The following is a 144,179-nucleotide window of genomic DNA, read 5'->3' as shown; positions in this document are numbered from 1 at the left end:
AAAGGCAGAGGAACCTAAGCAGTGAGGTAGAGTCCACAGAGAAGTCACAAGCAGCCCGTGAACAGAAGCTGCATCTGTGTGGACAAAGGACAATACCAGTACAGCAAAACTGACTCTACATCTGCGGCTCCAAAGAGCAGAGCCAAGTTATAATCCTGCCCTGTTTTTCTAAGATCATTCCCGTCCCCCATGGATCTCCAAACCCACCCCTTCCTGTTATAACTTTAAACTGGCAAGGTTAGGAATAGAGGAAGAGAAAGAAGGGAGGAGACACTACAAGGAAGTCAACTGCATGCCCCTGTTCCACTTCCATCCTCCAGCAGCTCCATGTTCAGGAGCTAAACCATCAGATATTGATAGTTCTGAATACTTTCAAGCCAGGTGCTGATTGGCATCTTGTAATCCTAGCTACACAGGAGGCAGAGATCAAGAGGGTCAAGGTTTGAAGCCAATCCCAACAAATAATTCATGAGACACTATCTCGAAAATACCCAACATAAACAACAGCTGGTGGAGTGGCTCAAGTGGTAGAATGTCTAACTAGCAATCATGAGGTCCTAAGTTCAAATCCCAGTACTGTCAAAAATTAAAAAACAAAACAAAAAAACCAGAATGCTATCAACATCTTGGGTTGAACCTTTTAATTACCAATTGACACTGTGACACTTAACTATCTACTGTCTCAGAATTAGCTCAAAAATTATGGGGCCTGCCAAATTTCATTTAGGGGAATAAGAAACACTTTCCTCACTGAACCCTGTATTAAAGAGCCAAGAAGAAAGTGGATAAATAAGTAAATATGTTTTGGATTGCATCAGCATACAGGTTCCATTCACCGTAGGGGCTTTCCATTCTTCACAGAACATTCCAGCCAGACTGGAAAATCAATACTAACACGTCCTGTCTATGACTCCCTATTTCTACTGCCACACAAACTGGACATCCAGAATTGTCAAGTCTCCTCTCTTATACCCTCCCATTCAGGATATAGTGCATTCTTCCTTGACATAGTTTTCATACATCTGTTCCTTCCTTTCCATTTCCTCTACCCTCATTGCTCTTGTAGGTCTATGTACTCCTGTCTCGGTCACTGTAATAGTTTCCCATCAAGATCTTTGCTTGGGTCTTAGGATTATGCCCTGATTCAACCTATTCTACCGTAATGTCAAAACTTTATGAAATCATGATACCCTCCCATGTTTTGGGCCTGGAATTAAACCTTCCATGATCTGACTCTATCTTCTTCCCAGCTCTATTCCTACTTCTTTTTTCATATTCAATGAGTTTGTTCCAGATAAATAGGTTTATTTCTGCATCTTTCCTTCTGCCTGGATGACCCCGTGATTATGGCTATATTGCAGTTTTGTAAAATCCTATCCTTCCTTCCAGGTCCAACTCAAATGTCACCTGGTGCAGGATGCCTTTCCCCTAATTGCCTTAGCTGGAAAGTAAGCTGTAGTGAGTGAACTATATTCTAGACTGGTATGAATCACCTAATTAATAAACTAAAACTTGAAAGACACATAACATTTGCAGACTCTCATGGTTATCGATTTGACTTTTCTATGAAATTTACACATCTAAGCCAAGGAGGGATTGAAAGCAAAGATGTGATTCACAAAAGAAATAAAATCTCCATTATGTATTCAGAACTTCCCAAGAAGATATAACAGACAGAGAAATGTCACAGGGGAGGTACTTTAATGAAAGACCAGAAGTCACTGGGTTTTTACAGAAATTGGTTGTATAAAGGACACACATTTACAGTCAGTGTTCAATCAGGGGGCAGAAACCATACAGTAATTTGAACAAGGAAGGTTTAGTTTAATAAGTTTACTACAAGCTGGGCGTGGCTGAGGGAGGCAGAGGCACAAGGATCACAGGCCGGAGGCCAGCCTGGGCTACTACATAGTGACATAGCGAATTCCAGGTAAACCTGGACTGCATAGTGACACCCAGTCTAAAAAAAAAACAAAAAAACAAAAAAAAACTATAGCAGAGGATTAGCTGAGAAGAGTGTACTTCTGAGGGAATAAATTTGGAAGAGAAGCCCTCTTCTCAAGGCTGAGGTTCAGACCTCAGAGGAGAAGTTCCCTGCATGACTGGAGTCAGAGCTGGCCCACAACTGGTCTGAGCAGAGACTAGTAAACTAGGGATTTCAGCTGGATCTAGGAGGCACAAAACACCCTTCTGAGACTGCAGGCTGACAAGCTAGGAACCACAGCTGCTTGAAATTACTGAGAATTTACCCTCTAGGGTTCAAGGATAAAAGAACCAATAAGCAACCCTTGTGAAGTCCTTCTAAAGCCACCTGAGGAGATGCTGGGAGGAGATCCCCACAGGGGAGGTGCTGTGTTGTGACTACCAAGATGCTACTGACAGCCACACCTGCTGCAGAAGCCTGACTTGCAGAAGCTGGCAAACCTGTTGGGAGGAGCTCAGTGGGTGAATGGGAAAGAAGAGCCCCTTCTTCGGTGTCCCTCTCATACCCTCTACTGACAAAGTTTAGCATCAGATGGGCGGCCAAGGGGAGATGCTTATGAAGTCCAGCCCCAGAAAAGAGGATTTGCAGCTGAGCAGGCAACCAACGGTGGATTTGGAGTTGAGAGGCAACAAATTGATAGCTGGAAAACTGCCAAACTCTTTTCTTCCTTCATTCTTATTTCTCAAACAAAATGGATTTGTAAATCAATTTTCTGGGTTCCTGAATCTCAGAGTTTCTCTAGACATTTCCACCACCAGCACCGTTGTCATCAAAGAATTCCAATGGAACAAAAAGTATTTATTGAGGCTTGCCAGGCTGAGGGTGTGGCTTAAAGTGTTTGCCTAGCAAGCACAAGGCCCTGAGTGCACTCCCCAGGACCACAAAAAAATAAAAAATGTTGAGAGTTGCTGTACCACAGGTGTTTACATACATTATCTCTCTGAGGTAAGATAACGTAAGGAGTATGATACTTTTTAAAGTACTATAGAAGTACTCGCTGCTATGAGGAAACTCAGGTTCAAGGACACACAGGTAGTAAGTGATGAATCTAAAATCTTGAACCCAGGCTCATGTGACTGGAAAAATCTGTGCTCTCTTCACTAATTCAGGTTGAATTTTTTATCAAGAGTAATTATTTTGTGTGTGATGTGCTAAGAAATTCCAAGTCCCAGGTTCTAAGCTGGAATTGTGGTGCCTCTATTAAGGTCCTGCCTTTGAAGAAAAAACTGTAGGATCCTACCATTACTCTGGATGACACGTGTTCTTTTAAATGCCTTAAAAATGCAATAGAAATTAAGGTTTTCCTTCAGATAACTTCATTGTGAGCAACACTTAGTCTAGGCATCAGCCTAGCATTTATGGAGCTCTGAGTAAGTGCTAGACAAGTGCTATGTATGCCTTTTGCTCCATCATCCTTGTCACAACTCAGGTATTACTATCCCATTTTCCAGATTCAGAAACTGTTCCTATCCAGCATGCAAGAAAAAAAAAAACTAAAAAAAGAAACAGAACAAAAAATTTGTTTTACAGATTATTTCAGTTAGCTTGACCAAAATTATGACAAGAGAGGTGGCACTGGGATTTGAATCCAAAAAGGTCAGACTCAACTTCTTGGTCATGCCACAGGACAGGACCCATCTAGTCATGCTTAGTTTTTCCTTCCATCATACAATTTTCTTTGTCTCAGATATTCTAGATTCTTATGTGATAAATATATAAAATGAGGCTAATCTATTTTTCAGCTGCTTTCAATGAATAAAGGAAATTGCTCCTTTGACAGGAGTGTTAAACCATCTTACAGGGAGCAGCCTATTTCTAACGCTTCCGATTAGCCAGGGAGGAGCACTCACTGATATGGTGCTCTCTGCCCATTCTCACAGCTTCCAGGGAATTAGAACTTCTAGGTAGTTGGATGTCATGAGCAGTGTGCAGTTGTCCAAGGTGGGGATAAAAACCGATACAATAATTTTGGCAGACTTATCTTTCACTGTCTTGCTTCTTACCCTGGGTGATCTTGCTAGAAGCATCACATCCACAGGATGGGTCTTTATGCTTAACAAAAAGTAAGGTAGGCATGATGGCACATGTCTGTAATCCTAGCACTCTGGAGGATTAAGGATTTGAGGTAGCCTGGGCTACATAGTGGCGGGGGGGGAGAGAGAAAGAAAAAAGTTTTCAGTGCACATTTCTGTGGCACTCAAACTAGAAAAGAACTTATACAATAACTGAAGGCAAAATCTACCTAAATATTTAATATCTAACTATTCATTTAGAATTCATTGAAATTCTATTTCACTATTTGGTTGTGAAAAACAAAAACATGAGTTTCAAGATTTTAGTAGCTTATAACATCATTTCACTTAATTCAACTTAATAAAGATTGTGTATATCTATGCCTTTTTTTAGATAAAAATATATTTGGAAGGGCCTTCCATAGACCTAATGGGCACCTGTCAATTATAAACTCTTCCCATAACTTAAGACACGTCTGTGGCTGGGTCTAATGGTTGTACAAGAAGTCCCTGATGTAGCTAAGGATAATCTCACATTCTTTTAAATATCAGTAGGTCAAGATAACAATTACAAAGATATTTTATGCAAATTGCTGTTTTAATTAATGGTAATTCACCTGGTATAAATTTCCCACTTCTCATACTTCTCTGTGTAAATCCCTCCATTCTGTTCACATTTCCTACCACATGGGGGCAGCCTTGTTTCTCATTTCCTCTTCTTTTCTGCTGCAGGGGTCATTAAGAAAGCAAAGCAAAAAAAAAAAAAAAAAAAAAACTGATGCAGAATTGAAACTAGTAGGAAAAATAGTATGGACCTTTGTTTCCTTATTTGTAAAACTGAACAAGGCCAGCAGTGGTGGCTCAATCCTGTAATCTTAGCTATTTGGGAGGCGGAGAATCGCAGTTTGAGGCTGGCCTGAACAAAAATTGCAAGACTCTACCTCAACTGCTCATGCTAAGTGGGGAAGCACAAATAGGAGGATCATGGTCCAGGCCCACTCTGGCGTAAAGCAAGACCCTATTCAAAAAATAGCTAAATCAAAAGAGACAGAAGACATGGCTCAAGTGGTAGAGTGCTTTGCCTAACAAGTGTGAAGCCCTGAGTTCAACCCCTAGTACTGCCAACAACAACACCAAAGCGTTAATGAGCCAGGTATGGTGTCACACTACTGTAATCCCAGCACTGGGGAGACCCACGTAGAAAGATGATGAGTTTGAGGTCAGCCTGGGCTACATAGTGAAACTCTGTTTCAAACAAAAACAAAAAGCAAAAACAAACCCAGTGCCAGTGGCTGCAATCCTAGCTACTTGGGAGGCTGATATCATAATGATCAAGGTTTGAGGCCAGCCAAGGAAAAAATGTTGAATCTCAACCAATAGTGGTGTGTGCCTGTCATCCCAAGGTACGAAGAAAGCTCAGACATATTGCAGTTCTAGGCCAGCTCTGGGGAAACAGTTTGTTAGACTCCATCTCAACAGGAAAAAAAAGAAAAAACAGGTGTGGTGGTACACACCTGTCATGCCAGCAATAGTGGGAAGCATTAAACAGGAGGATGGTAGTCTAGGTTGACCTGGGCAAAAAAGCAAGATCCTGTCTCCAAAACAACCAGAGCAAAAAAAGCTAGAGGTGTTGCTCAAGTGATAAAACACCTGCCTAGCAAGCATGAATCCCTGAGTTTCAAACTCCAGTACTTCCTCCCTCCAAAAAAAAAGTACAAACAAATAAACAACCAAAAAAAAGTACAAACAAATAAACAACAACAACAAAAACCCCCGAAGAAACACAAACTGAATGAGATGATCTCTAAAGTCCCTCTAGCTCTAACTTAGATTCCAAAGCTGACTGGACACTGAGACGGGACCTACCAAGCTTGGCCTCTGGTAATAAGCACAATTCAGAGATTGGTGGATAGGGAGGGAGAACTGAAGTAAGGCTGTTCCCAGCATTTTCCAAATGGAAGCTGTGCAAACCTGTTTGAAAGAGGGTCTGCAGGACAAAAAGAATTAAGAAACACTGGGATAGAAGTTTAAAATGAGCTAGAAAACACTAAAGTTTTCAATTTCCATGTCATGTAAAATGTGCCTAGACTAATCCTTATGCATAAAACTACTGCCTCAGAGGAAAGCTAGGAAGAATCGACTTCTGTGGAAAGGAACTCGGACAGCAACTTGGAGAGAAACACAAAACCATCCCATTCAAGCAAGGCATAATTTCAGATGGAAAATCAATACCTGATCAATAATATTGTAACTCCTCTGATGAAAAAAATAAGATAACAGAAAAGTAGCAGTCTAGCTGGTATGGGTTTTTTATATTAAAAAAAGAGAGAGAAGAGTTTTATTTGTCTTTTGCAGAATTATTCAGGAGATAAAGTCTTATGCACTTTGCATATATACTTGTGTCATTTGTGGTGTAAACCATTGGTTTGATAATGGTTGCCACCAAAACAGCAAAGTATTTTTTCATGGGTAAATTTTCTGATCATTGATTGTTTTTGTTATGTAGAAAATACCTTAGTATTAATATGTATTTGGAAATGATATAACAAAATGACTCAGAGCACAAGCTTTGGAATCAGGCAAAGCAAGTTTAAATTCTTGTCCTGCCACTTGAACAAGTTGCTCAACCTAAACCACTTTCTCATCTTTGTGTAGATAGCATAATACATAGAGTTACTTGTGAGGATTAATTGAGACAAGAAATGTAAATCATTTTTCACAGGAGTAGAAATAGACTCTCTCTCTCTCTCCCTTCCTCCCTCTGTCTTTTGTTGGTATTGGGCTTCATGCTTGCTAGACATTCTACCACTTGAACCATGCCTCCAACCCTGTAAATCATTTTTATTAGGATTTTTCCCCAAATAAGATCAATCATCAAAAGGACTTTTTCTTTCTCTTTCTCTTTCTCTCTCTCTCTCTCTCTCTCTCTCTCTCTCTCTCTCTCTCTCTCTCTCGGAACACTGGAGCTTGAACTCAGGGAACTTACCTGGCCTACAGACTAAAAGTATCATTGTCTTCTAGTATAAAAAAAAAGAAAGCCTTTAAGGTGGGAAAAATATGGAAGTATACAACTGATCCTTGAATAGCTCTGCCCTCAACCCAGATAAAACATCAATCCATACACAGGGACACAAAGAGACTCTTTTGCAGCAAAAGAAGTAGCAAAAGAGCTACTTCTCTATCTGAGTTGTGCTAGGGACCAGGTCTGGTGCCTTGGCCACATGGGCAAAACTTGCCTACAGAGCTATCCCCCAATCCAGTGACAAAAATCTACACTGCAACCATCTCTCTGCACAGTCCTGTCTAAACACTGAGAATCCTTTGACTTCAGATCACTGGTGATCAAAATAACCAACAACAAATTTGGCCTCAGATGTGTAAACCTCGATGCAGAACACACACAATAGGATAAAACAATGCAATATGCCACCCTTGAAAGTAAACAACCCCACAGTAACATACACTAAAGATAATGAAGGGAAAGGCAGTCAAAGCAAATAACTCAAAAAACATGATTAGAAGAATAATCAACAAAATGAAAGAGGACATATTTTTAAAAGGATGAATGAATTCAAAGAGTATACAACAAAGAACTGAATGAAATTAGGAAAATAGTGCAGGCTATGAAAGAGGAATTCAAAGAAGGCATAGAAATCCTGAAAAAGAGTCAGACTGATAATCTGGAAATAAAAACCTTAATTAGTCTAATAAAAAAGCTCAGTGGAAAATTTCTCAGTAGAGTGGATCAAATCAAAGACAGAAAATCAGGACTTGAAGACAAGATAAATGTATTAGAAGAGACAGATGAAGAAAAAAGGAAAAACCATAAAGAAGTACAAATGGAAGATTTAAGAATTCTGTTACTCCATTAAAAAGAAACAAACCTATAAATCATGGGCATTGAAGAATAAGAGGTGTATGCTAAAGGCATAGGAAACATATTCATAAAAGTAATAGCAGAAAATTTCCTAAATCTTGAGAAAGAGATGCCCATTCAGGTACAGAAGGCCTCTAGGACCACAAACAGATATGAATAAAATAGAACCTGTTCATGGCATATTATTGTTAAAATATTAAGGACAGAAAGCAAGGAAGGAGTATTGAAAGTTGAAAGGGAAAAGTGCCAAGTGACCTATAAAGGCAAATCCATCAGAATAACACCAGATTTCTCCACAGAAACCAAAAGCAAGCAATGAAAGAAAATAACTGCAAATCTAGATTATCCTCAGCAAAGCTAACATTCATAATTAAAGGAGAAATAAAAACCTTCCATGATAAATAAAAACTAAAGCAATTTGTGACCACTACACCAGCACTCCAGAAGATACTCAAAGTAAGCCTACATACAGAAGAGCAAGATAAATGTAACCATGAAAATATGGGAAAATGTAAATCTTATCAGATGAGTATATAGACAAATGAAGAATAGAAAAGAATCAAACACCACAAAAACAACAAAGTGGCAAAAACCACTACATACCTTTCAGTATTAACACTGAATGTTAATGGTCTCAACTCAACTCTTCAATCAAAAGGCATAGAATAATGGATTGGATCAAAAAGCAAAACTGGACCATTTGTTATCTGCAAGAAACACATCTCACTGACCAAAAATAAATATTTGCTTAGGGTGAAAGGGTTGAAAAAAATCTTCCAATCTAATGAACCCCAAAAGCAGGCAAGAATAGCTATTGTCATAGACTTCAAGGCAAAATTAGTCAGAAGAGACAAGAAGGTAACAATCAATCAAGAGGAAATAATAACTGTTAACATATATGTGCTGACTGTCAGTGCGCCCAACTTCATTAAATGTTACTGGACTTGAAAGCACAGATAGGCCTGATCACAATAATAATGGGAGATTTCAAAACCTTATTCTCACCAACAGATAGGTCATAGGTCATCAGGACAAAAAATAAACAAAGAAACATTGGAATTAAATGGTGCTACAAATCAAATGGACTCATCAGACACCTTCAGAATATTTCATCAAGAGCTGTACAATACACATTCTTTTCAACAGCACAATACACAATCTTTTCCAAAATAGATTATATCTTAGGATCAAAGCAAGTCAGAAAATGTAAGAAAATTGGAATAACTTCCTGTATCCTATCAGACACAATGGAATTAAAGTAAAACTTAATAGCAAAAGAAACAACAGAAAATAATCAAACACATGAAAACTGAACAACACATTATTGAATGATCATTGAAGAAATCATGGAGGAAATCTAAAAGTTCTTAGAATCCAATGGAAATGAAAACACAACCTACCAGAATCTTTGGGATACAGCAAAGACAGTGCTAAGGGGAAAGTTTACAGCTATGAGTGCCTACATTTAAAAAAAAGAAAAGAAACAAACAAACAAAAGTGAGGGTACCCTCTCTTGGGATTCCTCCCAGCTCTGGGAGCTCTACTCTTTGCTACTTTCTATCTCAATAAACTCTTCCACTTTGCACATACACACACACACACACACAGAGACTCAAATACATAGCCTAATGATACACCTCAAGTTCCTAGAAAAACCAGAATAAGCCAAACCCAAAATTAGCAGATGGAAAGAAATAAGAAAGATTAGGGCCAAAATTAATAAAATAGAGACCAAGAAACTACACAAAGAATCAATGAAATGAAAAGTAGTTTCTTTGAAACAATAAATAAGATTGATAAACTCTTAGCCAATCTGACTAAAAGAAGAAAAGGAAGGGGATATTACAACAAATATTAATAAAATCCAGAGGATCATAAAGAGTACTTTGAAAATCTATTCAGGCAAATTGGAAAGTCTAGAAGAAATGGATAAATTTCTAGATGTATTTGACCTACCAAAATTGAACCAAGAGGATGTAAACTACTTAAACAGAACTATAACAAGCAATGAAATTGAAGCAGTAACAGTCTTCCAAAAAAGAAAATCCCAGTATCTGATGAATTCATTGCTATATTTTACTAAACCTTTAAAGAGCTAATACCAATACTCCTCAAACTATTTCAGGAAAGAGAAAGGGAAGGAACACTACCAAACTAATTCTATGAAGCCAGTATTACACTTATTTCAAAACTGGACAAGGACACAACAAAAAAAAGGAATTATATAACAATCTCTTTAATGTACATAGATGCAAAAAATTCCAATAAGATACTTGCAAATTGTGTTCAACAACACATTAACAAGATCACACACTCAGGTTGGGCTGTGGCTCAGTGATAGAGCACTTACTTACATGCATGAGGTCCTGGGTTCCATTCCCAGCACTGTAAAAAAAAAAAGAAAGTCATATACCATGATCAAGTTGGTTTCATTACAGGGATGCAAGGATAGCTCAATATCCATAAATCAAAAAATGTAATACAGCACATAAACAGAATCAAGGACAAAAAAATCACAAGATCATTTCAATTGATGCAGAAAAGGCTTTTGAGAAAATTCAACATCCTAACATCCTTTCATGATAAAAGCTTTGAAGAAACTAGAAATAGAAGGAATGTACCTCAAAATAACAGAGGCTTTATGTGACAGACCTCTAGCCAATATGATACTAAATGGGGAAAAACTGAAATTATTTCCTCTGAAATAGTGAATGAGACAAAGTGTCCACTCTTCCCACTGTTATTTAATGAACACTGGAATTCCAACCAGAGCAATTAGGCAAGAGAAAGATAATAGGAAAGGAAGAAGTCATATTGTCTCTATTTCCAGATGATATGATTCTATATTTTAAAAAAACCCAAGGATTCTCCCCTTCCCCAAATTCCTAGATCTCATAAACATTTTAGCAATGTAACAGGATATAAAATCAACATACAAAAATCAGTAGCTTTTCTATATACCAACTATGAACAGTCTGAGAAAGAAATTAGGGAAAACAATTCACAATAGTGTCAAAAAATAAAATAAAATAACAACATATAAACCTAACTAAGGAGGTGAAAGATCTCTACTGAAAGCTATAAAACCTTAAAGAAAGAAATCAAAGAAGACACCAGAAGATGGAAAGACCTCCCATATTCATGGATTGGCAGAAATAATACTGCAAAAATGGCTATACTACCAAAAGCAATCTACAGATTCAATGCAAGGCCCGTCAAAATCCCAATGTTTTTCATCACAGAATTAGAAAAGTTAATCCTAAAATTTATATGGAAGAACAAAAAAAATGCCAAGTATCAGAAGCAATCCTGAACAAAAAGAGCAATGTTAGAGGTATCACAATATCAGACTTGAAATCATACTGCAGAGTCACAATAACAGAAACAGCATAGTATTGGCACAAAAAAGAGACACAAAGGACAATGGAACAGAATACAAGACCCAGAAATAAACCTACACAACTATAGCCATCTGACCTTTGACAATGAAGCCAAAAGTATACACCAGAGAAAAGACAACCTCATCAACAAATGGTACTGGGAAAACTGGCTATCTACATGCAGAAGACTGCAACTAGACACCTATCTCTTATCCTGTACAAAAATCAACTCCAAATAGATCAAAGATCTTAAGGTAGGACCTAAAATATTGAAACTACTAAAGGAAAAAAAAATAAGTAAAACTCTGGAAGATATAGGTAATTAGTTCCTCAATACAACTCTAATTGCCCAGGAAATAACAATTGATAAATGAAACTGTATCAAATTAAAGTTTCAAATTAAAAACTTACCAGAGTCAAAAGACAAACCACAGAGTAGCAGAAAATCTTTTCCAGCTATTTAACAAATAAGGAATTAATACCTAGAATATATAAAAAGCTCAAAAAACTAAATACCAAAAGAACAAATAATCCAACTATGAACTGGGCAAATTAACTAAGTAGATAGCTTTCAGAAGAAGAAATACATGAAGCAGTGTTTAACATCCTTAGTCATAAAGGAAATGCAAGTCACACTTGCAAGTCAAACAAGATTCCATCTCACTTCAGTCAGTTTGGCCTTCATCAAGAAAACAAACTACAATAAATGTTGGCCAGGATGTGGGATAAAAAGGAACTCTCATACCAGGTGGAAATATAAACGAGTGTAATTGCTATGGAAGTCAGTTTGGAAGGCTCCTCAAAAAGATGAAAATAAATTTACCTTATGGCCTTGCCACACCATTCTTGGGTAAATAACCAAAGGAGTGTAAATTAATATACAAGAGCAATACCTGCATTCCCATGTTTATTGCAACTCTCTTCACAATAGCCAAATTGTGGAATTGGCTGAGGTGTCCAACAATTGATGAATTGATAAAGAATAGGTGGTTTACATATATCATGGAATATTACTCAGCCACAAAGAAAAGTGACAATATGTCATTTGCAGGAAAATGTATGGAACTGGAGATCGTAATGCTGAGTGAGATAAGCCAAGATCAAAGGCCAAATATCACATGTTCTCACTCATTTGCGGAACCTAGACCTAAAGTGATAATAATGATGATGGTAATAAAAATAATTATAATAATGGGACATGAATGTGTATGGGGGACTGTAAAGAGGGCACCAGTGGGATGGAAGAGTGAGAAAGAAAAGGGTCCTGAGAGGTGACGAGGATGGAAGTACACACATATGTACATATGAAGACGGCATCATGAAACCCACCAAATACTGTTTCAAAGAGGAGGGAGGGGGAGGGGGAATGGGAATATAATGTGGGAGGGGTGAACTTGTTCATGGTACAGTGTGTGCATGTATAGTCAATCACAAAGAAATCCCCTCATATTGTTAATGTATGAAAAAAATCAAAAATATAAAAAAGGAAATGTGCCCCATACTACAACCATATTATTTTATGTTTTCTTTTAAAAGTTTAAATTTTTTTCTCTTCATTATTTCTTTTTAATTATCCTGGGAAAAGGATACTGATGTGAATTAGGCATCTTATTTGATTTTCTATATAAAAAGCTAATTTTTCTAGCACAGTTTTCTAGGTGATCTATCCTTTCCCCCTCTGGAATCACAAATAATCCCTAATATATGTCAGTTTTCCATATTTTCATGAGTCTAATTTTATTTCACTAGTTGATTTACCTAATCCTACACTAATCACTCATCTGTTAATCATACACCTTTGTAACGGATTCTGCTCACTGAAAGAGTAAGTTTCACACTTTCCTCCTAACCTTGTACTTTTCCAGAAGTGTTTGTCAAGTTTCTCTAAAAATCTTGGGATCTGAACTGGAAATGTATTAAAATCTATAAATTAGCCTCTTCAAGTGGTATGTCTCTGTACATTTAAATCTTCTTAATACAATTAACTAACCTAATTTTTACATAAACCATTTTATGGATTGTCTATATATGTAATAGTACAATCTCACAACTATTTGCTGCTAGTTGAAGTGAGTATGGTTGATTTACCCTAAATTTTCATTCCTGCTCTTTTCTATTATCATTGTACTGCTACCACCACTTCCAACACAGGCTGGGCAGCTAAAATCTGAAATTTGCAGATTCTCCTGAAGATAGTTTTATCTTTGTGAGTTAGTTTCCACTGATTAATTTAGAAGCAAAGGTAGGAAGAAGTCACCTTTTTTGCAATTTTCTGTGGCATTAGAATAGGCAAGATCACTGAGATATGGAATTCACCTGCAGCCCTGCAGTAGACCCAGGTACATACCACAGGTGATGAATTGAGAAGCATTTGAAGAAGTGTTTGTCGATTTCAGATTCCTTTACAGTGACTTTGGTAAATGCTGTGGTCTGAATGTTTGTGTATGTTCCCCTGCCCCATCCCACCACCACCAGATTCATATGTTGAAACCTAATGACCAATATAATTGTGTTAGGAGATGACATCTTTGGAGGTGATTAGGTCATGAGGACAGAACCTTGTGAATTGAATCAGTGTACATTTTTATTCAACAACACTGTTAGACTCATTCTAGTGATTCATCTATAAATTCCTTTGAATTTATGCACATGCATAATGTTATTCTTTTTTTAATCCTTATATCTTTGATCTTTTTCTCTTGCCATACTTAACTAATTAGTACTCTATGGGAGAGCTGGTTGGAACAAAATGAAAGTTTTATTTTAATCCCATTTTTAGAAGGAAAGTCTTTGATGTTTCACCATTGGATATGATAAATTATTATTATTTGCAAATACTCTTTAATTACTTTAAAGAAATTTGGTTTTATTTCTGGCTCCATAAAATTATGTTTTAAATCATGAATGCATATTAAAATTCATTAAGTGTTTTTTTGCATATACTGAAATAATCATCTGATTTTCTTCTTTAACCTATTAATTTAAGAGATTGCAATTATTACTTTCTTATGTAAAAATGACCTTACATTCCTGGGATAAATTCACTAGGTCACAGTACATTGCCTTTTTTATATATTGGCTAATATGGTAAGAGCTTTATTGAGGAATAATTGACATGACATAAACTATAGATATTTAAAATGTGTAACTTGATAAATTTTCATGTGTGTATATATTCATGAAACCATCACCATGATCAACATAACAGATACATTCATTGCTCCAGAAAGTTTCCTTGTGTCTTTTTATACGCTCTTCCTTCTGACATCCTCTTTCATTCCTAGAGAATCACTAATCTACTTTCTGCCATGATGTATTAGTTTGAATTTCCTGGAATTATATATAAATGGAATCATGCAGTATGTACTGAGTTTTGTCTAATTTTTTTACTCATCATAATTGTAATTATTTTGAGATTCTTCAATGTTGTATTGCTTGTATCAAAGTCCATTCCTTTTTATTTCTGAAGAGTACTCCACTGTATGGAGATACTACCCATTTACCTGATGGTGAGTATTTGGATCATTTCCTGGTTTGGGTTGTTATAAAAAAAGATTCCAGGGACTGGGGGTTTGGCTTAAGAGGTAGAATTCTTGCCTGACAAGCTTGAAGCTCTGAGTTTAATCCCTAGTACCACAAAATTAGCTAATTAATTAATCTTCCATGAACATTTGTGTGTAAGTCTTTGTATAAATGGTTTTCATTTCTGGGGGTAGAATGACTGAATCAGATGGTAAGTATAGATTTAACTTTTTAACATACTGCCAAATGATTTTCTGAAAAGTTTTTACATTTCCCTTCATCAGTGTGTAAGATTCAGCTTTTTTCACATCCTTGTTAACACTTGGAATGATCAGTTTTTATTTTAGCTATGTAACAGTGTCTCCCTGTGTTTTTATTCTTATTTCTTTCCTCATTAATGACTGAGCATCTTTTCATGTGCTTACTTACCATCTGTACATCTTAGTGTATATTAAATCTTTGGTTTGTTGTTTTATTGAGTTGCTTTCTTATAATTGAGTTCTTAGAGTTCTTTATACCATACATGATTTGCAAACATTTTCTCCAAATCTGTTGTGATTCTTCTTGATTCTCTTCATAATGTTTTTTGAACAGAACAAAATTTTAATTTTGATGAAATCCAATGTATTAGTCTAGAATTAATGAATATTTTGATACAAGAAATCTGTCTAATATAATAAAGCTTTCCCCTGTTTTCTTCTAGAAGTTTCATAGTTTTAGGTTTAGAATCCATTTTGAATTTATTTTATGTGTAGTGCAAAGAGGTATGGCACAAAAGATTGCAAATAGCCAAGGCAATACTGAACAAAAAGAGTAATGCTAGAGGTATCACAATATTGGACTTCAAACTATACTACAGAGCCATGGCAATAAAAACAGCATGGTACTGGTATAAAAACAGATATGAAAACCAGTGAAACAGAGTAGAAGACCCAGATATGAATCTATGCAGCTCTGCCCACCTAATTTTTGACAAAGGCACCAAAAACATATGATGGAGAAAAGACATCCTCTTCAACAAATATTGCTGAGAAAACTGGATATCTGCCTGCAGAAAACTGAAACTAGATCCATGCTTGTCACCCTGTATGAGCATCAACTCATAGTGGATTAAGGACCTTAATATAAGACCTGAAACTTAAGCTAGTATGTAAAAGAACAGGGAATACACCAGAAGCTGTAGGTATAGGCAGGTATAGGCAAGAAGAACTTCCTTAATAGAACTCAAATGGCTCAGCAACTAAAAGAAAGGACTGACAAATGGGACTACATGAAATTAAAAAGCTTCTGCACAACAAAAGAAATGGTCTCTAAATTGAGGAGGCTGCCCACAAAATGGAAGAAAATCTTTGCCAGCTGTACATCAGACAAGAGACTGATAACCAGAACATACAGCGAACTCAAAAAACTCAATTCCCAAAAAATCAATGACCCAGTGAAGAAATGGGCAAATGAAATGAATAGGGCCTTTTCTTTTCTTTTTTTTGTTTGTTTGTTCTTGTTTACTGCCCAGATCATAGCACCAAATAGAGCTCCATGGACTTGGCACTGGGTGTGAAGACTATGCATCAGATACAGACCCCCTTCCCCCGCCCAGTCCCCAGGAAGCCTAACTGGTTTAGCATTAATCCCTCCTCTCCACGCACACCCTTGCTTGGCCTTTTCGTGTGCTTACGCAGATAAATTGGGGGTGTATGTATGTGTTCACGTATGTGTGTAGGTGTATACGTTTATGTGCTGTATAGGTGCAAGCAGGCCGTGTACATGGATGCTTGTGTGTGCGAGCTCACGTGTAGGAATGTGTGCTCATGTCTATGTATATGAATGTTCACACATTTCTCCAGATTGTATCTCCAGCTGTCCCTGTGCTCGTCCTGATCTCACCTGAAATCTCCTGAGTCCTTAGTGGAGGGGGGTTGGGGAGACCTGCTTCGACGTGGGTGCGGAGGACTCGGAACTCATACTCAGGTCATGCCCAGCTCATGGCCCGAGGGATCAGCACCCACTCAAACCAGCCGCGCTTCTCCGGACCTGCCCCACCCCGAACTTGCGGGGTCCCCAAGGTGACCTGTGGCCCCCAGACCAGAGACGCACGCGAAGTGGACGGCCAGCCCCTCCCCGCAGCACAGCCCCGCCCGTTGCCGCTCACTGTGGACCGCAAAGCACACGGGGAGCCAAAGCATGAGACAACACAAGCCCGTGGCTCCGGGGACCATTTCCAGGGCCCTGTCGGGCGCCGCATTTCCTCCGCCCGAACAGGGCCTTTTCAATGGAAGGAGTCCAAATGCATAAAAAAAAAAAATGAAAAAATGCTCACCATCTCTGGCCATAAAGGAAATGCAAATCAAAACTATTTTAAGATTCAAAATAGCAGCTATCACAAACAACAGCAAATGTTGGCAAAGATGGGGGGGGTAGAGCAGGAAAGGTGCCTTCATACACTGCTGGTGGGAAGGTAAATTAGTACAACCACTATGGAAAGCAATATGGAGGCTTCTCAAAAAACTAAAAATAGAACTGCCATATGATCCAACAATCCCACTCCTAGGAATATACCTGAAGGAATGTGAGTAATATTACAACAAAGGCACCTGCACAACCAAGTTTATTACAGCACTAGCTAAGCTATGGAAACAGCCAAGATGTCCCACTACTGACAAATGGATTGAGAATATGTGGTATTAATATACAACAGAATTCTACTCAGCCACAAAGAAGAATGAACTTTTGCCATTTGCAGGTAAATGAATGAAACTGGAGAACATCATCTTAGGTGAGGTTAGCCAGGTTCAGAAGGCCAAAAGTCACATGTTCTCTCTCATATGTGGAATATAGACCTAATACAAATGCAACAATATTATGAGAAACTGGTCACTCTAAGGGGAGGCCACATATAAGAAGGGTAGGGTAAAAGAAGGAAACTAAGAATTTGAATATGGTTGATATACTCTCTATACAGGAATGATTATAGGATTCTTAAACTGACTGAAACTACCAAAAGAAAGAGATTAAGATAGAATGAAGAAAAGTAGAGATGAACCAATTGGGGCTATAATACATATATACATGAAAATATCACAAGGAAACTCCCTGTGTTTTTCTCTCAAACAAACAAAAATATCATTTTTTCTTTTGTTTTTGTATTTTCTTTTTTCTTATACAAAATTGGAGATCAGGAAGAGGGGTGGTATCAGTGGGAGGGGGAGGTGGTGGGGAAAGGGAGAAGGAGGATGAAATACAGTATAAAAAATGTGTACATATCTGTATAAGTTCAAAAATGATACCTGTTGAAACTATTCCAGGAATGGGGGAAAAGAGATAAGGAGAGTGGTGGAGGAGGTGAATTCATGTATGATATAGTTGATACGTGGAGAGAACTTTTGTAAATGCCACAATATATCCTCACCCAGCACACCAATTTAAAAAATAAAGGAGGTATGGATTGAAGTTCTCTCTCTCTTCCTCATTCTCTCTGCTTTTTGCTACCAAATGATTCCAGTACCAGTTCTTGAGGAGATTATTATTTCTCCACTCTTTAGCTCAAGAATTTTGCATAATTTTCATATCTCACACTCCCTTTGTTATATCATTCAAGTTTTGTAAGATGAATCTTGAAGTATTTCTTATTTTTCTGTTCTTCATATCGCATTACATAGATTTCAATTATTTTTTTCCTTTCCCACTCATAAAAGCCATCCAAACCTGGAATTTTGGCTGAAATATTTTGACAATTGATTTGAGGTCTTAATTTTTGGAAAAGGTTTTCTTAGGAATTTGTCCTTATCTTAATATCCTCTTATTATTTTTAATGACTATCTTATCTATAATGGTGTTTTCATTTGTAATCTTGATAGCAATTATTTGTACCTTCTATCATTTTCTCCATTAATCTCAATTAAGATATCTGTAATTTTCATAGTTATTTTAGAGAAACAACTTTTGACTCTATTTTCTCTGATTATTTTCAATTTATTAATTTTTCTTCTAGTACTTGATAATTATTTTTCCTTAAATTATATAGACTTGATTTGCTTATTTTAATTTCTCAGTGATGATTAAATTAATTAATTTCAGCCTTCCTTTTTTGCTCACATAATATTTGTAATATTTTAAATTTCCTTTTAAGTTCTCCTAGTTCAGCATAGTCCTTAAAAAGACTTTCTTAATTTTCAAATATATAAGGATTTTCATGTTATATTTGTGTTATTGATTCTAATTTAATTCACACATATTCAGGGAACATATATGGCTTCAATACATTGGTATTTCTCAAGATTTATGGGCCAGTGTTTCATGAAATTTTATATCTGGTCTACATGTGCTCAGAAATATCAGGTGTATCATTTTTAGATTGTGTGTCTGTTAGGTCAACTTTTTCTTTTGCTTTATGTTGATCATCTACTTATTAAATAATTTTCTTTAAAGGCTTCTACTTATTAAATAATCTTCTTTAAAGGCTTTTAATCCTTTTCAGAAGTATTAATAAACATCTTCCATTAGCATTATGGGTTTGTATTTTTTCCTTATAATCCTCTCATTTTCACATCATGTATTTTGAAGCTATCTTGATGGGTATGTACAAATTTAAATGGTTAGATTTTCCTGGTTAACTGATATTTTGCCATTAAGAATTGACTTTAATGATCTCTGTTAATGTTTCTGCTGTTAAAAACTATCTGATATTTACCACAAGCCTGCTGCTATTTCTCAGGCTACACAGCTCCAGCAGCTTTGTGAAATCTTCTGACTGCAGGAACATAGTGAGGTCACCTGGATGCATCAGAAGCGGGAAATGATTTTTTTAGAAGATTCCAAGATGGTGGCTAGAGGGAGGAAGCAGAAAGCGTGCCTCCTAAAGTAAAATCTTGGAGAGAAGCTGGAGATACACTTTACAGAAAAAACCAGCAAGAAGAGGCAAAACTTTGACTCCTCCACACCTCCAGCCTGCGCATAGAATCTCCACTTCACATTAACTGGAGAAACCAGGAGGGCTCCCACACCGCCACCGGGTGCCAGCTCCCAGACCACTTGGGAAGACGCAGACCACAAGGTGAGCTAAGCGGTATGTGGTACTCCCACAGACAACCCTGGGCCAGATCAGCATAGTCCCCAGACAGACCGACCCCCACCCAAGGAAAAAAGAGGAAAAAAAACTGAATAATAAGCAACAACAAAAAAGACAGATAGCAAAGAGGGCAGGGTGCCCTGAGTGCCGAAGAGGGGGAAGGGGAAATCCCTCACAACAAGTCGGCTGGAGAAGGCAGGAGCGGCAGCACATGCCCAGCAACCAGGAGCGGGAAAGCTTGTAAAAGTGGTGGTGGGAGGAAAACTCCATAGGAGTGGGGGAAGACCCACTTCACACATGAACTGTAAATAAACACACAGGCCTGAGAAAGCAGGTGCAGTGTCACCTCCCCCAGTGTGCTTGGAAAGGGGAAAGCTTGTAGCAGTGGCGGTTGTACCCAGGAGAACTCTAAGTAAATAAAGCCCATGGGGCCAGGTGAGTGCTAAGCTCACTCCTGAGATCTGCATAAATAAAGCCTCCAGCAACAGCAGGCTGACAGCAGTGGGCAGGTGAGCCACAGCCTCAGATAGCCATTCACAGAACTGTCTCCAGACTTTTTTTTTTTTCTCCCTACCTTTGATGAGACAGCAACCAAAATACACCTGCATGCTGAAAACTTACTGAAACTGTATTGCATTTAAACTTGGGACACTTTGTGGGGGTTTTTTTGTTTTGCGTTGTTTTGTTTTGTTTTTTTCCACTTTGATGAGACAACGACAGAACTACTTCTGAGACACCATATCCAGGATTGGAGGCTGAGGGAAGAACACCAGAATTATTAAGACTGAAACTTCATTGCATTTGAACTTGGAGATTTTTTTTTCATTTATTTACTTTTTTTTGTTCTTTTTATTTTTTATTTTCAATCCTCTCTCTGTCTTGCTAATGCCTGTTCAGCTTACTGTTGATTAGTACACTATCTTTCCCTATTTATATCTTTGAAACTTTTTTATGTTGTTTGTTAGTTTTGCTTTTTCTACTTATTTGTTTTTCCCTTTTTCTTTACCTTCTTTGCTTTCCATCTCCTCTCACCCTTCCATTCTAAATATCACCATTGTTATTATTACAAGCTAGAAAATACTTAATTGCACACAGTATAGGGACAATAACAACACCAAGGGCAATGATGGGAAGACAGGGAAAACAGTTTCCCCACAGCAAAAAATTAGTACAGGAACCAGAGGGAAATGAAGAAAACAGATGCTCAGATCCAGACTCCAACAAAATGAAGATAAACTATGCCAAAGAACCCAATGAAGCTCCCAAGAACAATCTAAAAGAAGAACTACTACAGGTAATCAATGAGAATTTTATAGAGATGATACTGGATATGATCAACCAAAATGTACAGGAGACACTCAAGAAATTCCAAGACAACAAAAATAGAGAATTTGAAAAAGCACAAGAAGAAATAAAAGAAACCATAGAAGCACTGTATAAACACCAAAGTGAAACAAAGAACACGATTAATAAAGAGATAAATGAACTCATGACAAAAATAGACAACATTAAAAAGGAAATGGCCCAGGATATGGAAAACCTCAGAAAAAAGAACAAAACAGAAATACAAAGCAAAACAGAAGGCCAATCCAGCAGAATAGAACAAACAGAAGACAGAATCTCAGAACTTGAAGATGAAATGGTAATTAAAAGAAAAACCGAAGAACTATTAGTTAAACAAGTCAAGACCTGTGAAAAGAAAATGCAAGAACTCACTGACTCCATCAAAAGACCAAACTTGAGAATCATGGGCATTGAAGAAGGGGAAGAGGTGCAAGCAAAGGGAATCTGCAATATATTCAACAAAATAATAACAGAAAATTTCCCAAATCTAGAGAAATCTATTCCCATACAGATATAAGAGGCCTCCAGAACACCAAACAGACCAGATCAAAATAGAACTACCCCATGACATAACATCATTAAAACAACAAGTACAAAAAGTAGAGAAAGAATATTGAAGGCTATAAGAGAGAAAAAACAAGTAACATACAAAGGTAAACCCATCAAAATCACAGCAGACTTCTCAACAGAAACATTAAAAGCAAGAAGAGCTTGGGGTGAGATCTTCCAGGCACTGAATGAAAATAACTTCAACCCCAGGATGCTCTACCCAGCAAAACTATCATTCAAAATAGATGGAGCAATAAAAGTCTTCCATGATAAGCAGAAACTAAAACACTATGTGACCACAAAGCCACCACTACAAAAGATTCTCCAAGGGATTCTGCACTCAGAAAGTGAAACCCAACATAACCATGAAAGGGCAGCCAGCACCAAACTACAGGAAAAGAAAAAGCAAGAAAGTAGAGAGTAACCACAACTTAGGTATACACAATCAAACCTTCAAACAACTAAGACAACTAAATGACAGGAATCACCACATACCTATCAGTACTAACACTTAATGTTAATGGACTTAATTCCCCCATCAAAAGGCACTGTTTGACGAAATGGATTAAAAAGGAAGATCCAACAATTTGTTGCTTACAGGAGACCCATCTCACTGACAGAAATAAGCACAGGCTTAGGATGAAAGGCTGGAAGAAGATTTACCAAGCCAATGGCCCCTGAAAAAAGGCAGGACTAGCAATACTTATCTCTGACAAAGTAGACTTCAAACCTACATTGATCAAATGAGATAAAGAAGGACATTCCATATTAATAAAAGGGGAAATAAACCAAAAGGAAATAACAATTATCAACCTATATGCACCCAATGTCAACGCACTCAATTTCATCAAACATACCCTGAAGGACCTAAAAGCATATATTAACTCCAACACAGTGGTTGTGGGAGACTTTAACACCCCATTATCATGAATAGATAGGTCATCCAAACAAAAAATCAATAAAGAAATCCTAGATCTAAAATATACAATAGATCAAATGGACCTACTTGATATCTACAGAACATTTCGTCCAACTTCTACACAATATACATTCTTCTCAGCAGCCCATGGAACCTTCTCCAAAATAGATCATATCCTAGGGCACAAAGCAAGCCTCAGCAAATATAAGAAAACAGAAATTATACCATGCATTCTATCTGATCACAATGCAATAAAACTAGAACTCAACAATAAAAGTAAAGAGAAAAAACATGCAAACAGCTGGAAACTGAATAACTCATTGCTTAATGAACAATGGATCATTGATGAAATAAAAGAGGAAATTAAAAAGTTCCTGGAAGTCAATGAAAATGAAAACACAACCTACCGGAACCTATGGGACACAGCAAAGGCAGTCCTGAGAGGAAAGTTTATAGCCATGAGTACATATGTTATAAAGACTGAAAGATCCCAAATCAATGACCTAATGATACATCTCAAACTCCTAGAAAAATAGAATGAGCAAATCCCAAAACAAATAGAAAGAGAGAAATAATAAAAATAAGAACTGAAACCAATGAAATAGAAAAAAAAAAAACATACAAAGAATTAATGAAACAAAAAGTTGGTTCTTTGAAAAAATAAACAAGACCGACAGGCCCCTGGCAAACCTGACTAAAATGAGGAGAGAAAAAACCCAAATCAGTAGAATCAGGAATGCAAAAGGGGAGATAACAACAAACACCATGGAAGTCCAGGAAATCATCAGAGACTATTTTGAGAACCTATATGCAAATAAACTCAAAAATCTTAAAGAAATGGGCAGATTTCTAGATACATATGATCATCCAAAACTGAATCAAGAGGATATTAATCACCTGAATAGATCTATAACACAAAATGAAATTGAAGCAGCAATCAAGAGTCTCCCAAAAAGAAAAGTCCAGGACCTGATGGATTCTCTGCTGAATTCTATCAGACTTTTAAAGAAGAACTGATACCAACCCTCCTTAAATTGTTCCACAAAATAGAAAGGGAAGGAAAACTGCCTAACACATTTTATGAAGCCAGCATTACACTTATCCCAAAATCAGGCAAAGACACCTCCAAAAAGGAGAACTATAGGCCAATCTCCTTAATGAACACTGATGCAAAAATCCTCAATAAAATAATGGCAAACTGAATTCAACAACACATCAAAAAGATCATTCGCCACGACCAAGTAGGCATCATCCCAGGAATGCAGGGGCAGTTCAACATACAAAAATCAATAAACGTAATAAACCACATTAACAGAAGCAAAGACAAAAACCACTTGATCATCTCAATAGATGCAGAAAAAGCCTTTGATAAGATCCAACACCATTTCACGATAAAAGTGCTGAGAAAACTAGGAATAGAAGGAAAGTACCTCAACATTATAAAAGTTATATATGACAAACCTACAGCCAGCATTATACTTAACAGAGAAAAACTGAAACCATTCCCTCTAAAATCAGGAACTAGACAAGGATGCCCACTATCTCCACTCCTATTCAACGTAGTACTGGAATTCCTAGCCAGAGCAATTAGGCAAGAAGAAGGAATAAAAGGAATACAAATAGGTAAAGAAACTGCCAAAATATCCCTATTTGCAGACGACATGATCCTATACCTTAAAGACCCAAAAAACTCTACTCAGAAGCTTCTAGACATCATCAATAGCTACAGCAAGGTCACAGGATATAAAATCAACATAGAAAAATCATTAGCATTTCTATACACTAATAATGAACAAGCTGAAAAAGAGTGTATGAAAACAATTCCATTTACAATAGCCTCAAAAAAAATCAAATACCTAGGTGTAAACCTAACAAAAGATGTGAACGACCTCTACAAGGAAACTATACACTTCTGAAGAAAGAGATTGAGGAAAACTATAGAAAGTGGAGAGATCTCCCATGCTCATGGATTGGTAGAATCAACATAGTAAAAATGTCTATACTCCCAAAAGTAATCTACATATTTAATGCAATTCCCATAAAAATTCCAATGACATTCATTAAAGAGATTGAAAACTCTACTATTAAATTTATATGGAAACACAAGGGGCCACGAATAGCTAAGGCAATACTCAGTCAAAGAACAATGCAGGAGGTATCACGATACCTGACTTCAAACTATATTACAAAGCAATAACAATAAAAACAGCATGGTACTGGCACAAAAACAGACATGAAGACTAGTGGAACAGAATAGAAGACCCAGATATGAAGCCACACAACTATAATCAACTTGTCTTTGACAAAGGCACTAAAAATATACGATGGAAAAAAGACAGCCTCTTCAACAAAAACTGCTGGGAAAACTGGTTAGAAGCCTGCAAAAACCTGAAACTAGATCCAGTATATCACCTGATACCGATATTAACTCAAAATGGATCAAGGATCTTAATATCAGACCCCAAACTCTAAATTAGATACAGGAAAGAGTAGGAAATACTCTGGAATTAATAGGTATAGGTAAGAACTTTCTCAATGGAACCCTAGCAGCACAGCAACTAGGAGATAGCATAGATAAATGGGACTTCATAAAACTAAAAAGCCTCTGTTCATCAAAAGAAATGGTCTCTAAACTGAAGAGAACACCCACTGAGTGGGAGAAAATATTTGCCAGCTACACATCAAAGGACTGATAACCAGAATATATAGGGAACTTAAAAAACTAAATTCTCCCAAAATTAATGAACCAATAAAGAAATGGGAAAGTGAACTAAACAGAACTTTCTCAAAAGAAGAAATTCAAATGGCCAAAAAACACATGAAAAAATGCTCACCATCTCTAGTAATAAAGGAAATGCAAATTAAAACCACACTAAGATTCCACCTCACCCCTGTTAGAAGAGCCATCATTAGCTCAACCACTCTGGAAAAAAACTTGGAGGCTACTTAAAAAGCTAAACATTGATCTACCATATGATCCAGAAATACCACTCTTGGGGATATACCCAAAAGACTGTGACACAGGTTACTCCAGAGGCACCTGCACACCCATGTTTATTGCAGCACTATTCACAATAGCCAAGTTATGGAAACAGCCAAGATGCCCCACCACTGATGAATGGATCAAGAAAATGTGGTATCTATACACAATGGAATTTTATGCAGCCATGAAGAAGAACGAAATGTTATCATTCGCTGGTAAATGGATGGAATTGGAGAACATCATTCTGAGTGAGGTTAGCCTGGCCCAAAAGACCAAAAATCATATGTTCTCCCTCATATGTGGACATTAAGTCAAGGGCAAACACAACAAGGGGATTGGACTTTGATCATATGATAAAGCAAGAGAACACAAGGGAGGGGTGAGGATAGGTAAGACTCCTAAAAAACTAGATAGCATTTGTTGCCCTCAACGCAGAGAAACTAAAGCAGAGACTTTAAAGCAACTGAGGCCAATAAGAGAAGGGGACCAGGAATTAGAGAAAAGGTTAGTTCAAGAAGAATTAACCTAGAAGGTAACACACATGCACAGGAAATCAATGTGAGTCAAATCCCTGTATAGCTATCCTTATCTCAACCAGCAAAAACCCTTGTTCCTTCCTATTATTGCCTATACTCTCTCTTCAACAAAATTAGAGATAAGGGGGTGGGGGGGAAAAGGAGGGGGCACGGGGTAAGGGAGGGGGTGGGAGAAGGGGGGTAGAAATGACCCAAACATTGTATGCACATATGAATAAAAAAATAAAATATAAATAAAAAATTTATAAAGAAAAAAAATAAAATAAAAAATAAAAACTATCTTTCCTCCTATATTAACTGTGTTTTGGTTAGTGTTTTCTCTGTTGTCTCATACTTTTGCTTTCAATCTTCCTCTCTTTATGTTTTAGATGTGTTTATGTTTTAAGCTGCATGTAGTTGAATTTGTGTTGTTTTGCTTTCCTCAATCACTTTTGATAAATTTCACTTTTAACCAAAGTGCTTAATACATATGCACCTAAAATAATTTTCCATATATCTGGATTTTAATTTATTATTTTTATGCATACTTTTTGTTCCTTATTCATTATATACTTCTCTTTCCTTTCTTGCTCTTTTTCAATGAGTTGATTGCTTATTATTATTCAATTTTCCCCCTTTACTAGTAGATAGTCAGAGTCTGTGTCTATTCCTTAGTAATTATCTTTGAAATTATAGCATTCATAGTTAGCCTTTACTCCCTTTTTAATAATAAAGCAACCTAGTATATTTGAATCCATTAACCCTCTTCAAGACATGCTATCATTAATTGCATTTAATTTTCTATTTTTAAACACCATGTTCTTGATTTGTCTTTTATGCATTAAACTTCAATGTGTAATAGATTTATTCACTTGCCACTCTTTGGTCTTTATTATTTCTTGCATCTTACATTTTCCATTTAGCTCTTACTTTATTAAATAATAAACATAGTTGCTTTATTTCCTGTTTTATAACTAGCTAGATGCAAGTATTACACATTCATGGTTGTGTTTCTGTTCTCTGTTGGGTCTTACTTATGTTGCCTTTTATCCTCATATGACTGTTTAAACCCGACTACATATGTGCTGGATGGTGTTTGAAAATGCATTTGTAAGACTAATTTTAATTCTGAAAGGAATCTACCTTCTTGGGTTGTTTTAGTTTTATTTTTTGTTTTTTTGCAGTAGTGGGGCTTGAACTCAGGGCTTCAGGCTTGGGTAGTCTACCATTTGAGCCACTCCACCAGCCTGAAACCTACCTTCTTACAGAAAGATGACTTTGTTGCTGCTAGGCATCAGTGACACTATCAGTATAAGATCACCTTAATCTTAGTTCAAAGATTGAAATTCCTAGACTACTAAGGTAATGGAAACAAACACAAGAGGATTTACTTCAAGTTTATTCTTGCAGTCAGGATACAGGTCTTTTATATCTCACCTTAGTGTCAGGAAGGTCTCCTGTTCAACTCCCTGCTTTTTGCAGTTGCTGGGCAATCATGCTTGTGAGAACATCAGAATGACAGTTCAAAATCTCAGGACATTGAAGTGTCTGTGGAGGATGAACAGTTTATGATGCTCATGTCTTCTCTTGCTTCGTTTTTTGTTCTTTATTTTGGACTCATAGTTTCGTACTCTCTTTTCAGTGTTTATTTATAAGAAAGGCTTCTAGATTTCCCCTCCCCCAGTATTTTTAAGATTTTTCATTAGTGGGATTGGTCGGTTACCAAAATCAGGAGTCCACTCCTTTCTCCTCGAGTCACTTTTAATAAGCTATCTCTTGTTTTTTTGTTTCATCAAAATGTTTCTATTGGCATGAAGTTGTTCATAGTGTTCTTTTTTGTTTAGTCTTTGCTATATCTGAAGTTAGCACTGCCTCCTTTCTCATTCCTAATTGGCTTTATTTGGGCTTTATCTCTTGTTTTCCTTGGTCAGGCTCACTCAAAAGTTATCTATTTTATTGCTTTTATAAAAAAATCATTGTAATCCTATTTTTTATCTTTTCCACTAATTTTTGTCTTTATCTTCACCATTATATTTTCTACTTTCTTGGAGTTTCTTTGTGTTTCTTTCTCTAGTTTCTTAAGTTGAATAATTAACTTGAATTACTTATTCAACTTAAGTTAAATACATTTTCATGCTTTACTCTTTAAAGTAAATAATAAGTTTGCTCATTATGTTGGTTAAATTTCCTGTGCCTTTACTATTTTTATCTCTTTTAATCAGAGATTATTATATATCCACTCTGATATAAATCTGTCAATTTCTCACTGTATATCTGTTAATCTTTGCTTTTAATTTGTTTTGTTTTACTATGGCTACATAGCTACTAGTTTCTATGGTTAATAATTTGCTGGCATTCTTTTTTTGAGACACAGTCTCACTCTGTTGCCCTGACTGGGGCAATTCCTAGGCTCAAGTGATTTTGCTATCTCAGCCTCTCCAGTAGCTATGACTAAAGGTGTGTTCCACGAGGCCTGACTTCTTTTTCACTTTTTAACTTTCTTTTTTTTTTTTTTTTTGGCAGTACAAGGGTTTGAACTCAGGGTCTAATGCTTGCTTACTAGGGAGGCCCTCAACCACTTGAACTACTCCACCAGCCTTCCAACTTTCTATTCTTAAATTTAGAAAGAAGCTTTTAAAGACAATAGAGTTCCTTTTTGTTTGTTTTTTAATCCATCAAATCTGTCTTTTTAACTCATAAGCTCAATATATTTATGTACAGTAACTAGTTGAGTTGTTTTAACCCATTATGTTTTCTGTCTTTTAGAATATCAGTTTAATCCATTTATACATATTCTAATCACTGGAAATTTAGAACCTGTTTCCATTTTCTTTGTGCTTTCTATTTATTCTATTTTTTCTCTATTTCATTTTATCCTCTCTTGAATTTCTTATATTTGCTTACTCATTTGTTTTCTTATTTCATTTTTTTCTTATACAAGGAGGGAATCCATGCACTGTTTTATTTTCTTGTGATAATTACTTAACATTGAGGTGTAAAATTAGCCAGGCACCAGCGGCTCATGCCTATAATTCTAGCTACTCAGGAGGCAGAGATCAGGAGAATCTCAGTTTGAAGCCAGCACAGGCAAATAGTTCATGAGACCCTATCTTGAAAAAAACTCATCACAAAGGGCTGGTGGAGTGGTTCAAGTGGTAGAGCACCTGCCTAGCAAGTGTGAGGCCCTGAGTTTAAACCCCAGTGCTGAGATGGATTTTTTTGAGATAGGGTATTGTGAACTATTTGACCAGGCTGGCTTCGAACTGTGACCCCCCTGATTTCTGTCTCCTGAGTAGCTAGGATTGCAGGCATGAGCCACTGGCTCAAATTGAATTTTTTAAATACCCAACTGAACTTTTGGCCTAATAACACATAATTACCTCTATACTCTTTCAAATTCCAATTAAATTAACAGAAAGAACATAAACATAAAAATTAATTCATGAAGATACAAAAATTCAGTCTGAAAGGTACTGGAAGACTAGAATAGTGGAAAGTTTCAGGACCACAAAAGGAGATATCATGTAAAGTATTAGTTCCAAGAAGGGGAGTGGAATGGCAGGAGCAAGAGAGTTCAAGCTGACTTCATTTTATGTGTGTGTGCTCTGAATTTCTACAAAAATGTATTCATGTATTATTTGTGTTGAAAAAGAAGTTACACAATTGTTTAAAAGTAAATTGTATTATTTGTATAGAAAAAGAAGTTATACAATCATTTAAAAATAAATTGTATGGATCATGAGTATAGATTTGACAATAAAACCTAACAGGGTTGGAAATCTTTGAAATCCATATATTTGACAGATGTTATAAAGAACTTCCCCAAAGAGAGCTATAATCAGAGACTGTGGGGATTTGTAATCCACACAGAATTTGTTTTTATTATGAAATAAAGATCTTTATATATATATGTGTGTGTGTGTGTGTACATAAATATATCAGTTAGCCCATTGACTTAATAGCATTTATTAATAGTTCATCCTTCTCCAACAGAGTTGAAATTCTACCTTTATCATTTCCAGATTCTTTTAAATACATGGATTTGTATTTCCTATTCTTTTCTACTCATATTTTTGTTCATTTCTGTTCCAGTAGAATACTATATTAATTATTATTGCTTTTAGTGTTTTTTATATCTGGCATTATTAATGTTTTTCTTTTGCAAAACTCTTCTGTAATATGTTCTTGCATTTTCTTTTCCATATAAAACTTAAAATCTGATTAATTTCATAAAAATTATCATTGGCTGTTGATCATCATTGAATATATTGCTACATTTAAGGAGAATTGACATCTTTATGCTATTCACCTTTTTGTGAAAGCAATTTTACACTTGCTTGTCTTTTCTCTGCATCTTTTATCTCTGCCTTTCTCTGTGTCACTTTGTTATCTGCTGCTGAGTATCATTGTCTTTCTCACAGAGAAAGGTATGTCAGTCTGTTGCTTTTAATTCATATCCTCCTGGTTTCACTACCAGAAAAGGAAATTGCTCTTTCCCCCAGTCTCACCTTAATAAATCTTGATGTAGGCTAATTTTGGCCTGGCTTGATCACATGCTTCTTCCCATCCAATCACAGTAGTCAGGAAGGTAGGGTAATGAATTCAATTAAGAGAGATAAACCACACCATAATTTAGGAAGAGATAGTAATGTAAAACATGTTAAAGTATAACAAGAGATTGAAATAGTAAGGATTAGTAAGGAATAAAGAAAACCCTAAGAAATATTGAAACAGCACCTACAAGGGGCTGGCACGATGCCTAGTGCTGACCCCAGGACAATCTCCCTATCTGCCACCTCCACCCCACTACTCAGGCTGAGTTCCAGATCTTGTTGGAGAAGGCAGGGTCATGGCTCATGCCTTCCAGACAAAATTCACTAGAAATTCCCTTCGGGTGCTGGGGAAAGCAGTTCACAAGGAAATGATTCTCTGAAGGCACTGTCACCTGTGGGGAAGGAGGTTGGGGGGCATTACTGTAGGAGTTGTGCACAGAAGCTGCTGCATTTATTGCAGGAGTCACACTTAAGACAGTGCTCATAATATAGTAGCTACAAGCACTTCAAGTACCTCCCTGACTACTCGTCTTCCGTATGTTCCATCCTATAACACAAGGCAGTATTTTTGGGTGATGAGTCACAGTTATCTTTTCTACAAGTGAAGTTTACCTTTTCCCCAAAATGAGAAGATACAGAATTCTAGGAGTTATTGTATCCGTCATGGGCTATTTTAATTCACCCTCAAGTTCAGTCACAGTTCCACCAAATATTCTGTTACCTGCAGACTAATTGTGAAGTTAACACCTGTGGAGAGCTGCAATGTGGCCTCAAGAAGATACGTCTATGTGTAATATCATGGGACCAGTGGGGCGGGGGAGGGAGGGCAGGAGAGAGAGGATATTTGGAGACAGGGAGAGAAACGTAGATGACTACTAATGGTTATGAAGTTTTTTCTTTTTTTCACCAGTGACGAAAATGTTCCAAAATGGATTGTGGTGATGGTTTTACAGCTTTGTGAACAAACTAAAAACCATTATATTATACACTTTAATAAGTTAACTATATCATCATGAATTATGTCTCAATAAATGAATAAATCTTTTTTTTTAAAGTTATATATAAGTAATACCAGTACCTGTGACTAGAAACTTGTTTGGAAAGAGTCTTTGCAAATGTAATTAAACCTTGAGATGAGATCCTCCTGGATTAAAAGGCGGACCCTGAAGCCAATGACTAGTGTCCTTCTAAGGGAAAAAAAAAGGAGAGAGAGAGAGAGAAAGAGGAGGTTTGAGACAAAAACAATGTGGAGACGGAGGGAAACTTTGGGTGGTATGTCACAGGATTGCCAGACAGCCACCAGGAACTAGAAGAAAGTTATGGAACATATTCCTCACAGCTTCTGAAAGGAACCAATCTGGCTAATTCCTTGATTCTGGACTTCTGGCTTCCAGACCTGTGAGACAGTATATTTTTGCTATTTTAAGCCACCAAGTTTGTGATACTTTGTTATAGCAATGCTAGGAAACTAATATAATTACTAAGCTCTAGGATATAAAATAAAAATGAGGAGTAAAAAGAAGTACATTAGTAAACACAAACAGGCACATACAACAAGTCAATAGAAAATATGCAGGTAGTCTGTTTCTACAGTCCTTGTTTCACAAGGCTATAATTGGAACCTATGGCTTCCTTTCTGCTCTACTTAGTCTGTATTTACCCTGTCCTCAGCCAAAACCTTAGCTTCTTAATAGTCTTTACCTGGTAGTAACCAGATGACCCAAATCTTCATCTTTCAAGGGTCCAAGCCCTTGAAAAATTTATTTTCAGTTGCTGTCATTTTTCACTGACCTTAATGGAAATATCAAGAGAATCCCCTAGGTTCCCTAATGTCTTCCTTGTCACAACTGTTTAGAAGCAAGTCAATTATTCAGGATCAATCACTCCAGCCAGTAGATCACCTCCAGTTTTTGCCTTTTGCTTTCATTGTGTAAAGAACCCAAAATGGCCAGATGGTAGTCTTATTATTCCATTTCATGGAATTATTATTGCATCTCCTGCTAGAAGGACTCTCCCCTTTGAGGACTAAGATCTCTAAACCAGTCAAAGTTTCCAGGCAAGGAAGGAAAAATCCTGAGTCATTATTAGGCAATATTGTGAGATGAGCCATTTTCACTGCCACATGTAGATTCAATTGTATCTTACCAGGGAACAGGCAGCACCACATGACTCAAAACAGATCATGTAAGACAAAAATCCCTTTTTTCTAAGAAATTGTCTCCCGGCTGGGACCATAACAAGGTTTTCTGTAAGTTATTTTACTGTTCAGTTAAGCCAGCTGCTTCCCAGTGGTGGTGAATGTGGTCAGCCCCGTTAACTCTATAGGCATGTCCTTTGCTGTGAAATCAGTTCCCTCATCCGAGGCAAAGTTGAGTAGAAGGCTCTAGTGGTAGATAAAGCATTTTGTGAATTCACAGATAGTGGTTCTGGCAGAAATGTTATGAGTAGCAAAGGCAAACCATTTCCAGAATATGTGATTTTTCCAATGAGGACGAGTCTTTGTTCCTGCCATAATGGAAGAGATCCAATGTAATCAACCTGCCACCAGATGGCTAGCTCATTGCCCCTGGGAATGGTGCCATATTACAGGCTCAGTGTTGTTCACTGCTCCTGATAAATTAAGCACTTGGCAGTAGTGTTGGCAAGGTGAACCTGGTAAGGAAAAGTGGAAGTTGTTGAGCACATGCATAACCTCCTTCCCTACAACCACAGCCACTTTGATAATAGGTCCATTGATCAAGTAGTGAGGTGGCTGGGCAGATATGCTGATTAGCATCCTCAGAGTATGTCACTTTATCCACCTGATTACCAAGTCTTCTCCTCAGTGGATATTTTTAGTGTGCATTCAAGATAGGACATAACTATTTTCACAGTTTGAGGTCATTCAGAGAAGTGTATGAATACTCATGTATTTCTTTTCACTGACGTCCTTGTCATCTATATTTCAATTCCATTCCTTCTAAGTCCTTGACCTTCTTATAAATCATCAGCAACTGGTTAGCCCATTCCAGTTATATTTTACTCTTTTATTATCTACTATCTATTTACCTATTTTTCTATTTCCTTATTTATTTGAGACAAGGTCATACTATATTGCCCAGGCTGGCCTTGAACTCCTGTGATCAACCGATCCTTCTGCCTTAGCCTCTTGAGTAGATGGGATTACAGGTATGTACCACAATGCCCAGCTTTACTAGCATTCTTGATATGCTATACAAAACAAATGCTCTATTTGAATTAGGCCCACTTGGAGCCTTTACCACTATCCTTGAGACCCCTCCATAGAGCTGGAAAAGGCACATGTAACTGCAGAAAGTAGATTCTAGTGAGACCTTCTGTGACACAGGAGCCTGTCACCAGAGCGTGCTGGAACCAGAATGAAAACCTGTCCTATTTCAATGTCTCTTCAGCATTCTTCACTGACAGAACTTAATAGTGTGATAGCTAACACCAAAAGACTACTTAAAGGATCTTGATTCATCAGAGCAGAGCAAGGAATAAAGAGTGAATTTGGAACTGAGAGGCAGTAAGTCATTTTCAGTAAAAATACTATCTAATTGGACCAGCTCAGGTCAGAAACCTACTTCTCTATCAATCACTGAGAGTATTGCAGTTCCCATTTGGACCCTTGTTATATTGGCAGAGGCAGAAAGAAGCAGTTCCTTAAAATAAGGGAGACAAGCACTTTTCCTGATAGGAGAGGAGTTACAGTCTAAAAAAACAGTCTTCCCTACACTTCAGTTTGGCTGCTCAGTGCATGGAGGAAAACACACACACACACTTCCCCCATATCTACAGTTCTTAATATAAATCAACTATCCCATATGCCACTGCAAACATATGCAATCCCTCTGGAGTAAGAGTGGAAAACTCACTCATATCCATCTACTGAATTCAGCCCCAAATTCAGAATCTTTGAGTACTTTCAATCTCGATCAAGTCCAGATGGGACTAAATGATAAAACAATGAATTATCCTCAATGCATAAATATATGCTAAAAAAGAGAGGAGAAAAAGCAAACAAAACTAATGAGAAAAAGCAAAAGGAAAAGCAACATATGATGGCGGTGAGCACACACTGTAACTTGGTGGACTAGAGGAATGAGAACAAGGACTGTTCTTGTCCAGGAGAGAAGATGATCTTTGATCATCCAATCAAACTTCCAAGATTTCCCTTGTCTCAAAGGCAGGGTTTTAGAAGTATAGTGAGAAGGAATCTCTTGGGACGCTCTTGGCAGCCAAATCCATCTTTCTACCAGGTCTGAAGGCAGGGGCACTGCCTCTGAGACAGTACAATCATAGGCATCTTTTGTCAGGTTGAGGGCTTTCTGGCAATACCAGAAAACTATTTGGCTGCCATTCAATATCATTTGGGAAAATTCATTAGTTTGTTATCAGAAATCTGCCTGAGACACTAGCTTTGAATATGGACCCTACATTTCCTGTTTGTATCTTGTCAAAATTAGCCTAGCAACTCTGTCAGTTTCCCAAATCTCAGTTCTGTGACTTTTGTCATAGACTATTTAAAAGTAGAGGAAGGGAGCAGGCTGGGGTCAAAGCCAGGCTAAAGCATCAGCCTCCATCCCCTAAACTGTTCACCACTCAAGTGTCATCATGGGAGGCTGTCGTTACGCTAAGTGCTTATACCAGAAGAACAAGGCGTCCCTCACTCCATGGCTCTCCAGTCTCCAGATTTATACCTAGTGCATTAACTTTATGTGAGGCAGAAGGTTTACTTATTTCAATTTGCAGTGTAGGCATTACCTGATCCTCAACCAGCTTAGGATAAGAGACCCACCGGCAGAAAGACAGTTCCTAATGATGCTGTAAAATTTTTGCCCCACAATTGTCCATCTCTTTCAGAAAGGCCATGCTGAACTACATGCTGGTAGTACTAAGGGAGGCAGGCAAGAAGCAGCCAAGATATTTCAATAGCCTGAAGTTTTTAAAAGCTAAACTTCCCAAAGCCAGAGATTTATTGAGAATAACAAATAATCTACCATTGTCTTTCAAACTGACTGTAGCAAAGGATCCCCTTTTTTGTTAGTTTGTATTTAGTTACCCAGCCATTACAGACAAATATTTTTTGTTGCTGTTTTGTTTTGTTTTGGTAGTAAGGATTGACCTCGGGGTCCTTACACTTTAGGCAAGTGCTCTACCTTGAGTCACACCCTAAGATCTTTTGTTTGTATTGTGTTTCTGAGATAGGGTTTCCTTATCTTTGCTCTGGCTAGCCTCAAATTCTCAATCCTCCTGTCTTCCCCTCCCAAGTACAGGAGATCACAGACATCGACCATCACACCTGTCATGACAAACGTTTTCATAAATACAAAAACTACATGCTTAGAGGCCATTGTGATGTCAAGTTATTAAAAATTTCCAAATGCCTTATTTCTTTTCCTATTTCATTGCTGACTAGTACAACTTGCAGACTGGCTTTGGTCTTCACATTACATTTTCAGTAGCACTGATCCAACCAATGAAGCTTGCTATTTTTCCAGCCTGGGATGAGTGGGTCGTCACTGTCCCTCACACCTTGACTAAGGTAGGTCTACCTTTTAGGGGTTAGACAATTGCAATTCTCCATTTCCAGGTATCAGTTTCTGTATTAATCAAGAGTATTGGGTCAGAACATTTACTGTATATTCTAACCTTACAGTACATTGTCTCCTAACGGACACCTGAATATCAGGGCACATTACAAGAGCAGTGACTTTTTCTGATTATCTTTTTTCATCGTGAAGTTAATCTCTTGGTCAGAGGAATGCATGTATGATAGCATATAAGCGTTCAATAAATTAATAGGAAATGGTGCTTGCAGCAAAAACACAGCCAATTTCAGAATGAGGCAAAATGTTGACTAATCCATAACCAAAGGGAGTCCAAAATAATTGACATGCTTATTTCCACAAATCAGGATCATTTCCCTGTCATTTCCTTGGTAATTCAGACCATGTCACTCTCTAGCTCAAAACTCCTTCCCCAGCACTTGGAAGAACATCTGAACTATGGCATACAAGGCATGCATGATTCCAGGTCTTAATTTCCTTTCAAGTTCACCTTATGTCACTCTTTCCTAGCAATGCTGCAGTGCCCTATTCATGCTAGTACCCCAGCCTGGAAGCTCTCAGCAATCTTCTTCCCTACCCTGGAACACTCTTTGTGTCTCCTTTCCAAATCCCCCTCATTTTGGGGTTTGAACTCAGGGCCTCATGCTTGCTAAGCAGGTGCTCTACCACTTGAGGCACTCCACCAGCGCCCCCCCCCCCATCCCATTAAGTGGTCAACTGAAATGTTACCACACAGGCATTACTTTCTTTTTACTTATTTATTTTATCGTTGTGTGTGTGTGGGGGGGGTAAGGGGTACATTGTGGCATTTACAAAAATTCTTACAATACTTCAAATACATCACCCTCTTCCACTGCTCTCCTCCCCCGTTCCTGGAGTAGTTTCAACAGGTCTCATTTTTCCTTTTACATACACGTGTACACAGTATTTGCACCATATTCACCCTCCCATGCCCTTTCCCCACCTCCTTCCCCTCCCACTGGATTACTTTCTAACCCACCTTCCTGTTTATTTTCTTCCTTATATCCGACACAAGATACAATTGCTTAATATTCCTAAAAAATAAGTTAGTATAGCAATTGAAACAAATCCTACTGTTCTTCAGAGCTTTTAAATGCTCAGATTAAAACAAAAACAACACTCCAGTGGGAAGCAAAAGATCAAGAGGCATCGTTGCAGATCTCGCAAATAATTAAATACCCAAGTGGTTGCGTCATCTCCAAAACCCCTCAGAATTCACCCCAAGTCTTTTTTCAAAGGACAGACGCATTTTCATTTTTCATGCTCACTCACACCAGTCAGAAGCTAGACGCCTGTGAGCCCACCTCCAGCGTGGCCATTTAATAATTAAATGGGCCACCCATGGGTCCTCCAGGTCGGAGGGTTCTGGCAGGAGAGCTCGAGCCCGGGGTTCGGACGGCCCTCGCGGCGCGGTGCGGCGCTCCCGGGCAGGGCCGTTGGGAGTCGGGCCCCGAGGGCGCACTCGGGCCGGGGCGGCCGTTCAAACTGGCGAGGGCGCCCCGGGGAGTCCCGGCACCCCGCCACGTGCGCCCCGACGCGCGGCTCCACGCGAGCGCCCCACCGGGCGGCTCCGACCCGGCTGCCGCCGCCTCTCCACACTCCCAGCCCGCTGGACCCGGCCGGAGGGGGAGCTCGGCCCGAAAACCCAAGTTGAGTAAGGCTCTTGCCCGGCACCGGCGACAGCGGTGACACCGACTTCGTGCGTTATCCGTCCATCTTTCTCCATCCACCTCCCTCCCTTCCACCACCCATCACCCCCACAGCTGTTTAAGGACTAGATTCGAATTTCCCAGTGACAGCTGTATCGCGACATCCTACCTTAAAGCGTTTATTGTCTGAAAAATGCAAAACAATCAAGTAGGACTTTTTTTTTTTTGCAGACCTAGGTCTCTTTTCGTCGTTAAGTATACGACCAAGTATATTACCCAGTACATGAGACCTTTTGTATAAGCTGAATAGCCGATGAGAAAGTTCTAAGGTCTGATAAGAAATTAAAAGTCCATTTGTAGTCTGCTTTGGCCAGATAATACATACACGTTTAGAAATCAACTGAAAATATACAAGGGATAGAGTTTTTCGTTTTTTTTCCAGAACCTTTGTAAGCAGCTCTCAAGCACAAAGTCCAACCCGACGCCCTCTAGCGCGCTTTGTCACGCCGCCTCGCCCAGCGGGTGGGCGGGAGGGCTAGTGGGGCTGGACTCCGGGACAAGGAAGGAGGAAGCCGGCCGGAAGGCAGGGGCGGGGAAAAGTGACGGGAGCAGTGAGAGCCGGAAATGAGTGGCTAGCGAGGAGTCCCGGAGCGCCCTGTCCGGCGGCGCTCTAGCCCCCGCGCGCCGTCTCTATGCTCCTCGGCGTCTAGTCTATTTATTGTCGCGGGGAAGCGGCTGCCGCTCTGTACCCGGAACAACAAAGCACGAAAGACGGAGCCCGAGCTTCGGGGGCTCCTAGCAACGGGCCGGGGTGGGAGTTCCATGGAGACTGGGGAGCGCGCCCGCCTCATCTTCATCCTTGTCCTCCAGCTTCTCCTTCGCATCCGACGCAACCGGCAGCAGCGCTGCCGCCGCGTCCTCTGCGGCCGCCCGGTCTTCCCACGGTAACCCCGTCGGCGATCCTGGGCGGGGGAGGCGGGCCACTGGGCGGCCGGACTGCGGGGCGTCGGGGCGCTGGGCTGGCGTGGGGGACCCGGGGCCATGCCGCTGTGGGCGGGCGGGCGGGCGGGGTGTGCGGGGCGGTGACCGGAGCCGAGTTGGGGGAGGCTGGCCGGGTGGCCCCGGTCTGAGGAGGACGGCGGGTGGTACCGGGGCATCTTATTAGGGATAACGGGGTGGGGGTGGGGCGTCCCTGCCCCGGAGTATTACCCGGTGGGGTGCCGGGAAAGCCACCCCTGGGAAAGACTGGGACGAGAGAGTCCCTGTCTGTCCCTGGGGGAGAGCTCTGGACCGAGAAGAGATGCTTGGGTCCGTTGCTTTCAGAAAACTTGCAGTGGCCTCTGCAGCGGCGGGAAGGCTCCCAAAATAGCTGCTTCGTCGGCTCCGGGTTCTGGCTGTGCCAACAGTCCCGCTTTGTAATAGTAACAGTAATTATTATTATTGGCCACAATTAGGTTGGTGAAGAAGGATCTGGAACTGAGCAAAAGAAAAATGAATTGTGGATAGGGCTGAGCAGGGGTGAGAGTAGGGATATTCACTTAATAATAGCCACTAAGGACCCTAAAAGTTAATAGGGAATGACGGGGTTGGTTGGTTTGTTTTAAAGCTGTCCTTCTGCCGAGCGGTGCATCTGCAGGCTCTTGTCAGTGTGGTCCTTGCACTCAGGCTCAAACTGCAGCCAAGCCACATCTGTGAGCTCTTGCACTGCATCTGTCACCTGCAGTTCCAAAGCGACACTGGCAGTGACTAGTGTGAGCTCGTGCCTTTAGGGTTAAGAACAGTGCCTTAAAATTGTGTCTGGAGAAAAGAGAATAAGCTTGATGTGATTTGTGTGTGTGTGTTTGCAGAAGCAGTGAAAGATTCCCTGGAGAAATTGAAAAAGAGAAATATAAGGAGTGTATTCAGTCATCTGGGTCATGATTTGCAGTCCCTTTCAAAGTTGGAGAAAACAGTTCATTCAAATCGAGAAGTGACTTTTAGCACAGTCTAGCTGAAAGAATTAGTCAGAGTTTGCCCAGTTAAATATTCATCAGTTTATGCTCTTTAGCTTTACATGACAAATTACTTAATGGTTTTATACTTTCCAGAACCATTTTAGGTCAGCAAATGAGGCTTTCCAGTGACATACTGTAAAGTTCACATGTACATACTACAGTAATTACATTTTTGTGGTCAGGAACAAAGCTCTTTATATAAAGTTGAAGATTTAAAAGGCAAAAATTAAACTGATAATTATGGAGGCAATTATGTCAACCACATGTTTCGCTTGTCCCTTTGCTAAGCCTGGCTTCTCTTGAGCAAAAGGTGTCATCCTTAGCCCCCAACTCCTCTTTTTCACACTCTGTGCTCTCAAAATCAGTATCAAAAACTGTAATGATCCACTAATACATGCTGTTGTGAATGAGGACTCGCCAGAGTACAGCTTTTGAGTCATGCATCATTTGAATTTTTAATCTATCAGATGTGCCAAGAGGTGGGCAAAAGTGGTAAGTGTGAACATTGGGGAACTTAAATTTTAAGATTCTGAGGAAAAAAAAAACAAAACCTTAGTATTATGTTCTTTGGGTTAATGAATGGAGGGCTCTTGTTTGATCTTTCATTTTGCTGTTACGTGAAGGATATTCTGGGATGACTCCACTTGAGGTTGTGGATATTCAGTCCTTGGATTTATTTCTTGGTGAATATGAGACTTAATGAACTCCCTCCACCTCAGGACTGCCTTCAGACTCACTTCCCTGGACCTTATTTGTTGTTCAAATCCCTTCTGGGGTTTGAATGGTGGTCAAGTCCCAGTTTCTTCCTTTTTAACAATCCAGTTTCTGCTTCCACGGTCTCTGCCCCAATACCCAACGTTTGGTATTGTCTTAGTTCCCCTCCTTACTTAATCCTATCCTAACTAAAGATGAATTTTTTATGCTGTTGGTATTTTTTCTGTTTCGTAAGGAGTTTTCAGCATATGTCCTAGGCCTAAATATACTTTTCATTAATGCCACTCTGTCTGTTGCATTTTCCTTCTGAATTCCTCTCCTTTATTTGGAGAATTAGAGTGGTCGGGTCATGTTCTGTATTCATTTTGAACAACTATTTGTGTAAATACAACAGGTAAGAGCCTTACACTGAGACTCAGAAGATTGTATTGAAGTAAAGCATGTGAAAATATGTGAACTTTTCACAATAAAAGATGTTTTAGAAGGTCAAGTGGTAATACTATACTCATAGTCACTTTTTTAAAAGTAAAAGGGTAGTATAGAGCTTGCTGTGTGCTTTAAATTGAACCTTAAATTTCCATAAGTCTTATTCTAAAAAAATTATTTTAACACTAATCTTTTCTGATCAATTTGCAGCTGAGTATTTGACTAAAATTACATTTTGCCAAGTTTGAGGGAACTGCGTAAGTGATTTCCACACATTTTTTTGTTCACATTGGAAATTGTCACATCAAAATTTTTGTGACTGGATCCATGTTTAGAATGAGTGGAATTTGCTATAAATAAATAGTGAAAAATATAGCTGAATATTTTTGGAACGTGGCATTTCTCATCACTGATGTGGTGTGTTATTTAAAAATTAGCAAATACTGTGTAAATGCAGTTGAATGAAGGCATGAGTAGTGTTTTAGATAAAAGATGGTGATTGATTTCCTTCTGTTGCATCAGAGACCATGTGATGAAATTATTGCGATGAAAAGTAAAGTTTAAATTGGTTTAAAAGAATTTATAGTAGAATTGTTTCTAACATGTCCTACTCAAATTTGTAGTACTGGAAATATTTAGCTGTATTGTAATATTTGAGCTAATAAAGATTTCCTGAAATACATACCCATTTTATTGTACCTTTTGTATACCTGCTGCCACTTCAGGTATGCAATACTGGATGAAAGATATGTATCCCATCAGTGCTTTTTGTGCACTTGTAGATACCCAATAAATGTCAAGTATGGGTAACAAAACATGACAGAAACCAATTTGAAACTTAAATAGTTTATTACATACTGCCTGATGCTTTAGTTATTATTGGAGCTCATTGTGTCTGCTGATTCAGAAGTGTTTTGAGGGTCAGAGCTGTATGTCATCAGTATTATATGTTCATCCTATATATGTGTATTTTGAAGATTAAGAGGTTCCTAGATGGAGATACATGTTTATTTTTATTTCACTTTAAGGACTTACTTAGTGGATGAGGAAAGCTTTCTTGTTTGTTTGTTTTCAGTGCTGGGAATCAAAACCAGAGGAGAGCCTTAGCTTTTTGAAATCTAATTCTTAATGCCTAAACTTTCAGCTGTTTATCCTGGCTGTAGGGTACAAGTTATAAGCAACCAGAATTTCACAAACCTGATTAGAGCTTTGTTTTAACCACTTTAAACAATGAAAAGAATGGGTGACTACCATAACTTGAGTAGATGCAGGGTTTGCTCTTGTCATATGACTATTTGGGAGATTTTTAAAGGGTGAGAATTTATTTACAGATCTGAGGTCTTTCTGGGCCACAGACAAATTTGACTTTTGTGTAATGATGTAGTCTTTTCTTTAGAAGAGAGAGAGAGTGTGTGTGTGTGTGTGTATGTGTGTGTTTGTGTAGTTGTGAAAAAGCAGGATTCCAGAAGTATCATTCGTGGAAAGGAATCATCTCACATAGGAAATTCTGCTCATCTCGTCTTATTTATGGTGAAATGGTGATGACATGGAGATTTTGGCTTGAATGGCTGCTTTCGTGCTAGAAAGCATGTTACCAGGTGTCCTATTAAATGTTAAAAATTACAGTGAGATGATTTGTGGTATAATTTAGATCTACCTTCCTATGGGAGTCAATAATGAAACTTTTTAACATTTCACCAAAAATTGCAGTATGGGTGTTTGACTATTAGTTACTTTCACCATGCAGTATTCATTCATTGAGAAATAATATTGGGGCTGGACATGGGGTACATGCCTACAACTTGGGAGACAGAGACAAGAAGATTGCTGCTCAAGGCCAGCCCAGACAAAGGGAAACCCTATCTCAAAAACCAAGCCAGGGGTGGTTGAATGTGCCTATAATCCCACTGCTAGGGAGGTGGAGCTAGGAAGATTGCAGTTTGAGGCCAGCCCAGGCAAAGTTAGTGCAAAGTCCCATCTGAAAAGCAAACTAAAAGCAAAGCAAAAGGACTGGGGTTGTGGCTCAAGTGGTAACGTTCTTACCTATCAAGTGTGAGGCTCTCTGCGTTCAATCCCCAGTACCACCAAAAAAAGAATATTGAAATCAAATGATGTGTTAGGGACAGAGTTTTCTCAGGACATGTGTGGGTGATGTTAGAATTGAATTGTGCCTAATAAGTAGATAACCTGTCTACAGACATTGGCCCTTGGCATGTTTTGGTTTAACTCACTGGTGAGTATTTAAAACATCTTCAAAGAAGTAAAACATTTTTCCATTACTTAAATAGTTCCAAAGAATCAGATGTTAACCTTCCTCTGATAAATGACAAACTTTTTTGTTTTGGGTGATACTAGGGTTTAAACTCAAGGCTTCACAGTTATTAGACAGGTGCTCTACCATTTGAGTTATGCTTCCAGTCCTTTTTTTTGCTTTAGTTATTTTTCAGAGAGGATCTTGTGTTTTTGGTCATAGTCTTCCTATCTTCAAGTTCCTCCTACCTAAGGCCTCCCCCATAACTAGGATGACAGGTGCCTGCCACCAATCCTGGCATATTTATTGAGATGGGGTCTTGCAAAATTTTTGCATAGGCTGGCCTCTAACAGTGATCCTCTTGATCTCTGGCTCCTATGTAGCTAGGGCCAGTCCTAATTATAGGCCTTTCATTGTGAGACAACAGTTTTGATCAGAATTGCTTATATTTTCTTGGGATTAGGGTTGATAGAACATTTAAGAGTACGGACTGGATACAAGCTGCCTGTGTTAAGCAACCTGGCGCTGCTTTTTATTAGTGGTAGTTGTTAGTGGTGTAGCCTTGAACAAGAGTCTTTCATTGCTTTCAGCCTCAGTTTCCTCATCTCACTATGGAGTTAATATTAGTCTTACTCCTAAGGCTGCTGTGAGAACTAGCATGTGCTGTGAGCCGTGCTTCTAGGGAGTGCATTAAAGGTGAGCCATTTGATCTCTTGAGTGCTCTGCTGCTTTTCTCAGGCTTTCTACTGAAGCATTGAAGTCCTTTCTTTTTGATCACGTACCATTGGACTCATCTCTAGGTTTTCGGAGGAAGGGTACCTTTTTTATATTTTGGATTGTCACACAGGCATCTCGTTGTCACTTATGGCAGATGGGCTAAGTCAAGAGAGACATCTATGTTTTTTGGAAAAGGAAGGCCAACAAAGCCTGGTCTGGCACGAGGCTGCAGCTATTGAAATGCTGTTCCCTGTGGACTTGGCTGGTTGTTGAGCTGTCTGATGCTTCTGAATAAAAGGAATACACCCCATTGGTTTCATTTAGCAGAATTCATCTTTCTTCAGAAGACACTGCTTTTTACTTGTATTAACCTTAATTGATGATAAACTTGAAACTCGTTAGTGTCAATGTCAAGATTTTAACTTGAGTTTTCTGTGTTACTATAAATGTTCTGAATAGTAGCTTTCTTTATAATTTTAGAAGTAGCTGAAATTGCTGCTGTGCTTCAATAATTCAAGTGGTTCAAGATTGACTTCGTAGGACTGAAAATTTCTTTGTTTATGGTAAGGTTAAAACCAAATACTCAGGAAAATAATTTGACAATTACAGCTTTGTTTGGGCTGTTCAATATTGAGATAGCTGACTTTCAAAAGTTAAGTCCAAATAGTTGACATTTGAAACTACTCACTAAAAAATAAATGCTTCTGCTGAAACAAAATGGGTGTAAACTCTTGTTTACCTTTTTGTTTAATATCCAGGTCTTGGTTTTTAGTTGAAAAAAGTTTTTATAAAATGCTATTTAAAGGATATTGTGGTTTAAATATGTATGAGGTTAAGTTTTATAAAATTCCATGTTCTAGTTTTATTTGGTTTTCTATGCACTGAGGAGATTGGCAAATATATCTGTATTCAATGGTATGACTTTTGTTTTCTTGTTTAAAGAAAGCAAAGTCTGGTTGATGCTGTTGATTTAGTTGAGCAACTAGGTTGCCCAGAATAAGTTTAATAATGATATAATATTGTTAATATTCTCTTAGCCATTATACAGTCCAGATCAAAAAAAAAATGCTGAGATAAAAAAGAAAAGATCATAACTCTTTTTCAAAAAAAAAAATGTAGATACAGGTTTATAGTTCCTTTAATTTGAGCTACTCTATAAAGACTGTGTTGGGGGTGGTTTAAGAAAGCAGGTCTCCAGGGTGTTAGTACTGTTGCCTACATAAAATCTGCCCATTTTGAGACAAAGGCCTGTGTAACACATTGTTAATGTTTCCCTGGTGTTTTTTCTGCCACACTCTATAGGGACAGATGTTGCTGTCCTTCAGCTGTGAAGGTAATAAAGCCAACATAGAACCCTAAAGTGCAGATATGAACGTGGGTATTTGATTTATGGCTCTAGTCAACATTTATGGAGCAGATGATTGTTTGAACCTCAGCTAAGACTCACTGCAAACCTGGAGCTTTTGTAGAACAAGAATACCACATCCTTTCTGATTTGCCAGATACTTTCATTGAACCACAAAGCCTTTCTCTTGTCTGCTTGTAACGTCACTGTGTTTCTTGGGCATCTCGTTCCTCTTAGGCATGTATTGCTTAGTGAAGTTGTACTGAGCGTGTTGGACTGATCATGGACTAACACATTCCAGAACCTTTGCTGGTCAGAGATTAGGGAGTCACAGGAGGCACAGCAATGGTGAAAGCACAGTCACCAGCTTGTTAGACCTTCTTTAGCACACACTTGGTATGTTGATCTCAAAGATACTCTGTTCTCTACTCTTGGGTCTCCACAGGGGATCTCATGCTTTTACCTGGGCTGACCTCCTACCTATGCCTCATCTCAGTAGCTGAGATTTACAAGCATGTATCATGATGCTCAGCTTGATCATGAGGTATTTGGTCCAGACTGGTCTTGGATGGTGATCTTCCTATCACTGCCTCTTCGGGCAGTAATTTTAAAACTTCCAGTTCAATGCATAGTGCAAAACTACTTCAATAAGCCACTTATTGACATTTGTGTTATCGATGGATGACATATATGACAGTGGTTTAAGACTATAATGGAACTGAAAAATTCTGTCATCTGGTATTCTACTGTACCATTTCTATGCTTAGGAACGTTTAGATGGAGAAATACTTGTCACTGTGTCACAGTTGCCTACAGTACTCAATACAGTGACATGCTATACAGGTTTGTAGTCTAGGAGCAATAGGCTATACCATATAACCTGGGTGTATAGTACAATATTTTTTTCTTTGAATAGGGCCTCACTCTGTAACTTAGGCTGGCTTTGAACGCAATCCTCCTCCCTGAGTGCTGGGATTACAAGTGTGAACCACCATGCCTGGCTTTGAAGCCATAGTCTTAATTTGTTTGTCTTGTGTTGCATTCTCTGTCTGTCTTTGTCTTGTCTTGTGTCTCACTCTGTAAGTGGAGGAGTAATGGCTGGGTTTTATCAATTGAATGGTTGATACCCTAAAAGTGACTGACAGATGAGCCAGTCTATGATAACCAGCTGTTAAAATCTTAAGATAATGGATGAGTTAAAACCCTTGGTGACATGAAGGAGGAAGTAGCTTTTAGGGAAAGGGAAATGGAATATAAAAAGTGCTGGAGGTCTGTACTTTTTATTTTATCATTTATTTATTTATTTATTTTTGTAATACTGGAGTTTGAACTCAAGACCTCACGCTTGCTAGGCAGGCACTCTACCACTTGAACCACTCCACCAGCCCTGTTTTGTGTTGGGTATTTTGGAGATAGTGTCTTGTGAACTATTTACCTGTGCTGACCTCAAACCACAATCCTCCTGATCTCTGCCTCCTGAGTAGCTAGGATTACAGGCATGAGCCACCAGTGGCCGGTTATATTCCTTCTTATAAATGTCTTAATCTCAAAGATTCTTATTGTCATCTTGAAAAATCTACTCTTTCTACTTATTCAAAAAATCTTTCTACTTATCATATGTTTTTAAAATACTCATTTAATTCAGCAACTTTATACTCAAACCAAGTTTTAGTTACTGAGTCAAAATCTAGAGACACACATTTAAATTAAGCAATTCTCTTTAGGAAGCTTCATGCCTGTAGTCTAGTAGGTGGGTGTAATTCAGACAGGATCTTTCATTTTCTGAGCTCTCTGCTAGGGTGCCCTTCTCCCAGTGGTTCATGTAGCTGGCTCCTTGACATCACTTCCCATCTCTAAAACAGTTGAAATGCTTTCCCAGGTCATTCCTCCTAAGGTTTCTCTTTTATTATCCTATTATTTCCTAAGTCATATTCTTTGATTATTTTAGTTGCTGGCCTGTCTGTTGTGTGCTCTTTCTGTTGAAATATAACTGCTATGAGAGGTCCTCACCTGACCATTTCATTCTGTGCCCACAAGGCTTGGTTCACATCAGTTACATATAACTGCAATCATGAGTATAAGAGTTAGTTAGTTGAAGGAGTAAGGAAAGGCTATTCTAAGCAGGTAGAAAACCATAAAAGAGTCTGCTATTGCAAGTGAAATAATACTAGGTTGAGAATGTGAGGCATATTGGAAAAGGAAGGACTGGGTTATAAAAGGAAGGCTGGAGGTGGGAGATGTGCTGCATTCCAACCCAAGCAAAATAGATTCTATTTTGTCCATCTAATAGAGCCAAGAGAATTTTTTTTTTTTTTTAAGTAGGAGTGTGGCACAATTAGAAGGATAATTCTGGTAGGTGTTTGATGGATGGACCAGATCTTGGAGAGTACAAGCAGAGAAGAGCTCCATTAAGAGGCTATAGCTATAATGACATGCAAGAGAGCCTAAAATAAAACTTGTTGCTTTTGACATAGAAAAGAAGATAGATTCAAAGTTAATTGAGCATAGGAGAGAAATGATAGAAGGATAAGTCTGAAATTTTTCATTCAGATGAGTCAATGGTGGTGGTGGCTTCATTCTCTATAAACATTAAGAGAGAGAACAAGCATTTCTAAGGGAATTAATGAGTTTTGCTTTGGATGTGTTGGTTTAATTTAATAGCTATGCCTGATAGATTGATGGGAATGTGGAATCAGGTCTCCAGTAGATCAGGATTGACATAGAAGCCAGCCACAAGCTCATGAATAGTCTGGAATGCTTCTAGACAACTAGGATTTAAGGCAGTGGTTTACAACCTTCAGAGATCTGAAACCCATTTGAGAATATGACAAAAACTATGGTCTCCTCAGGTGTGCATACACAATTGCAGAGGGTTCCTAACTTCTGGAACTGTTTTGTTAATCTTTTAGGGACTGCCATAGACCTGAGTTAACAACTTCTGATTTAAAGAGTAAACAGAAGTATTTGAGATGAGTAGAGAACCCAGGAAAGATGCCTTAGAAGCAGGGATGGAGAAGAAAGGGTAGGGAAGGGGAGAACTTTGAGAATCAGAGTTTCTAGTGCTTTGTGCTCTGGAGAGGTCAGTAATGCGAGTTTCAGCTGTGTTTCTGGGCTTGTTCATTTTTAACCATTGGTGATTGATACCGTATGGAGGCAGAAGGCAGAAGGCAGGTGGTGCCAGTTGAGAATGAATTGAAGTATAGGGATCAAGGCATAGTAAACAGAGTGAGGAAATCTTGATGTTCTCTGTGATAAACAGTCCCAGTATAAAAATGTAGGCTGTTTTAAGGAGTTACAGAAAGGGAAATTCCATTATTTTGATTACCTGTTATGATGTTTTGGCCCACTGGTTCTCAAAAGGCTGCCCATTGGAAACAGAAATGTTTTAAAAATCTGGGGCCCTGTCAAGACTAATTAAGTCAGTATCTCTGCAGGATGAGCTTCCTAGCTTTGGTTTCTAGTTTTGGTTTTTCCTTAATCGTTAAGAGCCAGTTTAACTGCTATGGTTTGAATATGATTTGCCCCCACAAACTTATGCAGGAATTTATATGTTAATGTTAGTAAGAGGGCGGGAAGTTAATCTGGCTATGATCTTTTGAAGTGGTGCCTTTGGAATGGTTATGTTTAGGTAAAGTCATTAAAGTGGAGTCCTCATGATTGAGTCCTTTATAAGAAGAGGGCAAAGACCAGACAAATGTGCCCCCTGGATCTTAACCATATGATGCTCTATGTTGCCTCAGGACTCTACCAGAATTGAGCAGATAGATGCCAGCACCTGAACTTCCAAAATTGTGAGCTAAATAAATCTCTTTTCTTTATAGTCAGCTTGCCTCAGATATTTTATTACAGTAAGGAGAAGTTGACTAATGTAGTTCTAAGCAGAAAACTTCTTATCACTCTTGTAGTATCTTCTGTGTAAGAATCCTTTCTTACTTCAGTATTATCATCAAATTTCTCACCTTAACTGTTTTGATGTTTTTAAATCAGTGTTCCTTAGTCTTTCTGATAGACTATAATTTTCGATTACAAGAAAATGTATGGCTTTTTGCTGTTCTCCAGATTTATCTTTTTGAGTAACATAATCCTCAGTTACTGAGGTGATCAGTTCTATGGAAAATAGGAAATTGTTAATGGTCCTTTCATGAGGAAAAATTATTCCTTTGGTAGTCCTATTTGCTTTAAGCATGTTGTATATATTGCTTTCTTTCTTTTTTTTTTTTTTTGGTGGTACTTGGGCTTGAACTCAGGGCCTTCACCTTGAGACACTCCACCAGCCCTATTTTTGTGAAGGATTTTTCAAGATAGGGTCTCGTGAACTATTTGCCCAGGCTGGCTTCGAACCACTATCCTCCTGATCTCTGCCTCCTCTTGAGTAGCTAGGATTACAGGCATGAGCCACTGGTGCCTGGCTTTATTGTGTTTTAACCAGAAAAAAATTGGTTTCTGCATTGTTTTCCCAAGTACCTAGTTTTATAATCCCCTTCTTTAAAATGGCATTGATGTATGGCATAGACCTTAAATACCTTGTCATTTCATATGAAGGGTAACCTTGTAAAAGCAGTTAAAAGCAAAGTATCCAAGTAAGAAATTTCACCTGTTATATTTTCACCTTGCTGTGCTTTCTCATGATTAATTTTATATGAGGTATTAGTGGTTCAGGTTTGAACCCTGCATTCAAAACCTTGAAATAAAAATTAGAATACAGAGAGGTTTGATCTTAATGTATGCCAACTCTGACACCAACCAGAAGCTGTCAGAGGGTTTGTTTGGTCTGCAAGCTACCTAGTGAATTAACTTTTATACTTGCAAATAAAAATAATCTTTTAAAATTGTATTAACATTAGCTTACTGGCTAAATTATTTTTGTAGATTGTAGTCTTCTATTGTGAGTAACTTAGGGTGGATATCAAGCTTCTCTGTAAAACACGAAACTTCCCAGTGTTTTAAATGTAAGCCTATAATAAGTGAAAATAGGGACACATGTAAAACCTGCTCAAGAAAACTGATATCTTACTTTTCTTTTTTCTTTTTTGGCAGCACTGGGGTTTGAATTCAGGGCCTCACACTTGTTAGACAGCACTTTGCCACTTAAGCCTCTCTACCAGCCATTCCCTTACAATTTATATGAAATGAACATTTAAGTTTAATTTTCAAATTTAATGCCTAAACCTGTTGTACCTCTAATTTTCCAGCTTTTGTAGGTACCTAGGTAAAATTTAGTCAGATATTTATTTTGTAATATGTAGTACTTAGTCTTTCTTTCTTTCTCCCTCTCTTTTTCCATTTCTCTTATCACCTTCCTCACCCACCCACCCCCTTCCTGAAGAAAAATCCCACAATCAACAGCTACTGTTTGCTTTGATTTGAAATGGTTTGATATTGATGGGGATCTTTTTTAAATTCACAGTTAAACTTAGAGGTTTTATTTTCTGATACACATTTTGCTTACCAGATATATCAAAGCTGTATTCTTTTTTACCCCTTGCTTTTAAACTTGAAGAGACATACATGATCTGTTTTTGTGTTCAGAAGCTTGAGGACTGCAATGAATCGCTAGAAATCCTTTCCATTTTTTAACATTTTTCTGTCTATGGAAGATGAAGAAAAGAGATAATAGTAACAATGAGAGTTGCTGAATTTTAATGCTTTCCATATGCAAGTGCTGTGCTAAGCACTTTTCTTCAAATTTTATTTCATTTTTGCTGCAATCTGTAGTAGGTTCTGTTATCCACATTATTTTATGGATTAGGCTGTTGAGGCACAAAGGTGTTTAGTAACTTTCCCCATAGTCTTATGGCTCATAAGTGGTAGATTTGGATTTGATTCAAGCAATTTGCTGAATTCTTAAACTGTGTATGTGTGTGTGTGTGTGTGTGTGTGTGTGTTTAAACTTAATTTTTAATAATGTCAAGCTAACAGTTAAGCTCTAGACACTTTACTGAATTTGTATAGTGCTTTGGGAACCATGCCAAGACTGGGGTACAGAAATAAATAAGCTTAGATCATGCTTTTGAGAAGCTTATTATCTACCAAGTAGACATATAGACAGAAAATATCTCACCATATTGCATTTTCACAAGAGGGTGGAAAATTGCTGTCATAAAAGTGTGCATACAAGCATGGTAATGGGACTCAGAATAGGGACACTGACTTAGTCTTGGGTATCAGATATCTCAGTTCCTTTCTTTTTTAAATTTTACTCATTTATCTTCTATACTAAGGTTTCCAAATTTTCATTTCCAAATTCGAACTAGATCTAGACCTGTCCTGAGCAATGGCCTCTTCTCTGATTATTTGTTCCGAATCCCCTCTTGGATATTGCACAGATTCTTCCACTTCCAAATGTCCTAAATGGAGTCATTACCTTCCTCCCCTGCAAACCTACCCTCCCTTCATTCTTTCCTGTGTCAGTAAATACTAGCTTAAACCACAATTCCAGTCATCCTCCATCTCTTTCTTCCTTAGTCTGTATTGATCACAGAGCCTGTTCACTCTATCTCTTCAAAATGTCTCTTCTGTTTACTGTACTCCATCTTCAGCCAGTGCTGCCATTGTGATCCACACTGCTGCTGTTGCTTACCTGCACTGCTGAAATAGACCCTGACTGACTTCGTTACAATTCTTATCTTCCAGTCCCCTCATTGCAGAGGCAGTGGTGGTATATGCGTGTAAAGACATATGGTTCTTTGGATTTTTAAAATTTTTTGTTTGTGTCCATCTGTGTGTGTGTGTGTTTTGGCTGCTCATTTAGCTCATCTTTGCTATAGAAATGAATATGAACACTTAACATGGCAAAGGAGATGACTTGTCCCTTCCCTGCATCTCTAGTTTCGCTTTATCCCATTTTTCTCTCATTCTTCCCACTCTAGCCATGGTGGCCTTCTTTCAGGTCTGAATACTCTTAACTCACCTCAGAGCTGAGAACACTGCTGCTCCTATACCGGGTCCTGTTCTGTGGTGGTTCCCTCTTCTCTAGCATGGTGCCTAAGGCTTAGTTTTCTATTCATTGTTAAAGAATGGAGAATGAAAGTGATGTTGGGCTGTAAAACAAGTAGGAGCTAGCCACATGTAGAGGTAGAGTTAAATCATTTTCAGCAGAAAAAATAGATTAAGCAAACTAATAGTTTTTACATATAAAAGCTTCTGTAGATCAGGAAATCTTACAAAGAAAATGAACAAGGATGAGATACAGTGGAAGAGATACAAGTGGCTGGTTAATATTTGAAAAGTTCACCCTCATTAATAGTCAAGGAAAATTAATTCATTATTGCCATTTTTCATATCTCAAGTTGTGAAAAGATTTTTATAAAATTCTTTATTGGCTATATAAGATATCTTGTTTAGTAGGCACAGAAAATATGTGGGTTTAGCAGCCTAAAAAACATGTCTGTAAGAACATAGGAAAAACAATAATCATCAGTATGGTAGGAATTTAGTTGACATTTAAAATTTTCTTTTGTAATCAGAAATAACATGCTGTGTTCTTTCAAAGTCATACATTAAGACAGTTTATTTGAAACACTATGAAAGCTGTCCAAAGTAAACTTTGCCTTTACAGTATGAGGAATTAATATATCTTTGAGTTTGAATTCCCAAATTTAAAGTCATATTCAGAGCTTGTTGCCAGTGGCTCATGCCTATAACCCTGGCTACTCAGGATGCTGAGATCAGGAGGATTGCAGTTCATAGCCAACCCCAGGCAAATAGTTCACAAGACCCTATTGAAAAAAACCCCTCGCAAAAAAAGGGCTGGCAGAGTGACTCAAGCAGTAAGAGTACCTGCCTACCAAGCGTGAGGCCCTAAGTTCAAACCCAGAGCAGCCAAAAACTATAAATAAATAAAAGTTGTATTCAGTAAAATACAGATGGTTCCTGGCTCACCATGGTTCTACTTAGGAGAGTGTAAAAGCCATACTCACTCAATAGAAGCCATTTTGAATTCTTTTATCTTGCTAACAAAGCTCTCTTGAGTTGCTGGGTAGCAGCAGCAAGCCAACTCCCATTCAGCCACCCAATCAAGAGGGAAAACCACCAATATCTAAAATGTACTGTATTGCTTAACTAAGATGTTCCTTAGCTTAGTTGTAATAAATACATTTTTCACTTACCATATTTTCAACTTACCATGTTTTCAACTTATGATGGCTTCATCAGGATGTAACCCTATAGCAGGTACCTTTTTCCCCTTATTATCAACAGTATAGTGTATTAGTTAATCTGACATTACTTTTAATAGAGATGTTAATTTGTAAGGTATTCATTAATTCCTCAAAAACGATTCTGTGAGGTGAATAGTATTGTGTGTATTTTACAAATGAGAGTAGGAGTACTTCAGAACTAGTCCACTGTCACAGAGCTTCCATTAGGAGTATGTCTGCTGTCTTCACATTCCAGGTTTTCGTTACAGATATTTATGTTTGTTTCTGTGGTGAAACAGTGAAATTCTTCAGTAGGCTTCTGTCTGAACACTATTAAGATTGGGTGGTTAAATAAAATACTGCAAAATATTTTATGTTTTCAACAAGAATTGTTTCACAAGTTTATAAGCCATTGAACTTACCGTTCCTTAAGGACTCATTCAAGGAAATCAGCATCATTTCAGTCTCCCCACTACCACCGTCTAGGCACCATTACAAGTAGTTTCATTGACTAAAGCATGAAATACAGTCATCTGCTGTTTTGTATGTTGTTGTGTGTTTTTTTGTGTGTGTGTCAGTGCCTGGGAGCCTCAGCCACTTTGATTCCCATATGAAATGGTATCTTTGTAGCTCTATAGATTTTTAAGGATCATGACAATCTTAAGTTATTTGCATGAACCTGCTTACCTACTAGTCTTAAGACTTGATACTTAGATTGAGTATCATATATAGTAGGTAGAGACATATGTAGTGAGGATTAACTTTCTGTTTAACTTAATGTAATGAAGGTTTTTTGCATCAATTTTTTTTTCTTTTACACTTACCCGTTTAGTAAATGTTTTCATAATATAGTGATATAATTAATACATAATGCTTTCCCTTGGAAAATACAAGTTTTTTTGTGGCTGGGCATACTGTTAAAATTTTCTTTATGTACCTGGACAGCCATTCCTAAGGAGTGACTTCTGAAGTCTGAGCTCTTGGACACCTTACTTGGCAGGGTAAAGGCTTTCTGTTTCACTCACATGGTTGTGCTGTTGCCCCTCGTGCATTTAGCTCCATCTCTACTGTGCCTTTGAACAGCAGTGTGAGTAAAAGGGAGAGTGGGAAGGTCAGCTTTGTAATGACGATTTAGCTAAACTGACAGTAGTTCTGGAATTAAAATGGAAATTGAATGTATAATTTCTAAATTTGTCTATATTGTATCTTTATCATTCATGTTAGACTCCTGGAATTTTAGAATTAGATGCTGTATCTTTGAATAGATAGTCCAAATTTGTTTGGTTGCTGTAGCAAGATTTCAGAAATTAGGAAAGTAATCTGAAATCTTATCCAAATCTGTTTTTTTGCTGTTATGATGGTGAAAGATGCCTGTATTTTAAAGTTAACGTAAGTTGCAGACATGACATTCCCTCCTCAGTATTTTAGTACAGTCTCTAAAAACTGAGCATGTGTATCTACATAAGCACTCTGTTATCTCAATTAACAAAAGTAATAGCAGTTCTCTAATATCTATCACTCAGATCACGCAAATTTCCTTCAGGTAGCTCTTAATACTGGTTTGTTCAACCAGGATCAAAGGCCATATTACATGGGCATTTTGTTCATTCAAATAAAAATAATAGACTTTACATTTATTAGTGTTAAAAGTTATTTTTATTAGTAATGTCTAATTATGCTAGTCCAGGAATCAACAATCTTTCTGTTAAAGATTGTAGGCTAGTGGTCAGTGGATTTTTTTCAGAACTAGCCAGCTGTACTGCATAGTCACATGAACATGGCTGTCCATGTTCCAGTAGGTCTCTGAGAAAACAGGCCCCTGGCCCGTTGGCTATAGTGTGCTTGCCCCTTCCTAACCTATTATGACCTGGTTTGTTTCTGTCTGTTGCTGTGACAGATCCCAAGTATTCTGTCAGTTAGAAAATTCAACTTTCTGAGTCCATCAGACAGTAATAGCTACTATTTAGTGGACACCCACTATATATGCTAATGTACTTGATGTAAGTAACCATATTTAATCTTAGAAGTACCTCGGGTGTGCAGATGATATTGTTACCGATTTATATGAAGAAAAAGAAGTTAGATAACTGGTGACCAATTCAGTGTCACAAAGCTAACTGTGTAACATTTATGCTGTATACTATCAAGCAGATATTCTTTCTAAAAGGAAAATTTTACTTTTTTTCTCCATCTTGGTCACAGGTGTGTGTTGAGAGACTACCAAGTAATCCCTTGGAATCAGAATACAAAATGTCTGTTTTCTCATCTGCTATTTTGGGAGCTTTATAAGAATATGAGGTTAATTTGGATGCTGTGTTAGGATCTTAGGAGACCACATGGATTGTGTTTGCAAATTAGTCTATTACTAGTCTTCCCTGTTTCTGCCATTTCTCAAACCATGGATGCTAATTTTGTGATTAAATCTTTGAGGCAAACTCCACTATCTTCAGCAACTACTTGAATTTACTTAAAAGTAGTGAAATTGTACTTTTGTGTAGAATCTGCTTTATTTCAGTTGAATTTTTTTGCTTTGAATTAGATTTTAAGGTTATTTTTGCTTTACTTTTATGGTAGTGTTTATAGTCTTTCAGTTTAAATCTCTTGCCTGGTGTGGAAAATGTAAAATGTGGTCATCTTTAATGAAATTTGTCTTTGGAGCCAGGAGGTGGCGGTGTTTTCCAGGTGATGATTTAAGGTTACAGTGCATCATAGTTGCTGGAGTAATGTTTTAGAAGGACCTAAAATGTAGGCAATGCATTCTTGTCCATAGAGTCACTGGATGTGGAAGCAGCTGCTTCAACTTCTGTGGTGCATTTTCATAAAAAGCTAGAAATAACATTTCTTGAAAGTAGGACAGTGTAGGGCCTTACTTTTTATTAGAAATGAAGTGTTTGACAAATAAAAACTCATACTAGGCGTTTACTTGAGAAACAGGACAAAACACTTGGTCAAACCTTGTCTTAATATTAGGCCATGGGCAGTAAGAAAATTATTGATACTTGTATTTAAATCAAAATGGAAGCTGGGCACCAAAGACTCACTCTTGTAATTCTAGCTACTCAGGAGGCAGAGGAAGAGGATCTTGGTTTGAAGCCAACCCCAGGCAAATAGTTCAAAATCTTAAAAATACCCAACACAGTGATAACCTGTTGAAAGTATTCTGGGAATGGAGGGAGGAGGGATAGAGGAAAGTGTTAGAGGGGGTGAATTCAAGTATGATATATTTCATACATTGTAAGAACTTTTGTAAATGTGGCAGTGTACCTCCACCCAGCATAACAATTAAAAAAAAAAAAGAAAGAAAGAAAATACTCAACACAAAACAGGACTGGTAGAGTGGCTTGAGCTTGTAGAGTGCCTGCCTCATAAGCAGGAGACCCTGAGTTCAAAATCCAGCACCACCAAAAAAATAAATAAAAATCAAAATGGAAACAACTTGTATGTTTTTGTACAGTAAACATAATATATATTTGTTGTTTAAAAAAAATCCAGTCTCAAAAACAACAGAAGGAAAAAATAAAATCACTCTGATGTTCCAGTTCTCTGCATAAAGTAATTTTTAACATTTGGCAGGTATGTGTGTGTAAGTACGTACCTGGATATATAAACCAAAATTAACTCACCAGGCTTATATAATTTTTTACTCCAACAAAACAATATGGATTTTTAAGTCCGTGTAGTTTTATGATTTATAAAAGTATATACTTTTTAAATACTTTTATGAGACTGTGGTGTGCTTTATTTAGCCAATCTCTAAATGGACTTAAAGGTTGTCTCTAATTAACAAAAATTTGCATATAGTCTTGTTTGTATTTTGCTTGCCTCGTGTATTTGTCAAAGTATATGCTCACTGACAGACTGCATCTCCACATATAAATGTACATTTTAGTTTATTTGAATTCTCGCTGCTAGGTTCTCTCTTGTGCACAGTTTTTATACCAGATGATAAGAGAATGCTGGTTTACTCATAGCTTTGCCAGCACTGTTTGATAGCTCCATTATAAGTAAGTGGCATCTCATTCTCCTAAGTTAGCATTTCCTTAAGTTACAACAAGCTTAAAGCAAAGATTTCCAAATAAGTATTGGCCTAGGAAAATAATAATAGAAATTTTTTATTAGACTGAAGGGTTAATGAAAAGATTGTACATCCAATTTCATACTGGCCTTAAATGATCATACAAGAAAAGGAAAAAAGTTAAAAAATAAAGTGTTAAACATTCAGCTTAAATATTTTCTAATATAAAAAAGTTGGAAAGAGTAGAATATGTCTATAGAAGGGAAGGGATGGTACGCATTGGTAAAACATTTAATAGAGAGGATCGATTGTGGATCATTTTCTGAAGAAGCTTAGAAAAACAGAAAACCTTTTAGCAAGATTGAGAGTAACAAAAAAAGCAAGAATAAGTGATACTGGAATCCAAAAGGATTAACTATTCTACAGCAAAGATTTTAAGATTATTAAGCTGTGTACTTGCAGTTAGGGTTACTTCTTCAGAGGGGGGAATGAGACAGAAGGAAAGACTCCCAGAAACCTCCATTATGACCTCCTTGTGACTTTTAAGGGTGTAAAGAAAGAAAACCAGGACAGAAGGTATAAGGATCAGGAACAGCCAACCAAAATGCTACTTTCTGCACAACTAATTAATACAGAGATTGAGCAACACCCTGGAGAGAATGGATCTTGTCATTTCTTGGGCAGCCTTTCTTGGAAATGACCTCCCCCCTCCAGCTCTGGGAGTCTCTACTCTCCCACTTTATACTTAACTATCTCAATAAACTCTCCTGCTTTACACTTTAAAAAAAGAAAACTGTGAAGGTGAGTACAAGGCTAGCCCGGGCTACATAGCAAGACTGTCTCAAAAAGTGAAAATAAATTTTTTTTATTGTTTTTAAATTGCCTATAACTTTTTAAATGAAGTTAAGCATTTAAAGCTGTTGAAATTGTTACTTAGGGGTCATATTTTCCCCTTACCTTTCCAGTAGATTCATCTATTTCTGTATTTCTCATTCAATTTTTCTGTTCTTTATTTTGTATATCAGTTGATATAGTTGCATATTTCTGTGGCTAATGAAGGTTTAACCTTTCTTAACCCTTTCCGCAAACCCTTTGCTTTGTTTTTTGTTGTTGCCCTGCTGGAGATCCAACCCAGGGTTTCATGCATTAGGCAAGCTCTCTACCCCTGAGTGTAACCCAGTCTGAAATTTATAGTTACAGCTAAGATCTCTCAAACTCCAAGGTAGGGTGTCCCAACTACATTTGGCTGTTTGTAAATGCATCTTCCCAAATCACTAATACCTCATCCTGTCTCGCAGTGAGTGCGTCCCGCTCCCCATCTGTTATTTCAGTGCTGATACCTCCATCCACAAGGGTCAAGCCACTTTTTTTCAATCTCAGTTCCATCTCGCAAATCAGGGCAGCTGGATGTCTTACCTGGAACACTGTTCTGTTATCGTATCCAGTCCTTCATTGCCACTGTCTCCCTTCCCTCAGATTCTGTTTCCTGGAGTGCATTTTTTAAAGAAAAAAAATTCCATTTTTGCTTAAAAATTTTAACTTTTTTATTGCTGTTAGAATAAATATCTTGATCCTAAGATTAGACACTGAAAGATTGGGGAGGGGAAGGGGTTGCTTGGTAATTCCTTTTTTTTTAGCCTCAGTAATTTCAGAGTTATGCTCTTTTTGTTATAATTCATCAAGCTCTATATGAATGGATCTTGCTTCTTTCTGTATATATGCAAGACTTCCATGAAGAAAAGTTTGTTTAAAAAGAAAGCTATTGTTTTAAAAAAAAAAAAACATACACACAAGAGAAAGCAACAGCCAGGTGTAGTGACTCATACCTTTCATTCAAGCTATGCAGTATGAGAGGATCATAGTTCAGGTCAACCAAGTATAAAAATGACCCTATCTCAAAAATGACCCAAGCAAAAAAGCCCAGGGGTGTGGCTCAAGAGGTAGAATACTTTTCTGGCAAGCATAAGACCCTGAGTTTAAACCCCAGTACTGGAAAAACAGAAGAAGAAAAGAAAACCATAGGGCAATTATCCTAAAATTTTTTGAATATATGGAAATTTTAATTTAACGAAACTGACTCAGAAGAAATCATTGTCTTAAAGCTCTTAAGACAATGGCTCTGAATTATTCTTTAAAAAATTTTTTCAAGCCAACAAACAAAATCAGGTCCAAATAATTTTCAGATAAGGTCTTATAGACTATCTTACAGAGAATTAAAAAAAAAAAAACAAAAACACCCTAACTTGTCTGATTGTAGAACAGTACAAAGGAAAGAATATTATGAATGCAGACTTATCACTCCTAAATGAAGTATTATCAAACCAAACCCATCAGTGTATTTTTTAAATCATGGTTTATTTCGATTTCAGGACATAATGTAGTAAGTTTAAGAGAAATGTATGAGAACAATAAAAATTGAGAGTAGCTTGTTTCCCTAGAGAGGAGGGATGTGGGTGTGATTTGAAGCATCAGTTGTAATATACTGTAATGTTTATTTCTGAAGATGAATGCTACATGGATGTTCACTGTATTCTTTTTGCTCTTCTGTATATCTGTATATCTTAAATATTTTACGCAGTAGGGTAAAGTTTGTAGGTTTAATAGCTTTGTGAGTTTAAAATCAAATACTGTATATTTTTTGAAGTTCCTAAAACACACTGTTGGAACTATACAGACTAATGAAAAAAACACGGAATATGATAAAATATGCATCTTTATGGATATTGTGTTAAAGGGTTTGTTAAGTCTTTCACGTTCCTATGAAAATAGGTGCCTTTGAAAAGAAGTGTTTCAGCTTGCCTAACAATTTTTTTCCATTCCCAGAATTAAAAGAAATGGTTTAGAAATCTAGGTATATGAGAAATGTAGTATAGATATGAAACTGAAATGTTAGATTTTATAGCATTCATTCACCAAATAGTAATTGAACATTTACTCTCTACCAAATATGATGTTGAGCTGTAGACATTTATAGATCTTTAAGATGTGGTCCTTAACCTCAAGAAGCTTAGAATTTAGTAGGGGAAATCCATGATACAAGCACGTGTTTGATTATAAGTACCATAATAGCCAAAGGCAGTTTGAAATATTTCTTCCCAAGTGGGAGTTAGTTTCCATCATCTTTTCTATAGCAGTTTAGTTATTTTAATTTAAACAAAATTATACGTGTATGTTTTCAGGAAAAATTTAAGCATTTTGAATTACTGATGTAGACCTTTTTTTACCCACTGGTAACATTATTTAAACTTCAAACTAAAAGAGCTCTGATAAGCCCTTATATGCACTGTTGAAATTGAAATTTGTCAGTTTCAGATTGCCAGTTTTGTTATCCTGTTTAAAAAGTATATAATATGTTTAGCTTTAAGAAGTAAATCTTGCTGAGTATGGTAGTGCATGCATGTAATCCCAGCGCTAAGGAACCTGAAACAGGAGGATTTGCAAATTTGAGCTACATGGCAAGACCTTGTCTCAAAAAAAAAAAAAGAATCTTTGTTAATATCTAGTACTATTCTCTTATTTAATAAGCAAATGGTCTTTCATGTAGGGTGCCCCTTTTTTAAAGTACTACCTTTTCTTATTGTATCTTTGACTGGTAAGTTTTTTACTAGAAACTTTGTTGAAGCAGTAGTATTTTCTGAGCTTGTCAGGTTGCTCATCTGAATAAAATATGAACACTTGAACAATTCAGGATGAACTATCCATTTTTAATTTTGGAATTTGAAATGTAGAAATAATGGTCAATTTTGAATTAATTTCAAGACTTCTTTGTACTCATAAAGATTCGTTTTACCTTCTTTCTTGATTTATTTTTTGTCTTGTTGGTTGTCCTTGTCTTGTCCCTCAGGCAATTCAGTAGTTTAGAGCTAAACTCAGAGGAGTAGAAGTAAATCTGAGTCAATTCGTTTTAACCTGTTTGGTGTTTTAAAAAAAAAAAAAAAAAAGCCTGTCATCATGAAGCAGTAAATTGATCTATTTTCTTTATTTAAAGCCACACCTCGTAGGTGTGTAGCTGTTAGGTTTAGGTTGGGCTGCAGACAACAGAGATGCAATGTAAGGGGAATTGATTTTTTTCTCATATACATAACAATTAGGAAGTTCAGGAATGATAAGGAAATTCACAGCATCAGGATCCAGGCTTCTTCTGTCTTGTTGTTCTCCTTCTTATCTCCTTGTCTCTTGATCCCAAAGAGGTACTTGAGCTCCAGCTCTCATTTCCAAACTCTTGGTAGGAAGAGTGAAGGCAGGAAAGTCAAAGGAGTCCTTGCTGGCTTTTTTCCTCTTGCTGAGCAGACATCCCAGAAACCAATATCCATTTCATGTTATGTCTTGACCAGAACGTTGTCATGGTGGCCATTTAGCTGTATATTTTCAGGGAGCCTGAACACTAGTATTTTATTTCCATCACAGTGTACCCATAATGGTCATTATAAAAGAATAGTATGGTGAGCATGTGAGTGAAGCAAATGCTTACTCTATCTCACAATTTTTGCAGGAAAATAGCAGAAAACCTGATGATGTGCAGATGGCTTAATAACTGGTCTATAATGTAATCATGGGAAGTGATGCTAAGAAATCTCTGATCTGCCTGCTGGTTTGGACCTACTTCATCAAATAACTGTTGCCATTTATTTTGTTTTTATTTCATATATCATAATTTTGAGGTATTAGCAATCAAGCCCAAGAGCCTCACACTTTTAGCAAGCTCTCTACCATTGAACTTTGTCCCAACCCTCGTCATACATTATTTTATACAATGCTCACAGCACCACTGTGGGGTAGGCACTATATTGTGTGTTATACACAAGAATAATGAGGCACAGTCCCAGCTGCCATCCCTGACCCCCTCCTTGTATGTAGGAATGGTTTGAGGTTGCTCAAATGTACACAAGAAACAGGAAAACATGGTAAACAGATTTAAAAATATGTAGACATGGAAGAAAAAATAATGAACTTTGTGTACAATTGCTATACAGAATTGAATACCATATGGCCTTGTTACAGGTATTAGAAGTCTTGGTTTGTTCTGTCACTGTGTTTTATCAGAAACCAAAATGTAGAAAAACAAGGGAACTTACTTTGTACTTTTGACATCTTCATTGTTTTGTCATATAATAATTTGAATCTTTATATAGAATACTAGTTTTTTATATAGTGGCTGCAAGGAATCTGAAAGATGATTATAGTGTATTGTTACTATTTGGTGATTTGGCAGAGGGCAGGGTAAGCTAGGCCAAATTGCTTATTTTTTAAAATGTGAAAACCCAAACAACTTTTTGGCAGGGTATGGGTCACACGCTTAACAAAAACTAGGGAGGACTTGCTTGTTTGTATAAATGCTCTTATTGTAGTCTTGAATATATATTGGAAGGTTCTAATCTTGATAAAAAATGGTGGTGTATGGCTGTTTGCTAGAGCTCTCCCCCATACATAAAAGTTTGTGAGCTCCTTGAAAACAAAAGAGTGCTTATTCATTTTTCCCTTTGTATAGAAAGTACTCAATAACTGAGTAATAAATGTCTACTAAACCAGAAGAGTTTTACAATTAAGTTTTGCTTAAAATTTTAAGTAAGTCAGTTACTCTGCCTGCAATAGAGAAAAGTAGATCAACTTTTTCTAGCCCCAGCAAGTTGTATGATGTGTGGTTATAATACCATTAATGGCTGGACATTAGGGCCGCAAAGTCCAGTCCTCAAACAATGGTATATTTAGGGTCTTGCCATGTATGGTACACCAGAACATAGAGGGTTGTAAAGGCAAGTTTCTGGAGAAAAGTCTGGCAAATTCTTGGCATGTAAAGATTATTTATTTTTTTAAGAAATGAAAGTTGTTTCCAAATTTTGAAAGAATGTAATGTGACATGCTTTTATTTTTAGTGGAGAGAAGGGACATGATTTGATGCTTACAACATTTGAAAAATGATAATATTTTGAATAAAATAAAACTAAATTTAAAATAATATTTTATTTTCAGGATTATTTGTGAAAAGTAAATTAGCAGAACATTTAAGTTTATTAACTTTGTTTTGTTTTGTTTCTCAGGATGTGATCTTCGTGGTGGGAAACTAAGTTTTAAACTACCCCAATGGATGCAGACAGTGATGTTGCATTGGACATTCTAATTACAAATGTAGTCTGTGTTTTTAGAACAAGATGCCATTTGAACTTAAGGAAGATTGCTTTGGAGGGAGCAAATGTAATTTATAAGCGTGATGTTGGAGTAAGTATATGAATTTTGGTATGGGTCCTACATAGCCTACTTTTATAGTGCAATGAATAATGCTGTAATATATTAATTCTGTAGATAACTTATGATGACCTTATCATACGCTAATTGTATTTGATACAGCAGGGGCCCTGTATAAGTGGCACCTCTTCTTATGGAGGTGACAAATTTTGGAGAAAAATCTATTTTTGAGTCTTAACAAAAAGCTCATTGGTTACAGAGACATGTTTTTGTTCTTTCATCTTAGAACCAAAGAAAGGAACCTTTATACTTTATTTGTATTTATTAAAATGCCCTACTATCCTAATTTCTATAGGATATTGTCATCATTCTCTCTAGTTAGACAAGCAAGATTTTTTTCCCATCACATATTGCTAAAAGGACAACTGGACATTGTAAATTTTAGTATGTATCAAACTTACTATATTTACAATAAAAGTCTTAGTATTAATAAGTAATAATAAAACATTAATTTTTTGAGATTAACACTGAAATGGGAGTCAGTGTTTTCTTGGATTTTATAAACTAAAGACCCATGAGACAAATAGGTATTTTACACACTTATTATAGAAATTAGGAATGCATTAAAGGTTCTCTTTAAGTTTTAAGAATTAAATGTCAGTGTATCTAGGTAAAGTATTGTTAGTTCTTACTACTAGAAACTTAAGTTAGAATGAATTAAATTCCATTGAGATTTTCAGGGATCCACAAAAAAGATTTTTAAATTAATTAGTAATACCATCTTCCCTTAAAAATAAATATATTTGCTAAAAAGTTTAGTAAGGAAAATACTTTGTTAGTTTAGCAATACAACGGAAATGAAGTAGATTTTTTTCTGGGAAGGTTGACTGAAAATTTTAAGTTGAGCCAGGTTGTGATGGCACATACCTATAATCCCAGCACTAAGGCAGGACGATTGTGAATTTGAGACATGAAACCCTATCTCAAAAAAAAACTAAACTAAACAAAAAAACCTAAATTGATGGGCAAGCTGGTGATGGGAGACAATTAAATGCAGAATAAATTCACTCAAGAATTTCAGTCACTTGTGTATGAAACTTTATGATGTATCTTAATTGAAATGTCATCTTGATGTTTGACAAATTTTTAAGTCTCCTCAGATTTAATAGTGTATATGACATTATTACCAAGAAGAGGAAGAACTCAGACTATATTAAAAATTTTAAGAAGAAATATCCAATTCATTTATGTTTTATTTTATCCAATAAGCATGTCTCTTTTTAACACATAATTAGTATGTAATAAATATTTCTGTAAATGAAAAGTTGCACTGAGAATTTAAGTTCACATATTATCCTGTAGCTTAGTCTTTGACCTGTTTATTCTCACTCTATAGGTAATTTCATCCCAACCCATAGCTTTAAATGCCTTTCGTGACCTGAGTGCGGTGGTACGTGCCTATTGGGAGGCTGAACCTGGAAGGTCATGAGTTTGAGGCTAACCTGGGCCTCATCTCAAACGATAATTTTTTTTTTAAGTGCCTTTTGTGTCTATAGAATCTCTAATAATATCTCCAGCTCCAGCATATCTCCCACACCTGAGTTTTTTATGTGGAACTTGGAGGTGTCTCACGTAAGATATAGTATGGTGTAGTGATAGGTGACATGAAGCAGAGTAAAGCAAAACTGGGAAGTAAAGAATGATGAAGAGATGGGATGGGTGTTTTTATGGAGTGGTTAAGGAAGGCTTCTCCATGGAGGTGATGGCTGGTAAGAAACATGAATCAAATAAGAATAGTCATGAGAGAGTATTCCAGATAAAAGTAACAGCTATTAAGAAACTCCTCGTGTATAAATTTGGCATGTATTAGGATCCATATAAACTCTAGTGATGTGACTGGAGTAGAACGAGAGCTGAAATGTTTATGAACTTGTGGTTTGTTGATTCAATGTGTGTAGTGATAATTTATGGAGACCTTGTATTTTAATTAATTAAAAGCTTATTGAGAGCATGGTGTGGTGGTACATGCGTATAATCCCAGCACTTGGAAGGCTGAAGCAGTAGGATCATGAGTTTGAGAGTACACAGTGACACGTTGTCTGAGAGGGACGGAGACAGAAAGAAAGAAAATAAAAAGTCCTTTGGAATCAGTCATGTTCCTTACGTTCAGTATTGAACTTAATTTCAGAATGGGTGATTTGAAGAAGAGTTATTTGGATAAACTTGGGGTAGTATTTGGACATTGACATAGTCACGTAGAACAGAAACATATGTGAACATTAATGCTTATTAGGAAATGATTTTTTTTTTCCAGAAAGTATTAATGAAGCTTAGAAAACCTAGAATTACAGCTACAATTTGGTCCTCAGGAAAAATTATTTGCACTGGAGCAACAAGGTAAATGTTACTTGTTGTTTTTATTTTCTACTTTTGTCCTATGGAAAGGATATTTTTCTAGACTTACAAGCAAAATCATATGTAAAGCTTGTGTTCCTCAGTATAAAGTTTATTTCCTGTGTAACTGCTAATCTTTGTTTTCCCCTTAAAACATAGTGAAGAAGAAGCTAAATTTGGTGCCAGACGTTTAGCCCGCAGTCTGCAGAAACTAGGCTTTCAGGTAATATTTTAAAATATATATCCATACTGTAATTGTTCAAGGGTTCAGTTTTGTAAAATTAAGTTTTTAATTTAGTAAACTAAACAAATTGCAGAAATTCTTAAATTCAACTTTTTCTAGATTTTTATACTGCCCTATAAGTGTGACATTTTAGTAGTAAAACGTAGGAATATGGGCATATTTGTAAAAGATCCTGGCTTCTCCCCATATTTATTTCCCATCAAGAGATGTGTTAATTTCAACTTAAGTGTTTTTAACTCTCACACACAAAAAGAGAAAAATAATTTTTGATCATGTCAAGAATGCCACATCAGGACTGGGGTTGTGGCTCAAGTGATAAGAGTGCCTGCCTAGCAAATATAAGTCTTTGAGTTCAAACCTCCCTATCACAAAACAGCAACAACAAGAACAAAAAGAATGCCAGGTCAGGATTTGCAGAGCTCTACTGACATGGACATACTAGGTGGTAGTGGCAGTAGGGTGTAAAGTTGACAATTACTGGCATATCAGTCTTTTCAACTATTTTATACAGGCACAGCTTTGAATAAAATTATCGTTTACGATGGACTTGCTAAGTCACTTGCAAACGAGTAAGTGAAAGGTGCGACATGGTTCTTGAAGAGTTGGGCCAGGCTGTTTGGGATTTGGCTAGGTTTGTAGAAACAATAGTGGGAAGTTAAGTTTCTCTCTGGTGACTTCAGTCTCTCAAGTAGAAGGAACTGGACTGCTGGTGGAGAATGGGGGCTGTTAGCTCATGGGGAGTGGCAGAGTGAGTCTTGAGACGTAGTCATGAAGTGATGGTGGTGCCGTTTGGCTCTTTTCTGGCTTTTTACTGCTCTGTGCAAGTACTGAGTTACAGGAAGATCAGCTTATCCAGGCTTGAAGTTTTAGAAGGAATGTCGGAAAAGATAATGAAATGAAATAATTCTGATGTTGATAGGAGTGGCTAAAGTTACTAAGAGAACATTTTCAGCCTTAGAGGTCCATTTCTTAGCATAACAGGAGAAGTGTTGAGAAAGCCCAATTAGCTAAAAAACAGTTTCACTCTATCACCAAAAAGGAAAATAAGCATCTAACTGAACTCACAGAAATACCTTTTTATCCTGTTAATTATAAGAAAAGCATATCACCTTTGGAGCCCAGTGTATTCTCTTTATTTCTTGACCCTTTGGGGGGTTGGTGGTACTGGATCCTTTTTGAACTCCAGGCTTTTGCACTTGGTAGGTAAGCACTCTACCATTTGAACCATGCCTTCACCCTGTTTATGTCTTTTTAAAAAGTGACTTTTCAATTTTGAGTCATTAGAAGGGAGACCCTGATTTGATATCTTTCCCTTTACTCTTGCTCTTTTCTCAGTAGTTTTAAATATCCCATTTAAAATATTAAAAGTAATCTGTAGGTAAGATTTAAGACCCCTTGATGAAGAGTTTTATATATGCAAATATGTCATATTTTACTATTTTTAATGAAGTTTTTGAGCTTTTTTTCTTTCAGTGAATTACAGCTTTTGATACTAAAGAACTTAGAACACTAGATCTGTGCATAAGATAATTTGTTTTTCCTTAATATAAGGAAAAACAGGATTGCCATGATGAGCAGATTTTTTTTTGTTTCAAAATAATTCATTGAGTTTTACTTCTCTCCCAAAGGTAATTTTTACAGATTTTAAAGTTGTTAACGTTTTGGCAGTTTGTAACATGCCTTTTGAAATTCGCTTGCCAGAATTCACAAAGAACAATAGACCTCATGCCAGGTAAGTCTTTGAAGAATCAAGGTAACTTACCAAATTTGAAATTGCCAGTCAGACTATAAATACTTAGATGAATTTTGATATTTTTCATATAGTTATGAACCTGAGCTTCATCCTGCTGTGTGCTATCGGATAAAGTCTCTAAGAGCTACATTACAGATTTTTTCAACAGGAAGTATCACAGTAACAGGTAATCTATGAACTTGAAGCAAACTTGACAATTACATACTGTACTATTTTGTGTCTGTCCATACTCACTGAGCTTCATATAGTTGTGTATATAGATCCTTCTCATTGCTGGGTAGTATCCAGCATGTGAATGTACTCTCCATAGATACTTGAGTAGTTTTCAGTTTGGAACTATTAAGACTATTCTAGTATAATCTTCATAGTATGAATGTTTTAATTTATGATACATTGCATTTAAAATTCCCAAGAGAACCCTGTTTTATGACCTTCACAAATTTTTACGTAAACAAAATATTCAAATATAATTGGTACCTATTTGTTATGCTACATGTGTGTTTCTTTGTGTCTTTGGAATTTTTAATTGTTTGGAAGGGGTGTTTCAGAAAGCTGGGCATGCATGTCAAAGGGCAGCGTTAGCATGCAGGATGCTTCTTAAATGTGATTATTAATTGTGCAAAGGTATTGTTTGGGAGTTAGGTCCTACACTGGGCAAAACTGAGTTAAGGAAATTTTTTTGGTCTTCTTGAATTTTGCTTTTTATTCCTTCATTCTTAGAGAATAAAAATCCACACCTTATGGCTGTCAAATAAGCTTTGGTTTTGACTCATCTTATAGGTTTTCTTACCTTCCTTGGGAACTTCAAAGCCAATTACCAGGATCCCACCTGAATCTTAAAAATGGGCTGAAGGGAATAGGTCTGTTTGTTCTCTTCTTTAAGCTATCTATTTCTATACTTACTGACCCTGGACTTCTGAGAGGCTGCAAAATCTATTGATAAATCCCTGCTAAGTACAGAATCAAACAAATGTAAAAATCTTTATTTACTGAGTTAACAGACAATTAAACACAGTAACAAACTAAAGACAGATGACCTGGTTAATTACTATGCCTTGTACACTTATATCTGCTGGAATATCCTATGAAATGTTACCAATTCAGCTGAGTGGTTAGCTCATCCATTGGAGGATGGAGGTAAGGTGAGTTAGAGAGGAAGGCCCAAGATAGGACATGGTCAACGTGTTTAGTACTTTTAAAGTTCACAGTGAGGAAGGTTTCATGTTTTTCCACTGAGCAAGTGTGCATTAGTGAAACCTTTCTCTCTCTCTCTGTGTGTGTGTGTGTGTGTGTGCGCGCGCGTGTGTGTGTGCGCGCGCTCGCTGCTAAAGATCAAACCCAGGGCCTTGCGAATGCTAGGCAAGTGTTCTACCATTGATCTCTGTCCCCAGCTATGAAACTATTTTTATTCAAAATTTTGTGGAAGTGTGTTTCTTAGTGTGACTTGGATAAGCTCTCAGGTTAAATGACCAGATTAGTAATAAACAAGTAGTAATAGATCTGTGTGGAGTTTCAGACCATATAGCATAAAGCAGCCAACATTGTGGTAACAGCTCTGTTTCACACCCCTGGGTTCCTCCATACTTCTGTGGTTTTCATTGTTCATTCAGAAGTCAGTGACCAAAAGGATAGTGGGGGTCAAGTCCCATTTGTTATTCTTTCCTGTGCATGTTATAGGACTTTTTTCTCCATGATAGTATAATTTTTTATACTCTCTTTTCATACCTGTACCTAAAACAAAAAGATTATCATTTTGTGTTTCAGATTTCCTTTATTGTCCGGAAAAGGTTTCTGTTCTCTTGGTTCTTATTATGATTATGTATGACTGTGTAAGAGTAGTTTTGTTTTTTAAACAATGAACTTGATATCCTGAGCCAGGTAAATATTTTTAACTCTGGAAGTCAAGCTTTTCATACTATTCTCCTCCCACTCTCCTCACCCTTCCTCCCTTGTGTTTGTTACAGGGCCCAATGTAAAGGCTGTGGCTACTGCTGTGGAACAGATTTACCCATTTGTGTTTGAAAGCAGGAAAGAAATTTTATAACTCATCACTTAATTGGTTAGAATCTCTAACTGAGCACCTTTTAAAACCTGCTGCACATTGGACTCAAAGCAAAAGGAAAACTGGACCAACAGTAATTGAGGAAATAGACTCTCTTATTCACTCACAGCTACAGTGTAAGCTCCAGTCCCTTTGGATTTTATTTCAAACTTTGCTGTAATATAAAAGGAAGTTTACATGACATGACATTGCTGCTTTTACAAAAGGACATTCTATTTATTTTCGCAGTAATTCTCATGTCCCCATAAGCAGAGCTGTCACAATGTGCACTACCTTAAATTGTTTTATTGTTGTCATTATTTTTTTCCAGTTTGAGCTAATGTGTTTTATTTGTGAATAGTCTTTTACATTTTTGTATGCTGAATATGGGCACCAAAGAACCTGTAAAAGTTACCTTTTTCAATTGAATGTGCACAAATAAAAGTTTGGAAAAGATCTCTCTTCATATCCATTCTGTAACTTTTATTCCCCATTTTCTATTTTCATAAAAATTGTATTCGTAATTCTTTTTCTTTTTAACCTATGCAAGTTTAGACTCTGGCTGAAGTGTGTTGGCTTTTTGAGGTTGATTTTATATATATGTATATGCTATATGTGTGTGGTGTCTTTTCATGCTCTGTTACCAAATATCAAATAGGATTTTTTTTTTTATATTTTGCAGATTAGAAGTAAAAATATGTATATAAACTCTAGGGAATTGGAGTAGAACTTTATAAAAGATTTTTATGTTGCAAATTTAATACAATAGAAAATGTTAAATAGCTTTTAAAGGTAAAGAAATTGTAGTTTTAAAAAGACAAACCTCTTACCCACCAGTTGGACATGAGAAAGAAGCTGTAATGGGTTGTACCTTGTGTACTTTTGTGTTCTGGAAAGACTCAGTTGTAGTCGTAGGGATGTGATTGAGGTTCTTGACTTACTCATCTTAGGTTTCTCAAGGCTCTACTAGGAGTCTTGTCTGAAGTTGATAACATTGTTCTGTTTTAACAAGAAGTGCCCACAAGCTGCCTCTGTGCCACAGTAGTTCCTTGAAAGCCATTTTGCAAGTTTTGTCTTTCCCTTTGCTGTGTCTTATTTAATTTAGCTAAAGAGTGACTTCAATATATAAGATTGATACTCTTAGTTTGAATAAATACACATTTGTGAAACAGGGTCGTGGCTCACACATGGCCCTGAAATGGTAACGCAGGATCAGTTGTGCTCCACTGCTTAAGTTTAGAGGTATACTGCAACCAACACTGACTTTACCTAGAAATGAGCTGGGTAAAGAGTCAAAGAAGCTTCTCAGTAGAAACTGAATAGAGAGAGTTTTTCAACACACTCTCCCACAAATACTGCGTTTACCTACATATTTTGAAATGTTCGTAAAAACTTGCAACACCTGAACCTCCATGTTTAGTACATTTTCTGTACCATATTATAAAATCTTGAAAACCTACCTTAAGCACTGAACAGTATATATTATGTTTATTTTTGTTTTCTTTTTTCTTAAAGCCTTCCCCTGCCCCTGCCTCTCCTTCCCTCAAAAGTAGGGGCAAAGGTTAACTTTTTATACTTTTTCTCATGTAAGATTTAAGTGTGATTTTTTTAAGCCTTAATTCTTTTTTTTACATTTGTTTGTTTCATTTTAAGATCAGTAGGATAGCTTAACTCCTACATACAGAGAATAAAATAAGATGAAAAAGTTACAAGCAGGCTGTTTTTCAAGGTTTAAAATTTTCTCACTTATTTTTAATTAACAGTATAAGTCAACTCATTTTGAAGTACTCACACAAATTAAAAAAAAAAAAACATAGAAAGGGGGGAGAAAACATAATTGTATAGCCAGGGTGCAGATCCAGATGCACAAACACTTTCGGTGTTTGGATGACTTGAAAACCAGGCAAACTGGAACTTTTGGAAATGCTTTATCTGGGAGGGGAGGCAAGATTGCCTGATGGGATCAGGATTCAGGACTGTTGAGTAATCGCCGCCTGGTAGTGTCTGTGGATAGTCCACTGAACATAACCAGTCTGGGAAGAAGTGAGTGTGTCTGATGTCTTCTGGTTTTCCACAAGTACTGTAAATTTTTTTAATAAATAAAAGCTGTGAATATATACATACAAATTGTAAGTATTCCCCCTTTTTATTTTTGAAAACCAAAAAGCTTCATTTGGTGGGGCTGGGAGTGGGGACAAGTATTGGATAAAATTATTTTGAAGACAAAATTGTTTAGTTGTAGACTCAGGATGATAAAAGAAAAATACGAGAGAATGTTTAAGATTCTGAAGTTAAATGTTATTAGTAATAAACCAGCTTAGTTATTTTCCTGGCCATTTATAATGAACAGCCAAACCAAGAAATAGCTAAAATGTATGTAGTGGTTGAACTTGAATTGTGTAACAGGTTTTAAAAATATCTTAAAATCTGGGATGCTTGGCAAAAAAAAAAAAAAAGTTATTTTGATAACCTGTCTTGATATTTTAAAAATCTTGGCATATTATTCCAGCAAAGTTTCATGATGAATTAACATTGATCCTCTGCAGAACTTTTCCCTCCTCTTGCCAAAACAAACAAAAAACACTGCATGCTCTAACTTGAATATGAAATGTAACATGACAGAATCAAGACCTCAGATCTCCTTTCCTTGTAGCTTCTTCCTGCCAACTTTAATTTAGATAGCACATTTCAGAACCAGGACTTCACCACGTTCCTGAGTCTCACATGTCAGCATTTTACTGTTGCTTACATGGGTCTTTCCACCCTCTATCAAACTAGAACAGTAGGGGTCAGTAGGAAAATTTCCTGGCCAAATAACTTAAGGCTCTTAGGAGTCTCTTCAAGTGTCATATTTTTTAAGTAATTTTTTTTCAAGTTAAGTTGTTCATTCTTTAGGTTTTCTCTGTGTCTTGCATAACTTATACTAGTGATCTAATAAGTGACTACTTTAAGTGATTGAAGATTCTTTATTTTGGATTTTATATCATATCCAAATTCTGTTGGTAAAATGCCTTATCAGATCTTAGAATTCAACTGAAGAAATACAGGACAGAGCAATTCATCATGTTGGGAAAACCCCAAGATGGTATGGTTGGCCCATCTCTTTTTTATCACAGAGAAAAACATAGGAAATTATCCTGATGTCTGAACGTCATGTATTAAGTCTGCATTCATTTGAAAGTCAACATCGATTATAGCCTGTGTGCCATAACCTGAGGTAGAGAGATTCCTGAGGAGTCAGAGGAATTGCAGGAAACTGTAAGCTATCACGGAAGCGTTCCAAGAAGAGCATTTTTATAGGTATGACTTAATTACTTAAACCTAATTGCTTAGAAATTTGGATAAATAATCTAATGGCCTGATTCATTTTCTGATGTTTTTCTAACAGCTACTTCTAAATAAATATGGTCTCCAGATTTTAAATTGTCCTTTGTAATCATTTCTTAAAAAGATGAAAAACGCTTATTTTTCTCAAGTATTACAAAATTGTTTAATACCATGAAATTCATAATAATATAGTTTGCATTAAATTATGCTTCATAATTCATAAAATAAGCTGCACAATCTTTGACTTGTGGACTAAAAATTATTACTAAAATCCTAACCACAACCCTATCCTAATTTAGAACATATGTGCAATTGTCCGCATGTGTGTCCTGGTTCTTTTCTGGACAAGACCCAGTGCAAGTAGTGTTTTAGTAGGCAAAACTGTAAGCGCCTCTCCAGAACGCTTATGTGTCTGAATAATAAAGCTGGGGCTGGTCTCCATGTACACCTAAGCTTAAGGGGGTTGATCTCATCACTAAGACATCAAAGGCTGCTCTTTGAAAAAGAAAGTATTGAGCTAGCTACTATTGTAGATTTTTTGTTTGTGTTTTAAACCTGATATTGTGCTTAGAATAAGAAAAAGATTGCTTAGGATCTTGTACCTCATCTATCCTGAGGTTCCAGGAAGAGGAATTAAAGGCTGTATTTATAACTTCAGGGTGTCCCTTTAAATAATAATGAAGAGAAAGTGGAAGTGGCCAATGTGCACTAGTACAAAGACACCCTGTAAGTGTTCTTATACTGTAATCCACATTCATTAGGACTTGAGGACATTAGGTTTCTGAGGAAAGCTGCCTCAGTTGTTCCTTTCTACACAGCTTTGTGCATTCCAGGAGCTGCTGCTCCTGGGGCTTTCCTTTTTGAAGCTGTGTTGGCACTAATTCTTCTTGGTGATGACTCATAAAACAAATGTTTTTCACATAGTTCCTGAAAGAGAAAGAGACAGGAGTGAAAATGTCATTCTTTGCTTACAGTACTTGAGAAAAATGTGCAGACTATTATTTTTTAAAATCACCCAGGGCTTTTAATGTTTTAGCTTTGCAAAAACATTTTTATTGTGAGGCCTTGCTATATCGTGAAATTCAGTGTATATCATGACCTTTGGCATGCAAATGGTCAGATGGGGTGTCTTAACACAGCCACAGCACCCCTCCCTGCAGGCCGGGACCCCAAAGGTAGTTTTAGAACTGGTGGATGTTCATCCCAAATCCTGTTTCATTTTCTTCCTTTTTTCTAACTACCACTCTGCCTATATTTATATATTTGCATTATCCCCCTCACTGCTGCATTAATACATTCATTTCTGCAGGTTTATACTATCGGCATAAAAATATGCTATAATATGTTATCTTATTTAAAAATTAGAGGGGGGTGCCTTAGAACCTCCTTTTTCAAATCTTTTTCTGTAATTTAACCCAGGAATCAAGTGGTTGTGCCATGGTAAGTGGAATGGATGGAGTAGATACATTTCTGCTTTCAAGGAGCTTGTGTTTTCATAAGGGAGGCAATCATACTAAATTTAAAGTAAAAGTGCTGGGGAGAAAAGTAAATGGAAAAAGAATGACTTAGGGGAAGGGATTATATCACATAGGTGGCATCTCTAAAGAGGTGACATTTGATGGGAAACGAATTCCAGAGAACTGAAAATTGAGGCAGAGGAATAGGTTGGTACTTGGAATTTGAAGTCTAGAAAAGCGTTTTACGATGGGAAATACTGCAGCTTTGTGTGTTATAATCCTATAGAAGGGGGGTGTTGGTGGCACCATCAGTACTAATGAAGCATTGGTCTTTGCACCAAGGCATAGTATGCGGTCATAGATAGATGTGGATGTGTGTAGGTTAGATCTCATGGCAAGAGGGTGGCCTCTCTATTTCTGTTCTCTTGGTGAGCTAAAAAAGTCACCAATAGAAAGTGGGAAGTGGTGGCAGAGGCTTGAGGACAGAGTGTAGATGTGAAGTAATCTTGCAAAGGAAGAAAGTCAGCTTGCCAGGGGACTGCAGTAGATTGCAGAGCATCCATAAAGACTTAGTTGAGATTTATGGTCATAAATTTAAAGCAAGACTGGTCAACGTAGTGAATGCATTGTTCAGCCATGTTTACCTTCTCAGATACAGGGATAAAATTAAAAGTTAACTAATCAGAATTAAGTTTTGCCTGAATGATGGAGAGAGATGGTGCAGGGAAGAAGAGGGTATATGTAAAGGATTAGCTAGGATAAGAAAGAAAGTGAGAAAATGCATGCCAGGTCCTTGAGGGATTGAAGACTTGTCAACCTACTTGAGAAAGTAAGTTGTAGAGAAAAGTAGTCTGAGGGTAAGGGATTCTTGTAAATAGAGCAGTGATTGGTAACGACAATTCATCTGTTGCTCCCCTTCACAGCAAAATCATTGCAGGGAGTGGACTATAGCTGATGTCTTCGCCTCAAGTCCCCTCAGTTAGCTTCTGTCCTCACTCCACTGAGACTGCCTGACAAGCTTGTGATTACCTATTTGTACTGGCCCTCACCTCACTGTACCTCATCTATTATGCTGTTTGTTCTCCTGGCTTTTCTCCAGTCTCGCCATTGGTTCTTTTATGATATTTCCTTTCCTCTGCTTGATCTCTAGATGTTGACTTAATCTTGGTCAGGTGGGCAGGGCTTGGTCTAACCTTGGGCCTCATTTTCTTTTCTCTGCTTCTGACTGGGTGATCCCATCTGGTTTCCTGACTTAAAAACCACTTGCAAGCCAATGGTCCGCACATTCAACTCTAACGCAAAGGGTCTCCAGAATTTCAGATTTACTGTATGTATCCATCTGCGTACTAATAATGTCTCTACCTGATGTCTGCTAGGCATCTCCAAATTAATATATCCAAAACAGAACTGTCATCTCCTATATCCTGAAGTGCAGGCCTCCTCCAGGCTTCCCCCATCCCACTGCCCATCTGGCTTCTCAAACCAAAACTTTAGGCATCATCCTGACTACTCTGTTGCCTCACTCCCGGATCCAGATCATTTATTCATTCCTTCAATGATGAGCTTCAATTATATGCCAAGGGATTTTCCATGTGCTGAGATACAGCAGTGAACAAAATTACAAAATTCCCGCCCTCGAGGAGTTTAAATATAACAAAAAGACAGTCAAAAGACCAAGTAAAAGAGTGTTTCACTTTTAGTTAAAACTGAAGTAGGAAAGTAGATGTAGAGTTGCGGACATGATAGTGATTTTAAACAGGGTGATAGGAAAAGGGAAGATGAAGCAGCTAGGTATCTAGGGGATGTCTAGGGAAAGGACAGAGAAAACAAGGGTGAAGATTCTGAGTCTTAAGCAGCATACCTGAGTGAGTTTGGGATATATCAAAAAGGCCAGTGTGGCCATGGGTAAAAGACCAAGAGGGGAGGAGGAGGCAGAGGTCTTTAAAGCCGTCAGGAGGCTTTTACTCTAGATGGAGAGCCCCTAGAGGATTGGAGCAAAGGATGACCTGGTCATCTTTAAAGGGACCCCTAATTACTGTGTAGAGAATAGACTGGAGGGGGAAGATGAAGGAAATGGGAACCAGGTAGGTGGCCACCATGGTAATACAGAAAGGAGTTCATGGTGACTCAGGTATGAAGGTGGTAGCCGTAGATGCATTCTGAAGTAAAAGCCAACGCAGCCTTCTGATTAGATTGAATAAGGAGTGTGAGGGAAAGAGATTCAGAGAAGACTCCAGGGTTTGTGGCTACAGCAAGAAGGAGTAAAATGGTGTCCAGTGAGTAGAGAGAGATGGAGGCATGGACATCATGAGTTCAGTTTAGGACATGCTAGGCTTAGGTTATCTGTTAGACATTTGAAAACAGATGTACATAAGAGATGAACAGACAAGCCTCAAATTCCGAAGCAAGATCTAAGCTAGAGATGCAAATTTTAGTTATTGGAATTGAGATGGTACAAAAGCCATGACATTGGCTGAGGTCAATGAGCCAGTGAGTGTGATAGATAGACCCCTGCGATTAGCCATGTGTTAAGAGCCATTTCAGAGCAGTGATGGTTATAAAAGTCTTATTGGAACATGTTCATGAGAAAATGGAGCAGAATTGAAAATAGCAGCAACTCTTTAGAAGAGCTTGGATGTAGTAGAGATACCAAGCAAAGATTGGGAAGAAAAATGGCACCATTTTCATTTCCATGGGGAAAGAATTATGCAAGTTTCTATGCTGATGAGAGGTAGTGATAAAAATATGACTGGCTAAGGCATGATCAGGGAAAACGAGTGTGCTGGAGAAGGGCAGATGGCTTCAAGGGGTTGCCCTTGAATGAGAGTTGATACTTAGGACCTGGACAGTAGTGTAGGTAGCTACAAATCGTGACATGTAGACTGACATGGTAGGTGGTAGAAGTTCCCTTCTGATTATTTCTGCTTACTTAGTGAGGTCAGAGCAAGGACACTGGTAGAAAGTAAGGAGGTCAGGAGGTTCCCCAAGAGAGAAGGTGCCATTGGGCAGTTGTCTAGGACAGAGGCAGATTGAATGAACTAGGGACTTAGGTCATTGCCATACAGCATTGAGGTGTGTGCTTCCTCAGCCTCATTCAACTTTGTGGCTGCCAATGGTCACTTGGATGTGCCTTAAAATGACCACATCATGCTGTTGTCCTACATAAAATCCATCAGTAGCTCCAACTGCAGGTAGAATGAAACTCCAGTGCCTCACTCAGCACACAAAACCTACACACTGGTCTCTCCCTACTTTCTAACTTAATCTCAGCATCTGAGACCTGCACTTGGTTCCCTTCCTGAAACAAGTCAAGCCTGTTTCTGAGTTAGCCTTTACCCTGGCTGTTCTCTGCTTGAATTGAACCCTCTTTCCCAGTAGGCTCTTTATAATCACCCAGATTTCATTTTAAAGGTTAAGATGATAATCTTCTTGGGTTACCCAATCAAAAGTAGCCCTCCCCCCCGCCCCCACACACACATTTTATTCTAGTGGTTTTTCTAGCTGATAAAGTGGTGCTAAGCACCCAGATCAGTGCCTGGCATGTAACTAGGTATGCTGATTAAGTATTTAGTTGCACTGTGTTAGCCTGCAGGAAGGGCCACATCAAATTAACTACTAAAAGTAAAAAATAATTTATAAAACTTTGACTTGTTTTATTTTCTTAAATAAATTCACTTAAATTCACTTAAATTGGGGAAAAGAGTAAATAAAGTCACAGTTGAAAAAGCAAAAATAGCAAACTTCCCATTTTAAGTTTGTAGCTGGCAGAGCAGATATTCCAAATAAAATCCTTTCAAATTATATTACTACAGATATCTTTTCTGACCTCTTAGCTGAGTCACTGTTTATTTCATAAGGAACTTGACATCTTGGAAGAATATTTGTTTTCTCAGCTTTGTAAAACTAGGAGTAAAAGAACCTAACTCCAAATTTGAGAGAGGAAAATCTTAAGCAATGTGTGGTATTAAATTTGAAGTTAATTTGATATTATAAATAGTTTCCTTTCTTACTCCTTAGAAAAACTCATTGGGATTTATACATCAGGATTGGTTTCCCTGGTGACAAAAGTTGATTCATTGTTTTATTAACTTCTAAATTCCTAAGGACTCCCTTAGCTCAGCAGTGACCTCAGTCCAGTTCATGTCAGCCTCCACGTAAGAGCAAATTCCTTGGACTTTTCAACACCCCACATTTCCTTAACTAATTTGATATTAGTTATATTAGTAGTATTTGCCAATACCACTATTTTGGGGTTTGGGGTGGGGAGAGTTGTTTGTTTTTGTCTCTGACATTACTCTCCAGGGAACTTTGTTTAACATATGCGTCATACATAATTTGGTCAGTTTACATAATTCAAACTGCTTACATTTTCATTTTAAAAGCTTTTGTCAGGTGCCATGATTCATACCTACAATCCTAGAGGATCATGGTTCAAGACCAACTTAGGCAAAAAGTTCATGGGACCCCCATTTCAAGAGAAAAATGCTGGGTACAGTGACATGCACCTGCCATCCCAGCTATGGAAGTAAACAAGAGAATCATGGTTCAGGCTGGCCTGGGCAAAAAGCGAGATTCTCATCTCCAAAATAACCAGAGCAAAAAATGCTGGGGGTATGACTCAAGGAGTGGGTGCCTGCCTAGCAAGCAATAAGCCCTGAGTTCAAACTCCAGTGCTGCTCTCCTCCTCCCCGGTCAAAAAAAAAGCTTTTGTCAATCTACTGCATGAAGCAAAGAAGAGCCCTTGGCAATTAAGTATTGCCTGAGTAGGAGTTAACTAAAATTTCTAGAAGAAAATTCTTTTCCTTTTTGCTCTCTGTACTGTGTTTCCCCCACAGTCCTCAACCAGTCAGTACTACTGTTGCTGTAATTGAGTTTAAAGTGCAGAATTGTTCTGCCATCTTCCTTTTTGTTTCTCAGCATCAGTCTCCTTATCTAGTTTTGGTCTTCAACACAAACCTTGCAGTACTTATTGAAAGTAAGCCAACCTTTGGCGTTGGTCCTGTCCTAATTCACAATTTCTTGGAGAGAACATGGATTTAAGTTTATGACTCAAACATAACAAATATGTTTCTTTCACAAATATTTCATAAGTCAGAAATTAACTCATTGAGACAAGAGGCCTTCCCCACCCCAAATTCTGAATTAATAAGTTTGGTCAAGTTTTAGATACCCAAATCATATGTTCTTAAACAAAAAAATCTTCTGGAATTCCACTAGATGGAAAGACTGGATTTTATTAAATTCTGTCCTCCAATTTTCATTTGGCTTATAATTTGGTACATTTGACAGCTATGTGAAAAACAGATCCAAAAGTTTTTTTAATCTCAAGTCATGACGAACATTGCTTTCAAGTTAGACATTATTATAGGAATACACCATCATGCCCCATCTCTGCCTCAATTTTTTAGTGTTATTCACAAGAAATTTAGCAGCTAGGCACTGGTGGCTCACACCTGTAATCCTAGCTACTCAGGAGACTGAGATCAGGAGGATCATGGTTTGAAGCCAGCCCCTGGCAAATGATTTGTGAGACCCTGTCTTGAAAAAACCCATCACAAAAAAAGGGCTGGTAGAGTGGTTCAAGTGGTGGAGCGCATACCTAGCAAATGTGAGACCCTGTGTTCAAACCCAAGTACCATCAAATATAAATGTATATAAATACAAACTTACCGTGAGACCAAAGAAAGTTAGGCCTCAGGGCCCCTCACCTGCTCAGCCCCATCCAAGAGTCAGAATCATATTCAATTTTGCCTTGATAACTTGGAATATTTTTCTAAAAATAAAGTTCTCAAAAGCTTAGACTCCACTCTACACTGATCTTGTCCACATACTTAATACCTATGTACTTGTGTGTCAAATCTCTACCTTCTGCATAGATATTTCTCCTAAACTCCAGATCCCTACATGTGCTTGCATTCTTTCCCTTCATTTGCAAGTTCCATAGGTACCTCAAATACAATCTGTATAAACTGAACTAATCGTCATACCCAACCCCTGACCTGCTCCTCTGTCTCTGAGTCTTCTGTGAATGTTACTCTTGTATACTGGGTAAGTCTTTGAAGCTTGAGAAATATCCTAACTCCCTCTTTACCCTCAACCATCTTTCCTATCTAGCTCTAAATTTTGTAGGTTCTATACTGCACCACATCCGGCCTCATAGTTTCCTATCTGCTTCCTCCAACAGCTTCTTCATAGATCCCCTCCATTCACTGTCTCCCCTTTCCATCCTCCATATTTGCCAGAAAATTCCTTCCATACGCTGGTGACTTTATTCTCCTGATCTGCTACTCTAAGCCCTATTGCTTTCAGGATAAAATCCAAATTCCTTACCAAGATGGAGAAGACCCTTCCTGACTGCCCTTTGCTGTGGGCTCATCTCTCAATTCTCAGCTAAAAACATATTAATCTTTATACCACAACATCACGTATATTGACCCCTGTGTGTGATCCCCCCTCATCTGACTACCTCATCTCCCCACACACTTTGTCAAGATTCAACTCTGACATCATCTCTTTCAACAGCTTTTATAGAATAAAAACAAAAAGATAAGTAAATTCTCTTTGTGCTAACTAACACAGTATACTAGAATGAGCTGAGTTATTTTGTTACTCTTAAAGTAAGGAAGCTATGGATTCTTGGTCCTCTATATTTACAATTTTCTCTTTAGCCTGGCCCATAGTAGGTGGTCAGCAAATTGTTGAATAAGCAACACCTGAAGTATGGGCAAAGCAATGATATGAAGCCAGTATATGCCTCAATTTTCTTAACCGTTTTTCCTCCCATTGCATAGACTGAGTTAGACCATAAATTAATCACATCTGCCCACTTTGGCTTGGGCCTAGGTTGTAGTAACATGGCCAAATGCACCAAGAAGGTCAGAATCATCGGTAATTAGGGGACCCAATATGGTGCCTCCCTCCAGAAAATAGTGAAGAAAATTGAAATCAGCCAGCACACCATGCATTCTTGCAAAACCAAGATGAAGAGACAGGCTGTGGGAATCTGCCAGTGTGGTTCCTGCATGAAAACAGGCTGCTGTTACCTGGACCTACAACACCACTTCTGCAGTCACAGTCAAGTCTGCCATCAGAAGACTGAAGGAACTAAAAGACAAGTAGAAGTTCTACCATTTGAGACATCCCTAGCCTACAATAAAATGGGTTAATCTGTATAACCAAAAAAAAAAAAAAAAAATGACATCCTGTGACCCCTAGATCAAAACATGTGAAGTCATCCATCTTGTAGGATGTATGGTTTGCATACTCATATCCAATCCCCCCCCACAATAAAGTCAGCACTGGTCTTGTTCACAAATCATCAAATTAAATAGCAGACGCTTTTCAAGTGTCTACTAGGAATCAATACAATTAGATTCTGTTCAGGTTACCAAAGAGATAACATAGGGAAACCAAAGCTAAGTCATCTGGTTACAGACGTTTAACCATAAGAGTGCTAGGTCAGGTAGTATAGGAGAAAATGGAACTAGAAAGTTGAAAATCTGGGAGAGAGGAATGCTTTCCGGGTCTGGAGTTATTCAGGCTTCATGGTTGCGAATCTGGGTTGACTCTTAAGACATAAGGATGAAGAGCTCAGGCTTCAAAGGTAGCTCTAAGGTAGGAATACAGGGAGAAATAAGGAGATATGAGTCTGAGAGGTAAGAGGTAAACCAGAGAGCCTGTTTCATGGGAGCTAAAAGAGCATTTCAAGAAAAAGTAGGTGTGGTAGATTATATGTAGCCAAAAATTCTTTACACTTCATCCCAGCAAGAGGGGAAGTCTGTTTCCATACCCCTTGAATCTTAGTTGGCCTTAAGACTTGTACTGGCAATAGAAAGTGTCAGTGATGTGAGAATTTCAGAATGTAAAAGGGCCATGAGGTTTCTTCACCCATCACTACACGTTGGAATGCTGCATGTGAAGTGACATTAGCCTCCTGACAGAGAAGAGGCTGTATGGAGGAGAACTGAAGACTGACTACCTCCACCTCTGACCACCTATGTGGTCAAGCCCTTTGTGATCATGGTCCTTCCATTCCCAGTGACCACCCTGCCCTTGTCACTCATGAGTGACTCCAGGTGAAACAAGCAGCGCATCACCCAATCAAACCAAAGAGTCCTGGGAAGCAGTCAAGTTGTTACTTTCAGCAATGCATGGGGGATGGTTTGTTATGCAGCAGTAGGTAACTGACAGGAAACCAGTATAGGAAAGGTCAAGAAATGGAGGAAAATGAATACATGTGGAAGTCGCCGGTGTCTTGGCATCTCAGAACTAAAAAGGTCTGAATCTGGCCCAAATGTTTCCAGTTTCCAGATGAATGCATTAAGTCTATCAAAGTCTGAGGCTAGTAATTATTTGAATTATGTATTTCTAATTAATAGTTTTATTCAGATTTTATGCTTGCCAAGAAATCTAAACATTTGGCTTCAACTTACATAAATTCAGGAATGTGCTAGTTGGACTGAGAGTATACCCAGGCTTCCTGGCAACTGCATTTTCATTATAAATCAAACATTTTCATCTTCATTTTACTTTTTAAAAATGGCCTTATCTGTATCAAAATTCAGCTATACACTCTAACATTTAATGTATGGTTCTAATTGAGAAAAGTTCTTCTGCTTACTACAGTAAAATATTTTAAATTTTTCAAGCATTTAAAAGGGCATAAAACACAGAAAAATCCCATATTCTGTTTCTTACCCCGCACTAAGCCAGGATTAGCAGTTTTGTCTATATAAATGTGTGTGCACACGTATACCCACCATCAATTCACCTATCAGGGTTATTCTTCAGATAAAAGAGAGTCACTATGCCCACACTCTCTTTGAAAGTATTTCTAAAAGAAAATCACAGTCTGTAAAAAACATATTTTCTCCCATTATATTAAAACCCAGGAAGAAGTATTCCTACATTTCCAAGTGTAAAGATTTAATTCTAAGAAGAGAAACAAGTTTCCCTTCATTCCTAGCCCCTATGGGACATGTCTTCCCCCAGGCCATTAATTTTGGCATAGAGCTGTGAGCTGTGCTACCAACGGGAAAAAGTTTCCTGTGGCCCACTTCTCTCCATGTGAAATTTATTTAACCAGTTTACTAAATGCCTGTTCATGTAAAAATAAAACACTTCACCTTTCTTAAAATTAACTTCACTTATCATATTTAAAGCAATTGTAGCCATTTAGACCCAAGACTTTTTCAGCTAATTATAGCCTTTACAAAAGTTTAGGGCTTGAAGTCCTGTATGTCTGATAGAGATGCAAGCTGAAGCTATGATCCTGGCCTAGAGTGCCCATGGTATCCCAGCACCTACCCACAACCCCAAGAAAATGTCCTCTCTGAGGAACTATAAGGAAGAGAGAGGTTCTTAATCACGACTGAAAAGAGCTTAGAAAGCCTCACTTGTACTTTCTCAGCTGAGTCACCCACATGAAAGACAAGACAGGGGAACTGGAATTATGCATGGAGACGTAGTGTTACAGCAAAGAGAATACCCTAAAATGATTTTATATATTATGACTTAGTTGTATATAAAACTACATTTTTGACCAAAGCCTGTTCAGAGACCAATGTAGCAAATACTTACGGTTTTGCTAGCTCCTTTGATATTTGTTCCAAAGAGCACCCCTTTGTCTCAGGTATAAATACAACCACAAAAACTAGGCATGCAAGACTCATGATTGTATATGTAAAGCACACCCATGGCAAGCCAATAAGATCTATAAGAGACAAAAGGAATTGATTAGAGATGAATAATGTGATTCCATTTGTGAGCACTTCTTCTCAGAGCATACATAAAGCCATACGCATTCTCACCCATGCCACTAGCATCCACAGAAATAGAATTCACATATTTAAAATGTAGCCAGCTCTTGAAATTTCAGTTTTATAAAGTACCTCAGTTTCCATGGGTAAATAGCTGTCTTGTAATTATCACAATTTAAACCTAATTTGGTCTTCTTGGTGAGTATGTCTCTTTTTCAAAATGGGAAAGTATTGACATAAAAAGCACAGGCTCTTTGCAAAAACAGAACCTCAAACAAGGCGGAAACACATAATGCAGAAAGTAAAATTTCTCACCCTCCACAATTTCCCTTTTGAGAATTGCCCCTGTAGTAGTTTGGTTTCTATTTGGTGGACATTTCTTTAATGACATATTTGTACAGATGAACTTTTCTTGGAATGAGCTTACCCTCCTTTACTCTGATTTGAGTGAGTTACTTTATGCTTACAATATTTCATAATGTTTGGTAGCCCTCAGTGTAATGCATCTGAAATCTGTAATGCTTCTAAATCCAGAAGAAAAAATGGAAATGCGTGCAGTGAAAGGCACCAAGATCCTCAAGATTTCAATGAATTTCACTCGCTAGGCTTCCTTTTTCCCTTGACCACTTCTAACCAAAAATATGCTGGCCACATTCAAGGTACACTAACTGATCAAGTTTGGTCCTGGGTGCATGTGAGTCTGCTGTTTGCATTGTGCTGGCCCCTGGCTCAGCAGCAGAAAGTCCAGTGTGACAGGGATTAGTGGGGAAGTAGCAGACTCTTCTTGCACATAGGCTCAGACCAACTGTGGACAAGATTTGCAAATAGCCCTAACAGCTGCAAGCCACAAATCACAGTTGGTCAAGCAGGAATACTGGCTGAGCGGTTGCATCCTGGGGCCATTTTTATAACTGCCGTGTGGAAGGATCTAAGCATAGTAACCACTTGTCAGTGAATTGGGCTGAGGTGGTGAGGAGCAGGAAGAAGGAAGAGCTCTGAGTTATTTCAGCAATTTTAATTAATGTTTTCTCTCTGCTTGTCTGGCTGCTGGTATAGAGTTTTGCTCAGCTGATTGCTTAATAAAGTGCTTGTAAAATTGGCCTTCCCTCACCAGAGCACAAAATCTCAATATAGGAATTGGTAAACCCCAAAAGGTTGTCTCTTCAAACTTGTCCCCAGTTGTGTTTAAGAACTTTCAGTAACAGAGAGATAGCTTACCACTTCACAAAGCCTCTTGCTGCCAACTCAGGCAGCTTGCTCTATTAAAATGTTCTTCCTTACTTAGAGCTCAAACCTGCCTTTTAGAATTCTGCTTCATCCTCTGCATAACACACATTGAATCTGCTCTTCTTACCCCTTCTTCATGAGAGCCACTCAAATATTTGTTACCTCCATCCTTTCCCCAAGAATCCTCTGGTCAAGCCAAACATCTCAATTCTCCCAACTATTCCTCACCGAGCATGTGCTTGCTGTCCAGCTCACCCTCCTTTGGTGGACACGCTGTGACTTTTAAACTGCTTTCTTAGAATATTTTACTCACATCTGAACACAGCACCACAGCTGTGGCATGCCCACTACGAGAATGTTTGCCTGTCTGGAACAGTCTTCTTGATTCAGATGACATTTCAATAAAATGTCAGTATCCAACTGAGAGGTAGTGGTTCATGCCTGTAATCCTGTAACTTGGGAGGCAGACATTGGGAAAATCGAAGCCAGCCAGGCAAATAGTTCTCAAGACTGGGGGTGTGGTTCAAGTGGTAGAGTGCCTGATTTGTAAGCACAAAGCCCTGAGTTCAAACTCAGTCCCACCAAAAAAAAAAAAATGTCAGGGTCCAAAGGTTTGTTGCCAAGAAAACCTCATATCCTTCAGGTCTCTTTAACCTATACTTGGAAAATTGTTTCTTAAAATAAGTCCAGATCTTCAAGCACTGTAATTAAATGTCATCTAAAAAACTGGATTTGTTTTCCTGACATTTGTTCTAAAAGTCCATCCAGGAGGACTTCTGAATCCTCATTAATTAGTTCAGTATATTAGGTAGACTTCCTAAAGATTTGTCACTTTTTTTCTTTGCTCATCATTTCCCTTCTTCCTTTTATACTGTTCTTTTCCTATATCAAATAGAAGATGAAAGGGGTGTGTGTGTGTGTGAAGGGCACATGTTTGTGCATGTAGTAGAAGTAGTCATTTCATTGTTTCCTTCAATCTTAAATTTTTTGTTAAGATAGTGTCTAACTATGTAGCCCAGACTGGCCTTGAACTCTCCATCCTCTTACCTCTGCCTCCCAAGTGCTGGAATTACAAAGATGTACTTTCACACCCATAAAAATGCCTTTACATTTTTATTTTATTTTAATTTATCTTTGAGTCAGGGTTTTAGTAGTAGGTAGCCTAAACTGGCCTAGAAGTCACAATCCTTCTGCCTCAGCCTTCCAAGTGCTGGGATTACAGGCATGTGGCACCACCCCCAGTTCAATCTTAGGCTATTTCTAAAAGTGGAGGACATAAGAATTTCAAAAATTTATGTAAAAATCTAAACCATGCTTAATTAGGAACTCTAAAAGTTAATTCCAAAAATGATATACTAAATATATAAGTGAATGTGTATGTGTGTGTGTATATATATATATGTATATGTGTGCATATATACAGATATATGCACATTTTTGAGTAAACATCCATTTTTTTTTCTTTTGGCAGCATTGGGGTTTGAACTCAGGACCTTATGCTTGATAGACAGAGGCTCTACCATTTAAGTCACTCCTCCAGTCCAAACATCTACCTTTAAAAATTTACTTACAAACACACACATGCACATATATATACACATACATATATGCACAAAATGAAGAAAACAGGTAATTTGTTTCATAGAATTTTCTCTTATGAATTTTTTTATTACAGTCATGTCACATGACAAACTCATTGGTAATTTTGGAGTATGTTTATCTTGCCTTTCTTAGATGATTCACAATTCAGGATAGCTAAATCACTAATAGGAAGACATCTTAGATGATTCACAATTCAGGATAGCTAAATCACTAATAGGAAGACATTTCTATTTGTATTAGTACTCCAGATAAAAATTTCGAAGGAATAAGAAAAGGTAAACAGTGGGTCTGGGTAAGTAAGGATCACCCAAGGAATCTAATATGGCAAAGTGGGAAACCCCAGACCTGAGGATCCTCCTGACACCAATGCCAAAATTTTACAGACAAAATGACATCATGTATGGGCTATGCCCCCAAATAACTTGGTAGGAGGAATTGCAGGTAGGGTTATAAATGAATTAAGATTGAGAATTACTTAGATTGGGTAGTGAGTATCAGGTTCATTCCTATCTTCTCTCCTTCTGAGTGTGTGAAAATTTCCATATGACAGTGTTCTTTTATAGGGTTTGCTTCCCTGACATTTGTCCTAAGAAGACAAAGGGTGTTAAAGGCACACAGGGTTCTTACCAGTGACTGTCAGAAATGTCAGCGAGATGAGCAGATTGACGCCCCAGTTCATGCTGGAAGTCACAGCCATGGCTCGTCCTCTGATCCCCCCGGGAAAGATCTCGCTGAGTAGCAGCCAGGGCACTAAAGGAAAGGGAAGAGAGACAGTGACAGCAGATTAGTGAACATCAGTGAAACTGAGGGCTGGCTCACTGAGCTCTCTCTGTTCTAGTCCTGCCTGCACTTCTGGTTGGAGGCCAGGGCTATTTCCCACTGCCTTCTCCTGTCCTCCAGCCAAGGGAGCGAGGCCACAGGAGAAACACAGAGAGTGTGACAATGGCCCCCATGACTGCAGTGTGGGTATTGGACACAGTCCTCTGAAGTGCAAAGGGAGAGCCAGCTTTGGACATCTGCCCAGTACAGGAGCCTCAGGGCCAGATTCCGGATGTAACTGCTACAGGATGGTGCATTTTCTAATACTCTCCTTTCCCCTTGACCTTGAAGAAAGTCTGAAGTCATAGCTAACTAGAGGACAGGAAACAAAGCAGATGGAAAGAGGACACCTGCTATTCTCCTTTCTCCCACTTGGTCCTCCTGGCCTGGGGGAAATTGGGCAGAGAGCAATCCTAAATTAAATAGAGCTCCCAGATTTGATTTTTATACCAGACTAGACATTTGAGTTTCTGGAAGGAAAGTCTTCCTGGCACCAAAATTGATCAGAGAACTTTTTATTATCTGAGAGTGACAGGGAACATTATGGTGTTTGCTTGATGGGATTGGAAAGGACAGGAGACCGCAAATTAACTTCTGTTCACAGACTCACAAACCCAGTTTGCCTAATAAAATATCGATGAGTTCCTACTGCTGACTGACTCTACAAATGTTTCTACATTTCCTCATTGATCATCACCAGCCCCTACAAAGCAGGAACTCTTCTACTCCCCTTTTGTTGAAGAGATTGAAATTCTGGGGAGTTAATAACTTGCAAAGATCACAAAGCTCCTAAGTAAGAGAGGTGGCATTGAACCCTGGCAGTCTCTGATCACTATGGTCTCTTGGTAGTGACCCAATAAATACTTGTTAATTCATAAGGATATGTGAATGTAAGCAGATTTGACTCTGCAGAAAGAAGGACTTGGGAGCTGCCCCAGTCCTGGCACCCTCCAGCCTAATGCACTATGTGTTGGAAAGGCAGTGCTTGTGAAGCAACCAACCACATAATCCCAGCCGAGAAGAAGCAGCCAGAAGCCAGGGAGGAGCCCTGCCAGCAGCAACCTTTTGGGCTGTCTGTGCCAGATCTGAGCAGTCAGCAGTGTCTCTAACTGAACAATTTGCCTCTCATGCCAAGATCATGCTCTGCAGAGAAAACATCTGCTTGTAGAAAAATGTGTTGTTTCAAAGAAAGAAAAAAATAAATAGAATTGTAGAAGAGGACTGGAAAATCTATTTTTTCTTGATTATCTTCTCCAAGTGAATCTGTACTGGGTTACCTTGACAACACAGATGATAACTGTCACATAAGCAACATAATCATTATTCTAATTAATGAGAAATTTTATTTTATTTTATTCATATTGTTTTTATTATTTTGACGATAATAGGGTTTAGACTCAAGGCCTCGTGCTTGTTGGGCAGGCATTCTACCAGTTGAACCACTCTGCCAGCCCTTTTTAGCTTTAGTTATTTTTCAGGAGTCTTGCGTTTTTACCCAGGGCTGGCCTCAGACTGCAATCCTCCTACCTATGCCTCCCTTGTAGCTAAGATGGCTACAAGGCCACCATGCCCAGTTTATTTACTGAGATGGGGGTCTCTCTAATTTTTTCCAGGGCAGTCCTTAAACTGTGATCCTCCTGATCTCCACCTCCCAAGTAGCTGGGATTATGGATGTGAGCAACCATGCATGCCCAGTCTTAATGAGGCATCCCCTATCTTCCACTCTCTTACCTCACCTCTCTTCCTCCACCCTTCTCCACCCCAAAAGACTTTCACTAGGTTCTTGAAGATTATAGTCTTGGTGGGATCATTTACTCTTAATTAAATCAGTTTAGTGTTTAGTTTAGTGTTTTAAAGTTTGCAAATTGAGGTCGCAGCTCTTAGTACAATGACATCTGCAAAGTTCACAGGAAGCCTTTGTAATGCTTCCTTTGCTCTTGTATTTTTTCTTGGGCAAATACATAAGTACAATACAATTTTATATAAGACATAAAATTACATAAGTACAATTGTTTACACTAAGTAATCTATGTCATGGACCTGTCTGTGCCCCTCATTGGCAACCAGGCATGGTAGTTCACACCTGTAGTCCTTGCATTAGGGATGTGGAAACAGGAGAATCATGAATTCAAAGACAGCCTGGACTACATAGCAAGATCATGTCTCAAAACAAAACCCAAACCAAAACAACAACAGCAACAAAAACCCAAAAAAGAACCACATTGCCCTCAGATGAGAACGAGCAGACTCTGCTGTTGTAGAAAGTGATGGATGTCACCAACGAGAAAACAGGACAGTTAGACAAAGCACTTGTTATATGTGCTCAGTCTGAACTGCCAGATCTTGCAGAGAAAAACTCAAGATTACACTGAAAGTCTGTCCTAGGCCCACATTCAATGCAGCAGCTGAGTCAAGTCCTGAGGCAATTTCTCTAGCTCCAGTAATGAACTGAAGAATGAAAAATAAACTTCTCTCGGTCTGTGTTCTAGTGAGAACTTGCCAGGCAAGCCCCACACCTGACATCTCCAAAAAAAAATTTATTACTGCTGAAAACTTCTACTTCTTTTTTTTTGATGTAGTGGGAAGAATTCAAGAATTGATAACTTGGTTGATAGAATATTGACAAACTGAATATTATAGCTCCATATCCATCCTGATATGGAACCTATCAAATTAAAAGCAAAAATAATATTATTTTAATACTGATTTTAGAACTATAAAATTGGGCTTGGGCTGGCTTAGGTGGTAGAGTACCTGCTTAGCAAGCACCAGGGCCCTAGTTCAAACCCCTGTATCACCAAAAAAAAAAAATCAAACTATAAAATTCCAAATTTTTCAGATCCAGAGAAAACAAAATAAAAATCTGAATGCAGCATTTATGGCAAGAAAGTCTTTCCGTGCCACACTTGGAACATGCCAGTGCTGACTGTGAGCGGCTTTAGTCTTCTGTGCAATGATGCAGTGTCCCAAAGCAGACGGTGTAAAAAAAGCTCAGTTTCAGTTCACAGAAGAGCACAGAGGCCTGGGCCACCACAAGGGATTTAATACGGTGAGGTTTGCAATGACAAGTGGAAGTGTTCTTAAAGACACTAATTTTGCCAGGCGTGGTGGTGTACACAGCAGTAATCTCAGCACTCAGGAGACCGAAGGCAGAGTATGTTGAGTTCAAGGCCAGACAAGCTATAGTGAGACTCTAGTCCTCCTCCCACAAAAAAAAAAAAAAAGAAAGAAACCACTGATTTTTTTTTTACCCAATGAAATGGTTCAGTTACTCCCCAGGGAAAATCAGGCTGTTGCCCCAAGGGAGGACTCCATTTCTGCCACAAGGAAGAAGTGGTGGTTCTTCCTTTATTTCCCCTTTATTTCCTACCCTGATGATAGGCCAACATCCCACTCACTGAGCAGTCCACGGAATCTCATGACAGAAGTACAGCGAACTCTTACTCAGTGCACACAGTCCTGAAGCAATTCTTCTAGACTCCTACTGCTCCATTTTCAACCTCTTCATCCTAGGACCACCTCAGCAGTTTGTACCCCTGTAAGTGTAACTGTGCACATCACTAAGGATGGCTCTATGCTGCCATGACTGAGGAAATTTTAGACTTGAAGATTTAGACTCATGGGGAGTAGTCATTGTCCACAGCTATGGAACTCATATTTCATAAAAAATTAAGTTATCAAGGGCTGCCCATCAGAACTTGCCTGGTCCAGATGAAATCTGCAGTCCAAGTGCTTATGGCTACACAGAGTGTCATAAAAAGACCACAAAGGACAAATATATCAACGTCTCTCTGTGCTCAGTGGAGGACACATGGATAAATATTTCGATAGAAATAACAGTCCTACCACATTTAAGACACCCTGTGTATATTCTGCCTCTGACTTATTTCTGGCCACTGCCCTAGTTTTTGCTGCAGAAACTGTCATTTAACCCCCTATGCTTTCAGATTTAAATCCTGCAGATCTCCAGGCACACTTTCCATTTGGCCTGAGTTCTTTCTGAACCACCTGGCATGCTAGCCCCAAGTTTGAAAGACTCATCAAGGTCTTGAAACTCTTGCCAGAGAACTCCTAGCAACTCTGGAAGGAGTACTACACTCAGGCTACAGAGTTTTCAACAATTCGATTTGCCAAGGAAACCATACCCTATGCTGGTAGGAATGAAGCCAAATCCTATGGGTTTTATTGCCTTTTGCAAGCAGCAATCAGCACACCTGCCTCTCCTGCTGCATAGGGGTGCTGAAAATGTGAATTTGAGCAGGAAGAGGCCATTCCTTCCAACCAGATGTTTGAATTCTGGCCTAATAAGTTCCCTAAGTGGAAAAAACTATGCTCTTTAAAAAACAGACCTCACCATATGCCACCAACTCCAACATCAGCACTGACATGATAGCTTTCCTTTCTTTTTTGTATCTTCACTTTTCTAGGTCTCCTTAAGTTGTGCCTCTCGTGGCCTTTTGTAAAGGAAACACTCTAATTACGAGTATTATTTTGAATTACTTAGATTGCAGACTAAGAAAGGCAATGAAATATAGCAACAATGTTCCCCAATCTTTCTGCCCTAATAATTTCTAATCAAAAGTGAGTGAAATGATTTTTCAAAAAAGTATTTCAGGGAAAATTAAAAGTGGGATATCCTTTAAAAAAAAAAAAAAAACCAAAGTCAAAAACAGAATGCTTTTGTGATTTGTGTACCAAAAGAGAATAGAAAAGAATGATGTCAGTGGACTTCAACCTTTCTTATTTATATAGACTTTTAAAGTAGTTTGAAAAACTAAATATTTTTTCACTGGCCAGCTAACATGTAACATTTTTCACCATTAATTTAAAGAATAGCAAAGGATGCAATTTCTATCATATTTAAACACTAACATTTAAAGTAAAATGGTTATTTTATTGATCACTCTATCATACTTCTCTGAAAAAAGAAATGTGACTTTAAATTGAAATTTTGGCTTTAGTTTTATTTACTCTAAATTTTTTACAAGTTTATTAACCCCACCATTAATATAGAATTAATCAAAATTACAGAAATACCTTACACATTTTAGAAGTAATTGTTAAATATAAAAAAGTGAGAATTTAACTCAAATACTTCTCTTAAGATGGATGGGAGTTTTTCTTTATTATGAATTTGTGAGTGAATGCCACTGATTTCTAGAGTAAAAGGTCACTTTTCTACTCTTTAAATGGATGACATTTATTGCTTTCAAGAATAAATAAAAGTAGATGTGGGGTTGAAGGGATTTCACTTCAGTCTTTGGATTAACAATGTATCAGCTGATAACTTGGTTAGGTCATCCTTTATTTTTTGTTGACAACAAACCATTGGAAATACCTTGACTAATGAAAGAACAATTATTTAGACATTTGAGCCAAAACACTTATATTAATATTTCTGGGTATCTTTTTGATTAGTGTTCTTAGGTTTTTACAATTTGTCATACAGGGCTGGTGGAGTGACTCAAGTGGTAGAGCACCTGCCTAGCAAGCATGAGGCCCTGAGTTCAAATTCCACTACCACCAAAAAGGAAAAAACCTTGTCATAGGTATCATAAGATTTCTGATGGGAAATACGTGAGCTTTCTCTGAAATGGGAGAATGATTATAACCAGGGAAATGGCAAGAAAAAGACCTTAAGAAACATTTTTTTTTAACCTGAAGCTCTAGAAATTGGTTTCCTTTGAAGTATCATTGAAGGAGTACTCTTTGGAAAGCGAGCCTTCCAGAGTACATGTGCATGCCCCAATTTGCAGAACACTGAATTAGAGTTATGTAAAACAAATATGGAAAGAGAGACAAGAAATTCATTTTCTGTCATTTGAGCTATAACTTGAATGACATGGCTTTAGATGTAAAATTTTCATTGTACTTTTTTCATTAATGATGCTTCAATTAAGAAAGTATTATGCTTGTGTGTGTGTGTGTGTGTGTGTGTGTGTGTGTATGTGTGTGTGTGTGTGACTGTGTGACTGTGTGACTGGGCTTTTAACTCAGGACTTTGTACTTGCAAAACAGGCACTCTATTGCTTGAGCCACACATCCAGTCCATTTTGGTGTGATTATTTTTTGGTGATGGATCTCTCAAACTATTTGCTTGGGCTGGCCTCCAATCACGATCCTCCTAATCTCAGCCTCCTAAGTAGCTAAGATTATAGACATGAGCCACCAGTGCCTAGCAGTACTATGGTTTTTAATGTTGTAAATGTCTCTTGAAGCAATTGTTAATGTGTTCTAGAAAACAATTAGCTAACAAGTGAATGCTTGTGTTTATTAAGATGTTAAAACCTGAATGTTTCTCTAATGTCTACTCTGTCCAATATTTATAATTTTCAAAGACAGGGAATGATAATGGTAGGACAGAGGGAAAGTTAAAACACTGATGTCTTATGTGAGCAGTTGCTGGTAGTGATGAAATTGGTGGTGCCCATTTCTCTATGAATTTAGCTAAGGCAGTGTTCAAATCTTTTGTCGTGCTAGGTACTGCTACTGCATCCTCTGATTCCAAAGGGCAAAAGGTTTTCACTAACTAAATGAACCTGTTTCTTTAAGTCTTTCCTCTGTGATGGATGCAAAATTAGTCTAGTGTAACAAAATCCTATTTTTATATACTTTGCTTTGTTTTAATGACTAGTACCAGAGGACCAAATAATTCACCACTTCAAACAATCAAAATAACATTTAGTGTAGTTAATTGGGAAAAAGAAGCAGTGATTGTATGAATTTTGTTGGTAGTTCAAACATAAGATTTCAAAAAGAAAAGTACTATAAAGATCTTAGAAGTACTTAAAAGTATAACACAAATTCATTATGTCACTATTATTCTAGAATGCCTACATTTGATAAGATTCTCCTGCTTAAAAATAATAATTTATGCAATAAATTATTTTCCTAGAAGTGTATAATTATCCCATAAAATGGTGGAAATGGAAGTTGAGCACTAAAAAAGCCTTTGATGTGATGGTTCTGTTAGGCGCCTAGAACCTAGGAGGAAACATGAAAAATATCAAACCTCTTCTGAAACATTTGGTAGGCTTCCTCTTTGTCTTAAGCCCAGTATGTCTTGGAGTGAAGGCTCTAAGTAAACTTCCAAATTAAAACCTGCTCTTCCATGTCCCTGGATTTGTCAAAATTTTTAGCTGTGAAAACATCACAAGAACAATTTTTTTTTTGAAGAGCCAGAGTTATTTGAACATGAAATCTAAATTTGAAGGCTATGGCAGGTGACACTCACACTTCTTGCTGATACCCATCCTCCAAAAGGAAGGTTCAACTCCATAAGATGAAAAAAAAAAAAAAAAACCAGAAAAAGCAATGCTCTATTATATTTGAGCTTAAAAAAAATAAAATTCTACTCCCTTGTTTAAAACAGAAAAGAGGATACCTGAGTTGTAGGATATTGGGGATGGGAGACAATTTTCCACGGATCGTTGGCATTTGTGCATGTCTTGTGACCAAAGACTCCAGACCGACTTTCTGAAGGTGCTTGTTATACAAGATATAGTGTTTCCCTCTGGGGAAAAGAAGAGGTTTGTGCACTGTCTAGTAAAGGTAGCATTTACTTCTAGGGAAGGAATCTGTTATAAAAGATTTGGGTCCTCTAGGCTTGGGGTTGTCCTCTTACACAACCTAATATACACGCAGATATTTTCTAGCCCTCTTCATGTTGACCTGTGGGTATGAGGGCTTGAAGATGGACCTCAAATACTGTTATTCTGGCTATTGTTATCGCTGTGAATAATAACCTACCCTTTGTATCTAACCAAGGAGTCTTGTGTCTTTTACTAACATCTATGAAATTGCATCAGACTAACTTGCTAGTTTGCAAGTGGGGTAAAAATCTCAATCTCTTTAAGTTATTGGCAGTTTGACTATTTGTGGCTATGGTTATGATTTTTCTACAAAAGTCTTTTACTACTATTATTAACTTTGGATTGCCCATTCATTTCTGAGGAATTTAATGTGACTTTTTAAAGCTTAAGTTGAATCATTGAAATATTTCTATAAGCTCTAGTGCTATGTAGGTAGATAAAAAAAAAAAACTCTTCCAAATTCCAGGTTTAGATTGTCACATACTTCTTTTAGGAAAACTGGAAGGAATTGCCTCAAATATTTTTTGTAAAGGGTCAAGTTTAAATACATTTAACTACTAAATGAATGTAGGAATTCCCATGGTATGACTAAACTTAATCTTTTTCTTATCTTTTCAGGAGAGTCTGGGTCTTATACTTGGAGAACAAAAAGGAAAAATGTAGAAATGAACATTTTGTCTAACACCATAAAATTAAGTAGCCTTAATTTTAGTAGATTTAAAACACAAAATTTTTAGCCATCAAATATTGGAGATAGCCCTGCATCCTCAGTTGAGTAATTTTATTCAGATAGAATTTGGGGGCTAAATTTCACACTAACCACATTTGCTAGATATTGGGTCTGACTTATACTAGAGAAGATCTAGATATTTTTACCCCAGACAAGAGAGCTCCCCCTTAGACACAGAAACTGAAATAGTTCTTGAGTTTTCTTGATTTATCCAACAAATATTTATCATAAGTCAGGTTCTATGTTAGGCTCAGAGAAGCCACAGTAAAGAGGGCAGAGTTTATGTGAGCACAGGATATACAGTCCAATTAGTTACACCAATATGGAAGAGTGAACATTTGAGTGTTTCTCAATTGAAATCACACACTGTACCTTTCACCAAAACATTATGATTTTCTGTAAAATCTGTCTGGTTTCCTGGGAAGCCCTACTGATATAGGTGATCCAAGATTGAACCATACTTCCCAAAACCACAAGTACATCTCTATAGTCTTGACCCAACTGGAAAACAAAGAAAGGTAAGGATGACCCTGGCATCGTAAATCAACACAGAGCCACGAAGCACCTCCTGTGCATCCCTCTACAAAATGCCTGTTGAGATCAGTGCTTGCATTCTCTGAACTCCATCCCTCATGGTTAGACCATGGCCAGGTGTTTAATACCACTCATCACTAAGTACATTAAGTCCATGCTGGATTCCAGGCACTAAGTTAAAGACACTTTATACAGATTGCTTCATTTTCCTACACAATTACACATTGAGGTAGATGGTATCAGCCCATTTTCTAATAAGGAAACTGACACTTTGAGAGATGAGCTGACTTGCTCAAAATCCTACAGTGTGGAGTTGGGGTCGAGGCCAGGCAGTCCAAGTCCAAAGTCTTATCCAAATTCCAACTCTACGTTGTACAGGCTCAACAGCTGTTCTCCTAACCCTTCAAGTTCATGCCCTCCTAAAGTTCACCTGACCTGTCATTATCCCAACTTACAGCTCCTGCCTCCATGATCTTCCCATTGCTTTCCTCATACAAGCAAATGTCACCACCTCAGAAATGCCTTCTATGTCCATCATGTCTGAACTAATCACGCTCCAACATGCATTTTCTCTTATCCTTCTTTAATTTTCTTTTTTCAGTCTTACCTCCACCAGGTTTTTTTTTTTTTTTTGACGGTACTAGGATTTGAAATCAGGTCTTTACACTTGCTAGACAAGCGCTCTGCTACTTGAGCCACAGCTCCAGCCCTTCTACCTAAATTTTAACACTTCTGTTTTCTAAAATTGTATTATATGTGCATTCGTTTTCTTGCTATGGCCTGTTCCCATCACTAGTTCTATGAAAGCAAGATGTAGATCTCTTCTATCCATTCCTAAATTTCCAGCACCTACCCTATGTCCTGTATGTCATAGGTGAGTAAAATACAGCTGGTGGGTAAGTGAATACTCACTTTCTCCTTCTATCTTCTCTTAGTCACTCTAACATGCTTACTCCTGCCTTTATTAGTCTTCATAGTTGGTTGAAGAAACTGGGAAAGATTACTCAGTGTCACCTGTCATTTACTCTTTAGCGTGAGGTTCCACTTGACTATGTGAATCAAAAGTAGTTGAAGGATAACTTTTACAGCCTCATTACCTAACTTAGTATATGACCTTGGAAAATTCTTTCCATCAGGTCCTAATGAAACAACACTAATTATGAATTGGAAGAAAGTTTAATTCATGAAGTTATGCACACATGAATTTTTGGATTGTAAAAGCCTTAGTAATCACTATGAAAAGAACAGTCACACACATTTTTCTGAACAGCAATGGCTATTTTAAGGAAGGCTGTTCCACACAAGTATCATTTCAAATGAACTCGACATCATAACATTAGGCCTGGGGGGTTGGCTTATCTTTATGTGGGAAGCATGAGTAGAAGATAAGTTTTCAAGTGCTTTGTATCCTTACAGTAATAAGAATCTGTGATTTTAGGCTAAAAAATTCTGCTATTAAAATGAGTTAAGTGATTATGAACACATTGTCAGGTTCAGATTTTGAACCTATATTGAAGTGAAAAATGAGGTATGGACAACGAAATATTTAATAAAGTCAGTAATAATTGCAGTGGAGTACAAATTCTGATTTTATATGATGGAAGAGTTGTTTGCTTCTGCTTTTTAGTTTCGGTTTTTTAGAAGAAAGCAAAGATTTAATAAGATGCTATTAAAGAAAAAATGGCAGGCAGCCTAGCAATAGGGGAAATGTTGCTACTACTGCACCTTTATGGAGATGAAGACAGGCTTTTATAGAGTTCACTTGGTTGTTTCTTTTTCACAGGCCCTGCTGATGATGGAAGAGTTTTAATATTTGTCATGAGAAATGGAGGACAGGGGCTCTTACTTCTTGTATGCCATAAACCACTTTAAAAGTGAACTCAATGGATTCCTTCTTAGAATAATATTTTAAATTCATAAAATAGATACATAAGATTCCTGATACCACGTTTATGTACCCTCCTGAATTCTAGATTCTAGGGCAGCTTAGTTATTTTGCAGTTAAGGAAACAGAGGCCCAAAAAGTGAAATGATGTAGAGCATACACTTCAACCTCAGAATAGAAACACTTTCCTGCCAGAAGAAAGCCATGCTGTGATCTAATACAACTAAAGAATGTTGTTCTAAGCCAACCCATATTTAAGAAGATTTAATAAGGATGGTTTAATCTTCCTTTCAGTGTTGCTTTAGAACAGCAAGTACTTTTCTCTTTATACCTTTATTTACACAAAGGATTTGTTTGTATTGCAAGCAATAAACTCTCTAAATGAAATACCTCAGCAATAATCACATCAGGTTAATAAGTTTCATAATGCATTCAAAATCTGGTATGAAAATCTTGCTCTTAATAAAAATCTTTTTAAACTCCAACTGGTTCTACAGTTTATGTCAATGCTGTAGAATTCTAAAGACTGAAATGGAATTCCTATGGCATGTTTTCTTTAGAAAAGAGAAAGAAACTATAGCATGAATATAGACATAAATGACTGACAATTAGCAAGGGGGAAAAAGGGATAATAATTCATATTTTCCTAAAAACACTATGAAAATCCACAGTCCCAAGCCACAGTGAGGAACGACTTTTGTCTTTAGAGAGAGTGACTCAGCTATCTGTCTCTGATGGCATTACCCAACCTCACATGTGGACACCCAGGTCAGTCCTTGGATCTGCAATTATAAGCTGGACAAACCATGAGATGGGAGATTTATTCCTTTCCCCACACCCAAATTGCCTTCAATCCTGAGATTGTTCACCTCATTCACATTACTTTTGGTCTAAGAAGTTCTCAAAAAGACTCTTTTTTCCATGTGTGGCAAAAAGCAAAGGTGCTCAAGAAAATCCAGGATGACTTTCAGAGCTCTGTCCAAATAGTTATTTCTGACATAACAAAGAAATGCCCTAAGGGTCTCCCACTAGTGGGTTCTATCTCCTCTGCTTCTTTTCTTACAGACAAAACCAGAAAGAGACTTTTAAAAATTGTGTCCAAGTGATGGATTATTTTACAAAACCCTCGTGACAGTGTCTGGCAGCAACGAGACTTTCTTTGGCAGTCTAGCATTTCTAGTTTATTGGGTCCTTCAGCCACCCACTTGATAACACAATGAAAGAAGCACAGCTGAGATCTTTCCTATAGCTGCATCATATTTTAAGATCTTTTCCTCCTCTCTCCTTAGCAACTAAAATGTAACTCAGCATGATTTTTAAGCAGACTTATGTAGTGCTCACTTAAAGGGATATAAATAAAAACATCAGATGTGGCTTCTTTCTTCAAGGAATTTACAATCTAGTAACTATATTCTAGTCAATAAATCAAAACAAACATACAGAAGCAATGATGATGTCATTAAGGACTTATCTATGTTATTCCACTGTAGTTCACATTGATAATTGTGTTCTACAGCATGCAATGCACATTAGCTCATTTAACAAGCATCTGTACTCTATAGGTGGGATAGACATTACTATTCATAAATTAGAAACAGCTTATAGTAGAGAAATGGCTTGAAAGTCACACAGCCAGTACACTGAAGAGCTGAGATTAGAACCTAGGTTTTCTGTTTTTAACTCAGGCTCTTTATTGCCCAGAAGTGAATAAGTAACTCTATACTGTAGTTTATACAAATAAAGACCTCTAAATAATTGAGTAGATTCATAGAAGAGATAAGAGTTTCATGAAAATGCAAAGATAGGAAGAATTTGGATAGAACAGAGGAGGAAGGAAAAGGCCACAAGTGCTCTGTGTTTATAGATGGGGGAGAGAGGGAGCAGTGGGAAAGAAAAAAGCCACAGATGGGTGAGCTATTTCCTCACTGCACAACACCTGGGTCATCATTTACTGTGCTGTAGTTCCTATGTGAATGGTAGCACTGCAGTATAACTCTATAGACTGCAATATAAATATGCACAGATGCCCTAGAGTTGGGTGAGGTGATGAAGGGCCTCGAAAAACAGAGTTTTCCCCTCACAATGGGTTACACAGTTGTAGAACGTTTTGTTGGACTAAACAACTTCTATTTTCATCTTGAAAGGCATTGGAATTCTCTGATGTGGTATGAAGTAGGAAGGCATGGAAGATTTGAGAGCATGGGTGACAGAAGGCAAATGGTATTTAAGGAATACTGATATGATGGATGGGCATGAGAAGGGCCTTTCCTGGCATGGAAGAGGGCTGCCGGAAGGTCTCCCAGCAATCCAGGAGTAAGACAATAGGGCTAGGCTAGGATGGCAGAAACAGGAGGAAAAATAAACACAGGATCCATTTGTAAGGGCAAACCCAAGAGCATTTGCTCATTGACTGGACTAAGCAAAGGCCACACAGCATCTTCCATTAGTAGCTGGAGGGAATAGAGGTAGAAAGGGCCACTGTTGTCAAAGGAAAAAGAATTCGGCCTTGGGGTTGTTGTGTTTGGCTGATGCCAAATAGCACCAAAGTAAAAGAATATCGTACTCATTGGGAAAAAAAGGAACTGGAAGTCATGTGAGACGATAGCACTGGAGATAAGTGAGAATCATCAGCTCAAGGAAGATAATTAATGTTCCTGAGAAAACAAACCTGAGAGCCTTTATTATGCATTACCCAAAGAGCGTTTTTCAGTTTTATAGCTAAAGAAACAAATGCTAAGAGACCTTAATAAACACTCTCTCTCCTCTTTCTCCACATTCATTTTTTTAAAGAAGTGGCTGGCATGAAAGCTAGTCATACATTTGAATAATTAATACTATAATTTTTTTTAAATGTCTAACACAGCAACTGAAGACTGAATTCAGGGCCTTTGAGCTTTTGAAATACATTTTTCTATATTCCCATCTATTCTCTCTTACTCCAAAACTGATCATTCTGATGGTTTTGTACTGTGTAACTTTATAGTTACGCTAGAACTATATTTCCCAGAATTCCCTTCCCATGCTGTCCTGGATGAGGGTTGTCAGGACAAACATGCATGAGTTTGGAAGGCCAAAATGACACAGCAGTCCTTTGTTTGCTGGTTGGCACAGGGCTCTTGCCACCACTATGATTTGCACACTGTGTGGTTGATCAGTGGCTCCCATTGTAGGTGTCAGGGAGCAACAAATTTGACCAGATATTCTCTTAGAACTTCTCCAAGTTACAGGTCAGGCACACTGCCAGAGACCTTGGAGAAGGGCAGCCATTTTTCTGCAGGTGGCCTGTATTCTCAAATCTGAAGGGGGAAGAGACAGGTGCAGGCTGCAGCAACTCTCATAGACTCCAGTTTGTCATAACAGGTTCACTTGATTTTGAACTCAAAGCTGAACTTTCTGAGTTCAGCTTTTCCTCTGCTCTGTAGAGGAAAAATCAAAGATAGGCAACAGCTTTCCATAGAGATCTCTACCAGCTTCCCTTCATGGCTCTGATTAGGATGTTTTTCCTTTCTCCCAGTTGTCCCCTTGTAGACCTTTGCTTCCTTGACCTCTCCCACAATTGTGTAAATGAAAGAAATTTCTCTAAGAAACTGTTTACACACGTCATCCACTGTGATTCTGCTTCAGGTAAAGCTGCTCACCCTTTTATAGGTAAGCTTGTTATAGGCCTTTCTCTACCTGACCTTCCTTTAATTGACTGCACTACAGGCATTGTACTTGTTCTCAAGGGATCATTAGCTACTAGTAAAGGATAATGATATTTAAAAATGTATCTCAATATTTTTAAATAGTCATTGTGATAGACTAGAAGCAAATATTAAAGTGTAGAGTAACCTAAGGTCTGGGGCTCCCAAGAACTAGCCAGCTCCAGCTGATAAGTGAGAAAGAAACTTCTAACATGCTTAAGCCACTGTTATTTGGGTCTTTGTTATATCAGTTGAACTTGAATTCTAACCAATACACACATTCAACATTTTTCTTAGTAAAATTCAGTCATTCGAGTAAATGTACACCAAAAACTCTCTTCTTATCATTATTCTCATTCTCTTCTTTCTGATGGCTCAAGCTGATATGCTCACTTACTTAACAGAACTTCAAAAAATGAGAGACTATGTGTCTATCTTGCAAAAAAGTACACAATGGCCTATTTAATAGCCTGGTTAATGGACAATGATATAGTATTTTTGTTCATTCTTATTTCTAATGTCTCTTCAAGAAGAGCATTAAACTAAAAATAATTAACTGCTATAGTTTACACTTGGAGTATCCCTCAAAGGCCATTGTGTTAAAGGATTGGTTGCCAGACTGTAATGTTATTAGGTGGTGGTAGATCCATTAGGAGGTTGGGCTTAGTGGAAGTCAAGTCATTAGGGGTGTGCCTTTAAAGGGAATATTTGGGCTCTTGCCTCTTCCTTCCTCTCTGCTGCCTGGTCACCCTGAGGTGAGTATGCTCCTCTGTCACATGCTTCCACCATGATGTACGGCCTCACCATAGGCCCAAAGGCAGCAGGGTCAAGTGACCATGGACTGAAACCTCTGAAAACCATGAGACAAAATAAGTTTTTTTTCCTTTTAAGATGCTTTTCTCAGATATTTTTTTCATAGCAATGGAAGTTTACACATTCTCGGACTAGGGATTAATTTTGAGTTTTAGAAGACAAGAGACGTTTTCACTCATTCCACTAAGTCACTTAACTTCTCTCAAGATTCAGTGTCTTTGTTTATGGAAATAAATGAAGATCATTTTTTCACAAGCTTATTGTGAAGGTAAAATGAAGTATTCCAAAGTATGTAAAAACTGCTGAGCATAGTTTTTGACACAATAGTGTCAATGAATACCAACTGAATCTAATGGTGTTAGTCAGTTTTTCTGTCACTGTGACAAATACCTGAGAAAACCAGCCTTTGGGAAGAAAGATTTACTTTGGCTCACAATTTCAGAGATTTTAGCTCTTGGTTGGCAGTTCCATTGCTTTGGGCCTGAGGTGGTGAAATGTCATGGTGGTAGGACTGTGTGGCAGAGGTAGCTATGAAGCAGAGGGGGCTGAGGAAGGGACCAGATACAACATGTGGCACCCAAGAACATACCCCCAACTGAACTACTTCTTCCAATTAGACCTTTGCTCCAGAAGTTTCCACCACGTCCCAATACTGTAACCAAATTATTAATCCATCAGACTTATGGTGTGGCTTAAGTGCTAGAGTGCCTGCCTAGCAAGCACAAAGTCCTGAGTTCAAAACCCCAGTACTGCCTTCAAATTATGAACCCATCAATTTAATAATCCTTTGATTAAGGCAGTGTCCTCATGATCCAATCACTTCTCGGACTGGAACCAAGCTAGGGACCAAGCCTTCAATACACAAGGCTGTTGGGGAACACTTCATATCCAATCCACAACACTAAACTTTTAAAAGAATTAGAGTAGGGAACTGCTTAAGGAATCTTAGTAGGTTAATAACTATCTCCAATAATTGTTATCAAAATCAAATTGGATTTCTTATAAAGGGTAATTCTTGCTCTAATGCAATGAAATATGAAATGATATGTTAGAGAATGAAGCATTTGCTGCAGTTTCCAAAATTTCCAAAAAATTAAAGAGAGAAGTGGGACATGAGCTTGGAAAGATTCCAGCCATGAATAGTTTGATTCTGGAAGTTTTAAGTCAATGTCTGTCATACTGAACATGTACCACAACATAAACGTTTTCAACCTGAGAGTTTCTCTGAATTAAAACCAGGAGGGCATCCCTTTCTTTCTGCTAACCTTTTCTTAGATTTGTAGTTGATTCTTGACATTTCAAAAGATTGTATCAAGAAAATGACACACAAGGAGATATGTTTAGTTTTATGATGAGCATATAGAAGAAGATTCTGCCAAAAGAAATCAATAGATTGGTAACTACCACTTAAAGCTTGTTAAATGAATAAAACTCACTGTAGTTGTTCATATAGAAAAGTTTCACAAATAAGATCAAGTTGTTCCTTAGTAGAAGATAGCACCAATACCTTGCCCTCTGATCGACTATGAAACATATCCTGAAAAAAAGATGATTGTCTAATCTTAATGTCATAAGCTTAAAGTATCAGAGTAGTCACATAAGTATCTTACAGGTACACACGCAAGATTACTGAATCCTGATAATGCAGAAACTTGTTTTCAGGGAAGCTGTTCATTAATTATATTGTCATTGTTAAGTCTTAATAACCAGTGTCAAGGTTCAGATGCAAGTCGGAGTCTTTGCATAGACAAATATGTCTGCTCATGGATGAGCCAGCTTTTGGACATTCATGTCTTAGAATGTACAGCTCAATGTTTTCTCTTCTTTATTTTTATTTTTGCCATGCTAGAGATTGAACCCAGAGTCTTTCACATGCTGGTCAAGTGCTCTAATGTAGAGCTATATTCCCAACCTTCCTATGACCAGTCTTGCCACAGCTGATTAGAACTCAATTGCCATCACTGACTTGGCACAGCAAAGAACAGGGTTGATCAGCTACTCCCCCGCCCATCTCTCTGGAATTTGAACAATTTGAGTCTAGGAACTGATATTTTAGAAGTGAAAGTAGAAGTTGAACAATGAGGATATAGTGTTGCAGGTGAGGACACACAAGTACGTGCAAATCTAGTTATTAACTAACAGAGATTTAGTGGGACAATTCTGCTGGTTCAGCAACTGGAAAGAAGCTGACGGGGGTATGACACAGTCATTCAACTACAATCTCCTTGAAGACAGGAGTAAGGTTCTGATGTTCATTACCACTTTCCCAACATTTAGCATGGTTCTTGGTTATTAAAATAAAAAAAACAGTCACTGATACCTGTCACCTTAATGCATAGTTAATGAGTCAGCAGTAGATGGCTAGAGCAAGCCTTATATGGTCTTCTTTCCAGAAACCTTGCCCAGCACCCGGTGTCAGAGGACCTACATTCCTTCACAAAATTCCTTCTTCAACACAACCTATGTCTTATTGGTCTAGAATTTCCAATGAGTCCCTTTAATGGAGTCAATTTGTTTGCCTCTTTCATGTTTGTAAAAAGTTTCAAAACTGAATGCAGTAGAGAGGCAGAGACTGAAAAATGAAAGGGAATAGGGAAGGAAACACAGAGGAATAATGAGGAAAGGCAGAAAGAGGATAGGAAATGAGAGAGGAATGGAGGATAAGGAATGAAGACTAGGAGGTGGGGCTTAGAAAAAGACTACCCTTCATTTTAAACCATTTTTTTACTCTAAGATACACAACCACCCTACAGGAAGGTTTAGATTTTGAGTATGAAGCTAAAAGACTACAGAACTGCAAAAACAACCTATTCTAGCTAATCCATCTCTAAGAGAGTTTGTTCAAGTGTTTAGAGTGTCATTGGAATAAGCTAGATCTAGAACATAAAATCACCTTCTAGCTACCTCCCTATAAGTTATTTGTATTGTGTTGGATGGACTAACTAGACTCACATTCTTCTGTTTAATGGATGAATCAAAGTGCCCTGGGAGGTTACTCTAGTAAATAAAATTTACTCAAAGAATTGATGCAGCCTCCTTCCCATCTCATGATTCCCTTCTTCTTATTACTAGAATGCATCCATTATTGTATCTTTAAGAAAATCTAAACATTTGATTTCTTTTTCTTCCACCTACAAAGATAATCAGGGATGACATGGAGAAAAGTATAACCCAGGTAAACTAACTTTCATGAAACAGTGTAATTTCCTCAGGCAATAAATTTTTCAGGTTGGATTAACCCCAGTCAATTGCATTAAATTATTCTCATATGACAGATAATGGGAGATTTATCCTTCAGTTGGATACTAGCCTTGTGCTTTTCAGAAGCACACTTTCCACATTCGTAGAAACATCAGATGACCATTACTATTATCTCGCTTCTAGTACTTACATGCAATTAATACTATAAAGCAGTAGATGGTCTAACTGATTAAAACCAGTTCAATAACATTCATAATGGGAAAAAGGCAAGGAATACAGAATAAAGTACTTACTTGGTCCTAAACCAACTGAAAAAGCAGCAACATAAACAAGCAAGCTGGCCAACGACAGCCATTTCAAAACAGGTGGGATGGCTGTAGAGTCTGTGTCTATCTGGTGTTCAGTTGGGCTTAGTCCAACATTTGGTAAAGATATGGAGGCCATCATTGCTCTCCTATCCACGTCACTTCCCATGGATTCATGTGAGTCCCTGATGGTGGAAGTGATTTCATTAAAGTGCTCTCTGAGAGTGCCGTTGCCAGTTGACAGGTCTCCTGCTTTAGAAAACATGAACTCGTCCAAGGACTGGTTGACAGGACTATGGCTTCTGCAGATATTGGTGACGTTCATGTGGAGGTTGAGGTTGACAATGCCCATGGTCAGTAACGAGGCTGCCATTACAGAGGAGCCAATGCACAGGAAGGTTTTGCTACCAATGTGGTCTACGAGAAGTGTGGCTGGGACGGTGCTAACAACCTTGACTACCCCAACCCCAGTAGAGGCCAGGCTAGCTGCCTCATTGCTTTGGAATCCAACAGACTTCAAGACAGTTGATGCATAGAATAGTATGTTTGGCTGGCCAGTGACTTGTACAAAAAATACCAATGTTACACCTATCATGATTCGAGTCCTCATGTTGTCCTTGGAACGAAACAGATCCCAAAAACTATACTGATATTCATCTTTCAGGGAAGATTTTATCACAGTCAATTCCTCAGTGGTGTCTGAGGTCTCTCTTAACTTTCCAAGAACCTTGCTTGCAGCTTCCTCTTTTCCTTTCATCACCAGAAACCGAGGACTTGGAGGAAGAAAGTACATTGCAATTGCTTGCAAAATTCCCAAGGGAATAACAAGACTAAACATATACTTCCAGCCATGGGAAACATTGGCAAATGCATAATTTGAAATGTAGGCAAAAAGGATGCCAGTGACGATCATCAGCTCATTCAGTGACACAAGAAGGCCTCTTCTGTGTGGTGGAGCAATCTCGGCAATATACACACAAGTGGCGATGGAAGAGAGAGAAATGGAAACCCCTATAGCAATGCGCCCCACAATAAGAATGGCGTAGGATAAACTGAGTATCAATACCACACTTCCAAGTCCCAGGAGACAGGAGGACAAGATGATTGCATTTCTTCTTCCGTACCTGTCTATCAGGACCCCACCGACGAGAGAGGCAAGAAAGGCCCCGATGAGGAGGGAACTCACGACCATTTCCTGCTCATGACATGTCAGGCTTAATAGGGTTCTGATCTGAAGAAGAGCCCCAGAGATGATCCCGAGTTCATAACCCACCAGGAGTCCACTTACAGCAGCAGTGACAGACGTCAGGAAAGTAAACATGCTGCAACCTGCAGAGAGGAGAAACAGAGAGCTCAGTTCTGATTTGTTATTCTAAACATCTTAGAGCCCAATGGAGACTTAACCTTGTATAAGTCTTTCACAACACTGAGTTTAAACACACACAAGTATAGTAAAATAATGAACTAGACAAAAAGTGATTAGCTATAGAAGGAACAAATCATTTTTCTTTGTTGTTTAGGAGGAGAGACAAGGAGACATCAAGTAAGTCCAGTTTCCTTCTATCTATGATGTTTATGTTGTTTTTACTCATTGTGAAGATGGCTACACAAGATGAGCAGATGACAGATGATTTGAGAAAATAAGGATACCATTTAGTGCCTTGGCATTGGATTAGAAGTTCAGATTGCCTGGTTCCTTTCGTCCCTCCCCAGTTTTCTAAAGGCAAACCTGTGAGGGCAAAGACAGAAAAGGAAGGAACATCTAAAAGGCCTACAGCTTCCCTGCAGTATAACCTGGACCAAATGAAACCAGGACACTTGCCCTTGTGCATCCTTGGCCACAAAATTGGGCTACCATTGGCTTTTGTCAATGCACACAAAGTGTTTTGGGGCCAATGGTGGAGGTAGGAGCTAGAGGTGTGTGAATGGCTTAACAAAGTCAAGGTGTCGTTAGAAAGAAGAAAGGGAGGCATGGATGCAGGTTAGGGACCCCACAGAATTCGTTGCTTACTCAAGTAAGAAAGAAGGTGGAACAGAGCAGGAGAGAACAAAGCGGACTTAAAATTTCTCTCTTTATAAATGTAAAATTCTAGAAACCATGTCAAAAGGTAAACAGTTATTACTTTTCAGTAGCAGTGTGCAAGTATTTGTTCTATATTTGCAACTTGACAAAATAGAAGCAAAACAATACAGGAAGTGGCAGAAGGAAGAGGATTCCAGACACAGTAGAGAAAAGTTTCCAACACACATGGCAGGAAAACTGTGGTCATGTCTTAAGAACTGTCAGATGACCAGCATGTAGTGGGTGAGGCACACTATGACCCTGGGGGTAGTTGAGGGAGGGCAGAGATTGAATTTGAATAGATGTGGAGGGGCCGTTCACACAGGTTAGTTGCATTCCAAGTATATTGAGTTCTACACCCACTGTATAGTTCAGAGGGCACTGACATTATGGATTTCTTTTTAAAGACTACTGTTGCTGCTACATGGAGACTGGTTCTTTAAGGAACGACACTGGTAGCAGAGAGGAGACGATTGCCTTGGATTAGATAAGAGGTGATGGCAGCTTAAATTTGGGAGTTCAGAATGGAACTGGAGACAAATAGACAAATACATGACTTATTTTCAAGCTGGAAATGACTACACTTGTTCATGAACTGGAGACAGGGCATAAAGGTCTGGGTATGGCTTAAGTGGTAGAGCACCTGCCTAGCAAGTGCAAGGCCCTGAGATCAAACTCCAGTACTACCCCACCAAATTCAATAATCCACATTAAATAAAACTAATTTATGAGGATTAACCCATTAAATTTAAATTAAATCAGCAATTCATCTAGGTAATCAGAAAATAAATATTTAACACCATTAAATAGCAGGTACTTTTCTAGGTGCTGAAATACATACACATATGTAGAAAAATTCAACAGCTCTAGTCTTTACCTCCAAGAAAGCTAACCATTTGGTGGTATTGCTATTATCTATTATTTTTTATGTACTGCTTTTTTTTTACACACAAAATGACTGTGACATTCTCTCTTATAGGTCCAACCCTGTCCTCAGTTTCTACACATTGCTTTTCTCATATGATATTAAAAGCCAACAACAAATCCTTCTACTAGAAGAAGAATTAGGTAGAATTTTTGTATTTGTATACTAATATTGTTCCTACCTCTATTTACTATTGTTCATTTTATCTATGTTTCATTTATTGATTAGCATATGTGTTTAGCAATTGGCAATTTATCTCTGAAATTCTGATTGGAGAAATAAGTGGCTTTTGGAGAATGAAACCCTTGAAAGCCAGATTGAGTGAGGCACCAGAAAGGACATTCAGAGTAACCCAGGGCAGCCAGGGACACTGAACTAAGAATGTGAGAAAATTGATATTGGATAGCAGAAGGCTGTGCTTGCCACCTGTCTTCTACTTCCTCTTCCTTGCTTTCCCTTTTACTAGATGGGAAATAATGTTTCCTTATAAAGAGCAAGGGTCCCTTCCTTTGGTGCTCAACTCTCTGACCCTGGGGAGAGCCAGAGCAGGTGGGCTGAAGCTGGCAGCTTCTTGTAGTCTTGGGAGAATGCTCCTGACAGAAGAGGGATTTGGCTTCTGCTTCCTGCTTTCTCAACTGAGGTCATTTGCCCAAGCCAGGGCTCAAAGAACAATGACAGTGTATGCAACAGGTCTTGAAGCCATCCCAGTTTGTCAATGTCCCTCTTGAGACATTGACAGCAACCTAACATGTAGACTATAATTGTTCAGAAATGTAATAAAGGTATTTCCATAGGAACTGGTAAAAAAATTACTTTAAATGTTTTTACAACATTTTACTCTTTTATTATCAATTTATTGTATCTATCTCTAGGCAATTTACCTCTAAAAGATTAAAACTTATCACTAGAATATTCTATAACCTTAGTACCAACTGGAAAGCTTACCAACCTGGGGTTATATGCTACAGTATTGAGCTAAGGTCTTAATTGTCTGAATTTTCTTTATCGTCCCTGTTATATTTTAAGGAGTGCTATCCCAGCTAGCATCCATACTCTCCTTACTAGTGGGTCTTAGGACAGCTGAAGTTCCACTACAGTCCTCAGGGTGCCCACTTGGGGTTTTGAATTCTAACTCATTGTGTAAGGCTACCCATAATTTTTCTAATGACACTCCAAGACTTCCCTCAGAGAACATTCTCCCAGGTGCTATCTTCCCACATAAAAACCATATGAAGAGAGACATGAAGATTGACACAGGAAACTGCGTCTACTTTTTCATTAACGGTAACAGTGGAAGCAAGATGGTATTCCATGAATGCCAGGGAGTACAGAACTTTTCCAGGAAATATGGCGGTAACCACGGGGATGTGGTCTGAAGTGGTAGCAGGAAGGTAGGATCTGTGAGAATGTAAACATGGATGTGTTTGGGGCAGCTAGGTAGACTGAGAAGCATTTGGAGCTAAGAGAGAGACATGAGCATATGTAATTTGTGCTTTTAAAAAAATACCCAGCCCTGAAATTGGACAGTTTATCTTTAATTATAATGATGACATTTAGCCTCCCCAGTTATTTTGCTCATAGACTTGCCTCACCAGTGCTGTAGGGAATTTTCAGCTTCCTTTCTTTGGACATCACAGAAGTGGAAACCAGTTGGTCCCCACAGGCTGTTGGGTTCTGCTTAGGCCCTGTGTCTTCTGGCCACTTTGCTGGAACACCAACAGTTGCAACAGAAAGCTCTCCCATGCGCCTTTCAATAAGGATGATTCCTTATCAAGGTAATACGAAGATGTGGTCACAATCAAGAAAACTGTATGCAAATGAGCAGTAAGACACACAGCACAGAGCCAGGGACTGCAGGCACCCTCCAGGAACCGCAGTGCTGGCTGCCACAATAGCCACACTGTCTCTGCTCATGGTGAGTCACGTGAAGCCACGACTGTACTCGACACGAGACACTCCATTTTTTGCAATATTTTCATTTCTGCCTGTTTTCTTTTTCCCTTTCTTCCCCAGATTCCCATGGCGTGGTATGCACATAATGGGGCACACAATAGGTACTTGCCACCTGACTAAATCCCACAGCAGGCTGAAAAGCAAGCACACACAGGTTTCTTTGGCAGGCAGCCAGGTACTTACACAGCTTGACCAATTGTGAAAGCTTTGCAAATTTCAAAGACCCCCTCCTTTGTGTTTTGTTCAAGGGAAACTTGCAATTACTCCAAACGTTTTTGCCATTGTGGTCTCTCCTTTCTTGGCTCCTTCTTTCCGAATGCCCTTCTCCCAGCTTATCTTCCAGCAGTCAGCTCAAGTGTCACCTCTCCCAGGAAAACCCCCCTTTAGTGGATTCAGCTGGCCTGTCCCAACCCTTCTGCATGCAGACCATTCTCAGAGGGCCTGACCCATTGTAAGACACTCATCCATGGACTTGCTTGTCATCAATATAAGACTGAAAGTTCCCTAAAGGCAAAAAGCCTGTTTTACTCACCTCTCTATTCTCACTGCAATATTTTGCACAAAGTAAATACTCACTATTTGTTGAAATAATGAATAAATACTGATCCTTGATCCTCTTCCTCCTCACAACTGTATCAGCAAAGGTCAATACATGGTATTATGTAATGGTTAGCATGTAGAACTTTCTAGTCACATAAAAGCTTAACGTTTGAACAGCATGCTATCAGCATTTCCATAAAGCTTTCAGCACTGTTATCTTGTTAATTGCAGAGACCATAAAATGTTTCATTGTCAAGTGTATATCTATATTTAATTAAAGGTCCACCCTGTGTATTAGATTGTTCTCTACTTGTGCTCTCAGCCCAAGGGACCCCTCAGCCCAAGGCACCTGATTCATCTTTGATGATCCAGCTCAAACACCCCATCTCTACAAAACCTTGCCAGGTTTCCCTTGTTGTGTTAGCATTAATCTCTCTTGCCTTTCTATCCATGGCCTATAGCACCATGGATAATACTTAGTTATGTCTATCTCTGGCCTGAGATCAGGAGCATTTTGAGAGCAGGAGTGTGTGTATCACAGGCTCTAAGATGCCGCAAGAAGGAGATGATCTGGCTTAGCCAGAAGACTTGCCTTACAATAGCTCCTAGAGTACACATCCTGTGGAGAGCTACAGTAGGGGTTTCCAAAAAAGTCCAAGATGCTGCCTTTTGGTCCTGGACCAAGTGTATGTCCTTGTGGTGATAAATACTGAGCACTTTCCCTTATCTAATCTCTGTCTCCCCATCCCTTCCCTACACTCCAGTCCTCTTTAGTATACACAGATCAGCTTGGCTTCCCAATACCTCTCATTCTTTGACCTTTTCAGAGAGAAAAGACAGGAACTTTGCTTTCTTTTATATTTTTCCAATCCCAGGGTTGACTTAGTACTTCCACAAACACACTCTGATGAAATTAATATTTTCCGAATTCTAATGGCAAGAGGTATCAAGAGAGGACAGGGTTTAAATTTGTATATCAGCACTTGCTGGCATTTGGCTTTTTTGTTGTTGTTCACTATCTCTCTCTGCATGATTGCATGTATGGCTTTCATTCTTTGCTGGCTTGCTTTTCTTCCTTCCTTCCTTCCTTCCATTCACAAGTTTCACCAAGATAAGTCTGGGTGCTTCTAAATTTTTCTGGTATTTGTTGAGTTCTTCTGCTCAGAAAAGATTTCTTTTAATGTTTCTGTCCATTATTATATATGTTCATTGCCTATTCTTGTTCTTTTTCATCTCTATCTTCTTATACTTTTACTTTGTACCCTATGTTTATATGTTTATTCTCCTCCACTCTGCACCTATTGTACAAAGTTCTCCCTGCATCTCAGGTCCCAGCTAGCTCTATGTTCACTTTGGTTTACTCTTATCATCATCAGACATTGCTGTGGTTTGGATGTGGTTTGTTCCCCAAGTTTCATTTGTTGAAGGGCTTGGTCCCAGTGTAGCAATATGGGAGGTCCTGAGACCTTTAAGAGATCTGTCTTGGTCAGAGGTCCTTAGGTCATTGAGGGTGCTACGCACGGAAGAGAACGCTGGTCTCCTTAGTCTGATGAGACTAAGTTGTTATAAAAGTCTAAGCCTGACCTGTGTATCTCCTGGCTTCCTGCTTTGAGATGTGATCTTTTCCTCCAAAATATACCCCCAACATTATGAAACTACTGCCTTTTGGTCCTCATCAGAGGCCAAAGCTATGGGGCTAAATAACTTTTAAAAAATAAAGTTAGCTTACATCAGGTATTTTGATATAGCAATGTATAGTTCTTTGTCAAAAATAGTGTGTGCAGAGTTATAACTTGTAGCTTGACTGCTTCAGTGGCTCTTCTAGTGTTGGTCCCTTCTTGAAACTGATTTTGTATTCCAAAATGGAACAAGCCACTGTCTTTCCTATCCAACCTGGAATTGTGACAGTCCTGGAAATTGTAGTACCCTAAAAGACATAAAAAGAGAAGTAATAGTGGCGGGATAAAGGAGGAAGAGAAGACAGCTCTAAGGGTCTCTGGAGTTGTCTTCCTTTTCCCTGGATGGAGACAGTTCTGTGTCTGTCAAATGGCAGTACACAGTGGGATCTCATAGAACTGTGACATTTTACCTCCCCATCTTATATGTTCAGGTCACATCTGCAATTCATTTAGTGTTAAGTCCCAACTCACTGACAAATAATTCTGGCTTCAATGTTATTACAATTTGCATGTATTTTTATGTTTCCATGGAGATTTTTTATTTTATTTTTGTTGGTACTGGAGTTTGAACTCAGGACCTTGCACTTGCTTGGTAGGAGCTCTGTCACTTGAGCCACGCCCCTAACCCATTCATGGAAATTTTCAATAGGTGGTTAAAGGGAGTTGAATTAGGAGAACAAACTAGTAACCATCCTACCTGGAGACTTTTGAGGCCTCACTGTGGGGGAGTTGTGCTGAGCTATAGATATCTGAAAATTGGTAGCAACTCATGAAGTATCACATTGGCAATTATTTAATATAGGGAAAAAACAGTAACATACTCATTTGTATTTGAAAATTTCAAATGTATGCAGATGTGATGGAATTTTTTTAAAAAATTAAATGTGCTGGTGAATGCATAGTAGCTTTCTGTCACTTAATATTTTCTAGTCAGTAAATATGAAACTGAAAAGACAATTGTGTGAAAATTTGAACTTGTTTTTCTATTTAAAAAGGAGTCTGTGTACCCAAAAATGGTTTAGGAATATCCCCTTGTGTTTTCTAAAATTCTTTTATTAGGGAAATGAAATGGAAAGAGCATACAATATATAGATATATAATCCTATAGATGGATGTCCTTTTAGGAAGAGCACTTTATTAAAATTAAGGCCTGGATGGTCAAATAGGTGTTAAAGTAGAGGCTCAAGGAGCATGTTGATAGTGAACAGGACCATGGGAGACAGAGAAAGAGGGAGAAAGGGCTGAGATGCTTTATATGACACAAAGGGAGAATTTGAGAGAGAGAGAGAGAGAGGATATCAAAGCTCAGAGCCTTGGCCGATATGGAGAGCACTGTGTTGAGATGCCTCCTAGGTTACATCTAATGGTAGTACTTGGGCCTTGTGTATGTAATCCCTGATGTTGAGGCTGGAAAGAGACAGAAAAGGGCCTAATGGCTACTGTCATGAATGACACAGAACTTTTTAAGCACTGGCAGCTCGGACCTTCCTTCCTTCCTTCCTTCCTTCCTTCCTTCCTTCTTCCTTTTTTCCTTCCTTCCTTTTCCCTCCCTTCTTCCTTCCTTCTTCCTTCCTTCCCAGAACTACAGTTTGAACTTAGAGCATTATGCTTGCTAGGCAGGTGCTCTACCACTTGAGCCATGCCCCCAGCCCTTTTTTTACTTTAGTTACTTTTCATATAGGGTCTCTCATTTTGGCCTAGTGTGGGCTCTGTACCATGATCCTCCTATAGTAGCCAGGAACTACGGGTGCATGCCCCTTTCCAATTTATTTGTTGAGATAGGATCTCATTAACTTTTTACCTGGCCAGGCCTCACCTCAGAGTGGGATTCTCTTAATCTCTGTGTGCTGAGTAGATGGGTTACAGAGCTGCTAGAGCTTTAATGGGTACGAGAATACATATTTTATCCAGAAACCTGTAAGTTTATACAAAAAATGTCATATGAAAAATGAGGGAATTAGTCAAAATGGAATGTAATCAAGTTCTGAAATGAGTGTAACTGATACTCAAATTCCCAGATTGGACAGGTCAGAAAGTGCAAAGAATGCTAGCTGGTATTGTTGGTCAAGAGGGCAAAACCTTGAAGTAGATTTAGAATACTAAGGTCCAAATGCCTGTGCTGCCACCTATCATTTGTGCTACGTGGGGCAATTCACTTTGCTTCTCCCTGGCAGATACCTGGGCTGAGTCGTGGAGGACAGTGTGAATCAGAGTACCTGATTAGGTAGCAACTAGACTTTGATAAGTCCAACAAGATATTAAACATTCTGTTCCTGAGGATTCATAAGATAAAGATAATAACATTAACTAATTGGTAGCATAGTGAGAAGGAATGAGATGGAAGTATCTGGTAGGTGGCAGTAACGTGGTGAATGTCAGTTGTTTCCTTGGCCTCTGTTACCCTCTGTGAACTAGGAGTGACATTGCCTTACCGGGTTGCATAAAGATAAGTTGGGACAGTAGTGATAGAAACACTTGGTTCACAATTATCATTTCACAAAAGCTTGTTTAATCAGAATCAGTGTGATAAAATCTCAACAATATGAAAGTAGAACTTTGAAACAGTCTCTCACTGATATTAGAGGCAATAAATAATGCTTTATTTCCAGAATAACAATTGTGTCTTTTTATAAATTCTTGAATTCTTTTGCTTTCAAATTTGGTGGCACCTACATAATTGGGTTGGCATCATAAAATGTTCTTCTTGTAATTCTGCCTTGTGGTTTCTATGGTTCATTTTCCAATTGAAATGGGAGTGCTCGCTCACCATACAATTGATCCTAATTACAACTTTTTTTTCTATTCTTAAAAAGTCTTGCACCTCTGAAGCTGAGACGTCATTTCAAGCAGGTTTCTAAACTAACTTGGCACATAGCTCCCAACTCCAACTTCCACACAGTAGGAACATTTGCATAGAGCTTAGGAATATTGCCTAGGGCCTCAGGGTACACAGATGCCAGGCAGACCTGAGTCATAAGTTGTGTGAGAAACAATCACTTTCAAGGGAATCACAATTGAGTAGCTTAAAGTTAAATCACACTTGATTTACTTAAGGGAAAGAAATATTCCTGTAAATTAAACAAAGGACTGTTCTTTTCTCCTTCATACATATTGACTGAATCATATAAAATGAGTCATTGTTCAAAAATAATGGAAGCTGCTAATGTTAAAATAATGTGATAAATCATTTTAGTCTTATTATTTTTACATGCATTGTATAGAATTACTGAGGCATAGCCATTTAGCAAGTGTATAAATGAATGTGCTATAAGGAAAGGAAAAAAATGATACCAATGAGCAAAAGAAAAACAAAATAAAACAGAAATAGCTCGAACTGTGATTTACTATGAAGGCTATTTGACTTCATTTCAACTGTGAAATATTTTGAGGGGTTTCAGTATCTTGATACTTTAATGAGATTGGATACTTTTTTAACTAAAAGATTTTACTAGCATATATTAATTGTATAAAATAAGGGTATGGAGCGGGTGACTCATGCCTATAATCCTAGTGATTGGGAGGATCATGGTTCGACCCCAGCTTTGGCAAATAGTTTGAGAGACCCCATCTCTAAAGCACCCAGACCAAAATGGACTGGAGTTATGGCTAAAACGATTGAGTGTCTGCTTTGCAGACACTCAAAGTACAAAAAATAAAATACAAGTACAAAAAATAAAATAAAATAAAATAAAATAATAAGTAAAATAAAATAAAGGTATGAAAATGTTATGATGAGACTGGATGCTTTTGAGTGACTGCAAGATAAGAAGCTATGTTTATTTGGTATTTGACAAAATAATCTCTGAGGAAGAAGCTATCCAACTTTTCCCTTTCTCACCACTATAGCTTGGTGTTTTTTAAGTCACTCAATAATTCACCCTTCTGGTAAAGACTTCGTGAGGAAAAAATTGCACTAGAGGTTCTAACCCTGATCAACTTAAAAATCTTATAAAACCAGTTCTTGCTTATACACTCTGAGTAAATAACAGCTTTCACTCTTAGCAGCCAAAGCTCAATTACACACCAATGGAGTCTTTTGGAGCTCTTAGAACTTTTTTCTTTAAAAAGTTCTGAGGCTAAATTATACTTGGGTTCTTTGTATTGAGAATATGCTATCTAAGAAGCCATTATCCATGGGCTAACTCTCTTTGAATGAAAAGTAAAAGCCCACTTAGCTCCAGCAACTAAAACTTGCCTTTTAAAATGGGTTACTTTTTCTTCTCTGTATACACGTAAGTTTCCTTGGGCTGCTCCAATGTGAGTTGTATTTCCATCAGCTAGTGTAAGAGCTCCACCCATAACAAATAACTCGTGGAGACTTCACAAGAAATATACTGGGCTGGTGTGTACTGGCTAAGTCTTAGGCAGCCCAGGTGGGCCCCAGGGCTTGGCTTGACCACCTCAGGGCTGCCTATAACCATTTCTGCCAGGCCCTTCCAGGGCCTGGGTGCCCACTACTGCTACTGTGGTTGGGAGGAGCTAAATGGCGAATAACAATCTCTCTGTCCTCTGTGGGTGATGCGTCCTTAGAGAGAAACAAGAGCACTACTCTTGCTATGTGTGCCAAACACCACAGGGAGTTTGTGGTAAAACAAATGCCACCATGTTTGCTTAGAGCCCCTTCTGGCCTAGAGGGTCCCAGAGGAGTCTTTGCTCAAGCCTCTCTGTCATTCACAGCCTCAAGTTTAGACCTTTGATGTGATTTCCAAGTGACGTTAATGTACAGTCTCAGAGGGGCGTTGTCTGGACTACAAGAGAAAACACTTATCTTTAAAACAAGTCTAACTCTAGACACAAGACGTCTAGTTCTTCATAAATTCACATACCTCTAAATCCGGTCATTTCCTTGGGAATATCATAATACACACAACAATTTTTTTGTTATCAGCTACATTTTTAAAGCACAATAATTTTTTGTCACAAGTTTTGACACTTAATTTCTTAATACATAGAAAATTGGAAAATTGGAAGTGGCCCAATATCTCACAAACTCTGACAGGGCCTGGCCCCAGCCCTGACTCTGCCCAAGGTAACTGGCCTGTTGATAGAATCCTTCTTCTCACAATAAATGCTCTATCATCAGGCCACACTGGTTGGCCTGATTTCTCCTCCCAGGGGGTGAATTTGTTCCCACAAGTCTTCTCCATCTCTCTTACAAGATTTCTCTTTGAGGTACCCAAGGAAGCCTGAAGAATTCAGAACAGCTGAGTTGAGGGAACCCCATTTAGGCTAAACCTGAGAGAACAACAGTCAATAGGAGATTACTTTCACTTAACATCTTACATACTGACCGCCCCTCAGCTTCCATGTGGAAAATGTTGCTCACAGCTTTAAAACATCTGAGAACTACCTTAGGGGACTGTGATTAGTGAAAGTGCGTACTTGTTAAGTCCCAGACTGTGGCATCTTCAGAGAGATAAAGGACAGCCCTTTCAGCAAGCTCCGTTGGTCCAGTTCTGAGTGTTCTGGATTCCAGTTCTAAGAACTCAAACTCATACAATAAATACTGCTCTTGGTTTCAGAACTTTTGAGCAGAGGAGCAATAGAAAGGCAGTGTTGGTAAGGGCCAAAGGAGACTTTTGGATCTTTCTCCCCATCCAGTTGTTGAGGAGCTAAGGATGAAGGAGCAGACACCAAATCCCTTGGGCTAGGGACCACCAGAGTCAGTTCCAAGGCAGATGAACGTGGACGAACTACCAATCCTCTGGCGCCAAGGCTGTGTCATTTCTCACTTCACCTGTCTATGTCATCAGCTCTAAGCACCAGGATTTGAAATTGAGCTTCAGCCTACTCTAGAGGGTCAACTAGAACTTGTCTATGAATACTGAAAATTTACTAACAGTGTATCTACTTTGAGTCATAGCTTCTTGAAAATGGATTATACTCATTAGCTTCTAGTCACTGGAACAAAGCAGTCTTCCTAATAACTCTTAACAGAGGAGTTAGCTGAGGAAGGAAGACCTGTCAAGACGTTTCATTGTAAGCGGTAGCATTAAAGAAAGCTCAGTCTTAGAGCTGAGGGGTTTTATTCTGTTTTGTTTTGTTTTTTAGTATCTCACATGATTTAAACACTTTGTTCTGGGTTATATAACTCATTCCTCTTTATGCTTAGATTTTTCCATCTAGAAATATAAAAAAATTTTCTGCCTTCAAATGTAGATAATTAGTAAGTCTGTTTTAAATACTAGGAATTTCCTGGATAAAAGAAATTGTAGAAGTTTAAAATATAAAGAAGTCAAAGGAGGATTTCACAAATATTATTTAGATAAACCTCAACCTCTTGGTAAACAGACTAAGATATGATCCAAATATTAGTGACTGGAGACATTAAGTGACTTTTCAAAAATCATACAGCCAGGTGACATGATGCATTCATTTCTACATGTAGTTGTAGAATTGCTTTTGAGTGCCAAGAAAAAGTATAAGATAAGTTAGAAAATTTTGTGCAGGTAATAATAAAGGGTTTACATTTATTGAGATATATACTATATTACATAAATCTAAGCCATATTCAACTGAGGTTTTAGGGAAACCTTTAGGTTTTCTATTCTATATAATGAAGTTTTATTTAGATTAAACTTGAAAGCAATTCGTGGTATTCATTGATCATTTCTTTACAACAACACAAACAATTGTACTTCGAGTTGAATTTTGTGTATGTATTCAATTTTTGCAAGAATTTAGACACATTACTTTCCTTGGAGTTAATTATGAATGTGTACAATAAAGCTGTGAATGAATACTGTACTTTCAGAGCCATATCAAAAATAAAATCATCAAAAAAGAGGAGGGTGGAGGTGTAGTTCAAGTGATAGAGCACCTACCAAGCCTAGCAAGCAGAAGGCCCTGAGTTCAAACCCCTGTACAGCAAAAAGAAAAAAAAAAAAGATCAAGTTCAATGGTTACTGTAAAAGCCCCTATCCTGGACAGGAATTTTTGTGACACTGCAACATAGTGACATCCCTTAAGTAACCTCCATTAGTTAACTACCTCGCTTGCTCTGCTGCTTATACTGCAGCTCAATTTCCTAAGAGTTTCTAGAAAAGAACAAGTTTTTTCCCTTTTCTCCCCAATACAAATTTGCTTGCCTGCTCTTAGGGATCTTCTGAGTCAGCCAGCAAGCCTTTAGAGAAAGGGACAGCTCTGCTTGAGAAGAGAGACATCATATCGAAAGATGGCCCCAGGTAGCCATCCTTAGCTAGAAGTGGTAAAGCAGGAGAAAACTGAGCTGAAAGCAGGTCAGGAATGAGTGACAGCATCTTCAGTCCCCAGAGGGAACCACTTCATCTCTATATGGGGGGTTGTGGATTCAATTCCAAAATCAGGCAAACCTCACAACCCAAACGGATATGTAGACCCGCTCCAAAGCCAAAGAAAGGCAGATGCCTTTGGTACCATTTAGTGTTTTAGAATATTCATGAAATTCCAATGTGGCTTGGGATTAAGAATGATTATGAGAAGCAGAGCTGGGGAAACTAGTAGGAAGTATTTGTATTTGATTTCATTTCAAGTTACAATTAGTTTATATTCCTTCGCAAGCTAACTAAATGAACAGAAGAGACAGCAGTGTATTTGTGGGAATCATGAATGTGAAAGCAAAGACAAGAATTTGGACTAGGAAAGATAACAAATGAATTAAAAACTTCCAAATTTCACTTCTGGAAGGAAACAGTTTTAAACCAGCCTCCTTTTGAAAGGCCAGTTTTAAGGAAAGCAGAAGTAAAGATGGGGTCCCCGTTTTGTAGTCACTAACAATTAAGTTCAGGAGAAAGTTCTGTTCATTGATTACATAACTAAGTCATTTTATGAAGTCCACTTAAAAATGCTGATTTTAAAACGATGTTTATAATAGTCACTTGTTATATATTGTCCATTTGTGGGAATAAATGAGAAAGTTGTGTGTGTGTGCAAAATTGAGGTTGCTGATCAACCTTTCCAAAATGAAAAGACTTACACATTGTATTATGTAAACGCAACCGATGGGACCCATCAGAGCAGTGGTGGCTATGTAACTCACGTTTTTAACAGAAGTCCCAAGAAGACTTCAATCCTCACGTTACAGTTTGCGTGTCCCATCAGACCCCGGCTCGCTCTCATGCCCGCGCCCCCCGCACTCTCACCGCCCGGGGACCTCGGGCACAGCGGTCCCCAGGCCATCGCCGCCCGCCCGGCCCCGGGCGCACTTTACCTCCCGCGCAGGCAGGATGCCGGGCGCCGCGGGCTCCGGAGCTGCCATCCGTCTCCGCCTCTCTCCCTTTCTGGCTCAGCAGATTGGGGCCCTCTGTGTTTTCAACAGGTACCATGGTCACGTAGAAGTTAGAGCCTCTCCCTCGCCACCAAACCACCCCGACCTCCCCCGCTGACAGCAGTGGTCACTTTCCCCATGGTAGCATGCTAAAGAAGAGTGGAGAGGGAGGGGAAAAAAAAAAAAAAAAAAAAAAACTTCGGGCAAAGCCGGGTGGTTTATGACCAACTTTGTTTCTATTTCCGAAGGCTTTGCCCTTTGCAGTGACACAGGCTGTTGCTATTCCAAGCAGCCTATCACAGGCAGGGGGAGGGCCGTGGCTCCTGGACTGTTTTTGCCTGTAGATGCAGAGTTGGAAGCAAGAGGTTAAACGACTTGGGAACAGGACCCAGACGCAGGGCTTGGCCACTAACTACGGCTCTCTCTTGTGTTCCTGCACCTTTGAAAAGAGGCACAGAGAAGAAACACGCAGATTGAAATGCAAGCCGAGAGGGCGGACGGAACACTCGCAGATGGTACCAGTCACTCTCCTAGAAGAACAATTTATGCGAAGGCATACTGGAAGGAGAAGGGTGTTAATTTTTTTTAGCAAGATTGTTATTGCAACGGTCATGACATTTACCACCATAACCAAACCATAAAAGCATCATCGTGTCAACCAGATTTGGGTCTAGATAAATGTCTAATGTCCCCCTCTCTCCCAGACCTCTCAGACAAATCGAGGCCTGTTACCAGTTCCAAACGCACACCCTTCAGACTTTTTCCACCCTGAGATTATAGCAAAGCAGTCCATTTTTAATACACGATTGGCTAACCCTGAATTTTCCGTGAAATTGCAAGCTTTCCTGGGGAGAAGGATACTCCCCATCAGAGAGGCGAGACTACATGACCCATTGTGCAGGTGTGGCAGTCACGTAATAGGAAGCAAATCAGGCCATGGGAGGGCCTGGTTTGGGAATATGTTTACATGATCAGTCTTACAGAGCTATGGCATTTTGTCTCCAGTTATGCACACACATCTGTCTATCAAATCGTATTCATTAAACTCTAACAGAAAAAACTGATATCACCTTAGAAAATCATTTGGAGTGAAAACTAAAATTTATGAAGTACGTATTTGTCAGAAATTGTGCTAAGTAAATGAACATGACTGGTTCTTCTTGAAAAAAAAATGAGGCAGTTGCTGATATTACAGAAGAGAAAAATGGAGGCTGAGTAACCTTGGCTCAACTCTCAGAGCTGGTCAGGACGGGAGCTGAGATTACAAAGCTAAGAGGCTTTTTTTTTGGAGACAGGGTCTCACTATGTAACCCAGGCTGGCCCTGAACTCATTATGTAACCTATACTGGTCAGGAACCTGTGATCCTCCCTTGTCAGCCACCTGAATGCTGGGATTACAGGTATGTGCCACCATGTCATGAAATCTTTCTTTCAATCCTAGTCATTCCTCTGAACAAGGAAGCACATTTGTGCTTGTGTAGGCAGCAGGTGATCTGTCTTTGCTTATTTTGGGACATAGCCAAATTCTTCCTTATCATTTGTATATTTCTATACTCATTAGTATGTATTTCTGTGCTTTTCTTATTCTTTAAGGAATCATAAAGCAAATGGATGCAAATCTATATCATTCAACTAGTATTTAATATGTACCTGTTATATGTCTGCTGACACTCCTGGGAAATGAAGCCTTCCAAGCATAGCCCAGTCTGCTGCTGATTAAGGAGGAAGAAGTTCAAATCCCACAGATCAACTTGTCCCCACTAAAGATGGCTTCTAAGCTGCTGTTATTTATTCCCAGAGTGCATTACGATTGTAGGAACTGTAGCGTTTATCTGTGAGACACACGCATTTCTCTTCAGTTCTGCATATTCTCTTGGCTTCTACTTTATGCTCAGAACTAAGGGCCTTGGCAGGGGGACAGTGTTCTTGTCTATAATTGCTTTGTTTCTTGACCCCCAGGACCTGTGTCAGCAGGAAATGATGGAGTGTTTCCTGTAGCAATTGAGTAGGCACAAGACAAACCCAATTCCGTAATACCTTATTATGGTTAAAAGCAATTCTTGCTCTGCTTTCTGTAGTTGAACTATGCAGGGACTCCACAGGCATAAACCACAAGTCAAAAGGAATAAGGAAACAACCTGACTGACCACATTGCCTCCTGGTGCACCAAATTCTGTTCCTTGTGCCACTGATGGCCTGAGAAGGGTCACTGGCTAGCTCAAGCTCACTTCATTCTCTTAAATCAGAGAAAAGTTTAGAGGGGAACATTTCTTTCACCCAGACAAGACAGGAACATTTCCTCTGTCTTAGCTCCCTTAAAACCCCTACGTCTCTCCTTCCCATTATTTTATATACTTATAATGAATTTATTGTAGTTAAATGCAGTGACTTGATTAAATCTGCCTTTCCTGTTAGATCCTAGGCTCCACAACGCATAGACCATCTTCATGTGGTCTACTCCACCATCCCAAGTGCCTGGCCTACAGTAAATTCTTGGTTGATATTGTTGGCTCTGTTGGGGCTCAGACCACAACACTCCATAGTGTAGCAGCTTGGCATGCTGGGCACTTGGAGCTGAAGGATGTTGGAAGAACCTAAGAAGCAAAGTTTGTCAGACCTTCTCCTGCTCATGGCTTTTTCTCTTAAAGCAAGTGATAAAAATAAGAATTCTTGTTTCCCAGGATGAGTCATAGAAACTAGAACTGCTCTTCTTCAAAGCAAGCCATAAAACCTGGAAAGGTCATTCTCTTTCCCTTCTCCCTGGGAAGAGGGGTCCTGTCCATACTAGGGAGAAAGGAATGCTACGTAGAAAGGCCAAGAATCTGGACTGGTCTTGCTGGGTTTCCCACTAAGTTTATTCCTATTAGACGACACCCTTTATAGTACATTCACATTTCTACCCACTGTCCATTCTTCATTGAACCTAAGCGTAAAAACAGTTTTCCCTGGGGCTTCAGATCTTCATTTCTGAATGCTCCTGTGTCACACAAAATTTTGATGAAATGAATGTGTTATGCTTGTCTCTTGTTAACCTGATTTTTGTTATCATTTTGTCAGCCCTGACCCTTACGATGTGTGGTGGAGAAAGTTATCCCACATTTATATCCCCACAGCTAACAAACAGATCCCTGTAAACCAAATAAACTTTATCATCACTAAAATGTGAGCTCCAAGAGAGCAGGCAGCTATGTTTGTCTGTGCATTCATGTATCTCTGTATCCACATTCTTAAGACAATACCAGGTCCGCTAAAGATGCTCAACTAATATTTGTCAAATAAATGAGTGCTCACAAATGGAGCTTTTACTGAGCCAAGTTTCTATGTAGTTTTTAAATATCAAAACCTGTGTGATGATTGCCTGTGACACTTTGTCCTTCCTCTCTCCTTTCTGCCATTCCCTTTGGTGTCAGTGTCACCACAGGAAGTCCGTCTTCCCTGGAGTGGGGTCCACACTGTCATTAAAAGGTATTCCTCTACTCAGTGAATAGATAATGACCATCAGCAGACAGATAGTTCATTCCCCAGGGCCACAATAATTTTGCTACAGACCATACTAAACCACTGTTTATAGGCCATGCTACCAAGTCCAATACACTTAGCATGATTACAAGCTGACAAGTCAGTGACGTAACTGCTTTACTTTGTGAAGTAAATACTGTTACCTCCATTTTGCAGAAATCAAAACTAAGAAGTTTGTGAAACATGCCCAAGATCAAAAGACATTTCTTCAATGTTTGATTATGACAATTTTGAGTCACACAAGAAAAGTTAGATTCTGTAAAATTTTAATGTGCTTGACCATACTCCCAACTATCGGCCAGTTCCTCTATCTAGTGACTGATTCATTTTAGTTTTTATACATTTTAAAATAAGTTGAAATGCTTCATATGCATATTATCAGCTGGGGATCAATATTTGTTTGTGTTCTTTTTTTTCTCTTAGGCAAGTTTTACATACAATGCAAGGCACAAATCCTAACAGTACTTTTAGATTTATTCAGGATAAAAGACAAACTTTCAACCCAAACCTCTAGTAGGTTACAGAACATCCCAGAACATTCCTCCATGTCTTTTCTGAGTATATTCCCACCCCAATCTCTAGAAGCAACCAACATTCTGGTCGTTTTCCACATAAATTCCCTTTGCCTATTCTGAATATTCATGTAATGGAAGAGTATTGACCCTTGTATAAGGCTTCTTTTACTGAGTGTAATTTGACATTTATCCATGTTTTTGTGCATGTTAGTAGTACATTCTGCTTATTGCTGAATAGTATTCCATGGGCAAATGCACTAGTTTATCCATTTTCCTATTGATGGACACCTGGGCTGTTTCTAATTTTTGGCTATTATAAACAAAGCTGTTATGAACATTCTTGTACAAGTCCTTTTGCAGAACATAACATTTCAAAGCACAGCAGTCCAAGTGTGTTTGATTTCAAACCCGCATGCTTTCCACTACACCCCGTGGCTTCCCTGTAGGGCATTACATTTATGTGGAATGCATCTCTGGAGGTTTTAATCCTAAAAGGGTTCATTGCAATGTAAACACAAATGAAGGAATAAGATCTTTACACAAATAAACAAAACTCCAGATACAAATTCAGCTCTTTATTACCCATATGTCAATAAAATACTTACCCTAGTATGACTAATTGGAAGGCTATTTATTATATCATCTGTTTATACTGGCTAAATAATTCTGCCTTCTAAACTTTTTCATATGTTTAGAATATTGTCAATCACAATATTGATTAAAGTTCCTTCAGTTATAAAATAAGTATAGTTACATTCATTATATGCCTATTTAATGTGGTATTGTATAAGTCATTAAATGAAAGACAATATCACCATGAAAAACATGTCATATCTATTATTTTCACTGGGAAAATCAGTAGAAACTTTCAAACTCAATACTATTACAATGTTTTTGGAAACAAACATATGTATCGTTCAAGACTAGAAGGGAACTCAGAAAAAATGAAAATAATTGATATATTGGGGTGGTAAATCATGTATAGAAGGTACCCTATCTCAAAAATACCAACACAAAAGAGGACTGGAGGTGAGGTTCAAGTGGTAGAGCACCTGCCTAATAAGTAGTGCAAAGCCCTGAATTCAAGCCCTAGTACTGCAAAAAAAAATTGTATGCTTTCTGGGGGTATAGACATTTGCCCAGCCTGCACAAAGCCCTGGGTTCAGATCTTCTGTACTACAAAAATTGTTTAGTATTGTCTTAATATAAGTGGGACATTCCCATTTGCAAACAACAAATTTATTTGTAAAGCAGTTTTTCCTGAATATGCCAATAAAAATGTCTTGTGAAAGGGGTAGCTTTTTCTAATTTCCACAAAAGTGCATTTGAGTAACTGATAGGGCTATTTAAATTACAGTCACCCTTTATATCACACCAGTGTTTTATTTATTAGTTTGGTCTATGTCTGCTCTTGCAATGTTTAGCTGCATAAAATGAACACCTTTTTTCTTTAACTAGCTATTTTCTAAATAAATTATTTCTAATTTTTTTTTTTTTTTGTGGTTTGAACTGGGGTTTGAACTCAGGGCCTACACTTTGAGCCACTCCACCAGCTCTTTTTTGTGATGGGTTTTTTCAAGATGGGGTCTTGAGAACTATTTGCCCGGGACTGGCTTCAAACTGGGATCCTCCTGATCTCTGCCTCCTGTGTAGCTAGGATTACAGGTGTGAGTCACTGGACGTGGCAAATTATTTCTAATTTTTAAAATCTCTTCAATCCTATTCCTATATTGCTTGGATGAAGGTCATTCACCAAAAGTTGTTCAATGATTAACCCAGCCCTTTTTGAGGTTAACCTTCCTTTCATACTTTGATTCCAGGAAAATTTGATTAATGATACATTCAACAGGAAGAGTTTATTGGTTTGAGGCTCTGTTCTTTCGTTACTTCTCTTCTTATTTCTTAGACAATGAGGATGGTATTTTTTATGTAGAAAATGGCCATTTTCCAAACTTCAATAATCTGAAAAATCTGAGAAAGTACAAAGCTTACTGAAATGAGAAATGTCACAGTCATCTTAAGACCAACTCATCAAATTTTAGCACTTCTGAGCATCTTAGACCTTGCTGTGGACTGTTCTCCTCCTTCTAGACTGCCCAGTACCTGAAGACCTTTTCTGACTGAGCAAGTTCTCCCCGTATGGAAGAACCTGTCTCCTACAGAAGAGATTGGAAGTCCTGATGCTTTCCTTTCTTACTTCTTTTTGTTGGAGTGGAAAAGTGTGTCACCATTCCTCATCCTTCATGCCATCACAGCTGACATAACTATAACAAAAACAGATTAGCAAGAGAAAAACATAGAAAGTTTATTTAATCAAAGCTTTACGTAACAGAAGGCTTCAGAAATGAAGAAACAAGCTGGGTGTGGTGGTATAATCCCAGCACTTAGGAGGCTGAGACAGGAGGATCTTGAGTTCATGGCCAGCCTGAGTTAGTGAGATACTATCTTAAAACAAAGGAAGAAGGAAAAGAGGGAAGGGAGGGAGGGAAAGAGGAAGAGGAGAAGGAAGGAAGGAAAGAAGGAAGGAAGGAAAGAAAGAAAGAAGGAAGGACCAAAGGACCAAAGTTTCAGGGGAACCTTCCTATTTTTCTGCTTAGGCATGGAAGTCTATGTAGAAATGTGACTGAACAGAAGGTCATGTTCTAATGGAAACAGACGAAGGAGGAGACACCCAGCAAGGCTTGTCCATTCACATACTTTTGGCTGCTCTGTGTTGCATTCCTTCCTCCCGAATGTGGGACGTGACCCCTTTAGAATAAGGGTCATTAAGGCAGGAGAGAGTGACCTTTCAAGATTTTTTTGGCTCTAGTTCTTGTGACCGACCTTGGGAAAGAAGAATTTGGATTTTGTCACTTGCTTCAGGGGAGAAAGAGCAGTGGAAGACAGGAGGGCAGGAAGGCAGAGACCTCACTTCTGAGACCTCTCAATCACCTTTAGTTCAAAGTAGTCAGCATGCCAAAGAGCCTTTCTGGATCCCAACACGTTATTCTTAAGGCCAGGCTCTGCCAGATAGATCTTCCACCTTGGAGTTTTCATCAAAGCTGGCAGCACAAAGTAGCAGTACCTGCAGTCCCCATTCTGGTGAGGATGGTGTCCTGAGATCTGGTCAGGTTACTAGATAAACGCTGTACAGTTATGTCCAGGGGTGGCCAGGCCAGCTCAGGACAGGACTTTGGGTGTTACTCTTATCACAGTTTCTTCGTGTCATGCGACATGGAAGTGATCATGGAGTATTTGGGAGCTGACTTGGGTCAGTTACGTTGGAAAAATCCTCGGTTTTGGTTTCTGGGCTTTACCAGGTCTCCTGGGATAAGAAGGACTTCCAGGGATTCTCCTGTTACCACAGTGCCACCTCATGTGGCACCTATTCCACATCATCGTTCCTGTGGCTCAAGGATGAAAAAGCACAGCTCTAGGGCTGTCTCACAGTGATCCCGTCCTGTGGCTCCCAGGGCCATGGGGGAAGGCAGTGCTACAGGACAGACTAGGTTCTCTGATTTGTCCTATGGGAAGTAATGACACAAAAACACTGTCGTGAAAGGGAGATATACCCCAACAAATAAAGAAAGGAAGGGGAAAACAGTATTACAGAGGTGCACTAGACAATTCCTGAACTATGTGATTTTTGTAATATTTGGTAGCTTTGTAACATTTTTAATTCATAAAAACACTCAACTTCAGGCCAGGCATAGTAGCATATGCCTGTGATTCCAGGGGGCAGAGATTGGGTTGCAGTTTGACGCTAGCCTGGGCAAAAAAAGTTGGCAAGACTCCAACTCAACCAGTGTTGAGTTGGGCAGATTACTGGGTGTGGTTGTGCAGATTACAATCCCAGCTACATGACAGGCATAGATAGGAGGATCAAGGTCAGGCTGACTTGACCTCACCAAAGCAAAACAACAAAAGAAATCACTTTCATATTTTTGTATTCTTATTGTGAAAAACAGGAATCCCAGATTTTATAAACGTCAGACCCCTCAAAACCTGGATCTGTTCCTGTGAACACATGTTGAAAATACAGTTCTTTCTAGATGACTGGGCTTGCTAAAAAAATCTGTCACATCTATTCACGTTCACATCCCCTCTACCACGTCTCAATCCAGGCCACATCCCTCCCCCAATGTGGACAGCTACAACAGTCTGGAACAAGTCTTCCTGCCTGCATTCTTGCTCCCTAAAGCCCATTTTCCATATTATAGCCAAGGTTTATTTTGTTTCGTTTTGTTTAGATTATTAAAATTTAGATTATAAAATGGATTCTGGTTGTTTCAAGTCTTTCACTGCTTCCATTTGTTCTTTGGATTGGTCTAAATTCCTTAGTGAGGCTTAGAATGCCCTGCAGTCACCTCCTGTCACTTCCTGCCTTGACCTTTATTACCTGGCACAAACATGATGGACATGATGAACAAGCCAATCATTGCTTCCTTGGCTTGATTTCCTTTTAGATGCTCTTGTTTCACTCATCATTGTGGTTCCCATTTTCCTCTGTCTCTCCCACTACAACTAAATAAACCAGGGATGATATTACATGTGCAGGAGTCAGCAAGATAATTCATGACCTGAATTAAGTTAGGGAATAGTTTTATCAGTCAGAGATCAGTGAAGGAACTTTAAACAGGGAGGAATTTAACACAGGGTATTGGGTGCTTATAATAGACCATTGGAAGGCCTGAAAGATCAGATTCTATACATTCAGGAATGATTCCCAAAATAAAACCAAGTTAACACATTAAAGCTGTTTAATGAAGCAAAGAGTTCATGTATACATTGTTTAAAATCCAAGGACCAGACTTATTTCTGCTCTATAACTACATTCTCCAGGAAGTCATATGTGCTGGAGTTTTGCCTCAGGATAACCTCATGTCTGCCTGACCCTGCAGGCTAGCAGAAGCTCTCCAAGGAGGCAAAGATAATAGCCTCCCCATCATATATACCTTCATGCAACATCTGACTGATACCTAGAGCCCTGTTGCTAGAAAGTCTGCAAAATGTAGCCTTTTCTACTCTCTCCAGCAGAATGGAAGGTGGAATGGAGGCGGGGAGGGCTATTCTACTGAATTTGCCACAGTGGTGAATGTTTGGGTTAATAGATTGTATGGTGTATGCTGTGGAGTCAGAGTCATGACAGCTAAAACTTGTACAAGCAAAAGTTATAATAGCTGGAGCAAAAGATACATGCAAATTACTGGCATGTGAGTGCAGATAGAGACAGAAAATGGAAACTCCCAGAGTAAAGCAGAATGGTGGAACATTGTAGCCCCATGAGAATGGTCTTGTCGTGGGTTTTCTATGAGGCTCACCTGTGTTTAACACTTGCCCTTTAGTACTTGAGGGATGTAAGTGGTATCCTCTTCCTGGCTTGTCACTCCCTACCCATCCCTATTTGCCAGGTCCTCCAGTCTTCCCTGACATCCTTTCCCCCAGGCCGAGATAAGTAACCCTTCTCTCTGCTCTGAGATCACATATTGCCAGCATGGACAGAGCATTCAGCTCTGTAATAATTCACTAGCCAGTTTCCATATTAGTCTGTAAATACTGTGAAGGTAAGGTCATGGCCACCTTGTTCACACTGCTCCAGAGTCTAACAGGGTGTCTTAAAACATGAGTCACTCACTAAATATTTGCTGAAAGAAATAAGAGAAAATGATGGAAGAGAAGAGGATGAAAACAAATTTCAGCTTGATCTTGTGCTGTTTCATTGCCACATAGTTTTCCAAGTAGATTCTAGGATGAGTCTTGGTTTTCCTTTGGCCATACCACTTACCAGCTCTGGAACTTCTTATGCCTCAGATTCCTCATCTCTAAAATGAGGTAATAATAGTATTTATAGGATTCTTTTGAGGATTAAATGAATTAAAGCACAGGCAACTTTTAAGCCAGTATTTGACTAGAGTGATCCTGAATAAATGATATCTGCTGCTGTTACTGCTGTCTCCAAGAAACTCCATAGATGTATAAAGTAATAATTTGAAAATTTCAGGAGTAAAATACTGTAAATTCTGATGTTGATTGATTTTCTGCAAGCCAAATAATCCTCTAATTCAGTTTCCTCATCTCTATGACAAGGAGATGTACACTTGCCTTGTATAAAGCTGCTAATTGCTTGCCTAGAAGCCAACCTCCCTGTTCCCCTCATTTGGCAACACTCCTGTAATGTTCTTTTGAGAAATTTCATGCCCTGTTGTTGGGCCCACTAATGACTGTACACCACCCCTAGCCAAGGGATGGGCTTGCAACTACTGCCAACTAATGTAAACCACTTCCTAGCCAACAGGTTTGTGACAGCCTGCAAATGATAACCAGATATTCTATCTTAGAATGCAGATCTTAAGAGGTGGTAAAAGACTGGATGGAACAGTCCTTCCCAGTTGCAGAATTCAGAAAAGACTTTCTATCATCTAGTTCTTCTGAACTGTCTAGGTTCTTCCCAAGACTTTGTTCTTTCCATTTTTCTCCTTAGTTCTATGAATCACTCTAAAACCAAGCAACAAATCTTTTTTTGGCAAATGTTATCCAGAGTCTAAAGATTCCCTGATACACAATCTCTCAAAGGATTTTAGTTAAGATAAAATCAGATAAAGTATTCGAATCATCTTAAAAATTGTTAAGGTACTTTATAATCTGTTCCTCACAGCAACAGCAATAACAACTGCAGAAGAGAATCAAGTTAATACTTAATCCATTTATTTATCCAGTCAAACCATGCTGTCTCTTTCTAAATATGAATACAAGCTCCATGTGACAGTCAACTGGCAACTGATATAGTGGTGACAAACCAGAAAGGTCCACGAGCCTCCAGCCTTTACAAAAGCATGACCTGACTCAACATTTCAGAAAGCCACATACAACTGGGGCCCCTGGTGAGATCTTTAACTCTCAGGTGAAATTTTGGGGGTGGGTCTTCCCTCCCAGGACTGGTACAATAGCTACTCAAGAAAAGAAGTGGCAACTATAAAAGGATTATGTAATATATACCTTTTCAAGCTTTATCTTTAGACAGTCTACTCCACGAGATGGTACTGGTCAAATTTTCAATCTATCTGTCCCTAGTGGCAAGTAGAATGGCTACCTTAAAGCTGAGCAAATCAAGTTGAGCATAAAGACAGGAATGAATCTGCTAGGACAGCACTTCTTTTTTGGGGGGAGAGGGATTACTGAGGTTTGAATTCAGGGATCACACTTGCTAGGCAGGCTCTCTACCACTTGAGACACTCCTCCAGCCCTGTTTCGTGTTGGGTGTTGGGTATTTTTGAGCTAGGTCCTGTGAACTATTTATTTACCTGAGCTGACTTCGAACTGCAATCCTCCTGAGTAGCTAGGATAACAGGCACGAAAGCCTGGCTAACATAGCACTTCTGAGCTTGCCTTTTGCAGCACTCACTTGTCCCTCAAGATGTTAAGAGGTATTCCTAGCAACTAAGAAAATTGAGGGGGCTGGTTCATCATCCAAAATGATTGAGAAAGTCTTCATTTTGTACATTCTCAGAACATCAAAGAGACATTTGTATTTAAGGAATTTTGCAGGATTGATAGGTAGGCACATTTTTAATTTTGAATTCTTAATTTCTCCTTCAAAAGAAGCAATTCACTTTTTAGACATACACAGTTGAGGAAATTTGCTTTCAGATACTTGGGGGAGTGGAGTGGTTTACCTCATAGGGCTATGAACATGAATTTTTTGCTTCTCTGCTGCTCCCCTTAGATAGCTAGAGGGAAGAGCAAGTTTCCGGCTGAAATGGACAGAGGAGGGAGACTGCAGTTACTGCAAGGGTTTATTGCACTAGGGAAAGAGAGAGGGGCCACTGGAATCCTGGGAGATGCTCTTGTCACTTGCTCTATGTCATTTTTGTGGTTCCTGTTAGCTGCTTGTTTGTGCTGTATCTATGCCTGCCCAGGTATCTTTGAGCCCTAAAGAAAAGGGAATACAGTTATTCAGAAACTCATTCATCTATCCAAATGCTTATCTTTTGCCCACTATGTGTCTGGTGAAAAGTAAAGTGACAGAGAACAAGAAAGAAGCATGGAAGAACCAGAGACTTTGCCAAGCTATCTGACTATCTCACCGTACCTGTGCCTGACCTTTGACTCTAATATTCTTCCTTTCTAAATGTTAAACGTGAAGATTGAAATCTTTCACCTAGTTTTCTGTCTTTCTTAGCACACTATACCTAACAGCCATCTTTTCACTGCTGTCCATATCTCAAACTCTACTTAGTAAAGACACTTTGCTTTTTTGGTTATACATGGTCTCCACAGGTTCATATGATTTTCACTGTCTCCAGAATTATTATTTAATTCTACCTGGTACTGAGAGCTGAGGCAAAATCTGGGTGATAGAATATACCATTTGAACTACCATGGCTATGGAAAAAATTTGGAAAGAAATTTTAATGGAATTCGTAAGATCTTAATGTGTTATCATCCTGTACTGGCTCAAAAGAAATGGAACACTTTAGACTTTCTACAGAAAAGGAAGATCCATAAGGTGTTTTCTGATGCATTTCCTCCATTCCTCTATTGGCTACCTCGAACTTCACAGCAACTTCTAAGTTGGCAAAAAAGTCCAAATGCAGAGGACCATGGGGGATTGAGCACTCTGTTTTCTACCTTTTTCAGAGGGGAACATATAAAGTTGTGTTTACACCTGTCCAGCAGCAGCTCAGAGAGCAAGAAGGAACTGTTTCTGTCCAACTAATGAGTCATATGTAGTAGCTACAAAAGTGAGGAGTTTAGAAGGCTCACCTGCTCATCATAGCTCCCTGCAGACTGGAATCGGCAGGTTGTTTGAGAGCAGGTTATAAAAATGCAACCATTTCCTTCCATTTGCCACTAGATTTCTGTTCATCAGTAAATGCTATATAATGATGGCAATTAAGATAGATGTGCTGCTCTGGCCTGTAATCCTAGCCACTCAGAAGTGAGGCACTAGGATTTCCAGGACAGGAAAAGTTAATAAGAACCTATCTAAAAAATAAAATAGAAACATAAGGGCTGGGGATCTAGAGCATTTTGCCTAATGCCTTAGGATCAACCCCAGTACCACCAAAAAAAAAAAAAAAAAAATAGAACTAGGACCCATCAGTTATGATAGGTGGGTCACCAGAAACAGTGCATCCCCCAATCCTGTCCCCAGCTCTCCACCACTGAGCTCACCAGCAGTCAGTTTGGCTTCTCCCCAAAACTTCACCTTCATCACAATTTGTCTTAATCTTTCCACATAATTTATTCTAGCACTCTTTATAGATAATAAATTGGTTTCATAAAAACTGCACTTTTCTCAGAATGATCCTCTCTCCCCTTAATTAAGGATTTAAAAATGAAAGATAAAAACCCAGGTTTGAAGGTCAGTATGTGTAAGAAGTCTAATAATTACAAGAATGTTAATTCAAAGAGTGAGCAGCTTTCAGAAGAAGAACAATATCCAGATGCATTTCTTGATTAATTTCCAGAGGATGATTTCTGGGAAGAGCAAATTTGCATTTTCTAAAGTGTTCTACCCCACAACCCAACCAGTCCTAAGAATTTTTTTTTTCTGATGCACAATAGTGATTGAATAATGTATCCCTGAGCATTTCTTCTCTTCAGCTTCATAAAACATCACGAAGGAGTCTTTGTTCTCATTTCCTGCATGAGGGACAAGAAATGTTTCTTTTTCTCTCTGTCCCTGCCACATACCTTGCCTATACTTTATCCTGTTATACTAAAATAAATCCCTAAAAAAAATCACTAAGAATCACACTACGTAAGGCCTGAATGTGACACCAGAGACTGTCTAGTGCACGGTCTCCTTTTGACAGATAGGGAAACTGAGGCCCATGGTTAAGTAATTAGCTACATGGTGATATACTCAGCAATTTTAATTTATAAGGGAAACTCTTAATTATTATTGGTAGAATTATTAAGTGCTTAACTATTATTACCAAATTCTATCAAAAAAAATTAAAGTCCAAATCACTTGTGCTGCTGAGCCTGATGTGGAAGTTCTGAGCCCTGAACATAGATATAGAGGTGGCTCTCTCCTTGCCTCACCCCAACAAAGGATAAACCAGGGAAGCAGCTTGTCCAAGAACAAGAAGCAGTAAGGAACAGGACAAAGATATTTCTATCAAGCCCTGAAAGATAGAGCTTTCTCTTTCCTTCTTCTTGCAGATAGTTTCTTTCTCTTTTCTTCTCTACATGATGAAATATTTAAACACTGTAGTAGGCAATTAAAAATATATAGCATGTCTAAATTTACTAGTTGAGAAACTTGATAATAAATAACTTTTTTGATAACCAGGCTGAGAGAGATTTTATTTTAATCATCATCCTAATATTCATTATGCATTTCTCTGCCTTACTTAACATATGGTAGGAACCAGAATAAATATCTTCTGGATTATTCTGGGTAATGGGTATATTGTATTGTCATATCAGGGTGTCACAAGAGTACTTGATATGGGAGGTACATAGTTTTGCTTCTTCACTCAGTTGCTTCTATATGGTAGTCCTTAAACATTTTTGCTCATGAACACTGTAAAAGAAATTGAAAAACATATTTATTGAAATGATTTTGCTTTGTATCTTAGGAGATTGTCACAAAAGGGAACAACACAGATAGTGATCCTTAAGGTCACTATCTCAAATTCTGAATTCTTCTTTAAAAATTAACCCTTTCTCCAGGAATGTAGAACAGTCCCAGTGTACTCCCACATGGCTATTGTTAGGCCTCAACTTGACATCAATTAGGCTATCCTAAACTCTGCTCAACCCTAGAGTTGCTTGGCTCCAATAGAGATGGTCTATTGGAAACATCTTATTTCCTAGCACCTGTGCTAGAACACAAGACCTAGTTCCTTGACCCCTAGCAGTGTCCTATTTTTGCCATCAGTTCTTGACTGAAATGTCATGTGTTCCAACATCTGTGCCAGAACACAAAACCTAGTTCCTTGACTAACAATCAATGATGGACAAGAACAATGAAAAAATTCTCCACGCCTTACCAGGTCCTTCCTTTCCAATAAAACCCAAAGCCTGTAAGTGGCTGTGTGCTTTAGCATCTGCTGGAGACCCCCTCGCAGCTTTCTCCTCCTGAATAAACCTGTGCTGATGGTAAGCCATCTCTTTGTCTATCTCTCTGTGCTTTTCAGTCTAACAACTATGTTACCTGAGTTACAGACTAAGCTGTTAGGACTGGTGATGAGAAATGTCCCTGGTGGAAATCAATCAGAAAATAAGCCACCATAGGTCCTAGGATGAAAAAAGCAGGAATGTTAAATAGATGGTTCCATACTAACAGATATCCAAGGTCAGAAGTGCTATAAACTGATAAATATCCCAGATATACTAACTTCTTAGGATTGCTGTAACAAAGTATTACAAACTGAGTTGCTTAAACAACAGAAATTTATTGTTCTTAAGTGTAAGAGTTCAAAAGTTGGCAGGGTCACACTCCCTCTGAAGGTGCTAGGGAAGTCTCTCTTTTAGACCTCTGCTACTTAAGAACAGATCATATTAGATTAGGGAATCCACTATCCCTGGGAGGGAAGGCTATTCTCCCTCTTCTCAACAAATTACTATTCATCTGCTTTCAGAGGTTCTAGGAGTTAGCACTTCAAAGTATAGGGATTTTGGGGGACTTGTCGGCCTAAATAACAAAAAGATATTCTTTAAAGATTAATAAGTTTATTCAGGAATGAATAATGCGGTGGGAATATTCATGCCATAGTGAATTATGAGCATATTCAGGAAGGCAAAAGAAGACAAACATTTTTAAAGTTAAGATGAAGAGGGTTACATAAGTTATTTCTGAAATAATTATCCTTGGCTACAAGGATCAATGTCAAGGGTAGCATCAGTCCATGGTTGGAAAGGAAGTTGCTGGGCAGATGTTCTTTTTGTGTGAGTGTATGTTGTGGGGGAGGCCCATGCTTGCTAGGCAGGTGCTCTACCACCTGAGCCACTCTGTCAACCCTTTTTGTGTTGGGTATTTTTGAGATAGGGTCTCACAAACTATTTGCCTAAATTGCTTTCGAACCAGGATCCTTCTGATCTCTGGCTCCCTGAGGATCTAGGATTACAGGCCTGAACCACCAGTGCTCAGCTAAATGGGCAGACACTCTTGCAGAAGTATACTTGTGTGAATTTGTGGTGGCCTTTCTGCAAAGCTGTGGTTCTGACAGAGGCTTTGGTGATAGTTCTTGTTATCTTGCATCTGTGCATGAGATATCCTCCTTCATAGCCACATAGTTTTAGTTATCCATTTGTTTATTTATTATGTTAGGGTTTGGCACAAGTGACAACATTTTGATTCTGACAATTTTCACAGACATTGTACCTGAATGTTTGAGAACTTTAGAAGAATCTCTGGTTAGGGGGCCAAATGAATTTTTGTCAATAATCGACCTTTCCTTCTCCTTCTCCTGGTACCTCTAATCCAAACACTACTCTTCAAAATTTAAGATTTGCTAGGGCCTTCATTATGAGGCAGGCTAAAATAGAAAAAGTTCAGAACACTTAATAATGTATTACTCTTAATATGACTTAATATTGTATTTCAGGCTGAACTTTCTTCTCTTTCTCTGAGCCTTTTTTTCAACTCACACCCTGCCCTGGGGATAACTAACTCAAACCATCCTCACTTTAGCACAGAGACCACCCATGCTCCTCCCTACTCATTGATTATTAGTGGTTGGGAACCACCAGGTTCTTCCCTTTCCCTAAATTAGCGTAGGTTTTTAAGGCACCTGGAAAGACAAAGGCGCTTTCGCCGTCTCCCACCTGGCCCACCATGGTCTTTTGTAACTCTTTTCCTTAATCTTCAGTAAGCCCCACTACCTCCCTTATGACACACATGTGTCCTGCCTGGATGCTTCCATGTGGAACACAAAGAATTTTGGAACCTTCGGATCTGAGACTGCATGAGCCTATAACAATAAGACTAAGAAAATTCCAAGATGGAGGTAAACAGGGAGTTGTGGAGTTTCTTACCTGGGATTTGACACCCTTGCTACACAGCAAGAAGATCCCTCATCAACTAACAAGTGATTGCAGTTAACATCCTGTGGAACCTGTTACCAGAAAGTTTAGCACTGGTAAATACGGTCCGGCAAGAGAATAATCCAGGCAAGATGTGAAAATATAGTAAAAGTAATAGTACAGTTTATTAGGAAAGGAATTTAGCATAACAGGATAAAAGTGGAGAGAAATGAAAAAAAAAGGGTGGGGGGACATTTCCTGCTCCCCATGCAAGAAATGGGAGTAAAGACTCAAAATGGTGGTTCCTCCCCATCTCTTAGTCTTGTACTTTCAGAGAGCTAGGGGGATACGTGTGGTCAAAGACAGTGGATTTGAGGGCTAAGAGCGGTGCTAAAATACAGAGGTGCCATCCAGGCCCACTCAAATTGAGGCAGCTAGAATTAGGATTCAGGATTCTTAGAAAATACATGACTTCGTATTGCATTTCAGATTGAACCTTCCTCTCTTTCTCTGAGCCCCTTTTTCAATTGCAAATGTGTGCAGGTTATTCACACCCTAGCTCAGAGACAACTGAAACCTCCTTCACCTGCCCCAGGGACCACACATGCCCCTCCCCACTCTTCAATTATTGGTTAGGAATCATCAGGTTCTTCCCTTCCCATAGGTTACCATAAGTTTTAAAAGTACCTGGAAAAGAGAAAGCCTCGCTCTCTCTGCTGCCAGCTTCGACCTGGTCCCATCGTGCCCCCTTTTGTAATTCCCTTTCCTAACTTTCCCACTATGCCCCTTTGGTAATTCCCTTTTGTAACTTCTAATAAACTCCATTTACTCCCACGTGTCCTGCCATGGATGTGTTCCATGCTGGACACAAAGAATTTGGAAAACTTGTGATCACAGACTGTATCATTGCCATTAACAAAATCATAGGACCAAAGGTGTGCTTTAAACTTCCATTTGCTAGACAGGTCTTTTTTTTTTTCCCCTCCACCCATCCAAGCAACAGTAGAGCTTGTTAACATCTGAAGGAAAAAGGCCTTATAGATAGTCCTGAAATGCAGACAGCCCTGCTCTTGTAACTTAACATATAAAAGAAGCTGGCTATTTGCTCTGGTTTTTTAGTTCTTACTTTCTAGTGTCTGGACCTTTTAATATTTATTAAATTAATATAATTTCCCTGTCTCCTCATTTATCTATCTGTCATGTTTCACCCATCACTTACAGCTAACTGCTACCTAACAGAACCCAGACCTCCTTGGAGGAGCATCGTGGGGTTTCAGGATTTTCTTCAGCGTCCCAAAGATTGCTTGGGAGGTAAGAGGGGAAGAGAATGATACTGATATTCTCTTTGAAAATATCAGTTTGCCTTCCTATGTCACAAACGTAGTGTGTTTACTTCCCCCAGACTAGAAGGTAGCCAGGCCTTTCTGTTCCCAGCCAGCAGGGGCACTTTGTGTGGCGCTGCAGGAAGTAGTGGGTTGCCAGGCACCCAGAAGACACCCCTCCTCCTGGCTTTTGTTTTGATTAGGCCTTGGCTGATTGAAGGGAATTATGCTGCCAACGAGGGAAAAAGAATGGAGAGAGTGGTGAGGGTTGAAAAGACCTAAGCAACTGCAGGAATGGGGGGTTTTCAAGAGCTCCCCTCCAAAAGGAGGAAGGGAATAGGGGTTTTTGTCATTCCCATACCTAGAGAAGCAACAGTGCTTCCAACAGACTTACACTCCCTTAAACATTTGGGTGAGGGAAGAGGGGCAGAATCTCAGAGAACTGAATTTTTGGTGCATCCAGAGAGGTGGTTCATCCTCTCCCCATCTAGTCCTTGTGGAAATTTGGAAGAGATGCTCCAAGCCCCACTCTCACACATGGCTGGTGAGCACACGCTGGATTTTGGTTTCCACTGACTCCTTCTCCTACACAAACATCAGTTCTCTCTCCTCCCAACTCATTGTAGTTATTCTTAATTCCCTCATTGGCTTTTCCACAGACCTTCAGTTCTCAATATACCACTTCCTAATGTATACAACTGGTCTTATTTTTAAATGATTAGTTTTTATAGCAATTATGGTTTTAGTTTCTCCAGTTTTAATCAATTTATTTGTGCTTTTGTCTATAGATTAATTTTAAAAACTAGTACGCACCATACAGCATTTATAACAGACTGAAGTTGAATATAATATTTATTATAGGATTAAATGAACTAATTCTATGGTATAAAAAAACATGTACTTTTGTTACCAGATGGGTGACCAAAGGAGAGTGTTGTCCAGAAGATCTCACGTTCTTGCTTCTCTGGAACAGAGACCTGGACAGAGATACAAATTGCAAAAACAGTAAGAAAGCTTTATTGAAAGAAAAGGAAAGCATGGGCACTCCAAAAGAAAAAGTGATGGACTTGGTCAGGTGGTACTGAAGCACCAATCTTTGTTCAAAGGGCAATTCATAAGTTGTAAGGACAAAAAGTGGGGAAAAATCTGGGCATCTTTGCAGGAGAGGCTAGGGAGATTGACAGGTTTGATTGACAAGGTCTTTAATGGTATGTATGAGAAATAACCAATTTTCATAAGGTCTTAAGGAGAGGACTTTACCTGAGAGGTTATATTAAGGACAGATTCTCCTTTACTGTTCATGTGCTTTTTTCTAGTCTGAACTGAGGAAGAGACTCCCTTGTCTTTGGGAGAACTTATATCTGCAAAGGGATTTATAATTGAAAAAGCAATTTACAACTGAGGAGCTGTTCAAAGGCAGTACTGGACGGGGAGGAGAAATTCAGCATAGAGTGACATTTTGCTGTAGAGGGTAGAATCCCATGGTGGGTTATTTTCCCTGTCACTGGCCCATCTTACTTTGTGTCACTAAAAACTGTATTAGAAAAAATACGACTAAATGTTAACATAAGTAATTTGTTTTCTTACACTAATCAATTGCCCAAAATTATGCCACATTTTAGATTGCTTTGTGATATGGGCTAGGCAGGTAGAAAGGAACTAACAATAACATAAGGGAGCCACGAATGGATGTAGCACTGCATCTGGGTTCATTTTGTTAAACATCTTGCTTCATCATTGTCCTGGAATAACAGGTAACTAGAGTTGACACTACTTCTTGGTGCAGTAGCCAACAGGCCCTACCAAGGACCGCCACAGGGACTTCCCCAACTCTAAAAATTAGCCAAGTGCCTCATTTTGTTAAACATCTTGCTTCATCATTGTCCTGGAATAACAGGTAACTAGAGTTGACACTACTTCTTGGTGCAGTAGCCAACAGGCCCTACCAAGGACCGCCACAGGGACTTCCCCAACTCTAAAAATTAGCCAAGTGCCTCACATTTACATCTCATTAGTTTCAGCTTCATGCATACATCTCCCCTCAAATCACCATCTAGACTCTGGGGACACCTTATTAGGAAAACCATTCCTTGGTCTGTGGTTCTTGGAAATGCCCTCCCATTTCTGGGAGAACTCCACAATTATGTAGATACCTTAGCATAACCCTATCTGTAAAAGTGTCTAAGATTGGGGGCTCAGAGCACTTAAGCACTTGGTCAATCTGCCCACCCTTAGTTTCCTTTGGGGGCGTATTATTGCTTTATGATCACTTCTCTTCAGGAAAGTCTAGCTTTTGCTTAAATCGATCTGCTTTGTTAAAGACTCCTCTGTGGTGTCTGCCCCTGAATTGTTTGGGCATTGAGACCAAGAACATATCCTCCATCTTTCCTGATGCTTCATATTTAAACCTTGACTTTGTTTTCGATAACTTTACCTTTGAGTTTCTAATTTTCTTTGTTTCCTCTGTAGAAAAGGATAGCCCCTTCTTTTTCACAGGTGGCATCTAGCTCCTGATGATGTTTGTCAAGGTGAGTCCATTTTCTTTGACTTCTTGTTTTAATTTGAGTAGACTGCTTTCTAGGTTCACAGCATTGTCTCCATTTATTTTTAGTTTTGTTTTTTGATAAGTCCAGGCTTGACCACTGCTTGAAAGTCAGCATTCAGGAGATGTGGGTAGGTAGAAAAGAATCAGGTTTATTCAGGGACCAGTAATCTTGACAAGATAGAGAGGCTATCACCTCAAAGTTTCATGTTGGAGTGCTCAGGCACACAAAGGGCTTTTATAGGCAGGGAAGGAAGGAGCAGGGCAGGAAGACTAGGACTGATCTGGATCTTTGTCATGTGGGGGCGTCTCCTTTCTCTCTTCTTTAGAACACTTCATTGAACCTCCACCTAGAGCAGAGCAGAGGAAGAAGGGAGCCCTCCCTTGTCCATGTGGCAGACTTGGCAGGGAGAAGGCACACTGAGTGCAGCCTCAGAGGGCTGTGTGGGTTGGCAGTAGGACTAGCTCCTGTAGTTCTGTCCAGAAAGAATTAAAGATTAAAGAAGGGCTTTATGAAGGTCATCAGATAGTCTGAGTTTCAGGAAGACTATTTAGAAACATTTAGGTAGGCTTCTTTTTAGAATGTAATACTGGGTGAAAGGGAGGTGTCTTAAACTTTGCAAAAAGATTAAGGAAGAGCAGAAGGGCAAACTGAAGGACAACTCTAAAGGAGCAACCCGTTAACACTTCTTCTTTGGATTCTTTTTAAGTTTTGCTGATATAGATTCTCCACCTCTCATATATACATGTATAGATGGGTAGATAGATAGATATAAATACTTATAATTGTTCCCTTTGATGGTACTAGGGTTGGGGTTTGAACCCAGCA

The 144,179-nt window shown here is 38.5% G+C and overlaps 2 protein-coding genes and 1 pseudogene across 4 annotated transcripts; 2 read left to right on the top strand and 1 right to left on the bottom strand.

The window, feature by feature from the left end:
• Positions 1 to 38,564: 38,564 nt before the first annotated feature.
• On the top strand, positions 38,565 to 70,616 carry Tbpl1 (TATA-box binding protein like 1). Of its 3 annotated transcripts, XM_074074217.1 has the most exons (8): positions 38,751 to 38,887; positions 44,526 to 44,608; positions 63,582 to 63,759; positions 66,041 to 66,123; positions 66,280 to 66,343; positions 67,993 to 68,096; positions 68,189 to 68,283; positions 70,082 to 70,616. In XM_074074217.1, exons 3-8 carry the CDS (start codon positions 63,625 to 63,627, stop codon positions 70,159 to 70,161), a joined length of 561 nt encoding a protein of 186 aa, XP_073930318.1. In that variant the 5' UTR covers positions 38,751 to 38,887; positions 44,526 to 44,608; positions 63,582 to 63,624; the 3' UTR covers positions 70,162 to 70,616. The 3 variants fall into 3 exon arrangements, with proteins under 3 accessions (XP_073930306.1, XP_020037434.1, XP_073930318.1); XM_074074205.1 differs by lacking the exon at positions 44,526 to 44,608 and having other exon boundaries at positions 38,565 to 38,887; positions 63,687 to 63,759; XM_020181845.2 differs by lacking the exon at positions 44,526 to 44,608 and having other exon boundaries at positions 38,750 to 38,887.
• Positions 70,617 to 71,955: 1,339 nt separating this feature from the next.
• Slc2a12 (solute carrier family 2 member 12) lies at positions 71,956 to 122,752 on the bottom strand. Its single transcript, XM_020181844.2, has 5 exons — positions 122,439 to 122,752; positions 107,080 to 108,420; positions 88,157 to 88,279; positions 84,522 to 84,654; positions 71,956 to 74,412 (listed from the first exon to the last, which is right to left on the bottom strand). The coding sequence occupies exons 1-5, from the start codon at positions 122,551 to 122,553 to the stop codon at positions 74,259 to 74,261; spliced, it is 1,866 nt and encodes a 621-aa protein (XP_020037433.1). The 5' UTR covers positions 122,554 to 122,752; the 3' UTR covers positions 71,956 to 74,258.
• Positions 78,416 to 83,276, top strand: LOC141423340 (large ribosomal subunit protein eL43-like; annotated as a pseudogene).
• Positions 122,753 to 144,179: the final 21,427 nt, after the last annotated feature.

The sequence above is a fragment of the Castor canadensis genome, chromosome 1 (genome assembly GCF_047511655.1).
Source record: "Castor canadensis chromosome 1, mCasCan1.hap1v2, whole genome shotgun sequence".
Lineage (NCBI taxonomy): Eukaryota > Metazoa > Chordata > Mammalia > Rodentia > Castoridae > Castor > Castor canadensis.
This window is presented reverse-complemented; position numbering and strand designations above follow the sequence as displayed.

Bases quoted from the DNA above. Each gene is read 5' to 3' on its own strand.
- Tbpl1 (XM_074074205.1), top strand. From the start codon at position 38,766: ATGGAGACTGGGGAGCGCGCCCGCCTCATCTTCATCCTTGTCCTCCAG. The intron at 68,097-68,188 runs GTAAGTCTTTGA...TTTTTCATATAG, and splicing joins AACAATAGACCTCATGCCAG to TTATGAACCTGAGCTTCATC. The intron at 68,284-70,081 runs GTAATCTATGAA...TGTTTGTTACAG, and splicing joins AGGAAGTATCACAGTAACAG to GGCCCAATGTAAAGGCTGTG.
- Slc2a12 (XM_020181844.2), bottom strand. From the start codon at position 122,553: ATGGTACCTGTTGAAAACACAGAGGGCCCCAATCTGCTGAGCCAGAAA. The intron at 88,280-107,079 runs GTAAGTACTTTA...CCTTTCCTTTAG, and splicing joins TTCAGTTGGTTTAGGACCAA to TGCCCTGGCTGCTACTCAGC. The intron at 74,413-84,521 runs GTAAGTATTTGC...TTTCTCTTTCAG, and splicing joins TCAAAGGAGCTAGCAAAACC to GAACTATGTGAAAAACATTT.